Here is a 144179-nt window from a genome sequence, read left to right as displayed (position 1 = left end):
CCCCATCTTTGGGCCTCTTCTCCTCCCTGCCGGGAAGCCAGATGAATTATTATCAGTGATGCTGATGGGGTAGGCTCCTTACAGAGTGTGTGAGCACCGCCAGGGCCTGCAACCTGGCCATGAACCACTGGTATAGGCCACACGAATAAATCCCGGAATGATTATGCTGGAAAAAGCCAGTTAGAGTACATGCTGTATGATCCCATTTACATAAAACTCTAGAACACATAAACCAATCTCTAGGGCCAGGGAGCAGATGAAAGGTTACCTGGGGATAAGGTGGGGGGGGAGGAAGGAGGGGTTACCGAGGTGTGTGGGGGGAGGTTTGTGGAGAGACCACAGGGCTGCGGGCCCTCTGTGGAGTGCAGTGGTCTGTCCCAGCTGTTCCCGGCCTCTCCCTCCTCCCTCAAGGTGGGTCCTCTCCTGGGCTTGCAGAGCTAGGCTGGCCCTGAGCCCAGCCAGGCTCTGCTCTGTCATCCAGGGCCTTCTTCCCTGTCCCTTCATGGACATCCCCGGGGGGGGGGGGGGTGATCCCAAAGGGTGGCAGCCCCTCCCATTTCAGTCCCAGTCACCAAAGGTCTGGGGAGAGACAAGGATGGGGAAGCACAGACAGCCTTCTAAGTGCTCCAGGAACAACTGAAAAAGGGGAGGTGGGGGTGGGGAGTAGAAAGGGGAGAGAGTACCACCTGCCTGGTGCTGGCCCTGTGGGCCACCATCGATTTTACACCTACTTGTTTTTACCTAGTAGTTTCCAAGCTGTAGTATCTGTGAGGTCCTGGGGTGATCAGTTAGCTACAATTTCCCCAATAGACATTGAAAGAGAGAGGTAATGGAAGCCATTTCTACAGAGACAGAAAGATTCGTGGTTTCCTGAGGCTGGGGGCTTGCTGGGAGAAGTAGGGGATGAGAGCTAAAGGTATGGGTTCCTCTTTGGGGTGGTGGAAATGTTCTAAATTTGATGGTGGCATCAGTGTACGACTCTACTAAAAAGCACTGAATTGTACACTTTAAATGGGTGAACTCTACAGTCTGTGACTCATACCTCAATAAAGCTGTTACAAAAGCAAAAGAAAAAGAAAACAAAAAACAAAACAACAAAGCTGGTCTCCATATAACCTAAATCTCCCTGCTCCTTTCGGGGGCGGGGGGGGGGGGGCGAGGGTAAAGTGTTCGGAAATACTTGGCAATGAGAACTCTGTAGCTCTTTCCAGATCTGACATCTTGGGGCTCTTGTTGAAGCCTCACCATGAGTGGGAGGTGAGTGGGGGGGCAGCGTGTGGCCCCGATAGGCTTGTAGGGATCCGCCTGCCTCTTGGCTTTCAGAGCCGAGCCAGTCGTGTCCAGCCTATTAGGAACTGAAGAGGGGTGTGTCCCACGACAGGGCTGCTACCACATCAAGGGCTGCAAGAAGGAACCCAAAACAGCTGTCAAACATCCATGAGTATAGCACTACTGAAAAAATATCTGGGATCCAAAGTTGCAGCTGACTGTGGCCTCAGAGCCCTTTAGCCACGAGACCGCTGGACACTTCTGTGGGTCCAGGGCTGACTCACTATCAAAATCGAGGCAGGCAAAGGAACTGGAGTGACTGGAACCCCCTCAAGTGGGGCAGGGGGACTTGGGTGACTTTCATCCAGGCTGCCCAGGACTGTCCCAATTTTAACATTGAAAACCCAACAAACCCAGGAAACCCTTCGGTCTCAGACAAACCGGAGAGCTGGTCACCCTGATTCCTGGCAGATTCCCTGAAAGCCAGTGGCCAGGCCGAAAGACTTCTGAAAGTCTACAAGAATTGGCTTTCGCGATCCTTCTGCTCTAATGTCCACAATGACTGAAACAACTCCTGGAGAAGGGAGGGCACAGGGTCTTGCTAGAAGGCTGACGACCCATTTTCCAGAAACAGAAAACAACAAGAAGCCAGACCCAAGTGTGGCCACTCCCAAGTCCTCTGGGACCCAGCAGGCACCTGCCTCCCTCAGCTTCCACCCTCACCCTTGAAGGGTTAAACTGTCACTGATTGTGATGCTTAGTTTTACATGTCAACTTGACTGGACCACAGGGTGCCCAGATATTTGATTAAATATTATTCTGGGTGTGTCTGTGAGGATGTTTCTAGGTGAGAATTGGTAGACTGAGTAAAGGGGATTGCCCTCTCGAATGTGGGTGGGCTTCATCTAATCAGGTGCAGGCCTAAGTAGCCCTGAAAGGCTGACCCTCCCCTGACTTAGAGAGAGTTCTTGCTGCTTGACAGCCTTCAAACTGAAGCATCAGCTCTTCCTGGGCTTCAAGCCTGCCAGTCTTTGGACAGGAAGTACACCATCGACTCTTCTGGTTCTTAGGCTTTTGGACACGGATGGCAACTAAACCATCAGTTCTCCTGGGCTTGTCAACTCAGCTGCAGATCTTGGGACCTGCTCATCTCCATACTCAAGCAAGCCAATTCTGTATAATCTCTCTCTCTCTTGTTGGTTCGTTTTTGGAAGAACCCCAATATACTGACGAGTTTAGCTCTCTCCCTCCACTAATCGGCTAACAGTTTTCTTCCTTTCTTCCTCCTTCCTTTCTTTCTTTCTCTTTCTTTCTTTCTTTCTTTCTTTCTTTCTTTCTTTCTTTCTTTCTTTCTTTCTTTCTTCTTCTTTCTTTCTTTCTTTCTTTTTTCTTTCTTTCTCTTTCTTTCTTTCTTTCTTTCTTTCTTTCTTTCTTTCTTTCTTTCTTTCTTTCTTTCTTTCTTCCTAAAGATTTTTATTTATTTATTTGAGAGAGAGAAAGAGAGAGAACAAGTGTGGGGAGGGTCTGAGGGAGACAGAGAGAGAAGCAGCCTCACCGCTGAGCAGGGAGCCCGACACAGGGCTCGATTCCAGGACCCTGGGATCATGACCTGAGCTGAAGGCAGACGCTTAACAGACTGAGGCACCCAGGAGCCCCTCAGCTGACAGCTTGCAAGGGAAGATGTTGCTTTGGGGTAGTTTTGAAAGACTCAGGCTGGTGATGTTTTCAACGTCAAAGAAAGGAAGTGGTCAGTTTTGTTAGTGGCTTGTATTGTGCCAATCTAGCGAATTTATGAATGGTGTCACCTGTTTGGGGAACGGGTACTCATAGCACTCCCCGTCCTGTGTGGCATGTCAGAAATACAGGCATTACTGTGTCAGTTTTGTTCTCAGCCACATGTACGTTCTCAGACATGTCAAGACATGTCAAGACATCAAGACATGGAGCTGGTAACATAAACTCTAAGGTCTCGTGTGGTCCTGACATACTGTGATCTCTAGGCACGAACCCCACACATCTACGTAGCATCACTCACCAACTTGCTCTGAAATGGGAAAGAGCACTGTGTTCTGACCCCGTGCCGTCTTTCCTACCCAACTACAGAAATGCTTCTTGGCCTGAACTCTCACTTCAGCTGTGGGCCTGAGGCTTTATTTTTAAAGGACTCCAGAGGCACCTGGGTGGCTCAGATCGTTAAGCGGCTGCCTTTGCTCAGGTCATGATCTCAGGGTCCTGGGATGGAGCCCCGCATCAGGTTCCCTGCTCAGCAGGGAGTCTGCTTCTCCCTCTCCCTCTGCAGTTCTCCCTGTTCCCCCTGCTTGTGCTCTCTCGCTGTCTCTGTCAAATAAATAAATAAAATCTATAAAAATAAAAAAAATAAAAAATGAAAATAAAGGACTCCAGATACCTCCTTGGTGTTGCCCCAGATACTGGGAGCAAACGTCTTCAGGACACAAAGCTGAGCCCTTAACTCCAGGAAGAGGAGGAAAAGCACAATCTCTGAACTAGTTGAGCTGTTCTGGGGGTTGTTCACCGACTGCGGTCAACTGAGAAGGGAGCTGATCAAATATAAATATGCTCCAGTCTGCGTCCTTTGTTCTCTGTCTTGTAAGAGCCGCTGGAAGAAAAGCCACCAAACCCAACGGTGTTCACCCAAGACCGCACGCAAGTACCGACACCGACCATTAGGTGTCACTGTTGCACACAACATGTACTGACCCGGGCCCAGACCGTTGACGGCGCTCCAACGTGATCCGCCTTTGGCTTTCTGCATCATCGTGGGTTCCCAAAAGTTGAGCAGCGCCCAGCCTGAGGCCAGTAACCAGCCAACCGTTGACGATGATTATAAAATATAGGGAACACTTACCAATACTTTGCACCGTGGCAGGTACAGCTCTTTGTGATGAAAGATGTAAAAGAGCCGGTATTTGGAGCAACTGGAAGGGCAAATAAAATATATTTTTTATGTTGTATTTTTAAATTCATAGTGAACTATGTCCAATGTGCAGGAAAATGACAGAGAATATTATAACAAACACCTGAATTGCTATCTTTGCTTCAGTGTTCCGCTTTGTTTCAAAGAAATGAAACATTGCAGATACGGTTGTATCCCCATTCCTTGCTCTCCAGGGACAGTTGTTATTTTGAATTTGGTGTGTATCATTCCTGTGCTTATTTGAATGCCATCATTATATTTATATGTATTCAAACATTATATAGCATCGTTCTATATGTTTTCAAATCTTATGTAAATATTTCCATTTCTATTATATCACCTCGCAAGTTGCTTTTACCACCCCAGCCATTATTTTTCATTTTGGAGGTTTATTCCTGTCCCTGTAGGTAGCTCTGATTTATTTATTTGAGCCACTGTATTGTATTCAACCGAATCTCTACGACAATCAATTTATAAAACTATTGGCTGTTTTCAATGTTGTTATCATGCAGATAAGGCTGACATGACAATTGAAAAACAACTTTATTTAGGGATAACCCACATGCCATATAGTTTATCCCCTTTAAAGTATACAATTCAATGATTTTTTAGTAAATTTACAAAGTTGTGCAATCATTCCCACAGTCAAGTTTCAAACATTTCTCTCACTCCATTAAGACCCTGGTGCCCATTTACAGTAAATTTCCAGCCCAGGCTAGGCAACTAAAACCCACTTTCTGTGCAAAGACTATTCTTACACAGGTCTCTGTGCTCGTGGGCTAGAGTCTGTCCCCCTGAGAAGGCAATTGCAAAGGCCATGGGAACACGCATTTCAGTTCTCAGTTTCTGCCTCATTGTGTGCGTGTGGTTGAATCAATTGCAACTCTTTTTTTTTTTTTTAAAGATTTTATTTATTTATTCGACAGAGAGAGAGACAGCCAGCGAGAGAGGGAACACAAGCAGGGGGAGTGGGAGAGGAAGAAGCAGGCTCATAGCGGAGGAGCCTGATGTGGGGCTCGATCCCATAACGCCAGGATCACGCCCTGAGCCGAAGGCAGATGCTCAACTGCTGTGCCACCCAGGCGCCCCCAATTACAACTCTTAACAAGTGGTGCGTGCACTTCTTCTTTGGCCACACTATTAACATATTTCTTTTGTCCTTTTCTTTAGTTCTGTTCTTTTCCTTGCCAATCTGATGTTAACCATATCATTGTTTAGATTTGCATTTTCCTAATTTCTATCTTTTGGTGTTTGTTGGGGTTTTGAGTTTCCTCTTCTGTGAATTGCCTATTCCTATCCTTCACTCATCTTTGAATATATTACCTTTTTCCTATTGATTTGTAGCAGTCTCTTATATATACTGGGTAATAATTTTTTTTCAGTTATATGCTTTGGAAATATCTTCTCCCAGTCTGTGGCTTATTTAAACTCTAGGGACTTCTGTTCAACAGAAGTGGTCTATTTTTATGTAGCCCAATAATCAACAATTTCTTCGTGGATTGTGCTTTTCATGTCTCATAAGAAGTATTTCCCTATCCCGAGGTTACAAAGATATTCTTCTGTATTTTCTTCTAAAACTTTTAAAGTCTTACATTTCGCGTTAGGTCTTTAATCTACCCATAAAGGGTTTTCACGTGTGGTGAGAAATTGTTTTCTCCACGTGGACAGGTATTCCTCTATCAGACCCCACCCCGTGTCAAGCTCTTGTTTCTGGTCTCCCTATTCTGTCCATCTGTGTCCGTGCTGACATCTCCATTATCACAGCTTTAGAGTGAGTCTTGGTATTTGAATGTGACCATGCCCCGTGAGGGCAGGAATTGCTGACTGTTTTGTTAATGACTATGTTTCCAGCTCTTCAAGCTAGAGTATACAGTGGGTGCTCAGTATTTGCCCAATGACTACATGAACGGATGAATGATGGGGCAGGTGTCTCCTCTCTTTTTTTGGTCTTTACAGAATGTCTTGCTATACTTGGTCCTTAGTTGTTCTGGATAATGTCAGGGTCAGTTGGCCAAGTTCTCTGAAACACGTCACTGGAAATTTTATTCTAATTTATTTGAGTTTATAGACCAACCCGTGGAGGATTGACATCTTGGTAACACTGAATCTTCCCATCTAGAAACGTGGCATGTCTCTAGATTTATTTAGGTTGTCTTTATTTTCTGTAGTAGTGATTTGTCATTTTCTCTACAAAGGTATGCGTGCATATGTTATTCAAATTATTCCTGGGTACCTTGTAGCTTTATTGTTATTACGAATTGGTTCTTTTTTCTTTATTATTGGTGTTATTTATGTTTGTAGGAACAAATCTTGAATTCCCTGAATGTTTTGTCTACATCTGTTACATTTTCCCCTTTAATCTGTTCATGTGCACTTCTAATTTTTTAATGTTGAACCATCTTTGCATGTGGGAAAAGCCAGTTACGTTTCTCCATTAGTGCTGACAATAGAAGTTTCTGTGATGACGGAAATGTTCTGCTCTGTCCAAGAGAGTAGTCATTACACGTATGTGGCTAGGGAGCATTTGAAATGTGGCTGCTGTGACTGAGGAATCCAACTTGAAATTTTACTTAGTTTAATGATAAATCTGAATAGCCACACGTGGGTCAGTCCGACTGTGCGTGTGCTGCCGGCCTGGGATGGAGCTTTGGCCGTATGTCCCCTGTTTTCACTGGAATGGGCTCGTCATGGAATGTGATGAACGATGCAAGACTATCGTTTTCCCTAGGGAAATATAAAAAAAAGCAACTAAAGCTGAACCCAAATCATGATGCAGGGAAAAAGTCACATGATGGCCAGGACAGCCACCACCCCAGACTCTCCCGCCCGGTGCTCCTTCTCAGAAGCAGGGCATAGTGCCCTATCTCACCAGACCCGCACATGCACGCCTCCACGGAACACCCTTAACATTGATTTTTCTTTGGAAAACAACGTGCATGTGCATTGCATTATTAAAGAAATACATACCCATTATAGAAAACATAGGAAATACAGGAAAATGACAAGGAACAAAATCAACTGCTTAACGTTTTGGTGTATTTCCTTCTGATATGCTTTCAATATAGAATTTTTGTTGTGGTTGGTTTGCAGATGGTGTAGTTGAGATCATTCTCCAGAGATCATTTAAAATTCTGGGTTTCTTCTCCTTGTAAAATTTTAACATGAGCATTTCCTCAGCTTATTACAAACTTTGTAAACATCGTCTGTTAGAACCATATATTATCTTTCACAGTGGAGAGACTACAATTTACTTCATTTCCTGAACATTATTTATTTCTTTTTTGCTATTAGACATATGAATATCTTTGGCTTAAAGCGCTTTCACTGTTTCAGAATTTACCCACAGTGGAATTACAAGACGCAAGCAAAGTAATTGACATTTTAAGGACTCTGATGCCTATTGCCAAATTGTTTTCCAAAAGGACATGCAAATTCCCACCCTCCGCAGGAATGCACGAGGGCCTGACTTAATGACCGCCCCCCCACCCCAAGAATTCATTAGAAGCGAAACCCCCAACCACCACCAGCAGCACCACACCAGCAACCTGACAGGAGAGCAGCTTAAACTCCTCATCTTCGTTTAACACGTTCGTTTCCTCTTTGGTGAACCGTCTGTTCACACAATTCACTCACTTGGTCAGCAAGGTCTTCGTGCTTTTTGATAGAGAGGGCATTAAATCTGTAGATAGCTTTACGTAGTATAGACATTTTCACAATATTTGTTCTCCCAATCCACGAGCGTGGAATGTTTTCCCCTTTCTTGTGTCATCTTGGATGTCTTTCATCAGTGTTTTATAGTTTCAGAGTACAAGTCTTTGACATTTTTGGTTAAGTTTATTCCTAGGTATTTTTTTATATTTGGTGCAATTGTAATTGGGGTTGTTTTCTTAATTTCTCTTTCTGCTGCTTCATTATTAGTGTGTAGAAATGCAACAGATTTCTGTGTATGGATTGTGTATCCTGCGACTTCACTGTATTCATTTGTCAGTTCTAGCAGTTTTTTGGTGGAATCTCTACATATAGTATCATGTCATTTGCAAATAGTGAAAGTTTTACTTCTTCCTTACCAATTTATATGCCTTTTTATTTCTTTTTGTTGTCTGAATGCTATGGCTAGGACTTCCAGTACCATGTTAAAAAAAAGCAGAGAGAGTGGACATCCTTATCTTGTTTCTTGGTATTGACCTTAGGGGAAAGCTCTCAGTTTTTCCTCATTGGGTATGAATTAGCTGGGGTTTTTCATATAAGGCCTTTATGATGTTTAGGTATGTTCCCTCTAAACCAACTTTGTTGAGGGTTTTTATTATGAATGGATGTTGTACTTGTTAAATGCTTTTTCTGCATCTATCGAAATGATCATATGGTTCTTATCCTTTCTCTTGTTAATGTCACTGTGGTTCTGATTTGCACTTTCCTGTTTACAGTGAGACTTAGCTCTTCTCTCTTGAGCCTTGGCTGTGTGTTTACCTTGTCTGAGAATTGCCTGTTTGTGACCTTTGCCCAGCAAGAGCCTCTTACCCCTCTAATTCATTCTTTACACTTGGCGCCAGAGCGAGCTTCTAGAAAAGGTGGTTCTGAGCAGACATGCACTCTGTTTAGCACCCCTTGGGCCTCTCTAAGCCCCAAACTCATGACGTGGCCTCAGACCTGCACATCCAGTCAGTACATCCCACTGTGACCTTCATGCCGGCCACACTCCCTTCCTTTCTCTGGACCCCAGGCTGCCTGGACTTCTGTCAGTTCTTCAGATATGCCAGGTTTTTCCTGCCACAGGCCCTTTGCATCACTTTTCTCTGCTCGTGCTCCACCTCCCCTCCAAACTCCTGAGATTCTCCAAGCCCACACCGGCATGGAGCTTTAGGGACCCTTCACCGGTCACTGCCCTCCTGACAGCCTCCCCCTCCCGGGTCCTCACACCCCACCCTGCGAATCTGAATCCCAGGAGTCTGCTTGTCTTGTTTAGGGCAGGCAAGGCCCTGGCCCACTGGTGCCCTCACTAAACAGGTGCCAATCCGCCCCATCTCCTCAAGCCCTTGCTGGATACAAGTGGGTCAGAGTTGGGGAGAAAAGATATCGTTTCTTTCTTTCTTTCTTTTTTTTTTTTAAATTTTATTTATTTATTCAACAGAGATAGAGACAGCCAGCGAGAGAGGGAACACAAGCAGGGGGAGTGGGAAAGGAAGAAGCAGGCTCATAACGGAAGAGCCTGATGTGGGGCTCGATCCCACAACGCTGGGACCACGCCCTGAGCCAAAGGCAGACGCCCAACCGCTGTGCCACCCAGGCGCCCCAAGATATCGTTTTTAAATGCATCACTGCTGTAGGCTGTCAGGAGATGTAAAAATACACCTAATGATGAATATTCGCCCCAAAGCTGTCTCAGGTGCCGGACTACTTACCATCCTCTTTCGGGCTAATGAGGACAACTTTCTCAGAATGTCGTTGGATCTCTTCTAGGCTGGGCTTCACAGCAGCAAGACCACATCACGGTGCTGCGTGCCTGACACTAGCCCAGGACAGCCTGAGAAGGCGCAGCTTTGCCGACCTGCTCGACTCCCCCCGCCGGCCTTCCTGAGATATTAGAACATTGTGTGAGTTTAAGGTACGCAGTGTGCCTTTCTCCTCTATAGTGTGAAATGATAGCTGTAGTAGGGCTCGGCGTCACCCCTACTCCTCACATAGTTACCCTATTTTGCTGTGTGTGGTGAAAACACGGAAGATTTACTGTTTGAGCAACTGCCAAGCGTGCCACACAGTCTCGTAAACTGGAGTCACCATGCTGTGCATTGATCCCAGAGCTTATTTCGTCTCATAGCTGGAAGTTCATGCCCTTTGGCCAGCATCTCCCCAGGTCCCCCACTCCCCTCCCTGGCTCAGTTTCCCCACTTGGCTTTTTTCAATTCCACATGTAAGTGAGACCATCAGGTGTTTGCCTCTGTCTGACTTATCTCGCTTAGACGGGCTCCGTGTTGAATCACCTTGCTCGCCACGGAGCCCCTCCTGCGGGAGCTGTCGAAACCTGGTCCTTGAGAGCCAACAGTGGAGGTGGGAGGGGGCTTTGGCTGTGACAGCCAGAGAAATGCACCCTCAGATCTCTCACTGAGGGAAGCACAGATGACTGACAGCCCCAGCTGCTCCCCTCTGGGTCCACCGCTGTGTCTGTGCCAAGGCCCCTTTTCCGACGAGCTGCTCCCAGCCAGGACGACAGGAGCACTCATTCAGCCCCTTTCCTGAGAGACAGATCTCCTCTGCTCCACAACTTTCCTTGCAAGACTCTGAGCAAATAGTGAGCCCGGCTCAGCCCCCCCTCCTGCCCCTCTCTCCTTCAGGGGGCGAGGTCTGCATTGCCCTCCGGAGGTTCTCCTGTGCTCCCCTGCTTCTTCCTTCATTGTCCTTCCCAGCTCGGCCCCCTCCCATATTTCTCACACATCTCACCCATCTCAGCGCCTCCTTCTCAGAGGACCTGAAGCAACCCAAGTGTTGCCAGGAGAGGCCCAGGGAGACGGGAGGCGGTTAAGGACTAGATGGCTCCCTCCCCGGAAGGCGAAGAGGTCACCATGCTGAGTGGCATGAGGGAAGACAGTCCCTGGTACATGGTGGCAGCCCAGTGGCTAAAGATCCCACCAGTGGTGACGTGAGAGAAGGTCCCGGTGGTCAACCCGTCCTGCAGATGCGGAGACGGAGACCGAGGTCGGCAGGGGCGCAGCGTCAGCGGGCAACGGCTGCATCACGTCGAGGCCTTGCAGAGAGACCGTGAGGACTAGGGGCTCTTGACGAGCAGATAGAGGCTGGGTGTGAGAGCCAGAGCACCTCTCTACAAAGAGGCCTTTGTCTCCCGCAGACAAAGAACTGACACGGCCGAACCGTGAACGCAGGACCTGACAGTCACAGAAGTTCAGAGATGTTTAAATACTTGGTCTGGGCAGGTCTGTCCTGCAGCCAAGATCATCGCTCTGGCTGGAGAACCTGGCCCACAGGCATGGGGTGCTGGCTTTGCAGAGGTGGCCAGCTCTCCCCGAGTGGGAGAAGAGCTTTCCCCGTGCTGAAGACCCTGCAGAGGCCTCTGTCCTAAGAGCCGCCCTCCACCCTTCTCCCCCTGCAGCCTGAGAACTACGGTTCGATCCCAGCAGAATCCGGTGGTCTACAGGCCACACTTCACCAGGGAGGAAGATGATTGTATCCCAGAGGAGCTGCAAGAATCAGGAGATAGGGAGGCTCCCTGGCATTGGATTTTGAGGGGTTTGATGAAGGGAGCAAGAATTTAAGATTGGACCAGCAGAATTTATTGATTGGGGGGCTTTACTGGACACAGGATTTAATACCCTAGCAAGGCCTCCGGAGGAGGGGGCAAAGTCCTGCAGAGTGGCTGTTAGGAGCCTGGAAGTGTGGTGGCCAACACAGAGTGAAGGGAAAATGCCTGAGTTGCCCCACATGGTAAAGGAAGGAAGAAAGAGACAGAGGGGAGTGGTCATGCTGGAAAGTTCCCACCTCCCATCCTATGTGAGACTGGAAGATGCGCCAGAGAAGATGTTCCAGGGAGGGCTCTGGGGTTCCCCAAGGCCATCAGGAATGCACTGGTGACAGGGACCCAGCATGACGAGGAAGGTCGGTGGTGGCTTTCCTCTGTAGACCAGGGTTGGTGGTGAAATGGATGGCCACAGAGCTGGGCTCATTCATATTCATTTTCCACCCCCATGAAGTAAGAGAGGCCAACGACAGCACTTACCCACCACAGGCTGGAAGTTTGCAATGACTACAGTGACCAGCAAGAAGGAAGGGGTGGCCATGGGGACTTGGCCAGCGAGGAATCATGGAGATGGCTGGTAGAGCGCAGTGACCCTAGAGCCTACAGGGTTGCTGTTCAACACCTATAAGAGAAAAAGTCTAGAATGGAAAAGCAGAAAGCTTAGAGAAGTTGTCTCAATAAAGCCATGGCCCCTTCTTCAGTTCCTGGAACAGTCTATTTTCAGATTGTCAACCATTAGCTGAAGAAGTGGCCATGTCCCTAGGAAGAAGAAGGTCCCTCTACAACAAGGACAAATACATACAGTCATATTCCCCAGTCCTTCCCCACAGGGACCTGTAGCCATTTACTCAGGTGACTGTCTACTGGGAAAGGACAATATCTAGACATTTTGGGAACTATGGACACAGGGTCTGGGTTGACTTTAATACGCATAATCTGAAGTGTCACTGTGACCCTCTGTTAAAGATGTGACTCGCTGAGGTCGGATAATCAGTGAATCCCTGGCTAAAGTCTGGTCCACGGACCTATCCAGGGACCATTTCCCCAGGCCCTGAGTATATAATTGGAATTGATACAGTTGGTGGTTGAAGTCACCACCATATCGGGTCCTTGGCCTGTGGGACTTTCCCCTCTCATCCTCGCCACCTCCAGTCCCTGCCAGGAAAGCAAATAAAACACGATATTGCATCCTGGGGGAAATGGTGGAGATTAGTAAAGCCATTAAAGACGTAGAGTGCGGAGAGGTGGTCCCTACCACAGCTGCATTTACTGAGCAGTCTGGTTCCTGCAGAAACTGGCTGGATCCTGGAGCCTCACTGGAGACGACTGGAGGCTCAACCGAGTACTAGTCCTGATTTCCCCCTGTGCCACATACGATACCTTGCCATATAACACAGGTTAATAAGGTCTCAAGGACACGGTATGCGCTCATTGAGCTGACAAATGCTTTCTTTCCTATTCCAATTAGGAAAGAGGATGCGATACAATTTGTAGTCATGTTGGGTGAAAAATATTTATTTACAGTGTTGCCTCAAGGCTGTGTGAGCTCTCCTGCCTTCTGTCATGATTCAATCTCAAGGCATCTGAGCTGCTTGGAATGTCCCCAGAGCAGCACGCTGATCCGTTACATTGATGACATCATGCTGATCAGAGGGGACAAGCAGGAGGTGACCAGTACGCAGGAGCCTCGGGAAGACACGCTCACCAGAGGTGGTCAATAAGCCCTGTGACGTTACAGGGACTTGCCACTTCAGTGAAGGTTTTCGTACTGGCCACGGGCACTCTCGGAGGTCTCCTTCAAAACAGAGGACAACCTGCTGTATCCTACATCATCCGTCACAAAGCAAACACAGTGCCTGAGGGGCTTCTTTGGGTTTTGAAGGCAACATGTGCCACACAAAGACTCCCCCCGGTCCGTACACCAGGTGACATGAAAGGCTGTCAGCTTGACTCGGGTTAGGAGCGGGAAAGGGCTTTGTAGCAGGCCTAGGAGGCAGTGTAAGCAACCCCACTGCCTGGACCATAGATCTACGAGACCCTGTGGTGTCAAAGGTGTCAGTGGTGGAACGGGATGCAAGGTAGAGGTGACGGCAAGCCCAGGGGGAGACTCACAACACAGACCGCCCAGAGTTTGGAGCAAGGCTATGCTAGCCACAGCAGAGAATCATACCTCTTATGAGAAATAGCTTCTGGTATGTTACTGGGCCTTGGTTATGGGGTGGCAACTGACCATGCATCTAGAACTGTCATTATAAGCTGGGTCTGTCAGATCCATCAAATCATAAAATCGAATGGGCCCACCCTCAGTCCACTTTTAGGTGGAAGCAATCCATCCAGGATCAAGGCCAAGCAGGACCAGAGGGCATGTGTCAGCTAATGAGCAGGGAGCCAGGCCCCATGACACCACCAGGAGCCCTTCCCCAGCTCACATTTAGGGCCGTAAATGGGGAGAAGGGTCCTATGTGATCAGCAAAGGAGGAAGAAAAAGCCCAAGCTTGTTTATGAATGTGGTTGGTTTGGTATGTGGGCATGAGCTGAAAAGGCAGGGTGGCCGCCTTACGGTCGCACTCAGGGTGACCTTGGAAGACAGTAGAGATGGAAAATCCTCCAGTGTGTGTGACAGTGGGCAGGGCAGCTGGCCATCCACTTTGACTGGAAGGAGACTCATGCTGATCCCCGGGCAGTAGCCAATGGCCTGGCTGTCTGATCAGGTGCTTGGAAAAAAAAGGACTGGACGATGGGAGAGAAGGTCTGGGGTAGAGGCTCTAAGGGAGGGGGCATGACATAAGATTTTTGCATCGCGCATTATGTCCACCGGAAAGCAACACTATGGAAGAGGCATTGAACGACCAAGGAGACAAAATGACTTAGCCAGCTGACATTGGTCAGATTTTGTTATGGACCCCTTGCAACTGGCATGAGGGGCACACGAATGGGGTGGCTATGGGGGCAATGATGGAGGGTATGCACATGGCCAGCAGAGAAACTGTCACTTACCAAGGCTAATCCAGTTACTGACTGCCTCTTTCTAACCTGTCAGTGCTGGAGGCCAATGTGGAGCCCCTGATGTGGTCTGGTCCTTTTCCTTAAGGACAAACCAACCGCTTGGTAGCAAGTCAACTACGTCTGGCACATTCTGTTATGGAGGGGCCAGCGGTCGTTCTTCATAGCTCTTGGTGTGGGTTTGCCCTTCCTTCCTGCCCACAGAGCTTCAGCCAGCATCACTGCTGGGGGCTTCCTCAATGCCTTACCCATGAGCTCAGATTCCCACACGGCAAACATAAGACAAGGGGATCCTCTTCCCAGAGCGAGGGGTGCAGGAGCGGTGCCGGAGCAGGAGCTCCGCAGGTCGGCCCGTGCTGCCCCATGCGGAAGCAGGGGGCTTGGGAGAGGCCTGCGACCGGCCCCCCGCCAGCCCCGCGGACACACTGGCGGAGCAAGGAGCATTCGGAAGGGACAGGGGCCACCTTTGGGAAGCAGCTCGGGCATTAAGTCAGAAACCTCGACCGCCAGTGTCCCCAGCAAGAGCACCTGGGGCTAGGAAACAAGGGGGCGGGGGACACAAGTGGCTCCACTCGCCACCACCACCCGTGACCCACCGGGAGACGGTGTGCTCCTCTTCCCCCAACATTGGGCCCTTCGGGATGGTCCCACTGAACCGCAAGTACTGTCCTGGCAGGGCACTCTGACCCTGGCCTCCGGCCACCAGCAGGTGAGGGGACACCATCCCGATCAGCGGGGGGAAGAGGGGACCAGGGAGCTCGTGGGGGTGGAGCCCGGATGATCCCCGCGGCCGCCTCCAGGCCCCCTCCCGCCGTCCGCGGGCAGGGCCGCTAGGGAGAGGAGCTGCGGGCCGCGCCTCCGGGGCCACCCTGACGACCTGCTGGACGGCGGGGGAGGGAGGGGACAGCAGGGCCGGGCGCCGACCTCGTGCTCGGGAAGGGCGGGCGGGCGCGCGCGCGAGCGAGGGGACGCGGGGGCGCGCGCGAGCGAGGGGACGGCGACCGCGGCAGGCGCTCCGGTCCCTCTGCGCCCCGCGCCCCCCGCCGCCACCCCCGGCTCCTCAGAACCAGCCCACCCGGGCGCGGGGCTCCTCGGACGCCCCTCCAGCGGCGGCGGCGGCCTCCCCGCTGCCCCGCCTGGAACGCGGGCAGGGCCCCTCCCGGCGCGCCCGGCCCCGGCCCTCCCGCAGCGCCCCCACCCCTACCCCCGGCCTCCCGCAGCCGCCCCGGCCTCCCCGCGCCTGGGAGGCTGCGGGCTAATGGACGCTCCGGGCTGGGAAATCTCTCCTCTCAAGGGGCTGTCGGTCTATAAAGAAGTTGATGAATGTTGGAACAACAAGCAGACTTTGAACCGAAATCATGCAAATTCAGCACATTGTTCTCGTCTTTTCTTCTGTGCGCCGATCCCTGAAAGAGTCGGTGATGGGGGGGGGGGGGGCTCGGAGCTTGTCATCTGGGAGCCACAGGCATAAAGGTCACCCCGCTGGGCTGTCCAGAGGGCCGTGCGCCGCGGCTGCTCCTGGGCGGGACCGGGCCTCGGCTGGGTCTTTGCCGCAGTGCAGTTCGCGAGGACGGTGGGGAGGGGGCGGCCTCAAGTTTAAGGCCCCAGCACCGCGAACGGAGGTGGTGGGTGGATGCCCCCCCCCGGAAGCCCCCTTAGGATAGTGTTGAGTGGGGCCGCTGTGGGGGGGGGATGCTGAGGGCTCCCCTGGGGCCCAGGACCCCCGACCGGCCGAACCCGTGGCTTCCTCCGCGTGGCATTCGTGGCCTGTGATCAACATCAGGGGCTTCGGAGCCCACCAGACCGTGTCTGTGCCGTCTTCTGGCAAATTAATCAAAACTTGAATCGTCTGCTCTACTAGATTCTTTTGAAAGATGGAACGATCAGCCCTGTAAGAGAATCGTTCTGAAGGGACAACTGAAAACAGCTTAAACTTCTCTCTGTAAAGTTTTTTCCGGGTGAGCAATGTTTTCAACTTAAAAATGTTCCCTTGTAATTATGCCTCTGTGTGTATTCGTGCTTTTCTTTTGCTTGACTTCCCTTCTGTTTATTCAGCAGTTAGGAACGGTGCCACATAGGGCTCAGCTGATGAAAGACGCCCTCATGATGTGCTTAGAAAGCAGGAACGCGGAGTCCAAGGAGAGAAACCGCACGTGTGGTTTCCCCAGTGCGGCAGTAGGTGGGGACGAATCCACTTTTTGAGATAAACCCTCCATACTCCCTTCCTTATTAAAGAGAACATTGATTGAAAGACAGCAAGAAAGAAAAAAAACCAAACCTGATGTCAGAGTTAGGAATCCATCCAACTTAAAGAAAAGAAAATCAGATGCGGCTCAGCATACCACACACGCAAGAGACGAAGAGTGCAGTATTAGAGCCAAACGAACCAGCCTTCAGGGAGCTGTACCGTCAGCGCCGCGGGCTTGCCTCTTTCCTTTTCCCTCCCGCCTCACCAGTATCTCCACTAAAACCAGTTCGGAAGCGATTAAAAGCTGATGTTCTGGGCATTTAGTAACATCCCTTGTCTGATGAGGTCTCTCCTATATCAGCAGAAGCCAGAGAGCATTCAAGTGTGTAGTTTTCAATAAAGGTAATGTTTGCTCACTTACAGAAATTCTTCTGAATCTGAGCATATGCTATTTAAGAGGGACTCTGAAAACAAACTATAACAAGACCACTCTCAAAGCAGTTAGGTACCAAATAGAGAAGGGACATCATGAGGCAGATGGCAGGACAGTCCAGAGCCTTGGGAGGTCCCAAGGGTAACACTGGGTCTTGTTCACTGTTGCATTACCAAAACCCAGTACGTTAGGCACATAAGACTGCATTTTTTGAATGAATAAAAAAGAAATTAAATGTCTAAATCAAGGTTTAACTCGAGAAAGTAGAAACATCTCGTTTGGGATGTGTCAGCATAAAATGCTGCATAGTGAGTGTGAGCAGAGACATTACTTTTACATCTAAGAGAATTACTAGAATTAAACATATATTTTAATGAAGACACACTTAGGACTGGGAAAAGTAAAGGTGGGTCGCTCCCTGGGGATTCTGTTTGTACTGCAGAATTCAAGCTAGCCCAAGTCCAGAGGCCGCGTCTCCAGCGTGTCCATTCCTGATGCAGGTGAGTCTTTACGGCCCGTCAGGTGGCGGCTGTAAGAACTAGCGTGGTGCTGATCGTGGAGTGCACACTGCACGGGTCCCTCGGCCTCTTCACTGTGTACAGTGTGCACCGATGTCACACTGAGCTCCCTAGAAGAACAAGATGACAACACAATGCTCCTAAACACAGATCGACCTCATGCAGGGATCTCAAGTCAATAGTGGTACCGTGTGAGGAGAAAACCCACCAGATAGACTCGTCACCAGATACACAGCGGTGACAGAGACAAACTGGTTTATAGACTAACTAACAGGATGTTGTAAATCAAATACAAGTTAGCAACAGTGTGGATAACGGAAATTCCCCGGTAGCATGATGTCTGGGAGCCTTTAGCTTTAGATATGATAAGGTTTCACCTCATGACTGATAATTACTAAAGGAGCATCTAGTTGGTAATTGGTTCTGTGTTTCTGCTTTTCCACTTCCTTGCCTTTCTCATGGGTGTTTGATCATCAGAATGGGGAAAGGTATGGAAATATTTATCAGACGCTTCCCCTCCTAAAGCTTCTTTTAAAACAAATTTATTATTTTAATTTATATACAATAAAATACACTCAAATTGCATAATTTTTATGTAACAAATGCATCCTTTTATTTTTTTTTTAATTTAAATTTTGGTAGTTACAATATAGTGCAATATTAGTTTCCGGAATGGAATTCAGTGATTTCATCACTTACATACAACACCCAGTGCTCATCATAACAAGTGCCCTCCTTACTCCCCATCTCCCATCTAGCCCATCCCCCTGCCACCTCCCTCCAGCAACCCTCAGTTTGTTCTCTATCATTGACACTTATGGCTTGTTTCCCTCTCTCCTTTTTTTCTTTTCCCCCTTCCCATATGTTCATCTGTTTCCTTCCTCCCTCCCTCCTTCCTTCCTTCCTCCCTCCCTCGTTCTTCCCTCCCTCTTTCTTTCTTTCTCTTTCTTTCTTTCTTTCTTTCTTTCTTTCTTTCTTTCTTTCTTTCTTTCTTTCTTTCTTTCTTCCTTCCTTTCTTTCTCTTTCTTTCTTCCTTCCTTCCTTCCTTCCTTCCTTCCTTCCTTCCTTCCTTCCTTTTCTTTTCTTTTCTTTTCTTTTCTTTTCTTTTCTTTTCTTTTCTTTTCTTTTCTTTTCTTTTCTTTCTTCTTTCTTTTTAAACATTTATCCATTTCAGAGAGACGGAGTGCGAGTGGGGGGGAGGTAGACTCCCCGCCGAGTGCGGAGCCCCATGCGTCTAGATCCGAGAAACCCAAGATTATGAGCCAAAATCAAGAGTCAGATGCTTAACTGACTGAGACACCCAGGAACCCCATCTGTTTTCTTTCTTAAATTCCACTTATGAGTGAGATCATATGGTATTTGTCTTTCTCTGACTTATTTCACTTAGCATAATACATTCTAGTTCCATCCATGTCGTTGCAAATGGCAAGATTTCATTCTTTCTGATGGCTGAGTAATATTCCATTGTATATATTATACCACATCTTCTTTATCCATTCATCGGTTGATGGACATTTGGGCTCTCTCCATAGTTGGGCTATTGTTGATAATGCTGCTATAAACATTGGGGTGCATGTGCCCCTTCGAATCAGTATTTTTGTATTTTTTGGATAAACACCTAGTAGTGCAATTGCTGGGTCATAGGGTAGCTCTATTTTTAACTTTTTGAGGAGCCTCCATACTGTTCTCCAGAGTGGCAAAATGCATCCACTTCTAAAAATAAATTTATTTATTTATTTATTGGGAGAACAAGAGTGACTGAGAGCAGGGGATGGGGGGCAGAGGGAGAGGGAGGGAAATCCTAAGCAGGCTCCACGCCCAGCACAGAGCCCGACCCAGGGTTTGATCTCACGACCCTGAGATCATGATCTGAGCCGAAATCAAGAGTGGGATGCTTAACCGACTGAGCCACCCAAGTGCCCCCAAATGCATCCATTTTTCAATGTTTTGACAAATGCGGACACCCATGGAGGCTTGCCATCATCAAGATGTAGAACTTATGCATCACCCCAAGAAAGTACCCATGTGCCCCTTTTCAGGGACTCCTATCCCACTGTTTCTGCTGGCACTACAGTTTTGCCCGTCCTATGTTATAACCATGAAGTCATGCAGAGGTACCCCTGTGTCTGGCTTCTCTCACTCAGCATAAGGTGTTGAGATTCACTGATGTCATTGCACAGTATTTGTTGCTTTTTACTGTTGAGTATCCCCAACAGAAAGGCCATGATCTGTTTACCCTTTCACCTATTCCTGGATAGGCGGGTTGTCTCTGCTTTTTGGCTACTTTGAATATAGCCGCTATCAACATTCACGGACTTACATTTCCAATTCTCTTAGGCCGGTTACCCAAATTATTTCCATGGCTCTTTTTACTTATCTAATCAAGGACACTCTTCATCTTGCGTCAAATGATGACGGTTCGAACGAGCTTTCCCTCCTGTACTCCCCTTTCACCTGCGGATCTCCGTGGAGCCCCTGTGGGATCTGGGCTCTGCCAGGGCTCACTCCGTTTTCTGCACTGTGGGGCATGTTCTCTCCTCTGTCAATTCTCACCCACCCTTTGAGACCCCTCTCAAATGCCTCGCTTTCATAGATTGTCCAGACTCAACCGTCAGAAGTCATCTCTCACTCCACGGAGCTCCTGCCCTCCGGGTTCAGCCCTTGCCTTCTGTTCTTTAAGTCCTATAAAGTCCTACGGAGTCATCACAGTGAAAAATGCCCAGATATGTAGAGAAGGATTAACTGTGGATGGATTGTTAGCACTGAAAGAGAAATTAAAGTTTCATCTAAAACATCAGAAAAAAATGGTTCTATAAAAACAGTGTAAAGGCAACAGTCAGGAGGTAAAAGCACTGATGGGTGGAAAGCAGACAAGAGTGCAGAGCAGAGGGAGTGACTGGAAAGTACCATCCCGAGGCCAGCAAGGGTCCACGGAATCACTGCGAGCCCGCAGGCATCATGCTGTGCAGGCCACCCCTGGACGAACCAGCCGATGTGCCCCTAACACATACACAAAAGCACACGACACGCAAGTGCCAGGACACAAGCAGACGAGGCTGAGGCCCGTCCCCTACGTGAGTCAGGACGCCGAAGGCCCCATGTCCCACCGTAATTCATAAAACATGGTTAGAGGCTGCTCGCCGCTCCGTGAACGTGTATGAGGACCACGAGGAACGACTATTCTATCTAGAGAAGACGAAGCCAGCATGTCACCAAGTTGCATTTTTGAGGACAGGGAATTTCTCAGTATCCTGCCTGTAGGAAACGGAGCGCGTAGAATCCGTGAGACTCATGACGGTAACAAAATCCTTTTACTTGTGGATGGATGAGTCTGTCAAAATGCTATGAAAATGGAAGCCTTGTGCCCCTCCGAGGGGGTCTCAAGATCTCTGTACTGCGGCAAATGTAGATTCCACAGCACAGGTGCTCAGAGGGAGAACATGACAGTTGGTCTCAAGTTTTCAGCGAGTCCTGTTCATTCTTTATTTCAGTTGCCTTAGAATGTGGGGGCCATTTGTTTCATGTAATGTGAACCCATTGCCTTTAACTGTAGGTCATTAATGGTTATGAACGGTAGGAGTGATTGTGCTCGAGAGAGAAATACAAGGGGCAAGTTTCAGAAACTTTGCTGTATTTTTTTGCCATTTGATGTTAAATATAACTACCCTTTGGATACTTGGCAATGGTCTCAAAGAACACCTATTAGCATTCACTGCAATGACGTGGCACTCCTTGCTTCTCATTCAGTCACTTAGTAGAGCTTGGTTCCTTGGGGTAGTGGCCTTCTAAGATGTGTAGACTGTTCTATGATAAGTATCTGGTTCTTCAGCATATGGGCTTGTGAAATAATTCTATGAAAAGCCAAAAAGGTAGTCATCATTAGGCTCCAAGCCAATCTGTATAAAATGTACGCTTGTTTCATGGCGTGCGTCATACAGACAGTCTCGGTCCTACACACCCAATTCACAAATACACTCTCTGCTATTATTCCTTTAGTCGGAAGGCTGCCTTCTCACCTTTCTTGGGAATGGGGAGAGGAGAGGGTTATTACACCATTTGCATTTAATTTTCTTTTTTCCTTCTTCTCTTGACCAGTTTTCTCAGGAAAAAATAATCTCCCATGGCTCTCTGCTTCAATTGTGAGATTGAAAAAACAGTTGAGAGGTGCCTGGCTGGCTCAGTCAGTGAAGCGTCTGCCTTCGGCTCAGGTCAGGACCTCAGGGTCCTGGGATGGAGCCCCCTGTTGGGCTCCTTGCTTAGTAGGAGGGGGTCTGCTTCTCCCTCTGGTCCTTTCCCTCACTCATGCTCTCTCTAATAAAGTCTTAATTTTTTTTTTGATCTTCATATCTAAGAACAAGAAGCCACTCAAAGATCCGTATCCAAGAAAGGCAAAATTTAAGCTTTGAAGTAAAATTGGATATAGCAGAATCAGGAGCCTCAATTTCAAATGCCAATTCTGTATTTCCCAGAATATCCACAAAGGTCTCTACTTCTCCATACTCTTACAGAACCACACAGAGATAACTGAAACATCCCATTAATTAGTTACATTTACATACCCCAATAGTCTTGTGCCATATCCCAGGATTTCAAATGCAAAGCATTCCTGTGAATTACTGGGCTGGCCTGAGAATCTTCAACTTTTAATATTGGTCCAATGGGAAAATATATACCAAATTCAAAACGATGGCTCTACCCGTCGACTAACTTGGAATTAAATGTTAGAAATGGCCCTCAAGAATCATCATCACCATCGACAATGACTGACTTCTTACTACGCATGAGGTTATTTATTGTGGAGACACAAAGGGCTATGTCTTAATACCTACCCTGTCAGTATATGAACGGACAGGCTCAAAGCAGCAATAAATGCCACGTGGGCACAAAATCTAGCAAGTGCCACAAGTTCGAGAAGGCCTCATAGCCTCGACCTATGACCTGATCCTTGAAGGTTTAAACTTAAGTAGACAGAAGAAATGGGATGGACACAAGTACATTGGTGGGGCTGTGCGGGGTTAACAGAAGTGAACAGGCCAATGTAGTTGGAAGAGTATCCTGTTGGAAAGCAACAAACCACCCTGAAGAGGTAGGCGATAGCATCTTACAATTAAGCCCGGTCAGCAACGGGAACCGATAAAGATCAGGATCAGCAGGAGAGCTCGGGCATGGTGCTCTCTCTAATCCTAGCTGCACCGTGCCAGGTGAGAGTAAGAAACGGGGTGGGGAGGGTGGGGGGGGGTGGGGAGGGTTGGGAGAACCGATTAGAGCAGTGTGAAAAGGGCGCTGAGCTACCACGAAATGATGGGTCGGCTCACAGGTGGGAGTGAAAGTCTGTTTTTCCCTTTAAAAATCTCTGGAAAGCATTTCCACAGTGAAAATACTATAGTATTTGTTCACTGTGTTATGAGGATCAATAAACATTTTTTGAATGTAGTTGGGGTCACAGGAAGGATGTATTCCTGCCCTGGGGGGGGGGAGGTTAAAAGAAGGGGAGTGGTAAAGAGAGAGGCTAGAATAAAGTGTACCTTGGGCCAATTTTAGGCTTAGAAGAAATATGCAAATGTGGGGCGCCTGGGTGGCACAGCGGTTAAGCGTCTGCCTTCGGCTCAGGGCGTGATCCCGGCGTTATGGGATCGAGCCCCACATCAGGCTCCTCCGCTGGGAGCCTGCTTCTTCCTCTCCCACTCCCCCTGCTTGTGTTCCCTCTCTCGCTGGCTGTCTCTGTCTCTGTCAAATAAATAAATAAAATCTTTAAAAAAAAAAAAAGAAATATGCAAATGTGCAAACATTGGAGTAAGTCCTTTGAAGAAATTAATTTTCCTGGAGAAATAATTTGTCATATACTTCATCATAAGATGTACATTCTTTAGATAGCTGGACATACAACAGAAATATAAACACACCTGATCTGCAGGTCAGCCTTTGGTAATTTTATGATCTTTGCAAGGCAACTAAACTTTTGACATTAAAAGGCAAGAATTTAATCGCAGTGACTGAAATACCAAATTCTGGTCCACTGAGATGTCCCTAGACCAATTCAGAGAAGTAACAGCAGACTTACCGTTTCATTCACTGACACTGTTGAGAAAAATGCATCAAACTCCATTCATTCAAAAGCGTGACCCAGTTTAAGGACAATGGAATTCCTAGTGAGAAGGGGTTGGCTCAGCTAGTTTCACATTCAGTACCCCAGTGAGGCGGGTTGAACATAATTAATATAATTATCTTCATTTAACAAGGCCAAGAAATAAAAGCAAAGAACTAGCCTAGGGTTACAGGGTAAATCTAGGGAGATGCCCGAATTGGACTTCAACTGTCCTGATTCTTAAGATTTGAGTGGTCTATCTAGGGAACAAGGTGCCAGAGTTAAAAATGCAAACCCACTGAGTATAGAATTGGTGAATCACTATATTATACATCTGAAACTAATCGAACACTGTATGTTAACTCCACTGGAATTTAAAAAACTAATTAAATAATGCAAGTGCTTTCATGAACTTTCTAAATGACTAGGCAAGCTGGTGAACAGTTACAATGCAACATGGCAGTTCTATTTTTGAACCCATAATATAGGAAAAAATTTTTAGTTGCAAAGACAATGCATTACCAAGCATTTTTGTATGATTACACTTCCTTAAAAAAAAAAAAAAAAAAAAAAAACCACCACCACCAAAACGTACTGGTGGGGTGGGAATCCCACTTTAACAAATATAAAGCTACAAAATTCTGTTTTCTTTGAAAGTCTTTTCTCTCAAGTTGCCTATTTTCAGATGGAAGTAATAAAAATTAAAATGCAGCCCTAAACTGTTTCATCTTCAAATAATATGGATATAATTGCAGCTTCTAAAAACTGGAGCCAAAAATATGTTCATTTGTCACAGAGAAGTAGAAGTATTTTGTGATATTATGAGGGAAACTATGCTAATCCCCAGCATGAAGATATTAAGTCTGGAATGGCCCTTGATGCCACTACAGATCTAACAGTATTTTCTAAGGCAATACACGTCGGTTACTCACGGACTGGACATTATTACACCTTACGCCATTCACTTCTTAAACCCATCAGTGCTCACTGGACTGTCCCATCAACATTCAACTGGGATAGAGGTAATTGGTGAAATGTCAGTGAAGTCTGCTATTTATAATGCTTTGATTGCAATGTGTTTGAAGTTGACCGCTAATACAGTTTTGATTTTCTGCACAATTTCAATTCTCCAATATAACGTCAATTAATATTAGGCTGCAGATTGATCTAGACCAGTCATTTAAAAAAGTAAATGGAAATTTTAAAAGAAAAATTTTCCTATTTCCCACAAAAATCTGCAATAAACACGCATCTTTGCATGACGTATTAATTATAACAGCACATACTGGCCACTGTTCTGGTAATACCAAAGTTTTCCTGAGAAGTCCAGGTTACATGAACTGCTAATTGCCCGCCTCACCTTTAAAGAGAATGTCAGCACCCAAAGATAATTAGTGATGAGAAACAGAAGTCCACCGTTCCATCTGAGGTTCTTCGTACCTGTAATTCTATTTTAGTGCAGTAATTCCTGAAGGCGATCTCCAGACCACCGGCCTCATATTCCTTGGCAAACAGTATTTCTGTCCCACTAAGTTTAGAAGACCAGTGGAGGCAGAGCAGGGCTTTCTACAGTTATGACCAAGAGATCGGCGAATGCTACTTTGCCTTTTTCCAGCTCAGAAAAGCCGAGTGATGTTTTTTGAAAACTCTTAATATAAAGGTTCTCTCCAAGAGAAGAACCACTGGGATCCCCAGCACCTAAACATTATGGAATTACATAGATGTTAACTGAATGACTCCTCAGGCCAAACTGACCCAAGATACCCTGTCTTCAATGAGGTAAACTTTAACCCCCCCTCCCCCGAAAAAACTAAAGGAAAAGCAGTAACAATGAAAAAGCAATATTCCTTTTTTTTTTTTTTTTTTGGGCTCAGTTGAAACGTGGTTGCTCTCTTCCATTAGTTAAAAATCTTGGGGGAACTGAGAAAAATAATCCAAGAAATGCAGCTGAATGCCATGATGTCACGAGAAGACTCTAGAGAATGAGTTTTCTCTGATTTCAATTAGCTATCAAATGTTCTGCTGGGGTATAAATTGTCTTCCATGCCACAAACTTTAAAAACAAGTCACAAAATCCACATTAGAATATAAGTTTTTTAATTTTTATAAATAACTTATCTGTTACACAAAGATAGTTTACCCAGCTAAATCACAAAACCATCAACTCAAGATATCCAAATTACGTTTTATTAATAAAACAAGTAAAAACTGATTTATCAATCTTCACATAGAACTGCAGATGAAGCTGAAAAACAAGGCCTAGTTTTAAAACAAAATGCATCAAATGTAAGGGCTTTGGGTCTACGGTCTAATTAGCTATGATTGTCGTATTTCTTCCCCTATACGAGATGCAGAGCCTGGAGTCAAGGCTTTGACATCCATATAGACCACCTGTAACAATCCTGCTTGTTTCAGAAATATCCATTTGCAGACATTTACAATGGGTGACAGTGAACATTATCTCCTACCTTTTGCTACATTTCAGCACTTCCCTTAGCCCCATTCTAAGCACTGATATATAATTTCATAATTCTGTTTTTTAAATGCATACTGTTATTTCTTTTTCTTGATTTCATTTAGTTATATACATTCCCGATCATCTGAATATTTATTTTCCTTATAAAAATATATCATCAAAATAAAGAGATGCTTGAGGTTGCTTCAGTGTTCAAGTTTGCTTGTTTTTCTTTTTTCCAGCTTTCCTTCAGTTGTCCTAAATATGACTAGCCTAGTTTTATAAATAGACATGATACTGCCACCAAGTCAGGTTTAGAAACGGACTGCCCCAACAGTAAAGCATTTCAACTTCTCCCCAAACCAGGGCTGTCGGTACTGCTGCTGTTGCTGGTTTTGGACACTGTACTTTGCCCATAGTAATCTCTTGTGGAAGTTCTGTGGGACACCAGGCAGATGAAGCAAGCTGAACCGTGTTGCTCTGTCAGTGGGTTTAAAAATACCTTTCGTTTTAAGCTTCCCTGGGGAAGGTCAGTGTGCCGTGCGACCCCCTGCTGATGCCGGCGGGCACGCGGTGACTCAGAGAGACGTGAGCCTTGTCGTACTTCCTGCGAGTCAGCGGGCAGCATCTGCGTGGCTTCACAGAACTCGGCGCTCGGGAGGGCCAAGTACAGAGGAAGGAGAGGAAAGTTATTTTGTGCACAGTTTCATTTCATTAATGCTTTTTTATTTTAAGGCATTGCTTCTCTCAGGTAAGGCTTAAAAAGGGACATGATCGTGCTTAATCACTAAAAGGAAAAAAGAAAATTAGTTAACAAAAGACTATTACACTATACATATAGAAATATAAGAAAATAATAAAGAAAAGAAATCACTTAAAGCAGACTCGAGCGATCTGTACAGTAGGAAAGGCTGTGGGGTACTTCACGGCATGTCTGTACAGACAGCGCCTGCCGCTTTCCTTTCCATCTTTAGACCCCAGATGCTGGCTTCACAGAGTGGAGATGTTTTCAGGGAAGACAAAGACGAGGCCAAGAGTACCACAGATTCATGAAGTTCTTCCCCTATCCATTGGCACCACGCGGCAGCAAACAGTTTTTAAATAGTTAAACCTTGTTCCTTTTCTTCATGTTTGTAGTGTTTCACCGAAAGCTTTAAAAAAAAAAGCCATCGCTCTATTCCTTCCTCCTGTCAAAATTCAGTAGTGACATGAGGGGGGAAAAGGTACTGGGCACACCTAGGCACTACTAGAGTGAGAATTATCCACAATGGGCTACTGGTAACACTGTACATGGTTAGGCAGCGGGCAACCGAGTCTCTCAGCAGCCTCCCTTTCATGTGATGAATTTCAACTGCCCATGACATTAGACTGAGGTATTATTAGCTCTGGGGGCTGACATTTAACATTAGCACAACACCATCTCATCACACCTTCAATCTGACAATATCCTATGTAGCAGTGAAACTTCTCCCCGATGACAGACTGGTTTCTTGAACTTCCGATGTGGTTTTGGAGCTACAGGGCCTTTTGGCTCAGAAATGCCTGGGCATCTCACACTGTTCACAGCGGATTAAGGCTGGATGATTCAAAAAAGTACAGGCAGTACAATTCCACTGAGCCCCCTCATCATCTTCTGTGTCTTGAGTCTTTGGTGTTTTGATGGTGGACCTTTGATCTGTAAAGAAGCAAAAGAATTGTTTTAGAAGCAAAACAGCGCAAAGTCGTAAATTACTGGCAACTTTAAGCACCATTTGGACTGCACAGCACAGAGCAGCTGCTTAACCAAATGAAGCACCGAGCTGATTCTGACATGCTCGGTTCTCACCCGCCTCTAGCAAGCTGGCGCTTCTCTGCTGGGGAACACCAACGCCGGCAGGATGGGGTCACCTCACTATCTCCTTCAGGGGAAAAAGAGCATCATTTTCTCCAACTGACAGCAGGAGAAAAGGGAAATCAATTTATATGGGAACCAACAGCAAAGATTCCCATCATCGCACCTTGGACTGTGAAAAGGTGTCCTGCTACCATACTGACAGTGACTCTATGTCTCATTAAAGTCAGATTTTCGCTCCCTACTGAAGAAGTACTTCTATTTCTGTTTTCTACCAGGAATGGACTTTTTGTTAAATGTTCTCTATTTGCTAAAAATGTAAGCTGTGAACAACACAAATAAAAACAGAAAGACGAGCTAATTTCTAAAATCTTAACTATATATTAACAGTAATTTGGAGAAGCAAATCAGGGTAAAAATTCTACCATACTTTATTCCTCGGTTTATTTTAAAATCATATTTATTACAGAACAGTAGAAACAATACTAGATTGAGGGCTGTGAGAATGGAGTTCTGCTCCTGGCTCTGCTCCTCACTCATGACTTCTCTATTCTGTGATCGTAGATAAACCACACACCCTTCAGGTCTAACCTTTCTAATAAAGTGAAGCCACTGTAGCTTTATGAGGCCAATGTTCTAGAGTGTTTGAAGGGATTAACATTTAAGGAGTTTTTACTTAAACTCCTTAAATTTAAGGAGTAATTACATTCCTCTAAGGTTGTGTCTAAGATGAAACTGCATTTGTGAAACTCTTTTTTTTGAGGGGGGGGAATCCCATTAGAAATGTAGGATAATATTCCTACAAATTAGTCTGGGGAGGTTTAAAGTAAAAGGAGCACACATTGTTGGAGCTCTCCCATCAAGGTTTACAATGTAAAGATTCAAACTATGTTAAAACACTGTATTTAACAAATTTCTAATTTGCAAATTCCACCTATTCCACTGAGTTGGTATCTAAATGATATCTTCTCTGATAATTTAAAAGATAGACTTACTGTATTTAGTAGGCAAAATAGAGGAAGTCAACCTTTTATAACATACCTAAAATAGTTAAGTGATGTTTGGTATTCTGTCCCCCTTTACTTATTTTTTAAAATATGTATATTTTAAAGATTTTATTTGAGAGAGAGAGTGAGAGAACACATGTGCACAGGCGAGGGGCGGGGTAGAGGTAGAGAGAGTTGCAGACTCCCTGCTGAGCAGGAAAGACTTGGGGCTCGATCCCAGGACCCAGAGATCAATGACCCGAGCTGAAGGCAGACACTTAACCGACTGAGCCACCCAGCTGTCCTTTAGCGGCATCTTATTTACTGATTAGTCTTAAGGAACACTTTATTGCAAAACTGTCAACTTCAGGCATTGGTCACAATTTTTAGGCATCATGACTCTTTTTGCAACATTCAAGAGCAACTTGACACTGCTATTTATAGAATAATTTTCTTTAAATCGAGTAATTTAAAAATATCTAATTAAGGCTTATCTAAGTAAAAATATTTGAAAAATTGAGGGTCTGATAATACTAGTTAATATTTCTTAAACCACATTAAAATAAATAAAGTTTTGTTTTAACTTTTTACCATAAAAATTTTTACACTTCATACTTGGGAAACATTTTATCGAATGATTGTTTTAATCTGGGGCTCCATCCTACTTAACAGAATTTTGGTCTTACTTCGGTGTTAGAAAACATTCCCACCTGGCACATTTAAAAAACTGTCCTAAAAACAATGGTTTTTAGGAAGGTGGATTATTTGTATTAACACTTTAATCTATTATTAAATACCAGCACCTTCTTCATTATTTAAGTAATATCTAAGGTATTTAATAGGAGACCTATACATTTTTTTTTAAATGAAAAATCTCCAGTGTTTTCTTGTATCTGCACAATCTCATTTGGTACTTAAACTTGCAGAGGGAGGGGGAGAAGCAGGCTCTCTGCTGTGCAGGGAGCCCGATGCAGGGCTTGATCCCATGATCTCTGGGATCATGACCTAAGCCAAAGGCAGAGGCTCAACTGACTGAGCCACCCAGGTGCCCCTAGAAATCTTTTTATTAGAGGTATTTGGAAACCAGAATTTAAAGAGGAAGTTAGACTGCAAAGGATGACTTGTGATTTCCACACTAATTTTAGCTGTTTAAAAAGCAAAACACTGCAGTGTAAAGCAGAACTGCAAAATCAGTTCCAACTAAATAAACCTTTATAAATGAAACTAATAATTTTCTATTTTAGCCTGAAGGTAAAAATGTTTGATTCTATATTTCTCCAAAATAGCAGACAAGCTTCTGTCTTTTGTAAAAAAGCTTTTAATAGATTTTTTCTTTTTTCTCTTTTTTGGGTAATAATTGCCGTATTTCATCATATTTGGCATGTTATAAACTTTTAAAATTGCAGTATAGTTGACATACAATGTTATAGTAGTTTCAGGTGAAGAGCATAGTGATTCAACAACTTTATACATTACACAATGCTCATCATGATGTTACCATCTGTCACCATACAAAGCTACTACCATATTATTGACCATATTCCCTATTCTGTACTTTTCACCCCTGAGACTTATCTATTTTATACCTGGAAGTTTGTACCACTTAATCCCCTTCACCTATTTTGCTCATCTCTCCCCACCCCAGTGATCATTAGTTTGTTCTCTGTATTTATTAGTCTGCCTCTGTTTTGTTGTTGTTGGTTTTTTTCGATTCCACAAATAAGTGAAATGATATGGTATATTATATTTGTCTTATTTCACTAGCTTGAAAAGACACATGCATGCCTATGCTTACTGCAGCATTATTTACAATAACCAAATATGGAAGCAACCTAAGTGTTCACTGATAGATGAATGAATAAAGAAGGTGTGTGTGTGTGTGTGTGTGTGTGTGTGTGTACACAAGGGAATATTATTCAGCCACAAAGAAGGAAATCTTGCCATTCACAACAGCATGGATGAACCTAAACAGTATTATGCCAAGTGAATTACTGGACTGTGTGGGATTTCTAATTTTTGAGGAATTTCCATACTGTTTTCCATAGAAGCTATTATAAATTTAAATTCCCACCAACAGTACACAAGGGTTCCCCTTTTCTCCACATCCTCATCAATACTTGTTATTTCTTGTCCTTCAAGTTTTAAATTTTTAGTTGTCTTTGATACTAGTCACTCCTGACTGGTGTGAGGGGTTATCTCATTGTAGTTTTGACTGGCATTTCCCTCATGATGAGTGATACTGAGCATCCATTTTGAGCTTAGTTTTGTGTATGAGTGGTCCAGTTTCATTCTCCATTGTAAATTCTTGCCTCCTTTGTTGTAGATTAATTGATGATGTACGTGTGGGTTTATTTCTGGGTACTCTATTCTGTTTCATTGGTCTGTGTGTCTATTTTTGTGCCAGTACATTTTTTTTTAAAGATTTTATTTATTTATTTATTTGACAGAGAGAGAGAGAGAGACAGCCAGTGAGAGAGGGAACACAAGCAGGGGGAGTGGGAGAGGAAGAAGCAGGCTCCGAGCGGAGATGCCTGATGTGGGGCTCGATCCCAGAACGCTGGGATCACGCCCTGAGCCGAAGGCAGACGCTTAGCGACTGCGCCACCCAGGCGCCCCCAGTACCATATATTGAAACTGGGATTGTGAGACTTCCAGCTTTGTTCTTTCTCAAGATAGCTTTGGCTATTTGGGGTCTTTGGGTTCCATACAAATTTTCGGCTTATTTATTCTAGTTCTGTGAAAAATACCATTGGTATTTTGGTAGGGACTGCATCAAATCTCAATGTAGATTGCTCTGGTAGTAAAGACATTTAGCAGTATCAATTCTTCCAATTCATGAGCATGGTATATCTTTCCATTTGTTTGTGTTGTCTTCAATTTCCTTCATCAATGTCTTAGTTTTTAGAGTACAGGTATTTGTATTTTAGTTTTCTTTGATGCAACTAAGAGTGGGGTTGTTCTCTTAATTTCTCTTCTGCTACATTGTTGTTAGTGTATAGAAATGTAACAAATTTCTGCATATTAATTTTGTGTCCTACAACTTTACTGAATTCATTTATTAATTCTAATAGTTTTTTTGGTGAAGTCTTCAGTGTTATCTATATATAGTATCATATCATCTGCAAATAGTGACAGTTTTATTTCTTCCTTATCAATTTGGATACTTTTCTTTTTCTTATATGATTGCTGCAGCTAGGAACTTCTAGTTGAATAAATGTTGAATAAAAATGGCAAAAGTGGGCATCCTTGTCTTGTTCCTGATCTTAGAGGAACAACTTCTAGTTTTTCACAAATGATTATAATGTTAGCTATGGGTCTGCTATATAAGGCCTTTATTTTGTTGAGGTATGTTCCCTCCAAACCCACTTTGTTGAGTTTTTATCATGAAGAGATGTTGAGTTTTGTCAGATGCTTTTTCTACATCACTTTATTAATGTGGTGTATCATGCTGATTGATCTGTACATATTAAACCATCCTTGCATCCCTGGAATAAATCCTACCTGACTGTGGCGAATGATCCTTTTAGTGTATTGTTGAATTGCATTTGCTAATATTTTGTTGAGTGTTTTTTGCATCTATGTTCATCTGGGATACTGGCCTGTAATTTTCTTTTTTTGTAGTGTCTTTGTCTGGTTTTGTTTATCAGGGTAATGCTGGCCTTGTAGAATAAATTTGGAAGTTTTCCTTCCTCTTTTACTTTTTGGAATAGTTTGAGAAGGACAGATACTAACTCTTCCTTAAATGCTTGGCAGAATTCACCTATGAAGCCGTCTGATCCTGGACTTTTGTTTGTTGAGAGTTTTTTGATTCCAGACTCAGTTTTGTTACTAGTAATCAGTCTGTTCACATTTTCTGTTTCTTCCTGATTCAGTCCCAGAATAGTGTTTATTTATAGGAATTTATCCATTTCTTCTAGGTTGTTGAAATCTTGGCATAAAACTTTTCATAGTAATCCTTTATAATCCTTTGTATTTCTGTAGTGTTGGTTGTTACTTCTCCTCTTTCATTTTTTATTTTATTTATTTGAGCCCTCTCTTTTCCCTGATGTGTCTGGTTAAAGGTTTATCAATTTTGCTTATGTTTTTAAAGAACTAGATCTTGGTTTCATTGATCTTTTCTATTTTTCTTAGACTCTATTTTGTTTATTTCCACTCTGATCTTTAATATTTCCTTCCTTTTACTAACTTTGGGCTTTGTTTGTTCTTTTTCTAGTTCCTCTAAGTATAGAGTTAGATTATCTGAGATTTTTTTTTGTTTCTTGAGGTAGGTCTCTATCACCATAAACTTCTCTCTTAGAGCTGCTTTTGCTGCATTCCAGAGAATTTGAACCTGTGCTTTCACTTTCATTTGTCTCCAAGTATTTTTTTATTTCCTGTGATTTCTTCATTGATGCATTGGTTGTTTAAAATGTTGTTCAGCCTCCACATATTTGTGGTTTTTTCCCAATTGTTCCCTTGTAATTGACTTCTAGTTTTATAGCATTGTGGTTGGAAAGATGCTTGACATGACTTCAGTCTTAAGTTCATTGAGACTTGTTTTGTGGCCTAACATATGTGATCTATCCTGGAGACTGTTCGATGTGTACTTCATGATATGTATTCTGCTGTTTTTGGATGAAATGTTCTCTATCTATCTCTTAAGTCCATGTGTTCTAATGGGTTGTTCATAAGCCACTGTTTCCTTATTTTCTGTCTGGAAGATCTCTCCACTGATATAAGTGCACTGTTAAAGTTCCCTACTATTATTGTATTACTGTCAATTTCTCTCTTTATATCTGTTAATATTTGCTTCATATGTTTAGGTGCTCCTCTGTTGGGTGTATAGATATGTACAATTGTAATATCCTTTTGTTGATCTCTTTACATTGCACAATCCCTTTTTTTGTCTCTTGTTGCAGTCTTTGTTTTAAAGTCTGCTTTGTCTGATGTAAGTACGGCTACCCCAGTTTGTTTGCTTCTATATGCAAGGAGCATCTTTTTTCCATCCCTTTCCTTTCAGTCAGTATCTTTAGGTCTGAAGTGAGTCTCTTGTAGGGAGCATACAGATGGGCCTTGTTATTTTACCATCCAGTCACCCTATATCTTTTGACTGGAGGATTCAGACCATTTACGTTCAAAGTAATTACTGATAGACATACTTATTACCATTTTGTGGTTTTCTGGTTGTTTCTGTAGTTCCTCTACGTTCCTTTCTTCTTTTGTGTTATGTTATGTTTGGATTCCTTTCTCTTTATTTTTTGTGTATCTATTACAGGTTTTTGATCGGTGGTTACCATGAAGTTCATATGTAACAACCTAAGTATATAGCAGTCCATATGAAGTTGATGATCCCTATAGCTCAAACACATTCTAAAAGCACTGTTTTTACTTTCTCCTCTATGTTTTATGTATATGTCATATTTTATGTCTTTTTATTTTGTGAGTCCCTTAACTAATTTTTTTTTAGATATAGTTGATTTTACTACTTTTGTCTTTCAACCTTCAAACTAAGTTTTATAAGCAATTGATCAACTATCTTTACCATATGTTTGCTCTCACCCGGGAAATTTTTTCATTTCATTATTTTCTTATTTCTAGTTATGGCCTTTTCTTGTCCCTTTAACTTTTCTTATGAGGCTGGATTAGTGGTGATGAACTCTAACTTTTGTTTGTCTGGGAAACTCTAGCTCTCCAATTCTAAATGATAATTCTGCCGAGCAGTATCCTGGTTATAAGTTTTTTCCTTTCAGCACTTTGAATATATCATGCCACTCCCTTCTGGCTGCAGTTTCTGTTGCAAAATTAGCTGATAGTCTCATGGGGTTTTTCCTTATATATAAATAGTTCCTGTTCTCTTACTGCTTTTAAGATTCTCTATCTTTAATCTTTGACATTTTCATTATGTGTCTTGGTGTAGATCTCTTTGGGCTCATCTTATTTGGGACTGTCTGTGCTTCCTGAACCTGGATGTATGTTTCCTTCCCCAGGTTAGTAAAGTTTTCAACTATAATCTCTTAAAGTAAGTTTTCTGTCCTTTTCTCCCTTTCTCCTCCTTCTGGGACCTCTATAATGTGAATGTTATTATTCCTGATGTTCCAGAGAGGTCCCTTAACCTAGCCTCATTTTTTTTTTTTAAAGATTTTATTTATTTATTTGACAGAGATAGAGACAGCCAGTGAGAGAGGGAACACAAGCAGGGGGAGTGGGAGAGGAAGAAGCAGGCTCATAGCAGAGGAGCCTGATGTGGGGCTCGATCCCAGAACGCCGGGATCACGCCCTGAGCCAAAGACAGATGCTTAACCGCTGTGCCACCCAGGCGCCCCAAACCTAGCCTCATTTTTTAACATGCTTTTTTCTTTTTGCTGTTCAGCTTGGGTGCTTTCCATCACCCTGGCTCTAGATGGTTGATCCATTCTTCTGCATCCTCTAATCTGCTGCTGAGTCCCTCTAGTGTATTTTTCATTTCATTAATTGTATTCTTCAGCTCTATTTTTATATTTTATATCTCTTTGTTGAAGGTCTCACTGAACTCATCCACTCTCCTCTCAAGTATGATGAGCATCTTTATGACCATTACTTTGAATTCTTTATCGAGCAGATTATTTCTGTTTCATTTAGTTCCTTTTCTGAATTTTCGTTTGTTTGTTTGGAGCACATTCCAGTCTCATTTTGACTTCCTGCGTTTGTTTCTATGACTTAGGGAACAGAGCTACCTCTCCCAATCATGAAGGAAAGGCTCCGTGTAGGAATGTCCCTATACAGACTGCATGTGCCTGGCAGCTTTGGCTGGCTGGCAGTAGCTGTAGCAAGTGTGAGCTGAGTCCTGGGGTACTCCGTGCAGGGATGCCCTGGTAGGATGGCTGGAGCTGTGGTGGGTACAGGCTGAGGGGCACTGGTGTGCACTGCACCGTGGGCCACCTTGGTGGCATGGCTGGAGCTCAGGTGGGCACAGGTGGAGGGGGCTATTTTGGAAGGATGGCTGGAGCTGATGGGGGAAGAGGTGCAAGTATTGCTGAGAGGGCAGGCTGGCTAGAGTGGCTAGACTCTGCTCCCATTTATGCTATCAAGGAGGTGGAAGAGGGTAAACATAGTGCTTGCTTGCACTTCTGACCCCAGAGAGAGTCCCAGCAGTTCTCCCACCACTTGGCAGATGCTCTAGGGTTGGTATATGGGTTTTCTTCACTTTATTCTAGGTGCCCTTTATTTTTATTTATTTGAGGGAGAGCGAGCACATGAAGGGGAGGGGGCAGAGGGAGAGCAAGAAGAAGACTCCTCATTGAGCAGGGAGCCTGAGCAGGGCTCAATCCCAGGACCGCAGGACCATGACTAAACTGAAGGCATATGCTTAACCGACTGAGCCACCCAGGCATCCCTCTAAATCACAGCTTTTTTGGGGGGCCAGGGTGGGCAAATCTGTGCATGGGTCCCTCAGTGCCCTCTCTCCCCTCTGCAGTTCACAGTGTAGGGGGTGGGGTTCCCATGGTTACAGTGTCTCCATCTTTCCTTCCAATCTCTATGTGGTCCTTCTATCCTTTGCTGTGCAGAAACTGTTCAATCAGCTCAGTTCTTCAGGAGGAACTGCTCTATATGTAGGTGTAGATATGGTACGTCCACAAGAAGAGGTGGGTTTAGGGTCTTCCTATGACAACATCTTGGACCCCTCCCCTTAACATATTATACATTTAAGGAAACGCTTCCATCTGTGCTTTCTACTATTCTACCTTTCCTTACTTTTTATCTCCATGAAAAATTTCAAACATATATAGAAACAGGATAGTAAAATAAACCCTCATGTTCTTATCCTGCTTCAAATTGTCAAGACCAGTCTTATTAATCTATTTCCCATCTATCCTCCATCTACATACTCCCTCTTGCACTCAATGCATAAGTACTGGTTGATGTTGAAGCAAAACAGGAATCTTTTTATAAAAAAAATTCTAGTTTTTGAGAGAGTGAAAAGATTATATTAAAGCAACTCGTTCAGAGTCTGGGAATACCCACTTTGCTTATTTTAAGGAGCTAGGCTATGCCACTGTTTTCTTTATTCCTTTATTCAGTTAACATCTAAACGGCATCTTGTATTTTAACCACTGCTTACTGTGACAAATGCCCTAATCTCACTTTTGCTCTTCTATAATAATAGTTCATTGCATTCCAGCTAACTATGTTTAGAAACATTTAAATTAAAAAACAAAACAAAACAAAACACGAAGATACAGCTAGTTCTAATCAAATTATATTTAAACAAAAATGAGGGAGTGGAGAGAACAGGATACCTAGTGAGACTATGAAAAGTCTTTGTTACAAACCAAAGAGCTAATAACGTACCTATTCTTTCTTGTTCTCATTTCTCTCTATATTTTAAGTCCTAGAGTAAAAAAATCCACACACATATTTTGACATACCCTTGTTTCGTGTGCACACAAATCTGATTATCAATGATGTAAAATGACAGTAGGTAATAGTTTTCAAAAATCATTCGTCTGAAATTCAGAGTATTGTGATTATACAGAATTATGCATAAATTAAACAGAATACTCATGAAAAATAAACTTCCCTAAGCTGTCTTTCTCATCAGTTATCAAAAATTTTAAAGAGAACAAATTTTTGCACCTGATTATCTTTTCCCCCAGACTTGCTATTTTAGGAGTATATATGAATCCTAAGGACATGCATATATTACTTTTAAGGAATGAAGTACATTACACTTTTGCATCCTCCCCCGTCCCCAGCATGTAAGTGAAAAGAAGCAACTATCTTCCTAATGAATTCATCCACGAATGCCACAGTCTGAAGCACTTCTAAAGTGGAAGGTTGCTAAAAACAAATTTTCTAAAATCTTGCTTTTCAGAATGTAATGGTTTTCACATTAATGAATACACTAACCTTTGGGTTTTGGTGGCACAGGACCTACAAATCCAATATTGTCATAAAAGTTATGAATAGCGCTGGGATTAAAATGTGGTCCTGAAATATATAAAAAGTAAATATATCAATGTTTATAGCTCAAAAATATTTAATTTTATTTTTTAAAAAGCAAATATTTTCTTTCTAAAAAAGATCACAGTATAAATAGAAGAAATGCTTTTCATTTATTTTGCACCTCTAATCTCAAATTACATGTAAGGATGTCAAAACAGCTGAGGTAGGTATAATACAGTACTCACAACAGAAGCCTAAGTGGTAAATGGGGGGACAGGTCAAATTAAACTATAGTAAGACAGTAACAGAATTAGAACTACACCACTGTTCTATGTGACAAGTTAAAATAACTTAAAATTGAACAATTTAAAATATAATTTCAAATGATCGAACAAACAGCTTGGCCCCAAGTAAGTATTAAAAACCTTGCACTAATTTAATGTAACGGTTCAGAGGACAAAAAGAACAAGCTCAAGAACTATAGCTGCTAGACCAGCACTAACTTCCTTTTTCCCTCTTTAAAGTTAAACTATGGGGGCGCCTGGGTAGCGCAGTCGTTAAAGCGTCTGCCTTCGGCTCAGGGCGTGATCTCGGTGTTCCGGGATCGAGTCCCACACCGGGCTCCTCCGCTGGGAGCCTGCTTCTTCCTCTCTCACTCCCCTGCTGTGTTCCCTCTCTCGCTGGCTGTCTCTCTGTCACATAAATAAATAAAATCTTTAAAAAAAAAAAAAAAAAAAAAAAAAAAAAAAAAAAATAAAGTTAAACTATGGCATCTTCAGTGAATGTTTCAAGATACACGACTTATTAAGGTTTTTAAAAGAAAATACATTATCATCTTTCAGTTTGATGGATTTTCAGCACACCCTTAAGAGAGTAATTAAGGATTTCTTTTTTGTTGGCTTCCTTCTCTTATCCTGTCTTTTCCATTTCATTTATTTCTATTATTTCCCTAACTTCAGAATTAGGTTTAAGTTATACAATTTCCTTTTAGTTGTCTATGGAACTGAATTAAATTGTCAAGATTTTTTGCTATAATAACAAAGTATTGCTTATCACTAATAGCTCAAGTTTTCATAATAAGCTTTCACTGTTCTAAAAAATGTATAAGCCATGTTTTTATTCTCTTCTCTGTTTTATCAATTAAGATAGTGCCATTACGGTGGGGATGCCTTTTTAATTAGGTTCTTAAAGCATGATTCTTGAAAAGTAAAAGGAAAAAAGGAAAACAGGAAAAAGACATGAGTACCTATATTTTAACCTTAGTATTGTAAAAAATATGATATTATACATTCTACTAATATATAACAGTAATACTTTTGACAATACAGCCAGACATACTAATCACTGTCTTCCCTTAACATGAGACAAAAGCAGCTTTGAATAATACAAATTTTATCAAATTATTCATATACCAAATACATAATTTCTTCTGGAAGGGGGGGCAGAGAGAAAAACCCAATAGTTTTTTAGTACTATCTGGCTCCAAAGTCAAATCTGAGACAATAAGATTATAACTGATAACTTTGTTTTCAGTCACAGGAAAAGAGTTGATAAATTAATACAATGAGTGTCAGTTGAATATGCACTGAACTTTACCTCGGGCTTGAAAAAGATCAATTTCTTTGGTTAAGCAGTCAATGTCAATCTGGAGTTGTCTATTACAACTTCTCAACTGCTGCATTTCTTCGAGCTGAAAAATAATTCCGTGTGAGAAGGATCTATGGTGGATTCTCTCGTCATTAGTTAACAAAGAGTGGAGTTTGGCAGGGGAGGGTAAGGGCAAAGAAACAAGAGCATTTCTAGAAAACTAGATCAACCTTTTACACTTATAACAGATTGCCTATTCTCAAGTTCAAGCACAGAGGTCATAAGAGTTATATAAAGACTTACTGAAGGTATTTGGGATATGGAATTTGATCTTTTCAGGCGCCTTCTAGTTAGATTATTTTCCATTTCATTGACCTCAGATTTTAGTTTATCCAGCTTTTTCTTTTGAATCTCAAGTTCTCTTTGAAGTCGTTCCATTCTGGCCTTCTGGTGTACCAACAGAGCTGCAACACATATTCGTAAACATGAGGACCCACCCACTTTAGTCAATTAACCTTTAAGTAGCCTTGGGAAAACAAAGCAAGTGAATATTTCTGTGACAAACAAGAGTATGCCAAGATACCTTAAAACAAATTATTCTGAGTTTAAATGTTTAAAATTTCAAAATTTTTAACTTGAAAATTATTTTAATTATTTAAGAAGAAAAATGTTGCTACTTTTTAAAAATATTTTTTAGAAAGTGTTTGGATAAACCCACTTTATGGCTAAGGACAGTATTTTTAGTAGCCTATTACCTCTCTAAAGGCTCCAGTCTAGTCAACTAATCTACTAACTACTATTTAATTCACATCTGACCCTCTGAAAGGATAACACCTTCTAAGAAGCCTCCTGTGTTTGGACTTTGCATAAGGTATTCTAATATGAACACTTTATAGACATTTTAAAAGGGAATATGGGTTAAGCTAAATCCATTTTCTTGTATGCAACAAATAAAACAGAATGATTTTAATCCATACGAATGTTAACATTAAATTGTTAATTTTTTTTTTAAAGAGAGAGAGTGCAACCATGTGAGCAGGGGTGGGAAGGGGAGGGGGGCAGAGGGAGAGGGAGAATCTTAAATAGGCTCCACGTTCAGTGCAGAGCCCGATATGGGGCTCAATCTCAAGACCTCAAGATCATGACCCTAGTCAAAACCAACAGTTAGACACTTAACAAACTGAGCTACCCAGGTACTCTAAAATGTGAAACATTAGTATTAAATTGTTCAAATCACAAAGTAAAAATGATACCACTTAAAGAAATCACTTATATTTGTGGAGATATTTTCCCAAGATTTTTTTTGTTTGCATTTGTGTTTTTGTTTTTTTAGAGAAGGAGATAGAGAGAGAGCGCATAGGGCAGGGAGGGGCAAAGGGAGAGGGAGAGAGAGAATCTTAAGCAGGCTCCATGCTCAGCACAGTGCATGACATGGGGCTCGATCTCACAACCCTGAGGATCATGATCCGAGCCAAAATCGAGAGTTGGATGCTTAACCCAGGTGCCCTTATTTTCCTAAGATTTTTAAAGAAAGAAATTATGCAGTTAATCCTGTAGCATGAATGATAAACTGCTTGGGAAACCTTATTAAGCCATAACAATCAGCATATGTTCTTGTGATTAATCCTTGGACAATGTAGGCCTCTTTTTTAGGATACTGGACTGGGAGTGAAGATACCTGTATCTACTTCTATAAAACGTCAGCTCAGGATGATTCTACCATGAGAAAACAGGCAGATTTAGAAAAGTACAATTAACCTTTAAAAATGAAAACTAGCTATTAAAATGAAAAACTCAAGTAGATTAAACAGTTAATGCTGAACAGTCATCTTCAACTAATCTGAAATTTCTATGAATCTAAAAAATAAGAAAAAGGCTCTGGCATATTAAGGTATATTTGGGCCATTCACTCTAGCAGTATATTCTAGAACCAGAACTAGGGTATGGAGTGGGGGAGGCCGTTAAGCTCAAGTACTTCAAATAGTTGATAATTTTTCCCAACAAAATCTGACACTGTTATAATCTGTAGATGCTTCCCTCTGTAATTCTTTCTTATTTATTGGAAGAAATAAAAACGAGGGCATAATGTTTCAAGTTTTAAAAACTATGGCTGATTCTTTTTGATAAACACTAAAACCCTGTTAAACTTTCTCCCATTTTAATATATATTCTGTCACTGCAGGGAGGTGTTTTTGGAGATAAACATGTTCCTGGTTGAAAACTTGCTGTGTCTTTGTTACTTTCCTATCAAGTTTTTTTTCTTTTTTTTTTTTTTAAGATTTTATTTATTTATTTTGACAGAGAGAGCACCAGCAAGAGAGGGAACACAAGCAGGGGGAGTGGGAGAGGAAGAAGCAGGCTCCCAGCAGAGCAGGGAGCCCGATGCGGGACTCGATCCCAGCACCCTGGGATCAGGCCCTGAGCCGAAGGCAGACGCTTAACGACTGAACTACCCAGGCGCCCCCCTATCAAGCCTGTTTTGTCAGGCTTCTATCAATTTGACTTATTTATCTGAACTGCAGTTTTATCCATTTCCAAAATATACGAATTCTACATTAGGGTTTGTTCATTCTCCTAAAAGAAGATGAGGATGTGGGCTGTTATTTTTTGAGTGGGACAAAAAGAGAAGAAAAGCTGGCAGCAGGACTGCAGTAAGAATGAAGGACAAGGCAGAGGAAGATGTGGAATAATATACTTTCCTTCATTTCTAAACTCCAACCATCTTGCCAACAATGTGTCTCAAGTGGCATTACTTAGAAATTTGTTCAAATTTGTGATTATTTTATTTAAAAGTATCATTTCTTAAAATTAATACTCAAGATGTTCTCCCTAATGACTAAATCCTTCAATATTCTCTAAAAACCAAACAATGGTTTATATTTATGCTGAAATGATAAAACATGATATACATTTGTGGTACTATTTATTGTGAAGCAGGGATGAGAACAGATTTCCTGAGAAACTGAAACCCAACTTATATCACATATGAGTGATCAAAATTTATACTGTAAGAGCAGAGAGAGAACCTCAGGGTGAGAAATTATTATGACAATTATCCCCAGGCTAGTGATTTCCTTGGAGGCCCTGGCAGAAGCAAATGCAACCCACTTCCACTACCAGGGAGCTATTACTATGGGATCCATATGGAAAAACCCTCAATGAAGAGAAGCTCTCAACAGAAAACCATGACCAAACAAGTGATCTACCATGAGAATCAATGGTCCAGAAAGAGCCCCCAAACTTAAACTAAAAGGCAGCTTACAGAATAGGAAAATATATTTGCAAATGATGTATCTGATAAAGGGTTAGTGTCCAAAATCTACAAATAACTTATAAAACTCAACACCCAAAAAACAAATAATCCATCCAGTAAAGAAATGGGTTGAAGACATGAACAGACATTTTTCCAAAGAAGACATCCAGATGGCTAACGGACACATGAAAAGATGCTCAACATCACTCATCATCAGGGAAATACAAATCAAAACCACAAGGAGATACCACCCCACACCTGTCAAAATGGCTAAAATTAACACAGGAAACAACAGAAGTTGGGGAAGATGCAAAGAAAGGGGAACCCTCTTACACTGTTGGTGAGAATGCAAACTGGTGCAGTCACTCTGGAAAACAGTATGGAATTTTGTCAAAAAGGTTAAAAATAGAACTACCCTACAATCCAGCAAATTGCACTACTAGGTATTTACCCAAAGGATACAAATACAAATTCAAAGGGGGTACATGCAGCCTGATGTTTAAAGCAGCGTTATCAACAATAGCCAAACCACGGCAAGAGCCCAAGTGTCCACCGACTAACGAATGGATGAAGAAGCCGTAGGTATAGCATTTAGTGTATGCATATATATGTATGTACACACACAGTGGGATACTATTCAGCCATCAAAAAGAATGAAATCTTGCCTTCTGCAATGATGTGGATGGAGCTAGAGTGGATATGCTAAGCAAAATAAGTCAGTCAGAGAAAGACAAATACCACATTTCACTTATATGCGGGAATTTAGGAAACCAAACAGATGAACATATGAGAGAGAGAGAAGAGGGTAGCAAAAAAAAGAGAGAGAAAGAGGGTAGCAAACCATAACAGACTCTTAACTACACAGAACAAACAGGGTTGATGGAGGGAAGAAGGTGGGGGATGGGCTAAGTGGGCGATGGGCATTAAGGAGGGCACTTGTGATGAGCACTGGGTGTTGTATGTAAGCGATGAATCACTAAATTCTATTCCTGAAACCAATATTACACTATGTGTTAAACTAATAGAATTTAAATAAAAATTTGGAAAGAAAAAAAAAGGAAAAGTACCATAACAACTTCTAGAAATGAAATACAGTTAGTGAAATGAAAAAGTCAAATAGATTAAACAGCAGATTAGATATAGTCAAAGACAGTTAGTGACCTGGAAGATAAATCTAAGATCATTACCCAGAACACACAGAGATAAAGCCACAGCAAACATGAAAGGGGTTAAGATATCTCACATAAATCTAAAAAGGAGTTCCAGAAGGAGACAACAGAAAGAATGGAGGAGAGGCAAAATTCGAAGAGATGCTTGCTGAAAATTTTCCAAAACTTAAAGAAAAGAAATAACAGAATCCAGAAGATAATGGCATAATTTGATCATCTAACTAGATTATCAGAACATGGATGAATAGCTACATTTTTAGATAAAGTTTGGGGGAATTTATCAACCACAGATTGCTGCTGAAAGAACTACTAATGATGTTTTTTGATAAGATGGAAATTAATACAAAAGGAAAGAACAGATGAATAAATCCAAATAAAGTTCTAACTCTAAAACAAAGGAGAAAGACCATGGCAGTGGGTGGGGTGGCATAAATTGCTTAGAAAAAAGAAAAACTAAAACATTAGAAAGTAACAAGAAACTGGAAATATGAAGACCAGAGAAGCATTCTAAGGTCTTAAAGTATTTAGGAAGAATACTCTCCAATGTTGCTAAACCAACTATACATGTTAGGGGCGCCTGGCTGGCTTAGTCAGTAGAGCACGTGACTCTTGCTGTTGGGTGTGGAGTCTACTTAAACACACACACACACACACACACACACACACGTTAAATATTCTGGGATCACTATTAGAGAAAGCTAAATAGAATGCAGTTTCTAAGTTAAAAGAAAGACCAAACAAAAGGAGATATAATAAAGATCTGATTAAACTTAGATGGCAGGAAAGGAAGAAAAAAGGAAAGAAATAGAAAATAAATTATGACAAGAATAATTCCAAATATATCAGTAATCACAACTGCAATTTAATTAAATGTATTTGTTTAGATATAAGAGATCTGCATGTTAGATTTTTAAAATTTAGCTACATGCTGTTCATAAGAAACACATTTAAAACAATTCACTCACACATTCTTTTAATATATTGACAGTCTACTTATGAAATCAACGAACAGGCAAAAATCCCTGCCCTTGTGGGGCTTACATTATAGAGGTAGGAGAGATGCTGTGTGTGTGTGTGTGTGTGTGTGTGTGCGCGCGCGCGCGCGCAAGAACAAGGCTCTAAACAAGTGGTCAACAAACTATGGACCACTGGACAAAAACAGCCCACTGCCTGTTCTGTGAAAAAAGTGTTACTGGAGTACAGCCAAGCTCACTTGTTTACTTATTGTCTGTGGCTGTTTTTGTGTTACAACAGCAGAATTGGATAGCTGTGACAGAAACTGCATGGCTTGCAAACTCATACGTAGTTTATTTACTATTTGGCCCTTTATCAGATCATGTGGAGACTTGATCATATTAGGAAGTTTGAGTAAAAGGGGGCCCCATCACAGAAAGGTCAGGAGTAAAAGGACTAAAATAAAATAAATATTCTATGCTTTGGGTACCACTCTAAGAGGCACAAAGTAAGAGCAGCCACTTGCTGGGGATATTCAAAGTGTGTGGTGCACTAAAGGCAACATCAAAACCTGAACCCAGCTCCGTTCCTAACTAAACTGACCCAGCCCTTTAAAAACCCACAGAAAAGAGAGGTGTTCCCATTTCTGGGTGTAAATACTACTTATCCCAGTCTCTTCTGTTTTGTTTTTTTTTTACACACAATATTTGGCATTCAACAAGAAACTATGAGACATACAGAAAGGCAAGAGAAAAATTCAACTTATCACCAAGAGATAAGGCAATCAACAGAACCATACTAAAAGATGACCCAGATGCTAGAACTACCTGACAGGGAATTTAAAACTAACTGTGATTAATATGTTAAAGGATCTAGTTAAAAAGTGGACAACAGGCAGGAACAAAGACATAATTTGAGAAATGGAAATCATAAAAAAAAGGTCAAATGCTAGAAATTAAATATGGCATCAGGGATAACGAATTCCTTCAACAGACTTACTAGCACACTGGATACAGAAGAATCAGTGAACTTGAAAGACAGATATTACCCAAACACGAAGAAAAAAGTGAAAAAAAGAACAAAGCATCCAAGAGATGCAGGAAATATCAGTCTAATACACATGTAATCAGTGAAAAACAAGTCAGAAGAAATATTTGAAGAGATAATGGGCAAATACCCTCCAAAATTAAGGAAAGACAACAAATCACAGATCAAAAAGACCGGAGATCTCCAAGTAGTATTAAAACAAATCAGACACATCATAGTCAAACTACTGAAAACCAAAGACAGAGAAAATCTTGAGGGCTGCTAGGTAAGTTTTTTTTTTTTTTTTTTTTTTTAAAAGATCTGTTTATTTATTTTAGAAAGAGAGAGAGTGCGTGCCCAACAGTGGGGCGGGGAGGGACAGAGGGAGAGAGAATCCTTAAGCAGACTCCCTGCTGAGCGCAGAGCCTGACAGGGAGCTTGATCCCAGGACCCTGAGATCATGATCTGTGCCGAAATCAAAAGCCAGCCGCCCAAACAACTGAGCAACCAGGTGCCCCCACTAGAGAAGTTTTGAAAGTGACATACCAGGCGACTGTAACACTGAAATAAAGCAAGTGTAGTAATACTCATTTCAGAAAAAAAAAATTGATTTCAGAGCAAAATATGTTATGAGATAAAGAGGCTTCTTTACTTAATGATAAAAGGGTGAGGGGGAAGCTAGCATTCAACTTTAACGGTTTCAAAAAACACAGAAGAACATTCAAATTTATTTTTGAACCAACGCATCTCAGAACATACATTGCAGGACAGGGGCTGAACACTCTCCTAGTCACAGAGAGCTCCACTAGTAATCCCCAATATGATATTTTTAATGTTTCTATCAAAATAGGAAAGTAAACCACAGAGGTGAGAGCTACACAGAAGACCAGTATTAGTAGGAGACATCCTTTAACAACAACAGGCAGAATGTGATTCAAAAAGATTTAGGAGAAATGAAGGAGCCAGAGCTGCTGAAGGTTGTGGGGATATTTTGAAGTTAAAGAGTAAATTCTTCAGAATGTTTCTGAGATAGGAAAAATATTACATCCCTGGCAATTCACAAGGAGAGGAGTTCTTACAACAGCTAAAGACATGGCTTGCCTCTGGGAAAAATGGCAAGATATATCCTATGATTAGACTGAAGCCCTGAAGTAAAATACTATGAATCCATTGCCTCAGAATTTATGAGAGATTTCTTTCCAGTGAAAACAAAATCTTAGAGCAGAGTTATAATGACTATGTTACTTGGAAATGACAAATATAGTTTAGAGACTATTCAGGATCTTTTAAGTATGATTGTTAATTATAAACAAAATAAAAAGTGTTCTGAAGATAGTAGCAAAGAGATATGACCCTCTATTTCATAGCAATTCTTTCTTCTAAGTGCCTGGATTTCTATGTGTCTAGTTCACTTTCACTTGTGGCTTGGGATTTTTAGATAGAAATCTGAGAAAGATGAACAACAAAGAAAAGAGGGCGGGGCCAAGGTGAATCACTATGAAAATTCAGCTAAAGCCAATGAACTCTTTTTCTCTAGTTGTGGTCTGTCTACCAATTTTAACCTTTACTGTATAAACCATTATACAATACATATCCATTAAGAACCATTATTAGACTCATAATGAAGAAAAGTAATTATAGTCTTTTTATAAAGACAGCTTTGCTCTGAATCAGGCTCCACCTAATGGAGTTAGCTTTCACAGTCCTTCATTCTTACATAAGAACCAAGAGCCATGTATCACCATACATTTCAGGAACATCTGACACGTAAAAGATCTAGAAAAAGAGAAAGACTAAACCCAGATTAAATAGAGATAATTCAGGAGACAAAAACTTAGATCCTAATTATCATAATTAAGAGATCTGAGATATTCATACACCCATAAAACAATCTGCTGTGAGAAAGGAATTAGAGAATTAGTTCTTAGAAATTAAAAACATCATTGCTGAAATGAAATTTCATACATGGGTTGGGATAAAAATTAAGGAAGTATACTCAATTACAGAATAGGAAAGATAGGAAGTAGAGTACTTGAGGATATAACGATGAGAAATAGAAGGCTAGTCTAGGATGTCAAATAGCTGAATAAGACAAGTTCTAGAAAAGAGACAATGGAGAAACTGGGAATCAGGAGGGGATTTCCAGAACTGAAGGGAGACACTAGCCTTTAAACTGAAGGAGTTCACTGAATGTGGAACAAGGATAATTTAAAGAAAAACCTAAATCTAGATACATAATTGTGTCTGTATACAGAAGATACATATATACATATATGTGTATATACACATATATAACAGGTATTATAAAATATATATATATAAATGTATGCATACAAGTGTGTATACCTTGATAAAAATAACATCCAGTCATATATGAGTAGTTAAACTATAATAAGGCTGTGCTTTAGTTTTATTTGTGATATTTGCATTGTAACAGTATTTCATTCAGCCAAAAACACATTAATTAAATTTTTACAGTACTGGAATCCAAGATTTTCTGGATTGGATGTGGAGCCCAATGCAGGGCTTAAACTTACAACCCTGAGATGAAGACCTGGGCTGAAGAGTCAGATGCTTAACCAACTGAACAACCCAGGCACCCCCAAGATAATTTTAATAGTAAAGGAGCTTAAGTTAATTTCTATACTACCTGTTCAAAGGGCATTAAATAAATTAATACCGTGAGTAAAGTGTGAAGGAAGGAAACAAAGCTGAACTATTTCAAGAGCTTATATATTATTACTTTGTATTTATAAATCAGTATCCCACTAACAGAGAAACTTTTTTTTGTTAGATGAATTCATTGCATTTCACACTCGAAAAAATTCAGCATTTTAGATTTTTCATTATTAAGTACATCTCTCAACTAAACCTCAAACTCCTTGAGAGTAAACACTGAATTCAGTTTTGTAACACGGGTGTCTAGTATTAAACCTTGACAATGGTAGGCACTTGATAAATATCTATTAAACATAAAATAATGACAACAATTTGACTTCTAATGAATGATAGAGTAAAATACTAATTTTTGGTCCAAGAAATAGAAATATTGATAAAACAGAAATGTGAAATTTATTTTAGAGTCTCTTTGAATGCTTAGTTTTAGTATTTATCACTTAGCACAACTGAATACATTTTGAAATATGGCAAGACTTCTCGGTTGCTCACAATGCAGAAAGATGGCTTTTTTTAATATGCTACTTTTACCAAGGAAATAAAATAGCTGATGTATTTAACATCTCGATCACACACTGACTTTGTTTTCTAAACCTACCTATCTACTTTACCTTTGAAATACACAAGAAGGGAGAGGGAGGATGAATAACGAAGAAAAAAAATTCAGTACCTTTTAAACTCTCTTTCAATCAAAATTACATTTTAATAGATAAAGGTAATTTAAGCATGCAACTCCCTCTTGTGGTTGTTAAAATAACTATTAGTTAATTCAAATACTAGGGCCCTTAAACCACTCCTCTAGGCATTTTTTTTTAAGCAGCAGTTTTAGAAATCTTAGTCTTTACCCAGCTTTTGTCAACTTCCAGTGAATGACGGAAACAACTTCTTACTCAACTTTATTTGTAATTAGAAAAACACACTTCAAGTTTCAGATGGTGTTAGCTTTACTAATTTTAGGTATTTTACAGTGTAAATAACATCTAATTTCTCCAAAAGTTAAAAAAAAAAAGGGAGGATGCAGTGTGCACATTAAAAGAATACCTTTGCCACTGGAAAATGTAACAGGTATTTATGGATACAAAGATCTTGGGCTTATTAAAGAGAGAGAGAGAAATTTGCCATCAGAAACATAATAGATACTTATTTCTAATGTCTTTTATACTTTTGTCTGTCATGACGATTTTATAAGCCTAAGTCAGGTACATGCCTAAGTCACTGTACCTAACGAGGTACAATGTCAGCGTCTAAAATAAATCAAGACTTTTCTGGACTGTAACTGTTGACAGCAGGGGTATTTGTTGTATATGCCAATGTGTAATTATTGTCACCTATTTAGTAATGGACTCACAAAGGATTCAGAGATGGTAATTACTCATTAAAATAAACATCCTGATGTTCTCTTCTATTTTGCCATCTTTCAGCAGAGTTTGAAATCAGGTCTTTCAATAGTGCTGCAACTGGGTCTGTAATCTGGGCAACAGAAATAATAGAACTATGAGGAATGATGCTTAACTCCTGTAATTATTTTTAAGAAACTTAAATGACTTATACATTCATATTAATAATAGATGAGTATGAGGCTTCCGCTAGATAAACACTTTGTTGGCCTTTATTTGTATATAAGTAAGATTCTTTTTTTTTTTTTTTTTTAAAGATTTTATTTATTTATTTGACAGAGATAGAGACAGCCAGCGAGAGAGGGAACACAAGCAGGGGGAGTGGGAGAGGAAGAAGCAGGCTCATAGCAGAAGAGCCTGATGTGGGGCTCTATCCCATACGCCGGGATCACACCCTGAGCCAAAGGCAGACGCTTAACCGCTGTGCCACCCAGGCGCCCCTATAAGTAAGATTCTAAATGCAATCTTACAGCATTAAAATACAGGTACTGTCTAAAATTTTTGTTTTAGAGAAAAAGAAAACCAGGCCCTAGAGATACCAAAAGAGCCTCCAAGAAATACAACTAGATGAACCATAAAGGAACTGGGGACGTTTATAGCTTAGGCTTATCCTTTTAAAGGGGACTATGGTAGTTATTTTCAAGTTTTTGAAGGGCTGCCATAGGAAAGAGAAATGAGGCCAGTTCAATATGGTTGCAAAGAATATCACTATAATTTAAGAGAAGATAAGTGCAAGATTTCTGATCTTTTGAAATCCTGGAATGTTGTGAAGGGCTAGTTTCTAAATAAGACATAAAACCTAGAAACCAGAAAGAAAAAAAGGTTGATAAGTTTGGGGGCGCCTGGGTGGCACAGCGGTTAAGCGTCTGCCTTCGGCTCAGGGCGTGATCCTGGCATTATGGGATCGAGCCCCACCACATCAGGCTCTTCCGCTATGAGCCTGCTTCTTCCTCTCCCACTCCCCCTGCTTGTGTTCCCTCTCTTGCTGGCTGTCTCTATCCCTGTTGAATAAATAAATAAAAAATCTTAAAAAAAAAAAAAGGTTGATAAGTTTGAATATATGAAAGTAAAAAAAAATTATAAAACCAAAAAATTTATTGATCAAGTTAAAAGTAATAATGTATTAGAAAAAAACAGACTAGGTACCCCATAAAAACAGGCAAGTTCACAAAATACAAACAGCTTAAAAATTAATACATGAAAAGATGCTCAACCTCACTCATATAAAAGATGCAAATTTTTAAAAACCAAAACAATACATTTTTGCCTACCAGACTGACAAAGATGTATTTTTTTCCAATCACTTACATAGTGATGGGTAGGGGAGGGAAGAAGGAAAAGAACATTGTTATAAACATCACCAAAAGTGTTCCTTACTTTACAAATATGAGAGCTTAAACTGGAAGTTAGAGTCTCAAAACTGGCAACATGTTCTGTGGTAGTCATCAGAGTGTCCCTCACCAAATATTTCTGGCTCTTTGGCTTCTAGGTATGTATGGTAGAATTATGCCTCCCCATTCTCTAGCAATCAGATGTGGTTAGGTGTGGCTCTGTAACTTGCTTTACTACAGAGTAACAACATGTCAGGGTAAAAGCTTAAGGAATCAGTACTGATTTGCTGTATTTCTTTTGTCTTGCCTGAACAAACATGGAGGCATGGAAAGGAGCTTCCCTCAACCTGGGTCCTTAAGTGAGGATGATAGAGAACAGAGCCCACCAGCTAATCTATAGTGGCAAGTGAGCGAGAGATAAACTTAGGTTGTTAAAGACAGTTTGTTACTGAAACATAACCAAGCCTAAATGATATATCTATCAAAATTAAAAATACACATATCCTTTGACACAGCAGTTCCACTCCTGGTAATCTCTTCTGCCAACATACTTGGACATGGGCATAAATAAGTATGTACAGGATTTTTATTGCAGCAGTTTGTAAAACCAAGACCTTAAGGTCTATCTATAAAGAAAGGACTGGTTATGGATTATGGTACAAAATACAATGTAGCCATTTTTTAAGAAAAGAGATCTGCACTTGCTGACATGAAATACTCTCAAAGAGACAGAGACCAAAAAAATGATAAAGACAACTTTTCACTACGCACCCTTTTGTTCTGATTGCATTTTTTTAAATCAAGTATATGTAGAAAAATATTTTAGTGCAATTCCTATCAGAATCCCAGCTGACTTCTCTGTAGAAATTGACAAGCTGATTCTAAAATTTATATGGAACACGACGACAAATAGCCAAAATAATCTTGAAAAAGAACAATGTAGAATTTACACGTCTCAATTTCAAAACTTACTGCAAAGTAACAATAATCAAGAGAGTGTAGTACTGGCATAAAGGTAGACATATACATCAATGAAAAATAATTAAGAGTCCAGAAATAAACTCATGGGTTTATGGTCAACTGGTTTTCTATGAGGATGCCAAGACCATTCAATGAGGAAAGAAAAGTCTTTTCAACAGATGGTGCTGGGATAGCTGGATAAGCTGCATGTAAAAGAATGAAGTTAGGCCCTTACCTCATTCTATTATGCAGAAATTAATTCAAAATACATCAAAGACCAAAATAAGGGCACTAAAACTATAAAACTCTTAGGAGAAAACACAGGAGTAATTCTCATGACTTCTGATTTAGCAACTGATTCTTAGATATGACACCAAAAACATGAGCAATGAAAGGAGAAACAGCAAAATAAATAAGTTGGACTGCGGCTAAATTAAAAACTTTTCTGCCTCATAATGCACTATCAAGAAAACAGAAAGACAGGGGTGCCTGGCTGGCTCAGTCGGTAGAGCATGCAACTCTTGATTATGGGGGTCCTAAGTTCAAGCCCCATGTTGGGCGTAGAGCTTACTTAAAAAAAGAGAAAAAAATTCACAAAATGGGAAAAAATAGTTACAAATCATATTAAGAGGCTTACATTTAGAATATACAGAGATCCATATAACTCAATAATAAAAAGATAAATTACCCAATTTAAAAGGGGCACAGGATACAAATAGACATTTCTCCAAAGAAAATACACAAATGGACAATAAACACATGTGCTAATCCTCAACATCATTAGCCACCAGAGAAATGCAAATCAAAACTACAATGAGATACTACTTTATAGTGAGTAGGATGGCAAGATTCAAAGTCAAACAATGGCAAATACTGTTGATGATGTAGAGAAATCAAAATCCTCATATACAGCTGGTGGAATCGGCCAAATGGTGCAGTCACTTTGGAAAACAGTCTGCCAGTTCCTCAATGGTTAAACACAGAATTACCATGTGAATCAGGAATTCCACTCCCAGTATATGTTCAAGAGAAATAAAAACAAATGTCCACAAAAAAGTGTACATGAATGTTTACAGTAGTATTCATAACAGCCAAAGATGGAAACAACCACATGTCCATCAACTGATGAATGAACAAAAACGTAGTATGTATCTATATAATAGCACATTATTTGGCTATAAAAAGGAATGAAGTACCAACACATGCTACAACACGGATGAACTTCTGAAACATTACGCCAGCTGAAAAAAGCCAGTCACAGAAGACTATGTATTATGTAATTCCATTTATATGAGGCGTCTAGAAGATGTAAATCTAGAGACAGAAAAGTAGATGAGTGGCTGCTTAGGGCTAAGGCTGGGGGTAATGGGATAGGCAGATGAGGAGTTTCTTTCTGAGGTGATAAAAATGTTTACTATTGGTGGTGTTTATGGTGGCACATAAGTGACTATACCAAAAATCACTGATCTGTACTCTGTAAATAAGTGAATTTCACAGGATTAACTCTATTTTAATAAAACTATTAAAATAATGATTGAAGTTTTTAACCGACTGAGCCACCGAGGTGCCCCATGACTGAACTTTTTAAAAAAGAATGACACAGATTTGTATATGCTGAAATGCAATGATCTTAAGATGTTAAGCAGAAACGGTGTAGTCTCTCTCCACAATGTTCGTTATATATGCCACAGGGTATGTATAGATTATAAAATCCTGCGTATGTGTATTTACATATACCCATATACGGATAGTGTATCCCCACTACAGAGGGGTGTGTGCATGTGATTATGAAGACAAGGAGGATAAAGTGGCTAATGGAGGTTACCTCTGAGAGTTAAGTGGTGGGAGGGCTGGTGGGAAGATACAGGCAGGGGCTGAAAGGAGACACATTTTTATTTCATCTTCCTTTTTGGGGGGGTTGAAATGTATCATATGTGTATGTTGCGTAATACTTTTCAAAGAGACCAGTTTAAATAGGAAATAACTTGCTAGGAGACAGCGTGTGGAGTATAGTATGCTGCCTTAGGAGGCAGCTCGTTTCTCTTCAGGTGCGCAAGCATGTACAGAATGGATTTACACTTACTAGGGACCTTGTAGGACTGAGTGTTGGCTGGGCAAATGGACTGGATAACCTTGGTAGAATTTGAGATGACTTTAAAAGTCTCTTCCAACCCTGAGATTTATTTCAAATTAAAAAAGGTGGTTAGTCTTGAGATTGGGAAGAACCTATGAAAATTCTGCAGGTTTGATGTCAATTAAGCTTAATTTTCATTAATGATTTAACATAATCTCAAGGTCAACAAAGTAGGTCAACATTCTAAAACATGGCATTTCTAATCAGATGTATAAAATAAAGGCAAAATGCACATTTAAAAATCTGAACTGAAGTTATATCTCCTCTTGAAAAGAATATTTAGCACTCTCATTTTTTGTCAAGATTAAGCATTTTTATTAAATCTTGTTGAATAGATAGGTGTAGTGATTTGGAGGAAAGCACTGGTTAAAAAAAAAATGACGAGGAATGAGAAATACAGAGGCCAAGATGCTAATTTTCATGTCGTATTTTTCTAATTTGTTTTTCTATTTTAGGTTCAAAGTTAAGGCTACTGCTTAATAATATGATAGAACCAAAAATATAACTGGAAAAAAGTACTGAGGTATCATTAAAAATGTTTATGACCTTTATGGATGTAATTTTTAGTACTGCACAGATGGATTTCTGGAAATAACAAAGAAGAAATCATTTTTGGCTTCAGTGGTAGTTTGGTAAGAGCCTTTGGCATCGAAAGCAGGCCCTTTCCCTTCCCTGCCATGAAAACAGGTTTGAATTGGTGAAGCATTTGCTCTCCATATCCACAGAAGTTGCCAATGTTACTAAAAGCATACTTCTATGAACAGGTGAGGAACACCAGAAAGTCTCAGAGTACAGTGAATGATCAGGTATTTACTGGTACTTTCAGAAGTTAGGTAGAGTCAGGTAGTGACTCAAGGGGGGGAATGTAGCTATTTGGCTACATAGTAACCTTACTACTGCTGAGCAATTTTCACTTCAATATTTGTTCTTCTCAGCAGGTAAAATAAGTCTTCTTCTCATCCACAGACAATGAAATGGAATTTCTCTCTAACCTGAATTTGTCTTTTCCATCGGGCATGCATTTGTGTCTCTGCTTCCTATGGTAGTTTAAGGACTCAAGTGTAATTTATTTCCTTTTGCAGTGATGGTGCGAGGCTTGGTGGCGAAATGAACGGGATTGTAGTAGAAGTTTGTTAATTTACCCCTTTTTCTTCTGCTCATTCTAAGAGGGCATATCCAACAATGTATCTTTTATAAACGTAAATTCTCATTTGTGAAATGTTTTATTGTAGATTTTAAATGTCAGATGAAACACAAATGAAAAATACTGCATTTTGTTTACCAAATTTGTTTATGTACGTTCTCTCCTCAATTTGAGAAAACTATTTTCCTATGACTCTAGGACCTGGCTCAGCTTCTTTTCCTACTTGGAAACTGTATGTTCCAGCAGCTTTAGAAAGATCAATTGCACTGCAGGAGGCAGAGAATTTCTTTTCTCTTTATCACCCACCCCACACAAACCAGAGCTGAGAAGAGATGCGTGCTTAAAGGTCGGTATTCTGTGGGTCGCCGCATGAAGTACGGTAGTGAGTGCTGTATAAAGCTCACGGCACCACACATGTAAGGTAACATCATCAAAGATGCATTTTCAGAAAAGAACAATCCTTTGAGCTTAATGGAACCAAGTCAAAGAAACACTAGATCAAGACTTTGTCACTGGATATGCATAAATCTGGGTAACAGCAGTCCCATACTAAACAGAAGAAAACGAGATGAAAGGCTGCAGAGCAGGACCTCCCCCAGTACTGCGCACGCAGACAGCTAATACAAGGACGCACGGCCACACGGATGTTATGAAATTCCACATGTATGTAGATATGTTTAAAGAAAGTGAGTGTGGGTGTTTAAACTGTCTGAAGGCTGTTAGTGAAGAGAAATAATGTGAGTGGCAGATTCTGAGGAACCTTGCTATTTGCTGTTTGGGTAGGCTTTGAGCTCTCAAACCAGAGCCTTCACTCATCAGCAATTTTTTTTTTTTAACCTTTAGGTGCCTTTAGAAGGTGCTCCCTATACCACTCCAGGGCATTACTTTATTTTTCAAGTTGTTTATCTAATTGTATCTGTATGTTGTGATTTCCTTCCCTATAGCTGCCTGTTTTTAACTTTTTATTGAGTGATCTTTTAGCTTCACACTTCTTAAACTGGGGCACATGTGGCCCCCACAATGATGTACTAGGGGTTATGTGAAGCTACAAGACAAACTTGAAGCATCTTTCCGGAGGTTTATTTTGAAAATGTGGAAAGTGTTATAGTGCTGTGGTTAAGAGTGTGGGCTCTGTTGGCAACTTCCTCAGTTAGAATCTTTGACTCTGCTATTTGTCCTTTGGCAAGGTACTTAACTTACCCAGTCTGTTCCTAAGTTATTGATTGACTGATTGATGGGGGGGGGGGAGAGCTTGAGTGCGTGCAGGGGGGGCGTCAGAGGGAGAAGAGAATCCTAAGTGGGCTCCACACTGAGCGTGGGCCTCGATGTCATGACCCTGAGATCATGACCTGAGCTGAAATCAAGAGTTGGATGCTTAACTGACTGAGCCATCCAGGTGGCCCCTGTTCCTAAGTATTTTAATCTGAAAACAGGAATAATACTAGTGTCTACTTTATAGTTGGTTGTGAGAAATAAATGGCATTCAGAAAATTGCCTAGCACATACTAAGTTTTCAGCAGGTATTATGATGTGTCTTAATATTATTCATTTCCCCCCTCTCTAAGCAAATATAAGTAAGGATGGAGATAGGACATGCTGGGTGGAGATTAAGACAGGAAGACCAGAGATGATCGCATGGAAAAGGTGAAGGTGACATTTGAGTAAAGATCTGAAGGGAGTTAACTGTGGATTCTGGGAGAAGAGTTTCAGACAGAGAAAACAGCAAGTACGAAGAGCCTAAGGCATGCCTTCCATGTTTAAGGAATGCCAACAGGGCTAGAACAGAGTGAGTGAAGCGGTAAGCAGAAGGAAAAGAGATGAGGGATGGGCAGTGGGTCATGCAAGGCTTCACAGCTTTTACTCTGAATGAAAGAGCCATCATATGCAGAGGAGTGATACAATCCGACTTATGTTTTTTAACAGTGTCTCTCTGGCTGCTGAGTTGAAAGAAGACCATGAGGAAGCAAGAACGAAAGTGGGTAGGCTACTGCAATAACTCACCTGAGAGATGATAGTAGCTCAGACCAGAATGGTGACCACAGGGTGGTAAGAAGAGAGAGAACTCTTGATACACCTTGAAGGTTAGAGTTGACAGACTTTATTGTCAAATTAGATGTGAAATATGAAAGAAGGAAGGAATCAAGGGTGTTTCTGTAGTATCTGGCCTAAGCACTAAAAGAATTAAGTTGCCATTAACTGAGACGGGAGGACTGGTCATAATAAGAGTAAGCTGGGGGAACGTCAGAAGGTATTTCAGATACAGAAAATTTGAGAAGCCCAGTAAACATTCAAATGGAGATGTTAAATAACTAGTTAAATAAACTGGCTTGAAATTTGGGGAATAAGTCCAGGTTAAAGTTACAAATTTGGGAATCATTAGCAAATAATATTTATTTATTTTTATTATTTTTAAAAGATTTTATTTATTTATTGAGAAAGCAAGCGTACGTGCCTAAGAGTGGGGGGGGGGAGGCAGAGGGAGAGGGAGAGACTCTCTAGGCAGACTGAGCTGAGCATGAAGCCTGATGTGGGGTCTGATCCCACGACCCTGTGATCATGACCTGAGCAGAAATCAAGAGTGGGATGCTTAACTGAGCCATCCAGGCGTTCCAGCATTAGCACATAATATTTAGAGTCATGAGGCTGAATGAGATCAACTAGGGAATGGTACAGACAGAAAAGAGCAAAGGCCTAAGGATTAAACTTTGAGGTTTTGATCTCATTTCTTTGGGAAGTGGAAGGATAAAGAGGTAAGAGATGAGGGAGGGAGAACCAGCTAAGAATAAAAAGAGAGGTGGAGATTCTAGAGTAGTATCATAGAAGTCAAATGAACAAAATGCTTCACAGTGAAGAGGGTGCTTGACTGGTAAATGCTGCTGATACATACATCAGGGAAGATGAGGGCTGAAAGGAGACCAGGGGTTTTATAACAATGCTGTCATTCATGACCTTGACAAGAGCAGTTCTGGGTGACTCTAGTGGGTAAAATCCTGAATGGAATAGATTCAAAAGAGAATGAGAGAAACTGGAGATAGCAACTTTAGGCAACACTTTATATTCACACTCCAGTTAAATGTGAATATGTCTATTGCAATTGAAAATTCCCTTTACAAATTATCTTCACAATATTTACTCTCCATTTAAGAAACAGCAACTTTCTAAATCTGCTATTTTGATGGAAGGAGAGAAGGAGAAGAGGACTGTGGGAGAAGAATAAGAATTAAATGTCAGTGAAATAAATATTGGTATATTAAAATTCACGTACTGCCCGAAACTAAATAAAAATGGTTCCAGTTTTAGCACAATTTCTAGTGCAATTGGAATCACCATGGACTTTCAAAACACACACACACACACACACCATTCACAGATTCTAACTGAGTAAGTTTGGGATGAGCCCTTGGGCATCCTTATTTGAAAGCTCCATAGGTGTTTATGAAATCTGAAAGCATCACAGCCCAGCTTGAGTTGAGAATCACAAGAATATAGTAGTTTAAAACATAAAATAAACCCAAACAATCAGGCTCCTCTGAGAAACTCAGCAGTAAAATCACTATTTTTAGAAATTTTTAAAAGACAAGTGGCATGAGTGGTCATATGGGGCTGCATGTTGCAAGGGGGTGATAACCTAGTATTTCCCATCTACAATACTTGGAACAATTCACTGCGGATACAAAGATGACTACATGATATGTTGTTGCTTTAAAGGACTCCCAGCTGATCTACAAACCTGCGTCAATATTCAAGAAAACAAACACTTAACCTCCACTTTCTTATCTCAAGGAGTTTAATGGTTTCCTACTGAAGATCAAGTAACTTAAGGGACCAAATAAAATATATATGACAGGAATTATCTCTACTTGAATTAACGCAGATATAATTTAGTATTAAACCAGTATCAACTAGTCTATTTCAGAAAAGGATAATCAAGTGAGATAGATCAACTAACGTTTTTATCCACAATTCAAATAAAAAGAAAGGCTGCGTTACTTAACGTTTAAGGGAGGCTGAAAGAAACAAATATTAAAAACAGAATTCAAAATCTCTCTTAGAGGTTAAGGGACTTGTAAGAAGTTAGATTTTGATATAAAATAAGACTAACAATATTATATTAGAAAAATGAAAATACTTGAAGAATAGAGAAATCGCCTGGTCAAAGAAGGCAGATTTACCGATTATATGAGGCCACTAATCTCTTACTAAGATGTGTTTTTATGAATTTTTATTTGCAGAAATTTTAAGGGGCAAGTCAACGTCACCACAGAGAAGAGAATTAACTGAAAAGAAAGTGCTAAAACATTAAGAAAGAAAGCAAACCGGGGTGGATTATGCTGTAGATGTAATAACCTTATCCTTCAAACTCTAAGTTCTATGACAGTAAAAATGAAGTTCACAATTTGTAGGAATACTCTCAGAGGTTTTAAAAGTAGTATGATTTGACACTTAAAAAAGATGAAATAATAATGCTGATAGCCATTTCTACAGTGCCATCAAACGTACACCAATAAGCCCGGCCCGGAAAGTGAGCCCACCTTCAGGATTATTACCTTGAGTGTAGGCAGCATCATCAGATCCCATACTCAACTTCCGTGCTTCACTTATTCTATCCACATGTGCTAAAGCAGGGTCCGTGAGGTGCTGAATATTCTCTGTTTCTACATAATGATCAGGATGGTTCAGAAGATTTGTAAGTTCAAAGGTAGGGGACACCACCCCCGGTGAAACTGCAGGGGGTTTATTAGGAGAAACTGTAATTTTGAAAGTGTATTTTGTATTGGGCTGCGTGACCACGACTCGAGGAGAAGTTGCAGAGTTATTGCCTATTGCTCGACTTTTGGGAGGGTGGTGATGGATAAAGGCAGGACCCATGCTCACTTGCCCAGACATATTCCTGGAGGCAGCAGCTGCTCCCGAGTTTGTGGATATGAAGAGGGTGGGCTGATTCCGCATGATCTGTTCATCTCCTGGGGCAGCATTCGCTGAAATATAGACCTTGGGCTGACTACGGGACATCACTTCATCGGTATTTGGGGGACTGGCAGCTATGTAAACAGTGGGCTGATTTCTATTTAAGGTCTGGCTGTTGACTGAAGAGGAACTGCCGGAGGTTCGAGGTCCAGAAGAACGCAATTTTGAAGAGCTGTTTCTTTGTGGGGGTTCAAGTTTGATTTCAATCTGGTTTTTTCGAGGTCCTGTTGAAATATTCTGAATGTTATATTGGCTATGGGCAGAAGACTGTGAGCTACCAGATGAATGAATTGTTGGTGGCTGTGGAGTAGTAGGTGAACTGATGGGCATGTAGACATGAGAGGTCTGGTGGCCTTGCTGGTTTGGCTGCTGGGCTGAGGTATGTGACATAGGATTAGATGCAGGATAAGTAGTCCAGGGACCAGGTTGTGAAGGTTGATAGACTTGCTGAGGGTTCATAGGATTAAACTGAGATACCCAGCCAGAGTGCTGTTGCGTCTGTCGAGCTGTACCACTAGGAGTTGTAATGTAAGGCCTAATATAGATAGAATTTCCCTGTGGACTGTTAAGTACAGGTGGAGGTACACCATGTATGTGCAAAGATGTAGGAGTATTACGACCAGTCTGGATGTTTGGGGCTAAAGTTACCATAATGGGATTAAATCTGGGAGTTTGTTGAGAAAGGTTAGATGTTCCTTTGCTGCCTAACTGAAACCCAAGATGCGGTGCTGAATTTGAAGCACCAGATGTACTAGACATTCCAAACACATTAAAGCCTTGAGGAACTTGAGCTGGTGCTGTCTGTGGCTCCTGCTGAAAGAGTTCGTTACTGGACTGACCACCTTGAAGTTGTCCATCACTAATGCTGTGCGTTAGAGTCCTGCTTCCATTCATTCTATTTCCTTCTCTTCCATGGTGGTAAACATTCTGTGACTGCAAGTCCAAGTTGAGAGAAGTCATGTGATTTCGTAGGCCAGAAATTCCAGAGTCATCCGAGAAATTCAAGTCTCCTTCACCATAAAGATACCTTGTACTCTCTTGAGAGAGAACGGCACAGCAGGCATCCAGGTTATTATTATTCTATAAAACAAAATAAAAATAGCTTGATGTTAACAAGCAGAAGGTAATGCTTACAATCTCATCACTACTAAAATATTACGTGATTAACAACTGATTAGTTAATGTGAGTCTAACAGACATATTTGAACCTTTTAATTTGAGAAGAACTGTTTTTTGTGCTAGTGCTTGAATTACAAATCCTCACTACTAACATAATGGAAAAGCTCTCTAACTAGCTAATAGGCGACAGCAAACCAAGTCACTGTTCTGTTTTAGGAGCTATTTTACAGTAAAATGGAATTATGCAAATACAGTAAAATTATAACCTAATTAAAAACATCATTTGAATGCTGAACGAAACATAACCATTCAAGTATTATATTCATTAGGCATATAATACTATATAATTGTTTTGCACATTCAAGTGCTATATGAATTGTTTTAAACTAATGACCTATTAAAAAATTATGTATGTAGGGAGTGCCTGGGTGGCTCAGTCAGTTAAGCATCGGACTCTTGATTTTGGCTCAGGTCATAATCCCAGGATCGTGAGATCGGGTCCTCAGCTGGGCTACATGCTCAGCACAGCGTCTGCTTAGGATTTTCTTTCCCTCTCCTTCTGTCCCTTCCCCCTGCACGTGAATGCTCTCTCTAAATAAATAAACTCTTAAAAAAATTATATATGTAGTATTTAAAAAGTCCTAAAATAACACAACAAAGTCATCTCAATTCCTTATATGCTTCCTCTTGTGTAAGAAAATCTCCCACACATATGTATGAAATAAACTCAAAGTAGCACTTAGAACAACTGAGCTTGTATCTCTGCCCTTACACAGCACCATACAAATCTACTCTACAGAAATTAAAACTAAAACAAAAAAGCAACCAGATCATTTCTAAAGAATCCTCAAGAGATGGACAATCACTACTCATAAATCATCCATGAAAATATTTACTGAACACCTAAAATATGCACAGAGGAAATGCCGGAGGTTTGAGGTCCAGAAGAACGCAATTTTGAAGAGCTGTTTCTTTGTGGGGGTTCAAGTTTGATTTCAATCTGGTTTTTTCGAGGTCCTGAGACTGTGGAAGACTCAATGACATATAGAACCAAAATTTTCCCTAGAAGAGTTCTGTAACTCAATTAGAGAGACGAACCATGGATTAATGAAAAGCTAACATTACTAAAACATGACTATCTGCCAAATAATAAGTGGTTTTTAAGTTGAACAGAGAGTATTGTAGACTACTGTACAAAGAACTGTGTTAAGGGAGGCATCGTCTGGTGGGCTTTGTATACAGCAGTACATGCAGGACCTGGATAGGGAAAAAGGATTCCTGGTGAAGGGAATGGCATGAGTAAAGACAGACATTAGTGTGATAATAAGTAAAAGCATATTCTAATTAGGTCAACTGGAACAGACTTAGTTGGGAGTTAAAAGGTTTTTATTGGAGATTTTGTGGAAAAAATATTAAGAAAAGCAGATTGGGATTAAATACAGGCATACCTTGTTTTATTGCACTTTGCAGATACTGTGTTTTTTACAAATTTAAAGTTTGTGGCAACCCTGCCTTGAGTGAATTTATTGGCACCATTCTTCCAACAGCAATTGCTCACTTCATGTCTCTGTGCCACATTTTGGTAACTGTTAGAATATTTCAAACCTTTTCATCACTATTATATTTGTTAGGGCAATCCATGATCCAGTGATTTTTTTTTTTAAAGGTTTATTTGTTTATATTAGAGAGAGACAGAGAGCATGCAGGAGTGTGTAAGTGGGGGGAGAGGCAGAGGGAGAGAGAGAATCTTAAGCAGTCAGGCTCGATCCCACGACTCTGAGATCATGACCTGAGTTGAAACCCAAGAGTTGGACGCTTAATTGACTGAGCCATCTAGGTGTCCAATCCAGTGATCTTCTGATGTTACTACTCTTGTTTTGTGGTGCTATGAACCATACCCATGTAAGATGGAGAACTTCACTGCTAAATGTTGTGTGTGTTCTGACCATTCCACTGACTGTTTCCCCATCTCTTCCCCCCCCTTGGACTTCCCTATTCTCTGTGACACAACAATACTGAAATTACCCTAATTAATAATAACCCTACAATGGCTTCTAAGTGTTCAAGTGAAAGGAAGAGCTGCACATATCTCAACTTTCAATCAAAAGCTAGAACTGATTAAACGTAGTGAGGCATGTCAAAATCCAAGACAGGCCAGAAGCTAGGTCTCTTGTGCCAAAAAGGCAAGTTATAAATGCAAAGGATTTTAAGTTCTTTTTTTTTTTTTTTAAAGATTTTATTTATTTATTTGACAGAGAGAGAGATAGCCAGCGAGAGAGGGAACACAAGCAGGGGGAGTGGAAGAGGAAGAAGCAGGCTCCCAGCGGAGGAGCCTGATGCGGGCCTCAATTCCAGAATGCTGGGATCACACCCTGAGCTGAGGGGAGACGCTTAACGACTGAGCCACCCAGGCGCCCCAGGATTTTAAGTTCTTGAAGGAAATTAAAAGTGCTACTCCAGTGAACACATGAATGATAAGCAAGCAAAACTGTCTTATCACTCATATGAGAAACTTTTTGTGGTCTGGATAGAAGATCAAACCAGTTTCGCCATTCCCTTGAGCAAAGCCTAATCCAGAGTGAGGCCCTAACCTCTCTTCAATACTGTGAAGGCTGAGGGAGATAAGGAAGCAGCAGAAGAGAAGTTTAAAGCTAGTAGAGGTTGGTTTATGAGGTTTAAGGAGAGAAGGCTTCTCTACAACATCAAGTGCAAGGTGAAGCAGCAAGTGCTGATACAGAAACTGCAGCAAGTTCTCCAGAAGATTCAGCTAAGGTAATTAATGAAGGTGGCTACACTAAACAACAAATTTTCAATGTAGATGAATCAGCCTTATACTGGAAGAAGATTCCATCTAGGACTTTCGTAGCTATAGAGGAGAAGTCAATGCCTGGCTTCAAAGGACAGGCTCACTCTCTTGTTAGAGGCTAATGCAGCTGGTGACTTTAAGTTGAAGCCAATGCTCATTTATTATTCCAAAAATTGTAGGGCCCTTAACAATTATGCTAAATCTACTGTTTTTGCTCTATAAAAGGAACAACAAAGGCTGGATGACAGCACATCTGTTTCCAACATGATTCACCGAATATTTTAAGCCCATTGTTGAGACCTACTGCTCAGAAAAAAAGATTCCTTTCAAAATATTACTGCTTACTGACAATGCACCTGGTCACCCAAGGAGCTCTGATGGAGATGTACAATGAGATTTATCTTGTTTTCATGCCTGCTAACACAATATCCGTTCTATAGGCCATGGATCAAGGGGTCATTTAGACCTTCAAGTCTTATTATTTAAGAAATATATTTTGTAAGGTTATAGCTGCCACAGACAGTGATTCCTCTGATAGATCCAGGTAAAGTAAACTGAAAACCTTGAGAACATTTGATTCATGGGAAGAGGTCAAAAAAGCAACATTAACAGAAGTGAGGAAGAAGCTGATTCCAACACTCATGGATGACTATGAGGGGTTCAAGACTTCAGTGGAGGAAGTAACTGCAGATCGTGGTGGAAAGAGCAAGAGAATTAGAAGTGAAGATATGACTGAGTTGTGTAATCCCATGATAAAACTTTAACAAGGAGGAGTTACTTCTCATGAACAAACAAAAAAAAAGTAGTCTTGGGGCGCCTGGGTGGCTCATTCGTTAAGCATCTGCCTTTGTTTGGCGCAGGGTGTGATCCTGGTATTCTGGGACCGAGCCCCACATCGGGCTCTTCTGCTGGGAGCCTGCTTCTTCCTCTCCCACTTCCTCTGCTTGTGTTCCCCCTCTAGCTGGCTGTCTCTCTCTCTGTCAAATAAATAAATAAAATCTTAAAAAAAAAAAAGTAGTCTTTCTGAGATGGAATCTACTGCTGAACATGCTGGGAAGACTGTTGAAATGACAATAAAGGATTTAGAATATTACATAAACTTAGTTGAGAAAGCAGTGGAGGATTTGACTGATTCTCATTTAGAAAGAAGTTCTCCTGTGGGTAAAATGCCATCAAACAGCAATGCATGCTATAGAGAAATCGTTTGTGAAAGAATCAATTGATGTAGCAAACTTCATTGTTGTCTTATTTTAAGAAAATGCCACAGCCGCCCCAGCCTTCGGCAACCATCATTCTGATCAGTCAGCAGCCATCAACAACATGGAGGCAAGACCCTCCACCAGCAAAAAGATTGCTACTCACTGAAAGCTCAGATGATGGTTAGCATCTTTAGCTCTCAAAAATCCCTTCAATCCTTTATAAAATCTGATTATTTAATATGTTCTAGTCCCCATTATGCCAGTAACTCACATGCCCTTAGGTTACTTACCCTCTACAGACATCACTTTCTTATCAGCAAAACACTGATAAGTAGTATACTTACAGGGATTTTATAGAGCCACAACAGGATAAAAGAAAATTGTATTTATTAAATTTATTTTAAAAATTTAAAACATATTTAAAAATAAAGAGTGACTATAATAAACTCACCCATATTCATCATCCAGCTTTAATAATATATGGCAAATCTTTTTTCTTCTAATGGATGTGCCCCAGCTTCTCCCCCCACCAAGCTAGATCAAGTTTCTGACATTATTTCATTTTTATCTGTAAATACTTCAGTATGTATCTTTTAAAAAAAGGGACCTATAAAAACATAACCACAATGACAATATCATACCTTAAAATATTCAATACCTAATATCTAGTGTTGAAATCCCAATTGTGTCATCAATGTCCTTTCAGTCTGAATGAGGATCTAAGGGAGGTCCACATATTTAATTTGGCTGATATGCCTCTTAAATTTCTAATAATAATTAATCCTCCCCTCTTCTAAAAACTTTCTAGTCATTTGTTTGCTGAAAAACTTGATCACTTGTGCAGTAGAATTTCCCATCTCGACTGGATGGGTGCACTCTGTGGTGTCAATATCCACTACATTTCATTGTGAACAAGTAGTTGTAACTCTGTGTGTAAGCAGGTTCATGTATGAATTTTTGGCAAGCCTCTTTATAGGGTCTGTTTCTTACTGCATCATACAAGGAGACACAATAATGTCTGTCTTTTTGTGATCTTAAAGCTGACTGGCAGATTCTGATGTTACCAGCCGGATCCAGCTGATGATTTCTAGCAGTTAACTGATGATCTCTGCTTAGAATCTTTTATTTCATTAGGGGTTCCAAAATGTGATATCCCAATTATAAAGATTCCTTTTTTGTGTATTAGCTGCAGTTCTTCCTTCTTTGCACAGAAGAAACAGGATAAATAAATTCTCTCTCTACTGGTTTTTAGAAGAATGAATTGGTGTCCTTAGCAACCTCTAAAGGTTACTAAGATTTATTTTCAGTATCATCATAAGCTCTAGTATCTTTAACATTTTGATGTGTATCAATTGATTGTGGTCATTATATGCTATCTTTAGGCTAGTGGGAATGATTTCAAGTTAGCTCATGTGTACATATGACATGAACCTAGTAGTCTTACTAGCTTCTTTGTTTTCTGATAAGAAGTCAAAATCATCTTGTACACTTCCTTCCTTAGACCTGGAATCACCTATTTCTCAAAGACACCCCAGTTACTTTCAGTGAGACTCCCGTTAAGCGTAACAAAAGGCGTGGGATGAGTTTCTAAAAGGTTGAAAATCATTGCTTTTTTTGTATATATGCAAATCTGCATTCATTCTCTTCAAAGCTACAAAAGGTCTAACTTATTATTTCCAGTTCCTTTTTCATTTTTCCCCCAAGCTTCTTGCACAGACACGGAGATTACAGATAGTATCAAAATATCTCCTATGATCATCCTTCTCTGATTCACTCACTCCTTCAACCAATTTACTGAGCTTCCATCAGGCGAGTGGAAAGGAATACAACTGCTGCTAAGGATATCATGGTCTCGTAGAGGATGTTAATGTGTTCACAAATAAATATTATACAGAATGACAGGTGTTTTAATAAGAATATGGGTAAGGACTATGGGTGGAGATCATCTGAAAAGGTTTCAACTAAGGACGTGGTACTTAAATACTAAGTCTTACAAATACTGAATGAACACCAACTAATGCATTGCTTTGAAGAGAAATAGCAAATTTTAAACTTATAGATTCAATCGTCATCTTAAGAGAATTGAAAAAATCAGTTAAAAAAAGGAAAATATCAGAGTGTCAATTATGCAATATTTTTACACTAAGATTTAATTATCAAATATAAATACAATTTAAAGGTATGAGTTATACCTGCTGATATTACTGCCATCTTAGAGAATCCACAGCATAAGGAAATGATATGAGTAGTTCCAAACAGAGGAATGTGAGCAGTAAATAAAGTCAAGAAAAGAACAGAGGATAAATACTTCCGTTCTTAAGAAGCAAGATATTTAAGAGCAAATATACAAAGTGGCAGCATAGCATGATCCTTTGATGACTGATTTCTTATATTTTCTTCACCATGTTTTTTTCTTCTTTCTTTTTTAAAATTTTTTTATTATTATCATGTTTTTTTCATCTAGAAAAGTTCTGGACCAGTATTTTATAGGGAGGTTCTCCCCAGAGAAAGGACAGAAGCCTACCCAATTGAGAAAGGGATAGCAGCTCCCAAAAGAAAAGGCTGTCACCAAATAAGAGATGTTTAGAAGTACATTGAGAGGTAGTTAAATTTACTTTTACTTTAAAAACATCTCCCCAAAATTGGGAAGATGTACACCCTAGCTGCATTCCCAGAGGAGCCTTCCCCATTCCTTTCTTTAACATTTCTTGTTATATCAGCTAAAACCCACATTACTTGGAGGCCCAGAATGATTATCAACTCAATTTAAAAGAATGTGGTTTTACAGGTAATTTGCAAGCAAAACAGATTTCATTTTAGTTATCACTAGATGCTGGGAAGTATGCCTTAGGGAGGTTTGTCTTTGTAAAACCAGATAAACATGGTGAAAGTGTTATTACCGGGTGCCCAAAAGAAATTCAAAATCATTTATTTTCTTTCTTGGTAAAATTGAACACATGCTTACTTATTACATTAAAAAAAAAGAGGTAATTCATTTATACAGATTAAAACAATAGAGAAAGATATGTTGAGATGTCTCACTTCTACCTCCATCTCCATCTGGCCTGTTCCCTCTTGCTCACTATGGGTGACTATCTTTAATTAATTGTTTTGAATCCTTCTTGGTATTTCTTTATGCAAACAAGGGCAAATATACATGTTTATATTTATTCCCCTATCCCCATTTACTTTTATTTTTAAAAGATTTTATTTGAAAGAGAGAGAGAGCCCATGTGCGCCTGGGCACACGAGGTGGGGGGGGAGAGGGAGAGGGAGAAGCAGACGCCTCACTGAGCAAAGAGCCCCTTGTGGGGCTTGATCGCAGGACCCTGAGATGAGGACCTGAGCCGAAGGCAAACCCTTAATTGACTGAGCCACCCAGGCACACCCCCATCCTCCTTTATACATACTACACTGCGTTTTGTTTTAATTCAATATACCCTGAAAACCATACTGTGGCACCCTTTATTTTGTGAAAATATTTTAAATGATTCTACAAAATGCTTCCAGTTAAGGTTCTTCAAAATCTCTACATTTTATTGAAGAATGTATATTATTTTTCTATTTTTCAATGCCTCACTGAACTCGTTCAGTATAATGTTATTTTATTGCAAAGTCTATTTGAAAAGTTAGAAAGAGGTACCTAGGTTCTAGGGGGAAACCCCCTGTCCCCGCACTCTCTCTGCTCCTCCCCATACTTTAACTTCTGACTCCACTCTTATTACTTTTTTTTTAACTTTTCATTTTTCTTTTACATACTATATCGACTAATGTGGACTACTGATTCATTCACCAAATATTTATTATAGGTCTTCTACTATTATTACTGTTGTTAGTAATGGCTGCTAACATTTATTGAGCACTTATTATGAATCGGGTATCCTACCAGTTGTTTTATGGGCATCATCACGTTTAATTCACTGTGAAGTTTTTTATTCCCACTATGCAGATGAGGCATATGAGGGTCAGAGAGGTTAATTAAATTACTGCTAGTAACTGTTAAACCTGAACTTAAGTCTGTTTAACAGGAAAACATAAGCTATTTATTTATTATTTATTTTTAAAATTTGTTTTTACTTATTTCTCCCCAATTTAACTAAGGTATGACTGACAAATAAAGACTGTATATATTTAGGCTGTACAATGTGATTTTTAAAAGGTAAATATAATGCTATGACTTAATATACGTACACACTGTGAAATGATCACTATGATCAAGTTAATCAACGCATCCACCACTTTACAGTCTTCCTCCACCCCGATGTGTTTTTTCAGTGGTGGTGAGAACACTTAAGATCCACTTTTTGCGAATTTCAAGGACACAATACAGTACTATTAACTCAAAACATATGCTCTTAAACACTATACTATAGAAAAAGCCAGGCGTGTTCAGAGAATTCCAATCAGTTGAGGACGTCTGCAGCACAGGGTGTGAAGAGGAAGGATTAGGCAAGAGACCAGGCTGCAGAAGGAGGCAGGATTCCAGATCACAGACCTAGTGTGCCCTAGTCACGGTATACAAACTTTATTCTGAAGGGTATGGAAACCAATCATGAGGTTTTTAAGCAGGTAAATACATGACAAAATCTGCATTTAGAAAGACACTTTGGCAGAAGTGAGGTGGATAGACTGCAGAAACAAAACTGGATTAGACTAAAGGCAGGTAATTCAACATACAAATAAAAGGTGATAAGGGTATGAACAAAATGTAGTCACTTGGTATCAAGTACAGATGTTGAGCCTTAAAAAATTTCATTCAATTTCAAACCTTAAAAATAATTTGCTGAGTAAATATATCTGAGCCAAAATTATTTTTATAACTCTATTTTTAACAAGCTGAAAGATAGTTTTTGATGGAAAGATTTCTAGTTAATCAAATGAGAAGGGACAACTATCACTAAATATTTAGAATTATGGATTTCTAAAATTGTACATACAAGAAAAATGTAAGAATTAGCCGGTTAGTGATATAAACTGGAAAACCTACAGATTCAATTAAAAAATACAAAAACAAACTTTTTTCTTTAGAATTGGCACCTGAGGCATTGTTGAAGTCAAATTCCCTTGTTTTACAGACAAGCAAACTAGAGTATGAAGAAGGCATATTACTTGCTAAATTGGCTTGGGGTGCTCATCTGGGATTAAAACCCATGCTTCCTGACTCCTTATTTAATGATTTTCTCACTTTCATATGAAGATGTGGAATTTAAAAACATTCTGGCAAAACAGGCAGGGGCAAAGTGAAGCAAGCTCACAGTAAGTCTGGACCACGTACCAACACTTTCCATTGGGCTCCCGTTTAGTCCTCACACTTACTTTACAAGGTAGGTATTATCTGTATGCCAGAGAGCCGAAATACCTTGTTAAAGGCCACCTGACAATCAGACACCAAAGTTCATTTCTTTTCATCATAGCACACTGATGCCAACAAGAAGATAAAAGTTTTCTTCCAATGTGAAAAAAAAACCAGCACCCAGGTTTGTATGAATGAGTTCAGAAACCGATGCACACTGACCTGTAACATGCACCTGGATACAACAACTTCAGGTACTTCAGGGAATTTTTGTCGCAGGTCATGTAAAACCTGAAAATCAATTTGGTGGCTTCCTTGGGCCATTCGTATATTGCCTGATCAGGACTATTTGTACAGTAGGCAATTCTAGGCCTTAGTGGAAATAGTACTCATCTCTTCTGTCCAAGCATTTTCTGTGAAAGAAAGAAAAAAAAATTTAATGACAACTGATTATGAATATTGTTGTGGATTTAAAATTTCAATACATAGGGTACGTGCTTTAGTATCTAATATTTAATATAAGTTACCAAAATACTATTTAGTCCTATAATGCTTTCCATGTAGTTATACTGTCTTTTCACTTTATAACTCTTGCTGGCAAACTTTTAGACTAATTCCTATCTATTTGTATGCTTTATGATGGTTATTCCAAAAGGCTTTTAAGAAATTGTCAAGGGTGTCTTCCCTCATTCTTTTAAAAGGTGAAAATGAATAACTTTACTGACATTCTTCTTAACAATCTGAGGACAGCCTGAGGTGTGTAATCTTATTTACTCTACTTAACATCTTTAAAGTTTGGATCCTGATAAAGTCTGGTTCTACAAATGACTTTGCATGCTTTGTCTAAAAATGATCTATAACCCAACAGATTTGATATCTTAATTTTCAGATACACTTAATCCTTAAATGTGCAATGAATTCATCCTCAGGGGATGAGGAGCATTTTACTCCCTGTTTTTAATAAAATTAGTATTTAAAAAATACTAATGCTTGAGCCTCAACCCCAAAGGTCCTGATTTAACTGGCTGGGGAGTAGCCTGGGCATATGGATTTTTAAAACTTCCCCAAGTAATTCTCATGTGTGGCCAAAATTGAGACCTACCTACCTTGTTTTTATTCTTAATGCAAACCATGTTTAATCTTGAAAGCCTCTTTGGGATATAAATAGTATATTATAGTAACCTAAATAATATATTAAAATATTTACATATCATGCTATTTTCTTAATCATTTCAGTTTATGATAAATTTAACAATAAGGCAATCTCTTTAAAAACAGATTTCTTATCTCTAGTCTTTCTCTTTAGTACAGCTTTTCAGCTTTTTATTATTATTTAATTAAATTCCTTAATTGTTTTGTCTATGTGATTTCTCATAGGTAAAAGTTACAATGGGTTATAGGAGAAAAGAGAAGTACTGAAAATTAATAAATGCTACTTAAAGAGAACTTAAGGCATGATAACAGTACTGCTCAACTTGAGAAAGCCACCCTTGACTTCACTTCAGATATCAGCTCCTTTCTCTGCCCCTTCCCTCTTCTGGGCTAAACTACTTGAAAGGGTTGTTTAATCTCTTTTAAACCTACCCCAATCAGGCTTTCACAGTTTTTCTCCACTGAAACTATACTTATCAAAGCTTCCGGAGAACTTCAGGTTGTCAGACCTAACGAGTTCTCAGTCCTCGTCCAACGATAGTTTAGGACTCAGTGTACCAATACCTTTTTTAAACAACTGCTTCCCTTGGCTTCTGAGATCTATACTTTTTTGGTGTTTCTCCCACCCACTGGCAGCTCCTTCTCAGTTTTGTCAGATCTTCATCCTTTCCTGGACATCTAAATGTTGGCAGACAATGGAGTTCAGATCTAGGGTTTCTTTTCAACTACACCTACATTCCTCTGCAGGGTAATGTCATCCGAACACACTGCTTTACACAGAGGCTTTGCAAATTTATTTCTGCACGGCCAAGGGAGCTCTCTCCCTCGAGTTCCACATTCATACAGCCAGTTACCTGCCTGACATCTTCTGGACATCTAAAACTCACTTCAAACTTAGTATGTCCAAAATTAAACTCTTAATCCCCCCCATAGAAACCAATCCTTCCGCAGTCTTTTTCATCCCAGTAAATGGTGCCATCATTTATCCAGTTGACCCTTCTTTCACATCCCATATCTAATCCAGCATCGAGTCTCGTTGGCTGTATCTGTAAACAATATTCTGAATCGGACCACTTTCCCCCACCTGTTACTGCTCTTGTCCGGGCGATCGCTGTAACTCACCTAGACTGCAGCTGCTCTTCACTGGTTTCCTCCCCGCCTTCACTTTCTGCTCCACCCCTGCCACTCCCTCTATGGAGCAAAGTGACCTCTGTGAAAAGTAAATCAGGGCAAAATCCCCTGCTCAAAATCCTACAACACAAGGCCCCTGGCTAACTCCCACCCCTCACTTTTACCACTCTCCTGGTTCCTTCAGTACTGGTTAGTTCTCAGAAAAGCCACTCTTTCCTCCCTTGGGGTTTTTGCACTTGCTGCTCCTTCTGCCTGGAACATTTTACCCTCAGACACTTGCATGGCCCCCTCTCTTACTTAAGATCTCTGATCAAATGTCACTTCTTCAGAAACAGCTTCCTTGACCCATATCTCCCCAAAATAATGCCACAACTGTCTCCCTCCATCACATCCTCATACCCTGCATTTGTCAATACCTGATATGTATTTATTTATTATTGATCTATCTGTTCCCAAAACATTAACTCCACAGGATCAAGAACTTTGAAGTTCACTGCTACATCCCTAAGACCTAGGTCAAAGATGCAACATTTGTTGGATGAAAAGGTTTTACTATATGGTTTCTTCGTATTATTTTGCTTCTAAAACACATTTGAAATGATCTAGATTTGGAAATTTTTAAACAATTTGAGGGAGAGGCAAATAAATAAATTTTCAGTCTGAATTAGACCACATTTATTAGAGAAGGATGAATCATGACTATAAATTTCGACTGACTCCATTATTAAAACATAAATTTCCAAGATTGTTTGAAGAACCCTTATCAAACCTGCCTTCTTATAAAGACCATCAAGAGCACAAACAAGAAAACTGTTCAAATGTATAACTATTTTAGGGATTCCACTTCCTGTAATGGCTGAGTAGCTCCTACTAGATCAACTCTCTCATAAACAACAATAAACACTAGACAAAGTATAAAAACAACTACTTGAGGGCAGAAAGCATAAACAGCAATAGAGGGATGATGGGGAGGAGAAGGGAGTCAGTACTTAGAAGGTAACAGCATCGGGTGATTTTCCCTTTTTTAAATGGCACTTAGCCAGAGAGCAGTCCCCAGCTGGTTTGGGCAGCTGAAACCTAGACAGGAAACCTACAGCCCTACTTGCTTAATGAACCAAAGGATAGACTTTGGCATAACCACAACAGCTGAAAACCTAGTAAGTAAGTCACAGAAAGAGAGGAGCACCAAATCCTATGTATAAATTCTGCACACATCTCTGATCCCCAAACTACACATATGTGAAATTCCAAGCAGCTCAGCCAAAGCTAAAATAACTGAGATTTCAGAGTCTGTAGTTGGGAGTTCAGCTAAGTGAACTGCCTACTAACTCAAGCAAGCAAGCAAGCAAGGAAACCAACCAAACATCAATACTCACTACTGGACGAACACAATAGAATCCAGAGTCTCTACATGTCATTTTCATAAGAAACACATTAAGGACAGGAAAAACTGACCCATACTCGAGAGAGAAGGCAACCAAGGGAGACCAAGCCCAAGATGACCCACATGCTAGAATTATTAGCACATTAGGATTCTAAAGTAGTTACTTCAACTATGCTTAAAGATGTGAGGGCAAATATGCTTGGATCTCAGTTAAAAAAAGAAACAAAAAACGGAAAAAACAAACTATATTTTAAAAAAGAGAGAACCAAACACAAGTCAAAAAAATTAAAAATAAAATGTCTGAAACAAGAAATTCACTGGATGGACTTAACTACATATTGGGTATGACAGAATAGTCAATGAACTTGAAGACAAAGCAACAGAAATTGTTCCAACTTGAAGGATGGAGAAAAAAAAATGACTGGGGGTGGAGTGGGTAAGGGGAGGAGGGGAGGGGAGGAAGAGAATCTCAGGGACCTGTGGGAAAATATGACAAAGTCTAAGGCACATGCAATTGGAGATCCAGGAGGACAGGGGAGAGACAATGGGGTAGAAAAGAACTATTTGAAGAAATACTGACTAAAAATTTCCCCAAGTTAGTAAAAGATTATGAATTTACAGATCAGGAAGACCTTCATCACCTCCCCAGACACCCTGGTGGCTGCTTTTGGTTGGGGGTCATCCCACACATAAGGCAGAAGATGGTGGCTGCAAAGACAACAAAAAAGTTGCTGGAGTCAGTCAACTCCAGGCTCCAGATCAACTCGAGGCTCTAACTCCTCATGAAAAGTGGAAAGGCCTTGCTGGGGCAGGAGCAGACTCTAAAGATGATCAGACAAGGCAAAGCAAAACCTGTCACCCTCTGCAACAACTGCCCGCCAGCCTTGAGGAAAGCTGAAACAGTATTATGCCACGCGGGCCAAAAATGGTGTCCGTCATTACCGTGGCAATTCTACTGGATTGGGCATAGCCTGTGGAAAATTTTGCAGAGTATGCACTGCCTATCACTGAATCAGTTGATTCTGATATCACCAGAAGCATGTTAGAACACACTGGTGAAAAGTAAATCATGCAAAATGTTTAATAAAACCGGCCAGAGCTTGTTTGAAACACCACCACCACCACAAAAACAAACAAAAACAAGATCCTACGCAAGAGTATCAAAGCCTAAGCAGGTTAGACTCAAACCTTAAACAGGAAAAGCCCAGGAAAACCACACATAGGCATAACTGTCCAACTGCTGAAAATTAAAGAAAATGTTGAAAGCAGCAAACGAAATGACAGAGGGGAACAACAATGTCAATGATGTCGACTTGTCATCAGAAACTGTGGCGGCCAGGAGACAGTCAAATGACATAACGGAGGTGCTGAAAGAAAAACCATCAACCCACATTCTATATCTGGCAAGAGTAAACTTTAAGGACAAGGCAAGATAATGTTTTTAATGTAGCCTTTGTGGTGAGTAAATAAATTTTACGACTAAATTCATTATTGAAACAAACAGCAGGTGTATTTAATTTCAGAAGGAAAACCATGCAATATAACTTAATCTGGAAAATTATTTCTAATAATAAATGGAAACATATTTTCTATGGTTAAGATGCAACATGGCTATTTTGAGAAAATAAAGAAATCATATTTTCTAGAAATGTTTCTAGCATCATGTGCAAAGTTTTGGCACCTAAACTGTCACCACCTCAAATGATCTATGAAGATTAATTTCTTAATTAATTAAGGATTCTAAATAGTAGCAGAATATACACAATACTACAGAATCTAACAGTAAATATACTGGAAAGCCTTGCAAAATGTGTCTTATTCTTTCCTTTCTTAAAGAATATGTAAACAATTTATTTCTGAGCCCTCAATAATTATCATGACAGTGCAGAGTACCAAGTGTGGGAACATGGCTCACTGACACCTCAAGCTATGATGGTTAGCAAGTCTTCACATTCACCATCATTTGTCATGGTGATTTTTTCCAGGACTAGAACAGTATGTAACACACCTGTTTAACTGTACCCACGAGAAGAGACCATGGTCCCCAATTAAAAAAACAACAAAGAGAAAAGCAACAGGACTTACAGGTCTGATCAAAATTGGGGCATTTATGAGGCAACTAGATACGAAGAGTATTTAAAACCGGACGATCACCCTCTAATCATCCACAACCCATACATTTAAGGAGTGCCTAGAATGCAGCAGACACTGTGCTGAAGATACAAGTAGTGGTCTGTGCCCTTGCTCTCCAGGTCACAGAAATTCCCAGATTAGAGGCACACTGACACAAGTTTATAATTCAGATAGCTGTTCGAACTTGTGCACTATTTTACCTTCTGTCTGCCTCCTGCTGCCAGTTTAGTCTAGCTTGTTGCTACCGTATTTGTTTCGTCTCTTTCTTATTCAGAAAGAGATCTGAAGGGAGCACGGTACATGAGGAAAAATTGTAGAGCAGAGAGCAAGAAAAATGTGGGGCCCAAGTCATGATGTGCCTTAGAGGCCATTAAAATTTGGAAGTTTTATCATCAGAGTAATGGGAAGCCACTGAAGATTTAAGCTCAGAAGCAGGGAAGGAGACCTGATCAAGAAATCATGTAGATATGAAGAATGGCTACAGTATGGAGAAAAGGGCAAAATATAGGAGGAGCCCTGTTAGAAACCCACTGCTGGAGGCCTGCCAGGAAATGCTACTAGCTTGTCCCTGCAGAAACAGCGGTGGAGGCTGAGAAGGAAAAACTGAAGGGATATTTAGGAAGTCAAAATTAATAGAACTTGTTGATGTATTAAATATTGGGGTGAAGTTGGTGTTAAGATAGCTTTCTGATCTGTGAATGATAGAACAGGACCAAGAAAACAAAGGGGTAGATTACAGGTTTGGTTTTGAACACAGTGAGTCTCGGGCACCTTAAAACATCCAAACAGATATGTCACAGAAGGAGTACAGATTGATGGGTCTAGAGCTCAGAGAGCAGGTCTGGGCTACAGGTAAACATTTGACGGGCATCTCTGGTGACAGGCATCTATGGTAGATAATCCTACCATATAATTTAAGAACACTTGAAGAAAAATGTTCTTGGTTATATTATATATAAAACATTATACAGTCATTATTAATTTTTCCCAAAGACCAACATTCCTTTCAGCCCAAACAACTAAACAGTATATACAAAAAAATGATTTAAAAAAAATCTTAATAATTATTTGTCCAGGAAATATTTTAACATGACATATCCTATAATGAAAAATTTAAATAAAATTGTAAAGACAAAAACATGTACAGTTTAAAAGCCAAAGAGTACTACAAAATTTATCAGGGACACCAGCAACTTCCCTACCTCATGCCCTCCTACTCTTATTCTATTCTATTGAGTAACCACGGTCAACACTGGGCTGTTTCTCCACATTCCTACACAAGGTGATTAGAGGGTTATTTCTTGATCCAGTTTTACACATTATCTATGGATTTCATACTGTGGAAAATGAAGACTTAGCTTTGTAATTCAGTTCCCATATATACACACACACACCGTCCTTCTCCACGCTGACGCTCATCTGCCCAAATACTTATTTCACAATTTTTGCTTAAATCCGTATTTAGTGTTTATATTACTTTTTTTGGGTAAATACTGTTAGCCTAGCCAGTTGGTCTACTACGGGGGATGAGCTCTATCTCCAAGGTGCTTTCCCATACTAGCATTTGGGGAAGAAAAATGTGAGTGGTCTTAATGAAAAAACTGTAGAATATTAACCATATGTGACCAAAAGCTAGTTTCCCATCAAATACAATAAACAAAGCTTTTGCAATTCTCACCCCATGGGAAATGAGGAAAAGGGGGTGAAATGGGGTGAGGTGGGGTGAAGGCGAGACACTACTATTTTACTGAAGTTATAGATTTAGATATGTTACTTTCTAGCAAGCAAACTGCCTTGATAAGTAAACAAAACCACTAAAACAATGACTATGGAGATACGTAAAGTGTATCAAAGATTCAAGTTGACTGCTCCTGACCAGGAGGTACCATACAAAGTAAATGATGGCACAAACCTTTAAAATGAAAGAAACAAATGATGAGATCTAACTTTTAAAATAAAAGGAGATGGGGCGCCTGGGTGGCACAGCGGTTAAGCGTCTGCCTTCGGCTCAGGGCGTGATCCCGGTGATCTGGGATCGAGCCCCTCATCAGGCTCTTCTGCTATGAGCCTGCTTCTTCCTCTCCCACTCCCCCTGCTTGTGTTCCCTCTCTCTTGCTGGCTGTCTCTATCTCTGTCGAATAAATAAATAAAATCTTAAAAAAAAAAAAATAAATAAATAAATAAAAAATAAAAGGAGCAACTGGTAATGTAACTTGTATGATTTAAGCTTGACTATCAAAGTACTGGCTTTTACTATTAAACTCTTATCAAAAAAAGAAATCAGTGAATAAATTAAACGTCACTCTGAGATAGGCTTAAAATTTTCCCAAAGAGTAGAATTTCAAGAAACAGTATTCTACACTTTAGCTATTTGTTTCTAAAATTTTCTGGCAAAAGAGCATGTTAATGGGTAAAAGCAGTGGTAACGCTGCTAAATATTTCAATCTCAATTCTGTATTAGTGGGCACGGTCTCATTTAATGAGATAAATAAAAGAATGTATATAAAGGGCACAGTATTTGACACATAGTGGTGGCTGCTTAAGTATAAATTCCAGGATGCTAATAATTTGTGCTCCCTTATTTATGAAATTGAATCTGCCACTTACTTGCAGTATCTTCTTGGGCAAATCATTTAACTTCTCTGTGCCTCAGTCTCATCTATAAAATGGTGATGATGGGAGTAGCTATTTCATATTATTAAGAGATTAAATAGATAATACATGTAAAATAATTAAAAAGAGCACAGAGTAAGCGCACAAATAAATAAAGTAGCCTGTGTAAGTGCTACTCACTACTACTACCATTTCTTCTTTGTAAAATGGAGAAAACAGCTCAAGGAATTTCAAGGATTAGTGATAACACAGTAAAAGTAAATTGCATTGCACCTGCCTGGCCTGTAGCAAAAAATACACACTGGTAGTAATTATTATTTATTCTACATACCATGAATTCCCATGAAGTAAAAGGAACAAAACCTTAGTAAAAACAGGGCTGCATGCTACCCTGGCTGTAGGATATTGAGAAAGTTGACTGAACCTTTGAAGCCTTCCCCTTCCATGTATATGGACAAGGAACTCGTGTAACTAGGAAACTCAGGTGAAGCTCCCTGAAAAGGCAAACAGTACTAGGCTGTACACGAGTGCCAGAGAAGTGGTTATAAACTGTGCTGTATGCGTTAAAGGGCTCTCTGGGCTGAGGGAGAGAGTGGGAAGCTCTAGAATTATGGGTACTTAACAAGCTTAAGAATAGAAAAAAGAATGAAATCTTGCCATTTCCAACAACATGGACGGATCTAGAAGGTATAATACAAAGTGAGATAAGTCAGAGAAGGACTTATGATTTCACTCCTATGAGTAAAATTAAGAATGAGTAAATTTACTCCTATGAGTAAATTAAGAAACAGAAGAACAAAGAAAAAAGGAGAGAAACCAAAAAACAGACTCTTAATGAGAGAGAACAAACTGGTAATTACCAGAGGGGCAGTGGGTAGGGGGAGGGGTGAGATAGGTGAAGGGGATTAAGAGTACACTTACTGCGAGGAGCACTGAGTAACGTACAGAACTGCTGAATCACTATATTGTACACCTGAAACCAATGCAACTGTACGTTAACTGAAATTAACATTTTTAAAAAAAGGTTAAAGTATGAGGCAAGACAACCAAATAGAAGGCAGATTCTGGAGATAGTGAATCAGTCATCTGTCTGGCTAAAAGAAAGGAGGGACAGAAGGGAAGAAGGGGATTATGAAGCAGGAGTATGGGGTGGGGAGTAGTTACAGTAGAAGATGAGAAAGGCTTTTATTACAGAAGCCCTTCCCTGAGGTACAATAACACTGAAGTTTTAATATTATTATGTAAAACTATATACATATTTTATCTTTGCCCCATTCTTACATGACTGAGTTTTATTGGAACAATGTAATTACTCTAACAAAGAAAAATATAGTTCAAGTTGAATATCAAAAAGAAATAGAATGAAATACATACAACTATAATTCACTTCTCAATTGCATTAGGATTCTCCTTTAGCTTATGGACCAGAAGGTAAGGAGGTCTTCCCATTATATATACCATCCCAAAATTTAATTCTGGTTAATAACCTCAAGAGATGATAATTTTTTCTGTAAACAATGGAATCTTGAGTGGGACAGGATCCCAGGAAATTATCTTGTAAAAGTATATAATTTTAAAAGGTTAGAAAAAAGCCTGTTGCCCAGTAGATTCCTATGTTATTAGACTTCTCTTTCATCTACCTAATTTTATTTCTTAAAACCAACCCTTGATGACAAACAAAATTCTTCACGCAAGTCCTGTTAGTCCCAAAGTGGAAAGACTATCTTGTTCACTGCTGTTTCCTAAATACTTAAAAAGTGTACACCAAATATTAGACACTCAGTAAATATTTGCTGCAATAAATCTCCAAGCATCAGAAAATGCCTAGATTTTGAAGACTACTATAAAAAGTGGCATCTATCTATCAAAACAAGTGTTTCCCTTACCCTCAGCGTAAGTCAGTGCTACTAAAGCACTTGTTTTGAAACTGTATATTTGTTCTAATGCAATTGATATAACAGGGAACAATTTGAGCATTAAGTGAATTTTGCTGTGATTTTGCCAGCAAGAAACACTAGCTGAACACACAAAACCACACTCAGCTGAAACAAGCGTGTGTGAATACACAAAATGTAAGTATGAACACACCTCAAACATCCACCACCCAGTTCACCATATCTGCACACGGTCCCACCTATCCACATCTTGTGTTACAACTTTCCTTCTGATTTCAGAAAACCCTTCTTTGACCTCTTCACAATAACAAGCTACCACATCTATGCTCATTTCCATAAGCAAACTTTAGAACTTTTCCAAAGTACAATATTTGTTTGTATATTGTGTATGAGTATGTATTTCTTAATCATTTAACATGTGTAAAACTATACTGTCATTTTTTAAGGTTCCTATATTTTTTTTAATGTTCTCTGATAAAGTTTTTGAGTGTTGCATCCCAAATTCCGCTTTTTTCATAACCCCTGTGGCTTTTTTTTTTTTCATGATTTGCATAGATGGTGATTTTTAGAAACACATGTTAAAATTTTAACACAACTGTCTGTACTGCAAAGCCCCTCTGATCTCAACAACTGTGAATACTAACTTCCCCAGGATGCCTACTGAGAAGGCAGAATGTTTCAACTTATCTCTTTGTTGTCAAAATGATGTTAATAGTTTTCTCATAACTAATTGTAATTTGTGTGTCTTCTGTGGATTGGCTGACATTATCAGACTGTGTAGTGAGGTATTCTTAAAAAGTATCTTCATCAGAGAAAGCAGCACTGTTTTGCAGTAAGAACAGCTCAATGATGCTATAATTTTTAAAATTAAAGTAAAGCAAATTTTGAAACCTTTTAGCCTCAATACGATTTCAAAAATAAACCTTAAAAAAAAAGAAATATATTCCCTGCCTAATTGCATTCACTATTTTAAATACCTTTTACTTTACTGATACCTTATCTAGCATCTCATCAAATGCTAGTTAGGTAACAGTTGATGCACTTCACATCTGATTAACCTCAAAAGAATTTGCAAATGTCACTAATTGAACATGAAAAATTTCAAAAAAATTTTAATAGCAAATTATTAGAATTCCATTTCTTGGAACATGATGTTACAACTTTACTAAGGCAAAGCAAACCCCACCCCCACCAAATCTACAATATCAAGTTATTTTCCTAAGAGTTAAAATGCGGTAACTATAGCTATGTAATTAAAAATCTAAAATTCAAATACTATCACCATTTAAGCCTAAAAACAAGATAATTATAATCCATCTTTAGCATAAATTTAGCATGAAACAGTTGTAATACTGAATCACTTTACATAGCCAGTTATTTACAAAAATAAAGTAACAGAAACATACCAAATCAGTCATCTAAATGCTACTACTTTAAATTAGCTATCATGTTCAGCTTTCGTGTTATTTAAAAGCTTGAAAGGAGAAAAGGATTATGTTAGCAGAAAATCGATTCCTCAACTTTATAACCCTGCAATAATTTACTTTGTAAAGGAAAAAATAAACATCAAAGGCTGAAGTACGTAATGATCCATACTACCTCCTCCTAAAAAGAAAACTTCCAATTTTTTCATTTAATACATTGCCTCAAGTCCATGAATGTTGACCAATTCTTATGGTTAAAAGGCTTACCAGTTATAAGTTCTTCTAAAGGAATGTGCAAGTCAGCCACACTTGGCAATTTATGTATTGTGGTTTTGTGGTGAGCGCTACCATTTTCTAAGGATCAAGAAAAGCGCAATAAATCTAAGACAGAATGGTTATAATTCATCAAAACATATTATATAACTAACTACCTTGGGTGTACTTTCCAATTCATATCTCATTATTTTTTTTCCCCAATACATTAGGGCTTTAAGATGGGAAACACAGTTATTTTTTAGTGCCCCCTTTTTACTATTTTTGGATAATCCATCCTGTGCATAAATATCTTTAAAAGAAAACACGATATAAATAAATGACAGTAAGCTCCTGTTATGGGTAAGAGGGAAAAAGAGAGGATAAAAGAAAATGAAAGCACTAGGAAGGACCAGTTAGCACCTTATATCAACCATAAACATTTGTAATGAACCAATGAACTCAATGGCATGTGAAGATTATAATAATCTGGTTAAAATGTTAATCTAAGATGGCACCTTAGTATGAAGATTCAGAGAAAGTTATGAGAAGTTCCATCAACTGATCCCCATGCAGTTCCAAACACTTACTTGGCCCCATGTTTTTTTGGTACATCTCAACTTTCCCATCTTCCTTCTAATGTCATGGCCCTCAACTGACTTTTCCCCAGAGTGGACTTCTGGCCAGGCACTACGTGTGTGTGTGTGTGTGTGTGTGTGTGTGTGTGTGTGTGTGTGTGTGTGTGTGTGTGTGTTAGTTATAGCATTGGGTGTGTGTTGCTGATTATGTTCATGAATTACACATAGCATAAATAGATATTAGTGCTCTCTTAATAACAAAATGTTTTAATAATTAACAAAAAGTTAAACTGGCAATTTAAAAATTATACACATACACTTGATTGGTAATACAACTCTGGTGAATGGAGACTGCTAAGCCTGCTAGTAGAGAAAATATATAAAAATGTATTTGTAAAGAACAATGTTTAAATGAAATATTTCATTACTATAACAGTACTCAGAATCTCAAAAAGAAATTAGAGAATTCAAAATGGGCAAAGGTGAAATTGGTGAAAAAGTATCAAATTGAATCAAGTCTCTAAAATACAACACAATGCAATAATTTAGTGTGTGCCCGTCTTTCACGTATTACACTGTGAAACTATTGTATACAGTTTGCTATTAGTCTTTTTATAGTTCTGGTGAATGAATTTTTTTATTAGATGGTCAAGAATAATCTCAGGGGGCGCCTGGGTAGCTCAGTTGGTTAAGTGCCTGCATTTGGCTCAGGTCATGATCCCAGGGTCTCCGGGATCGAGCCCTGCGTCGGGCTCCCTGCTCAGTGAGGCGTCTGCTTCTCCCTCTCCCTCTGCCCCTCCCCCCTGCTCATGCTCGCTCTCTCTCAAATAAATTAATTAAAAAAAAAAAAAAGAACACATGCTAATTATTTTGGAGAGGGGGCTAGGTAAAGGGACACATGGATGGAAGACCATCCATCATTATTTGTATTCTGATACACGGGTAAGAGAGTAAGAGTAGCATAATTTGAAAGTAACTGTACTTAGCCAACTGTATACACCTCCAAATAACTTAAAGCCTATGTTATCTATGCTGAAACTGTTACTGTTATAGCTAACAGCTGCAACAATTATCACTTTTCCAGATGCTTGACAGATGAGATCTATAGTTACATTTTGATTTAAACCTTATGTATGGGCTTTATGTTTAGGTGCATGACTATCTCTATGCTCAGTCCTGTTAAAACAAAAAAGCCAGGCGCCCCCCCCCCCTTTTTTTTCAACCAAAGGCTAACTCAATGTGAACTAATGCTCAGCTCTCAAACTGAATAAGAAGTATTCATTCACCAATGGGATAGTTTAATTGTTTAAAAGAAAAAGGTAGGAGGTAGTAGAAAAAGAGGTTTATTGTTACTTTCTTAAAAATCCCTCAATAAACACAATACTCTTATAGAAAGTTATCACACATAAAGGTGACAAGAACACTTTTCTCTGAGTTTACAGTATAATCACTATGGTTCAGCATTACTGGTTCACCATGACTATGGGCCAGGTCCTGTGTTAAATGCCTAGAGCGTATTATTTCAGTTACTTCTCACATTCCTGTAATAAGGATTAAATGAGAAATTGCAGGTAAAACTCTTCACACCTAGTGTCTGGTACATACAACAATAAATGTCGTCCTTAATTAGGTATTACTAATGCCTAATCTCTGACTTCATCAAGTCAACCCTTACCCTACTGCAGTCAGCTTTTCAAAAAACTCACCTACTTAAGTGCGCCAATGCTAAGAAATCTTCAATAGATTTCCATTACCTACTACTGAATCAAGTCCCAACTCTTTCACCTGACATTTGAAAGCATGCATGACATAGATCCATTTTCTATCATATCCTGTACACTGTTTTCTAGGCACACTAGACTGCTCACAATTTCTAGAACATGTTATATATTTTCATTTCCATAACTCAGACATATTCCTGCCATTCTCTCAAAAGAATTCTATCTATTCTTCAAGGCTTGGTAGAAATGTTGTCTTCCCCACAAAGCTGACTCTTTCTGGTACTCTCCTGTACACGGTATGCACCCCTATTACAGTACTTTTTTGGTATTACTTGTGTGTAAGGTCACTGAAAGCAAGGTTTATTCATTTCCACATCCCTATGGTGCCTAGTTTTTTATACAAAAATTGCATTCAGGAATGTAGAAAAACTTCACCATCACTAATAGCCCCAGTGATAACTTATTAGACTTGAAATTCAAATGCAACTCTCTCTTGAATTTCCCCTCCAATTTCCCTGACAGCGGTAATGACCCTATAGTATCTCTGGCAGTAGCTCCCTTTCCAGTCCTAATTCAACACTCCATGAGATACAATCCTTTCAATACCAAACAAATCGTGTGGGACATAACTGGTGACCCAATGCTGAACACACTGGTTGACATTAAATTCATTATACATTAATGACGGAGGAGAGAATTTTCAAAGCACAAGTTAGGATATTAGAATCATCTTTCAAAATCACAGTTGGGATATAAAATTCCTCTGTTCAGTTCCTCCGAATTGAACTTTAAAAACAAAAGATATGGGGAGATGCCTGGGTGACTCAGTTGGTTATGCGTCCAACTTTTGGTTTCAGCTAGGTCATGATCATGGGTCATGGGATTGAGCCCCATGTCAGGCTCCAGGCTTGGTGGGGAGTCTGCTTGGGGATTCTCTCTCTCTGAACCCCCCCCCCCCACATAAATCTTTAGAAAAGATAAAAAAAAAAATAAAAACAAAAGATATATATGGCTATCTGCCCATTTAGTAAATAAAGTCACCTTTTATGGATTAATCCTGTTTCTAAATCTATACAAATAGGTAAAAGCAATAAAAGTCCTTAAAAGCTAACTGACATCTGCGCTCTAACCATCCATAAGTAGTTGTTATTCCGTTAAAATGTAAGGCAACAGGAAACCTCAGTTTTTGGTTATGTTGTTATATTCCAGGACAATTCCAACTACGATGTCTTTCTTACTTGATTTATTTCGAACAATCAAGTAAAAATATAGCAAATATTAGTTATATACTTACATTAAAAATTCTTCAAGTAAAAAGTACTATATAATACATTATCTGGTTCTATTCAGAAATCCTATGATTTCCAATTACTGAAGAATGTATTAACTCTATGTGAAGACATTCATAGTGTAGAATAGTTAAGAAAACTAGGATCATTTATTTAATTCCCTGTACTACTTATACTACATGTGAACATCTTAAAGGAAGACAGTTTTGTTGTCATTAATGTTTACTTTTCAATGAAGACTAGAGTATTTTTTGTACATTTACAGGGCCTAACTCAATAGCATTTCAAACTTATTTTTCTGAAATCGTTTTTGCATTAGTTTGCTACTACTAGCAAACAAGTTAAATTAGAAATATTCAGCAAAAGGTATGTTAAAGTCAAGAGTAGCTGCATGTTACCTAGATGTTAGGATTGTTACTATACTTGAAAGCAAGAGGACCACAGATGTTGAAAGTAAAGTTTTGGTTATTACAAATGTCATGGTAAGGCAGTTACGCAGGCTAAGCTTGACTGGTGCCATGGACTTTAGCATACCTGGAAATAGAAAAATTCAAATTGTAGCTGTTCTTGGTTGGCCCATTGCCATTTTTGTAGCTTACAAATTTTTAATTAAGTAACTGCAGTGAGCTCATCTCTACTGGATACTTCTTTTCCAGGGCAGGTCCAGGAACTGGGTCTGGAGCCTTGAAAGCAGAAGAGAAACTAGAGTAAACTAGAGGTAGGCAGAAGAAATGTGACCAGATAACATTATGAGATCTAACAGCAGTGAGGTAGTCCCCAGTGTGTCTCACATAAAATATTCTGAGGTGGAAAAAGGATCTCTTAAGTTACAAGTTATCAGAAGATGCTATTTACATTAGTTAAGTCATTGTCTTACTTTCACCCAGTTCTACTCTAGACTCCCAGTTCCAGCTACTCAAACAGTGGCCTACATGAAATCTGTAATGGCTTTTTGCAACAGACTGTCCAATATGGGACCACAGAGTATAGCAGAAAGAGAAAACAAATCCACTTTCACTGGTAAAATTAAAATTGTAAAGTCCTCATTTTCAGGTCATTTTGCTCTTCTCTCACTATCTTATTTCCAATCATCTTCTAACTGCTCTCCTAATTTCCTACAATCAATTCTCAGAGGTTTCTTAAGAAATGCATCCAAGCAATGAACTGAATTTCAGGTTCCAATTTTTAAAAATACTTGGTAATTCTTAAAGTGGGAGGCAAAGAACAGCTCATAAGATGTGGTTCGTAACCACACTGGAAATTTTTTTTTCCATTACCAAAATAGATTCAATTTTTTTTTTTTTTATAAATTTGTTCGGTCCATATTAAAAAAAAACAAAACCCTGTAACTACAAAGGTTACAGAAATGGTAGGATATTAAAAATGGTAGACTGTTGTACGAGGGCCTGGAAACGATCTCCTTATGCTTGGTGAATTGGCACTCGTAGGAGTTTCTCTAAGAAACAAATGTCATAGCAGTCAAAATAAATTGAATGCTCTGCTACTGTCAAATGATGGCAGACTGTGAAAACTGTAACAGGACCAAAAAAAAAAAAAAATGAAGAGGAGGATTCAAATAACTTAACTCCCTGCATTTCTTGTGACTAGCAACACAAAAACGAGAAACAGAATCAAAGTAGTTTTTAAGAAAAAATGCTAATTTCCCATCTTTTGTGATGGCGCGTTGTCGGTGAAAAAATTCTGGGAAAGATGGATCCAGGTTCAAATGTGGTTTCAGGATGGCCTTGGACTAAAACTCTGAACAAGTTTTTATTTTCTATTAAGTGGGATACCACACCATACCTTACTGGACTGTCAAGAGAATTAGCTAAAATATAGAGGTACCTAACAACCTGGCACACAGTGGGTATTCAATACATTTTTCTGCATTACAACAGAATGAAACACATTTTTTAATTTTAAACATATGGGTAAACTTAAGTTTTCACTTTTATATATGCTAAAGAAACAGCTATGTAACAAGCTTTATGTTTAAATAACTCAACCACATCAGATCCAAAGAGATATAATTGATTCATCAACATTGATTTCAGAACAGCTACAAAGGAAATGTGTGAGAGAGCTCAAGTCAAGAGCTGATGATGAATAAAAATAAAACAATTTTTTAGGATATAAACAGTATCAGTGGTAAACAAGGAGACATGTAACTCTCCCTACTAAGTAAAGTAGAAAATACCTTTATCCACACACTCTTGTTAAAAAGTTACAGATCTGGAATACGCTGTACTTTAAAAAACAAAACTATTTCCATGCACGATAAAACTTGGTCTTTAAGTCAGGAAATGCTTTAAGGGCGAAGAAAAGCCTTACATTTGGGCAATAATTTTCCTCTTACTGATAGAACTGTGGGTTCCATACAAAATTATTATTTACCAAATATGGCTCAAAGATCAGATTACACCTTCCCTAGCATTACCAAGTAATAAGGCAAGTATCAAAGTAACAAGGATTTAAAAAAAGATTTCCTTAAATCACTCTATTCACTGCTACAGCTTTATTTCAAAACCGTTTTTAAAAGTTAACATGGAGGGGTGGCTGGGTGGCTCAGTCAGTTAAGCATCTGTCTTTGGCTCAGGTCATGATCTCTGGGTCCTGGGATCAAGCCCCATATCGGGCTCCCTGCTCAGTGGGAAGCCTGCTTCTCTCTCTCCCTCTGCCCCTCCACCCTGCTCTTTCTCTCTTTCAAATAAATAAAGTCTTTTTTTAAAAAAAAGTTAACATGGAAAGTGTCTCATTCAAAACACACTGCAATTTACTTAGAGATGATTAGATTAAATTCAGCCTGTGTATTCCCTAGAAGGCAAAAAAAAAAAAAAAAAAGTACTTAAGAATGAGGATTTCCATTCATTAATCCATACAGATGGACTTTCAGTTTAAAGACAATCAAGAAAAATACTTTAAACAATTAATTTTTGTTTTTATTTCATAACTATCATAATGAAATCTCATTACTCACAGTAATCTGTAAGTAGATTCTTTTTGTCTTTTCCAGATACACAATGTCATTTATAAATAAATTTGCCTCCTCCCTTTCAATAATTATTTTGTTTTTTAGTCTAATTACATTGGACAGTATTCCAAAGACAATGTTATAGAATAGTTAATGCTGGACAAACCTTTCTTGATTTATGACTTTTAAAAAGGAATTCAGTATTTCATCATTTCTAATAACAAAATGCAGACTTCTGGTCTGAGATATGTAAAATCTTAGATCTATTCATTTATCCCTGTTTCATGAAGGATTATTAGAGATAAATGTTGATTTCCCTCCTTTTTGTTATCCCTCAAGATAGTCACAACCCCCTCTTACCTAGTACCATATGAATGCATTTATCATTACATTTCTAAATTTCTATATTTAAACATTGAATTCTACTCCATTACAATATTATTCTGTTAATGTAATGGTAGTTTCCATTTAATAGTTTTATTAAGCATTTTTTGCACCAACTTTTGTGAGACTGGTGTGTAATCTTTTACGCTCATATTTTATTATCATGTCATGCTGTCTTTGTAAAAAGAACTGGGAAGCTTACCTTTTCTTCTCTATGCTCTGAAATAGTTATCTAGGGCTTGAGGTTTTAAGAATTCAATGGTAAAACCTCCTGGGTCTGGTGCTTTTTGCAGGAAATAGTCTCTTACTAGTAAGACCAGCACTTCCATCTACGGCTCGAGATGCTATCCTCTTTCGTTCACATCTTGAGGAAACCAGTCACATTTCTTTTCAATCTCTCCCTTCAACCTATGAACATGTTTAAGTCGTAACCATCTCAAACATACATCCATGTATATACTCATACCACAAAGTATTTCCTTACCAGTTAAGTCTTGTCCAGCAGGTATTTATTCATATGAAAATAGCTATTCAAGGCACTGCGGAAAGAGAATGAGCTGTGGTTCCTGCCCTCTGCCTCCTCCTCAAGTGAGAAACACAAACATACAAAAAACTGCAAGAGCAATGTAAGGAATGACTATGCTATGCTAGGCCATCTGTCTCTTACCATTCATGCCTTGCCAAACTTCTCTATCGTGTAGTTATACTATGGCTTCAACTTTGTTTTAATCTGCCTCCAAGCTTCCTCCCTTGAGAACAGCTTTATTCAGATAATCAAATACAATAACCTTTTCAGGATCCTCATCCACCATTTTGCAGTAACATCACTTCATAGAATATTTTAAGTTTTATTGGGTACTTTCTAATTCATCCTATCATTTGATCTTCATGAAAAACTACCCTGAGAAGGCTAGGTAATTATTACTGTCATTTTGCAAGGTTCAGAAAATTAATATACTAATTATCAAAAACTTCAATCCATGGCAGATTGAGGGCCAGAAATGTATTTGTGGCTTTCTAACTCCTGGTCCAGAGTTCCCTCCTCTATGTTGTATTAACTTGATTGATTACTAACTTGAATGATTACTGATCATTCTTTTCTTGAAAATTTTTCTGGTCAACAGTGTACACATTCTTCTAGTTTCCTAGGATTGTTATTTCCATGCTTAACGTTTGTCAAAAGGATGCAGGTTCAGTGGGACACTCATCCTCGCTCGTCTTCCTCAGACACTTATCTGCACTTACAGCGTAAGTGCAGGAGAATCTCCTTTAAGTTGTAGTTCAATCTTTCTCTTCTACTTGATGAAACCTAAACATTCAGAATCGTAGAGATTGACGCTGAAAGGAGCCTTATGTATATCTAGTCCAATATCCTTACTTAATAAAAACATGAAGTTCGAATTATATAAGTCAGTAGCAGAATCTGAATAAAGGTTTAAGACAAAATTTGCCTTTTAAAACTATGAATCAGAAAGTAAACGCATACATTTGTATACAATAGATATAAAGTAATTAAACTAATTTTAAGAGTAATTATTGAAAAAACTTATTTCATTTTTGTTAGACTTCTATGTCCCTATTTCTAAGAAATTTTACTTATATAACAATATTAATAGGGGCGCCTGGGTGGCGCACTCGTTAGGCGTCTGCCTTCGGCTCAGGGCGTGATCCCAGCGTTCTAGGATCGAGCCCCACATCAGGCTCCTCCGCTAGGAGCCTGCTTCTTCCTCTCCCACTCTCCCTGCTTGTGTTCCCTCTCTCGCTGGTTGTCTCTCTCTCTGTCAAATAAATAAATAAAATCTTAAAAAAAAAACAATATTAATAATATGAGTCCATTTATTAGATTTAAAAAAACCCCCACAGAATGGCAATAGTTAAAACCTACTTAATTCTATATATTCATGAATTATCTATATTCCAGATTTTTAAAGTGAACTGGGATCAAAATCGTACCTCTACCTGCGCTAATGCTTCCCACCTAGTTGCTGTCATGACCCAGTCTACAAGGAAGAAAGATACCACCAGGCTACCTATGTAAAGCACTTAGAACACTGCCGGGCATGTGGAAAGCATTCAAATAAAACATGCCCACTACCACTGCAACAGTTACTACTATTACATATATTCACATCATTATAAATATGGCCATATCAATGAGTCAACCACATGGAAAAGAATGCTGTTGGGGTACAAGTATCTCACTCTACTTCTTTCGGTCTATTTTCCAGGTTTTGTTTTGGTGAGCAGGGCCACAACCCTTAACTATCTAGGAGCACCTCTTCAACCACTCTCAACCTTGAAGTACCTTCAGGTCTCAACATCATAGTCATGGGTTCTGAAAATTAAGAGCTCATTTTAAAAGGACATTTTATATTCCACTTGTAAACTTTTAAGCTCATTCTACCACTATGGAATACTTGAAAAATAAAAGGGAAGTTTAAACTTAAACTCCTTACCACAACAGCTTCCCTCCTCAACTTCCCATTTTTATCAGAAACAGTAATTTTTTCAGCCTGAAAATTGAAGTAACCTAAACTCTTCTCTTGCCTTTCTATACCCTTTTTTCTTTCAAATCTTATCAATTTCATAATCAACATTCCTCAAAACACAACGTCCTAAGACTCTCCTCCCTGGATGTCATAGTCAATACAGTCTACAATCACTTCCACAGTTCTGAAATCTAACAAGTTCTTAAAAGATTTTTTTCATAAAACTTCATGTCAAAACTCATCTGGACAGGGTGCCTGGCGTTGGAGGAACATGCAACTATTGATTTCGGCGTTGTAAGTTTAAGCCCCATGTTGGGTGTAGAGATTACTTAAAAATAAAATCTTAAAAAAACCCAAAACCTCATCTGGTAGTGGCAAAAAACCTGCTTTGAACTCACTGGAGGCTACTTATAGGCTTTAGTTAGCCTACTGTGACTATTTCTAGATTTCGCTACAGAAATATCAGTGTTTAATTACAATGCCTCGGACCTTGCTGGGGGTGTTACATAATATACAATATAAACACCATGTTTCCTTTCTAAAATTCAAAAGATTTTGAATTCCAAAACACAGTTGGCCTTGGGTTACAGATAAAGTATTGTGAACCAGTACGGTATTATTCCAGGAATCCTAATCTAGGCACTCTATTCTTAACTTTGTTATTTTCCCTTACACCACTCCATGCATTTCAGCCTCCATGTTTACCACCAAGCCCTTTAAGCTCTTTAATACCTCTTGGAATCACCAATTCTACTCCACCCCTACCGCTACCACACTACCCCAATCATCCCACATCTAAATGACCAGATCTATAGCTTACTTCCCTGCCACCAAAGTCTTCCTACTTGACCTATCAAGTATAGTACAGCAGATTAAAAATGCTCCTATATAACCACTTCGATAAAGATTTATTAAGTTGCATAAGAACTTAATAAACTGGAACAGATACATGAAGAGTATAAGGATAACGAGTGTGGGATTATAGACAAGTTTTTGTTACCTTGTAAACTTTATCTATAGCTGTGAAATAAAGAACTCCCTCTTTTTTGTAAACTTAATGAAATTAAAAAAATTTTCTAAGTTAACTTGTATTTATCCTGTAATTAAAACAAACAAATAAAAAATTTATTAGGCTCCTCCTCTACTTATCATTTCAACTAAAACTCTTTGGCATGGTTTTCAAGGCCTTTTCCCATTTGGTTTCACTAGATCTGGTGTCATTAACCCCTTTGGCAGTCTGAAGAAGGCTACAGATACCCTCTCAGAATATTTTTAAATGCATTAAATACAGTATGTAGGATTACAAAGAAAGTCAATTTTATTAAAAACATAATTATTTTTTAAAAATATGAGTGGTTTTAAATGCATAAATGATTACAAAGAAAACCAATTATACTGAAAGTTACCAAGTTTCTTTTAAAACCTGTATTTGTGGTATGTTAATATATACGCTTCTTTATTAACACCCAACAAAATAAAATCTAGCAGAAGTCTAAAAACCATAATTTTGAAGTAGTACTTTGAATAAATTCTATTCAGAAATATCAGCAGTTATATAGTAATTTGAAAATATCTGTGCTTTACTATTAGTAATAAAATCACAGGCACTGCTAATACTACTGTGCTTTACTGCCTAAAATCCTAATACAGACCTTCCTTGAGTTATGATGGGGTTCCATCCCAACCCACTGCAGCTTGAAACCATAAGTCAAAAAAGCATCGAATCCACTTAACCTGCAGAACATCACAGGTTAGCTTAGCCTACCTTGAATGTGCTCAGTAAGGGCAAAATCACAAGGCCTATTTTATAATAAAATGTTGAATATCTCATGTAATTTATTGGATAGTGTACTGAATGTGAAAAAGAATGGCTGTTTGGGAGCAGAATGGTTTTGTAAGCTGATATTGGTTGTTCACCCTCATGATTTTGTGGCTGACTGGGCGCCGTGGGTCGCTGCTGCTGCCCAGCATACAAAAGAGTCCGGCACTGCGTACTGCTAGCCAAGGAAAAGATCTAAATTCAAAATTTGAAGTATTATTTCTATTGAATGCATATCTCATTTGCACCATCAGAAAGCTGAAAAATTATCAGTTGAACCATTGTAAATAGGGACTGTCAGTAGAAGGAAATGCTAAATTTCAGTTACAGGTTCCTGTTAGTGAAAACAAAGATGTGGGGTCTTTTTCTCCCGTAAAGGCAGGGATTCCTCTAAATTCTGTCCTCAGACCCCTTCAGTTTCATGGAGCTAGAGTAAAACTCAGTACTAAGTCCACCTACTTTCATTTCCCACTTGTCCTCACACCTATCAGAATCCAGTCAGGCTTGTCTGAACATGTTTAACCCAGCTTTCTTTCCTGATTAGGCTAATGCCCTGGCTTAGAATGTCATTTCTCCGTCTTGATGCTTATCAAAATCTTTAACTACTTTCCAAAACCAATTCAAGCTTCATCTCCTTGAATTATTTTGCTACTGCTACAGCTCACATGGATCTCTCTATTCCTAGAACTCCCACTGTACCTGTGGGTCAATGCTTCACGATCCAACATTTAATTTGTCTCTTACAGTTTCACTTCTGTGTCTCTTCATCTAGGTTATAAGATCCCTGGGGACATAGGCTATATCCCTGTAAATAAGACACTGCTTACACATAATAAAGGCATATGGAATGTATTCAGTAAGGAAACTATTCTCAATAAATTGAGTATTAGAAGGTCATTTGTTTGACAACTTTAAGTACACAAGAAAATACATCAAGAAGGCCAAAAATGCCACTAAGCAGCTAAAGGACAACATAAATTAAGTTTAATAGTTCACTTCAATCAAAACCTAGATACTCCTATTATATTAAAAACTCAGAAGCTAGGTGGTAATGAAGTCCAAGTAATAAATCAGGAAAGGAGTGCTAAAGTAGACATAAAACAATGATTTGTTTCAAAAATATTTGCTAAGCACCTACTACACGCCAGGCACTATTCCAGATTCCACGGATTCAGTGGTAAAAAAACAAAATATTTCACACAGGAATTTACTTTTAGACCTTGGACTAGAACCTAGGGCTTCTGACTCTCATTCTGAAGCTTTGAAACAAAAAGCTATTTCTATCTTTCAGAACAGGTTAAGTGTGGAGCAAGGGGAATGTTTCCTATTTCAGAAGGTAGTAAATCATATAAAACATGATAAAGAAACATAGTTGGAGCTATTAAATGTATACACACACACACGTATAAGTAAAACCTATGTAGTGTATATATAATATAAAAATCTCTATACATAAAATCTATAAAAAACCGTTTGGGGGTAAGTTTCAATTATGTTATGCAGCATATTTATTACCTAATGAAACCAGATGAATGAGGTGTTACTCTACTCACTGATTAATGTTTTAATCACAAACACTTCATAAAGTTTTGTTTTTCTTCAAAGATCTCTATCAAGTTGACTCATTTATTTCAAAAAATATAAAAACTTATGTACCAATATCCCAGAGGTTGGGTGGGTGTGGGGTGAGGTGGTAGTAGTGATGGTGGTAAATATCGTTCTAAGTAATCTTTTTCATTGGATGAGATGAGAATAATGGGAATGCCAGTAGCAAACAAGGAACTGCGTTCCACACATTACAATTTCTACTGTTACTTATAACCAAAAAGAAATTACTTTTCCTAAAGGGAAGTTCTTAGACCAATAATAATGGAATGCAGAGTGAGTGAGGGGGAAGGCAAGCAAGGGCCTGGTGCGGAGGGACTGGAACAAGTAAAATTAACAGCCTGACAATGCCATGCTAGGAACCCAAAGTCTAAAACTGTCTAAACTTATCTAAACTGTCTAAAACTTATCTCACTGTCTTCCACCCAATAATGTACCTCTATGTCAATTATTAATTACAGAGCATGATTCTGAAGCTGGCAATTTCAGGGTCTTCAATTGTTTTCCTCTCTATATACAATCAATAGCAAAGTTCCACTGATTACTTCCACAAATATTTCTTGCATTCATGCCCCTTTCTATATCCACAATGTCCTTGTTCATGTATCTGATACCTGGACAATCACAGTAACACAACAGTCTCTTATCTGATGGCTTATTCTACTCTTAAACCTTGCTAAGCTGTACTTCATAGTGGTAACAAACTTTCTAGATCTTAAAACATAGCTGGATCACTGACATTCCTCCCCAAGAGAGGTTAACAGGTTTTGTAGAATTATACAGTACTGAGTTTCAGTAGAAGGTGGTGACACTGACCTAGGGAATTAGGAAAAGGTGCTAAGCAGGAAAAGAGACTTGAAGACCAAGAATTTACAACAAAAGAGTCAGAAGAGTTAGATAAAATTTAGGAAAGGGTGGGGTCAAGAAATTCACATGAAAATAAGCATAACAATAAGGATTATAGAGTTTTAAGTTTATTATTTTGATAGTAATTTTACGGCTAATTTATGAACTAAAGATTTTCTATAAACAGCTAACATTTATTAAGCATTTATTATTGCATCAACAATATCAGAGAAAGCTTCTTCCTATAAACTTAATTTGTTATGGACTAACATGACATATACATGTATTTATAGATACATACACACACACATATATATACACATACATGTAAAACACACTATGGATCTGGAAATAAAATACATGGCTACAAAAATAAATGTTCTCAGGGTACTTGAATCTGCATGGAACAATAAAGCCTCATGGTATTTTTGTCTTGTAAAGGTCAAAGAAATAAAGGTATATGAAAATGCTTTTGAAAGTATAATTATTACTGAAGAGAAAGTTGGCCTATAAATCTACCATCTACCTAGAAATGGGGAGAAGGACTAGGTAAGAGACAGATTTTTAAAATGTGTGTAGGGAATTTCCCATGAGACATGCTACTACGGACTAAACTCTAAGCTTAGCCTACTATTTGCAACGTGTGCCCCACTCAATACAAGAAGTCTGAGCCAAAGTTGAGATGATTTTGCATAAATCCATTACCACGAGGAAAAAAAGAACAGATAACAATAGGCAAAACGTGTGCCTCACTAACTTTGGTTAGTATTGTTGCTATGTGCGTTCTGTAGGAGTATAATGTTCCTTTGAAAGCATCAACTCAATGTACTCAGAAGAGACATATGACCATAAATAACCCAGACTCTGGAATCTCAAAAACTCATTTACTTTCAAAAGCAAGCAAGGTTACTAGCTTTAAACTTTAGCAGTGTGTGTGTCTTCACTCATTCATTCACAAATACTTACAGAGCGCTTAAGTGCCAAGGCATTGTACTAATGCTGTAAACACTTATACTTAGTGGGAGAAACTGAAAAGTAAACAGAATATTATAACACAATATGGTAAGTCCTATGATAGAGGAACTATAAGTGCTAGAAATATATAAACTATTGATAAAAAATATTATGAGTTAATTAGTTACAACAGAAAAGACTGTGGCATTTAAAAAATATTTTCTGAAATAACCTTTCTATGAAATAAACCTATCTGAATGGAACTCAGAAGATCTTTTTACCAATTCTGTAAATTGAGGCTCACCCTCTCCCTTTACCAGTTTATTTTTGGGTCTAACTCAGAAATTGAAGTCTCTTTCTTGCTAGCTATTTTGCATCCTTGTTTTTAATTTTTTTGATCTGTCTCTCTGCCTGTCCTGTTTTTACCACAGAAAGCCTATAAGGCATTTACATAATAGTGTCAAACCTTTTTCACAAAACACAAAGAAATATTTCCTTTTATAAAGGTTCAGGACAACCCTCTGAAAATAAGTAAGACACATGTGTCTATACTACTATTATAGTCCCCTTTCTATCAAATAAGCACGGTTAAATATATTATTACAGGAAATATATATCCCTCAATCACATAATTTCTGGTGCACTTAATGTCAGATACACAACAGCAGGCTGATAAATAGAACCAATCCAAGTTGAAACTTGGTAAAAGTTCTTCACGTGGTAGGAAAATATGGCACTTTGTAAATAAACCTTAGATAATAGTACAGTAAAAAGAAAAAGGTTACAGGTACAGTTTTTAGTAAATATCACCATAAATTTCTCATACATGAACTTGATTGATAGCTCTCAAATTTCTATTTCTAGCCTGGATCTCTTGCTGGAATTCTATTTTGTATACCTAATCACCTACTTGATATTTACAAGTCTAATAGGCCTTTCAAAGTTAACATGTGCAAAAACAAACTCTTGATTGCCCAGCCCAAACCTGCTACATCACTGTCTTCTCCAGTTCAGTAAACAGCGACTCTATAGTTCCAACTGCTTGGGCCAAAAACCTTAGGAGTCATCCCTGACTTCTCTTTTATGCCTCAGATCCAATTCATCAGCAATTCCTGCCCACGCAAGGTTTGAAACATATCCAAAATCTGACCTCTTCTCACCCTTTCCTGTTACTACCCTGGTCCAAGCCACTATCATCTTTCATTCGGACTACTGTAATAATTTCCAATATGGTTTCCCTGCTTAAAACTTTGCCCCACTCCCATAGTTTATTCCACATAGCAGCCTCAGTGAATCTTTAAAAAGAAAAGTTACAATCAGTTTAACAGTTTAATGAAGAAAAATATGATCCTATTGACTGTAGAAAGAGCACTTGATAAAATTCAATACCCAGTCATGATAAAAATTCTTGAAACAGAAAGGGAACGTTCTCAACCTGATAAACAGCATCTACAAAAAACTTACAGCTAACACATACTTAATGGTGAAAGACTGAATGCATTCGGGCACAAGACAAACTTGTCTGATTTCACCACTCCTATTAAACACAGTACTGGAAGTACTAGCTAGAGCAGTAAGACAAGAAAAGCAAATAAAAGGCACACAGGCTGGAAAGAAGAAATAAAACTGTCTCTATTCATAGACACATTAGAAAACCCACGGAATCTACAAAAAAACCTTCTAAAATTGTTTAGTTTACCAAGGTCGACAGAAACCAGGGCAACTAACAGAAACCTATAATACTGTTACAAACTAGCAATGAACAACTAGAAACCAAAATTAAAAACACAGTATCATTTATAAATGCTCCAAAAAACGTACATAGGCATAAGTCTAACAAAACATGTATAAGGTTTGTGTGTTGGAAACTGCACAATGCTGATGAAAGAAATCAAAGACCACCTAGAGGTAAGGAGAGATATACTGTGTTCACAGATTGAAAGACTCAACAAAGTAAAGATGCAAATTTTCTTCAAACTGATCTATAGATTTAATGGAGTTCCTACCAAAATCCCAGGATTTTTGTAAAATTTTATAAATTTTACATGGAAAGGAACTGGAATAGTTTTAACAAATCTGAAAAAAGGCAAATTAAACTGGAGGAATTTTACCACCTGATTTTAAGACTTACTACATATAGTGACAGTAATCAAGATAGTTACTAATGGAGGGATAGACACAAAGATCAATGGAATGGAACAGAGAATACAGAAATAAACCCTTACAAATACAACCATCTGATTTTTGACACAGGTACAAAAGCAATTCAATGGAGGAAAGATACAATTTTTCAACAAATGGTGCTGGAACAACGAGGGCATCCATAGACAAAAATGGACCTGAATCTAAACTTCGATTCTTAGGGGCACCTGGGTAGCTCAGTCGGTTAAGTGTCTGCCTTTGGCTCAGGTCATGATCCTGGGGTCCTGGTATCAAGTCCCGCATCGGGCTCCCGGCTCAGCAAACAGTCTGCTTCTCCCTCTGCCTTTCCCCTGCTTGTGTGCGTACTCTCTCAAATAAATAAAATCTTTTTTTTAAATATATAAAATCTTTTTAAAAAACCACATCTTAAATAAAAATTGAGTCAAAATGGTCATAGATCTATATATCCAAAATGTAACAGTTTCAGAAAACTTACAGAAGAAAATTTGGGATCTAAGGTTAAGCAATGAGTTCTTAGACTTGACAACAAAGGCACAATCCACAAAAGGAAAAATGGATAAGTACGACCTCATCAAGATTCTAGTTCTGTATCTTGACTGTGCTGGTTACACAAATCTTACATATGATAAAAAGATATACAGCCATACATATACAATGTGAACAAATAAACATGTTCTAAAAAATGAGGGGGGGGGAAGGCAAATAGATCATGTCTTAAAACCCTTCAGGGCTTCCTTTCACATCCTGAATAAAATCTAAATTCTTTACTACAATCTAAAGATACTGCATGAAATACATACATGGATCTCATCTACCCTTTCCCTCTCTCTTAGCACCAACTACAGTGGCCTTCCTGCTCTCGGAACATGGCAAGCATGCCCCCATCTAAAGGCCTCTGCACTTGCTATTGCCTCTATTTGGAAAGCTTTTTCCCTTTATCGCTTCATCAGGTACCTACTCAAATGTCATCTAATCAGAAGTCTTCCCAGTCTTTCCCCAACAAAATGATATCTTCCTTCTCTTTTCTCTCTATAGGAACCTTGAAACGAACAAAAAGAACTCATATATTCCTCACCTGTTATTGCCCAGGTATGTTCTTACACTGGTAAATGGCAGGTATTACACTATGCGCTCAGGTACTCAAGCCAGGGCATGTGTGACCATTACCTTGTTTTATTTCACACTCAGTATTCTCAAGTTCATTACGTACTCTTCTCTTTAATCATTGCCTTAATTCATTACTCCGGTTCCTTATCCAAATACATGGTTATAAGGCCTGCCTCTCCTGTCCAAGCCTGGCTCTTTTCCTAATATTCTGTACACTACAGCCAGAAGTAACTTTAGAATGTTAATTTAAGCACTTGCCTTCCACCATTTATAGACGGAAGGCAAATCTACCTTACAGAGCATACAGGTATTTTCATGCTGTCTTCTAATTCTTCACCTCATTTCCTACTAACCCCTCACTACTGCCTATGCATGGTGAAACTACTCAGTTACTGGAGGTGTGTCGACCTTCCTCCCTCTATCCTTCACACATGTTGTTTTCTCTGACAGAAAATGGCCTCTCTTCTCCCAGCTCGTACTCCTTGTTTGACATACACTCAAATTAAACATCACCCTTCCTATGAAGATTTCACTCTCGTAACCCTTCATCCCTCAGAGTCAGACACTCCTCCTACAAATTCCTTAAGGGTTTTATGTTTAACACTATCACTGCATTTGTTACAGAATAGCGTACTAGTTTGTACACATGTCTGTTGAAGGCAAGACCTATATCTTATTCACCTTTCCATCTCTGTCACTTAGCAAAGTACCTAGCACACAGCAGAAACTCAAAACTATTGGATAAGCGAATCAGGTTAACTAATAAAGAATGCAGACACGAGGCACAGTGGAAGAATGAGTCAGGCAAGATTCCCTGGGTTAGCCAATTATTTTGCACAGGTGTGTCATTAAAGGCATCTGACACAAATTCTGCAGAGTTTCTTTTTATTCTTTTGATCACGTGACAGCCTATAAAAGTTGAAGTACTAATCCTATAGCTTGGTTTGGCTAAGATCACCAGTTCAATCTTCCCATGAACAGTTCAAGCTACCTTCCCCAAGGAAGAGTACTTCTTGTTCCACTTGCAGACATACAGGAATGGCTCTGAACAGTAATCCTGTAAATTCATGCCATTGTTCATGAGGGGAAAATCACCTGAAGAGAATGAGGATGTCTCACTCAGGCTGACCAATTACCTTACCTACAAAAACCCTGGGGGGAAAAAACTCACAAAAAAAGAAAGAAGAAAAGAAGGAGAGAAAGAAAGAAGAAATAGGCAAGCTGGCAAGCTCAACGATACATGTCAATACATTTTCCTACGTAAAAAAGCAGAATCGTCCATGTGGAAATGGAAGTTTATTTTTCCATTTCCTAAGAAAATCATCATAAAGTGGCAAACAGTACTTAGTTAAGTACCGTTCAGGTAAATGCTAGTTACAAGGTAAACAGCAAGTTGCTCTTAAAGCAAATACACAGTATCTGCATTTCCACCAACTTTTGACAATATCTTAGATATCTCCTAAGTACTTGTTTTCTCTTCATTTCTAGCAACTGTGTAACTGTGATGCCTACACACAACTGCTTCAGTTGCAAAGAGTAAATCTCCGTGTTTATCAGGTCACTATCTGCAACGATACAATCTGTGCGCAGTGGATTAAAATGCAACATACACTTGAGTTCTGAATTCTTTTCAAAAACAAGTGTTTTTGCCTTGTCTTCTCTAGAACTATTTTTTAGGGATGACTTAGCACCAATAAAAGCCTATGATCAGGAAATGCTAGTACGAAAGACAGGACAGCCCACAGAAAGTCAAGAATATGGAAGCAAGTATCTATCTTTACCTTATCTTTATACCATAGATTTGAATGTAATTAATCCTTAAAGGTAGACCTCAATTTAAATTCTTATGCAAATGATTATTGATTTGCTACATATAAGATGAACTCTGTTGCAAAGGGCAAAAAAGCAAAATTAATTTGCTGACCTAATTATTACTGGTATTAAGTGACCCATCTGAAAGGTTCTGAAAATATGTTGTTTTTAAAATAATGGTATTTGAGGAAAACAAAAATGGTCTTTGAGGAAAACAAAAATTCTATAAATAATCCTACACACTACATACTGACTTTGCTAAAACTATTTAGCATAGAAAGAATACTGAAAAGATCAACATATACTTCATAATCCTCTCTGCAATAATGTTATTTATCTAATGAATAATGGCTAGATATCCATTATTCTTTGAGCTTCTGGGTTTATTTTACAGACTGCACAAAAACTGCACGTGTGTAAAACATATTTATTACCTCTAGGGTTAGAGATTTCATATACACACTACAAAATGTTCTAAACATACTTTTTCTTTATTCATTCATTCATTCCTTCATATTGTTTAACAGTAACCACAGCAGCTGAATTTATATTTTAGTAATAAGTTATTTGTATTACTTACAATTCCAGGAAAAGTTCTGAAGTTTACTGGGTGATCAATAAACAAATGGTATTTATTAATATGTAAAATATTATTTATGCAGATAGCACCTCATACTAATTAGTAGAGCAAAATATTCTACAACAATCACATTAGGACACACAATAGATTAAGATAAAAAAACTTTTAGGAAATAAAGCAAAAAATCACAGTTAATCCAATAATAAATAAACATTGGGAAACTTAGCACTATATTCCTTTTGATTGTGAAATACAGACACAGAAGAGTATTATCAAAATAACTAAAAAAATATTAACTAGGAACTTAAAACAGAAAAGATACAAAGATCATTTTATATAAAGTAGCACAAGTTTTATGGTATTTTATTTAACCTCATATTTAAGGTGTTTTCAAATATGATTCATGCCAATTTTCTAATTAGAAAGAACTTAATTATGAGCATGGACTACTTTCGAATTGAAAATGTAGGCTTTTTCACAGGAAAAGGTAAGGAAAATACAAAGAAGTCACACGTTTCTTTTGTGATTAAAAAATAATGATGATGCTTTGTTTGTTTCATCCTTGGTCTAAAGAGTAACAGTAAATTAAACAGTAGAGAAATTATTTCTTTTTCATTCTATTTGTTGAGCAAAAATAAAGTAAGTACCCCGAAGGAAAAAACAAAGCAAAACTCCAAATGTAAAATTACTTCTAATTACTTAAGCTCTATGTCTAATGTAACTACAACAAGAATTTGCCTTTTTCTATTTGAAAGATTAATACTTTAAAAAATTAAACTTGACTAACTAAATAGAAGGTGCTCAATATGAAGCTAACATGAGAAAGTTACACTAAAGAAAAGCTGCCTTGAAAAGCACAGGGTATCATAGGATATATTTTGCATTCTGTTTACTGATCCCTACTAGGTCCTATGTCAGTACAGTACTACGTAACATCAGAAATACAAATAATATAGTTAAAACTACCATTTAAGATAGGTATTAGTACACATTATTTTTCAAAAGAAAAGTCCTAGGCTCAAAGAGTTTGAGCAATTAATCTAAGGCCATACTTAAGCCAGCAATACAACCCAGGAGTTGAACTGGGGCTCATCTGACTTTAAAGCTCAGGTCTTTTCTTATTAAACCTCACTGAACCTTACCACGGTAAAATTAAGATATTTAGTTAAAGGGGTAGATATTGACAAGTTAAGAGACCAAATCAAAATCAAAAGTATTATTTTCTTCAGTTGCTGACATAATTAAAACTAAGTAAACTCCCCTCATCTCCTATCTCTCTAGTTCATAGAATTACTATTTTTGTTGATTTGTCTGACTACGCAAAACTTGCCTGGTGTGAGAACCACATTCTGCAAGGTCAAGTTGCTGATTTCAAGTTTTTGTTTGTATTGGCAAGTATTTTCTCTCATTGATAAGGAATGGAAAAATCATTCCACTGAATTGCCATTGGCTCTATACTGATGAACAAGCAGTATCTGTGGCCTGCCCAGCTGGCAAAATGACAAAAAGCAAACCTGTGATGTGCTCAGGTTTGCTAACATCCAAAAGGTTAACATTAAGATAGGCCAAAAGAAAATTTTCCTTAACATAAATGTTAAGAGTGCTAAAACTCTAATAGTATTATCTATTAATTCAGACAGAAGTATGGTTAATAAACCAGGGAATAAGTAGAATTTAGTAATCGGAAGGACTCTTTCACACACTTTTTTGGGGGAGGGGCAATAATTTGCTGTCATTCTCCCACAACCTGTCTTCTGCACCAGGCAAACAGGCAAGTGAAAGGGTCAGAATTACCCCGCAGAAATGTTCAAGACTTTGCTGGTAACACTAATCTCTGTACTATATCTAGTAATGCGGCATTGCTTTGACTTACTGTTTTGGTAAGATTGGGTGGGGGTACCGGTTGTAGGGATCACACACTTTGATGGTTAAATCTTTTGAATAATTTATTAGTAACAACCAGCATTCCTATATTTCCACCAAAATCTTTGTTAAATTCTATATTACTCTTGCTTCTCTCCTGTCTCTTTCTCTGCAGAAGACCTTCCCAACCTCTATTATTTGACTTCTGTGACTTATACTAGGACTGTTTTTGTTTTTCTTAAGTGAAACAAGAATGCCATTTTCTTTAACGATACAATTAAAATACTACAAATTCTTACAATGCCCTCATCTATGTTCTACCGGTGGGTGGATAAATCAGACTTTCTTCCTGAAGCCACTCAAACTGACACTCTGTAGGAATATTCCTTTTTAGTGGTAGGTTGTTAGAGTTCAAAACAAGTAAACAAAAAACCACAAGAATATCAAAATATTCAATTGTATGTATTTCTATCTCATTTCTACAACAGTATCATAACACATCAAATTTGAATATAAAGCAATTTGCTCCTATATACCTTTGAAGGACATTTTTTAAAAAGCCAAGAAATATTTTGTATAAATGACTAAATGTCTTAGGACTTGAGGAAATCTTAGGTTTTTTAAGAAAGCTAAAATTACTATTCATTAGGCAGAGGATAACTTGCCACAAACAGGAAAAAGCTGGCTGATGCTAAGATTTAAACATATGAAAAATGGTTACTGTTAAAGTAGGGTGGGGTGGGATGGTTTTCTGTGAAAAAAACAAAAAACAAAAACACCAATATGCCCCACATCATAAGAATGTAACAACGTGACTGAGCCATTTAATTCATAAGGCCAGTATAAATCTATAGTTTCATTGAAAGTGCCTTAAAGAGAAAGATAAACTTGCCTTTTAACAGTTAAGGGCATATAATCATGCGTGAATTATTTTTTCTATTTTTCTTATAATGACTGCTATTCACTTTTTCACTTGAATGTCAACAACTTCATAGGAATAGGTTAATAAATCCCAATCTGGCTGCAAATAACTGATTTATTCCTTCCAATTTCTATGGTATTTTTCAAATTTTTGGGTAGATTAAAAAAAAATGGCGTTCAGAAGACCTTGCCTGACACCTCAGTCTGTGCTTAGAGATTCAAAGACTTAAGCCCAGTAGTCACTTTTCAAACTCAGAAGTGGCTTACCACCAAAATGAGCTGTGATACGCAGAAAAACTAAACCATTCAACATTTAACATACAATATTTCTTGAGCTCTTAAGCAGAGACCAACCACTGAAGATAGGGTGAAGTCAATACTGAAATGAAAATAAGCCATGGTCTGTCCTTGAGAAGCTCAGTTAGTGATCTTCCAGAATAAAAAAGAAAAATACTTCAGTTTGATTGGCTATTCCGCTCTACCCTCAAAAAAACTCATCAACAATTTGCACTCTTTTATCTTTGTAAAAGTCTTCCTTAATACTTTGTGAATTCTTTGGATTACCTCCTACACACAATAAAGAAGTAATAAATAATGAAAAGAACAAACATTTATTGAATGCTTACAATATGCCAGGCTGTACTAAATGTTTCCAACTATTTGTATAAATTGGAATCTTAACACACTAGTTGTGTGTACCTGTCAAAATGCTCAGATTCAGCTCGTCAACCTTAATAAACTATGTCACAATGTTCTGTCAGCAGAAAAACACTAAGTTTACACCTGGTATCACATTGACTAGGCAACTGTACCAATGTCCCAGACAGTACTAGTGACTATAAGTTACAGGTGCATTTTAATTAACCTTATGTATCAGACAAGAATGCTTTAGTTGTTCAAATGAAATATATACTAAACAATGCCCCACAGTGTTATGAGAGCTTCTTGGAAGGGTCATCAACTTTGTTTGACAGAACTTTCTGATAAGTAGTAAACAAAAATGTTACAACTTACCCTTCTATATATCAGATAATTGACACAAAATGTATAATTTATAATCACATCAACCTTGCTGATATTACACTCCTTCTAGAGAGAAGAAAACAAGTTCAGAAAGGCTACAAAATTGTAATCCTCTCTGATTCACAAAGCTAGTCAGTGGCAAAACCAGGATAGCAAACTCTAGATTTTCTGTTGAGCCACAAAGCAGTTTTCTGAAGTACTAACAATTGGAAATTGCTATCAGTGGAAACTATAACTTTCAAGTACAAACATAATTGTGTTCGCAAGTTATAAAGTACATTCTTAAAGAAAAAACTTATTTAAGTTTTTGTTTTTGAAATCAAGGATAGTATTGACCATACAGTTCTGAAAACAGCAAATAACCAATGTCCATTCTCCAACCCACTTTTCTGTTTTTTCTCCACAGTACTTTTTCATCCTAGACATACTACATTTTACTCATTTGTTTTTCACTACTAAAATGTAAACTACATAAGGACAGAAAATTTGTCTATGTCAGTTCACTGCTGCCATCTCCAACATCACAAAGGTCCTTGGCACATAGTAAGTGCTTAATAAGTATTTGTGAAGTGAATGAAAGCTTGGCACCCAGTAGGCATTTAGTAAATATTAGCGTCTTTCTTTCCTTTACTATAAAAGAAATACTAAAAAGTTATTAAGTTATTAAAGGTCAAAAAAAATTCATCGCTCCCTTGATAACCCCAAATTTTGAACTGGAACAGAAGATTAGAAATGCAATAATTTATTAAAATTTTATGTTAAAAATATTAAGAAGCAAATCAAAAAGACATCCAGCAATTTATCAAGCATTAAGGGGGGGGTGTCTACATAAACTATATTTTGAAAAAATTCACTTTTAAGTGCCTAAACTTTAATCGATTTTCATAGGTATGTTTTGTTGATATTAAGATCTATAATTTTAGTTTGTGGAAATTCTGATTTGGATCTCCTAAAATATCAACTTGTCAGCTGACACTTTTTACTGTGTTTTAACAGTAGCTCATTCCTTTTCCAAGGATTAAGAAATTAGAAAACTAAGCATATTCTGTAAAGTGACTCAATAAAAATCAGAGTGAAAAGTCTAAATGAAATGCTTAACTTTAATGCTAGAAGGTCAGTAGTATTACTTGGTACTAAACATTGTGTTTTGAGGGATGGAATATTTAGAAAACAAAAAGAAAGCCATTCTTAATCTATTGACTCTATCAAGATCACAGTCAGGTTTAGTGGTCAACAAAAGAGAATGCTGACAGTACAATACTAGCTATCCCTAAGAGTACTTCCTCAGGTTTTTTAGCTTTCCGATTAAGCAAGTGTCCTCGATTTTATACGGCCTGAATCATAAGAAATGAAATGTTAAACTACTGTGTTTTTGAAATATGAACCAGAGATAAATAATATGAATGTACATGCATTTAAATTTCACATAATTTCAATGTCTCCAAATCCTTACCACTTTGATACAGTTTTATTTCATATTTCATAAAGATTTTATTTATTTGTCAGAGAAAAAGGAAGAGCACAAGCTGGGGAAGCAGTAGACAGAGGGAGAAGCAAGGCTCCTCGCTGAGCAAGGAGCCCGATACAGGATTCGATCCCAGAACCCTGGGATCACAACCTGAGCCAAAGGCGGATGCTTAACCAACTGAGCCACTCAGGCATCCCTTGATACAGAAGGTTTTAAATAAGATGACATACATATGGTCAGAGTTTATCAAAAGATTCAGAGCAAATATCCTTAGTACAGTTCAGCATGATCATTTTCCTATGCTTGGCAGCCACCGCTACCCACCTCTATAAATTTCTAGCTACCTAAAACTGTTCATCTAATAATCCCTTATCTTCTCATTACTATTTTGCCCCAATCTTCACGTTTGCTTCTGTAATTACCTCATAATCCTTCTATTACAGACAGTCCCAATCTCAGATGGATCGAATAAAGATGACATAAGTGAAACAAAGGAAAAGTGCTACTATGTTCTCTGGGTCATGGGAGCCTGGCCAGGTAGAGATATAATGGAATTGAAGCGTTTCTGAATTACAGTTTAACTTACAAACTTTACATATTGGAAGGATTATCTGATACCTTTTTCTAAACATCTATAAAAGACAAAAATTCCCTCTTAAAGTATTTTGATGATTGTTAAAAAAATAAACTTTTAGTCTTAATCAGTTTATGTATCTTAAGAAATGTTTAGAAAATTCAGACATCCCTCAAAGAATTTTTGGCATGAAATGTATAGTTTCATGTAAATGGTCTACATTAGACCTATTTTTCAAAATGCAGTGTGTTCACAGATATGTGTACATTTCACCCTGAACAGTATTTTGAGAAAAGAATTTTTCTTACAGAGAAAATGATAAGAAATAGAATAAAATTTTATTTTTATCACGTTAAGACAATTACCCATGTTACTAATACTAACTACTAATACTAACGAAGGAATACTCATTAACATAATTGGGGATCTGGGTAGTGTCTACCTAACTCTGCAGAGTTTAAAAACCTCATTTCATTAGTTGTAATAATTGTATGCAAGTCTTTAAACAATCTTTAGTTGAAGGCAAGTACTTCTTTCCACTAAAAGAGGACCAAATATAGATGTTATTTCAATCAAACAGGATTGATTTAAATCAAAATATATTTTTCAGGAAACTGGTATCAGATGAGACTCCCATTATTTACCCACTTCTTAATGAGGTACAATAGCACAGGCTTTACTACTATTTGACAGTTCACTTAAAAGGGGTGAATAATTGCAGTTCATCAGTGTCCTATGAGAATACTTTTAAACTCAGAAAGTTATTCCACGTACCCAAGAGAAAAAATGAAATAGTGGATGAATTACTCATCTAATTAACACATTCAACTTTCAGTTGATCCTTTAAAGATTTAAATCATAAGATCCTATATTAGAAACTGATTAGATTAAAGGGAGAAAAAAAAAAAAACCCAACAGAAGTTCTGAATCACTGGAATTTTTGTTCTATTTCCTGTTAACACACTGATGGTACCATCACTCAATATATTTGTTCCATACACATTTTTAAATGTTTCAGGATCCCTTTTAAACTAACTTGGCCCTAATTTAATTTGTAGCTCATTTATCTGACAATTCCTTCCATTGTTTCTAATTTGAGTGCTCAGCCAAAACATACAATAAGATGAAAAGCATGTCTTCCTTTATTAGAAAATGCAATGGTTTCAAACTGAAGTTTCAAACTGCAGGGTTTATGAAAACCAATCATGATTTCACTGTCACCAAAAAAGGGTGCCAATACTCTGCTACTGTAGGAAGAAAAGTGTGGCAACCAGTTAATAGTGTAAAAACTGAAAGCAAAAATTCTATTCCATGCCCACCAAAATTCCCAGCCAAATCTGATATTGCATAATGAGCAACATTCTCTTCTGAGCTAAAGCACAAATCAGTTCCTTTTATAAAAAGTGAATCAACCTGACCCTAAAATTTGACACTTTACAAACTTACCTAAAACAGACAAAATGGATGCAAAATTATACTGCCTCACTGTTGTCTCAAACACGACCTTAGTGTTCAAGAACTTTCCAGTGAATAAAAACTCTTGAAAACAGCCTCGCACTGGGGACCTGAATTTCATGAACTACTGAGAAATCCCTGGGAAGCTGCAAATTCCCTCCACTCTCCTGGAAACCCCTCTTATCAGAAACATTTGAAGAATTTCTCCACAACAATTAAGCGGACTTGAAGAATGGAAACCTAACATCTCAAATATACTATATATGGAATGAAACGTGGCCAAACACATAAATACAAACTCACACGGTCTCTGAAACTTTGGTATACAACTCTGCCCGAGCAACCCGACAGCATCAGCAACAGAAAGATACACCTGTCACCTGTTCAGCTATATCCAGACCCTTTCAGCCTCCCTGCTACAACCACAATCTTAGGGTTGGAGGTCGATCGGACACAACACTAGAATTATCCGGGGAAATCGAGGGGGCCACATATTCACAGCAGGGCTTGCTCCCCATTTCAAGTAGGTTGCAGAAAACCAACACTGCAAAGGGAACGAAGTTCTCCCCCCGTCGCCACACAACTCTTTCAGTCTCTCCCCCCAACACCCTCGCTAAATCATCTTTATCCGGACCACGGCTCCCCAAAAAGGAGTTTTCCTTTCCCCCACCCCCATCTCACACATGCCTGAGGGGCGGGCCGGGGGCACCGGTGCAGGCAGGGGCCCTCCCCACCCCCGGCACCCTCCCCTACCCGGGGCTCTCCCCGGCTCCCGACTCCAATGAATGTCCCCCTCCCCCTACACACATACTCCCCGGAGCCCAGGCCCGGCCCGAGGCTCCCCACCCCCACCCGGTCGGGAGGACTTGGGGGGCCTCCCACTCTGCCTCGCCACTGGGTGAGGAAGGAGGCAGAGGGAGGAAGAGTGAGAGGAAGAAGCGGACGCCCCGCAAGGGCCCTGCCAGTCAGCAGAGCCCCTTCCAGACGAAGGGGGGGTGCGGGGAGCTGAGGGCAGAGCCGGGACTGGGGATCCCGCCGAGGCCCGGCAGTGCTGTCCGTTTACCCTTCGCCGCCGCCGCCGCCGCTTCCCCCTCCTCCTCCTCGGCCGCCGCCGCCGCCTCTCCCACTAGGGCAGCCGTCTCCACCGCCGCCGCTGCCGCCTCCACCACCACGGCTGCCGCCAGCGCCGCCGCCGCCTCCGATTCCACCCGGCAGGGGGGACACCTCAGCCCTCCCTCCCTCCCCGCTCAGCCCCTCCGATCGGCCGCCGCCGCCAACTCCCTCCGGCCGCTGCTGCCGCGGCTCGTGGCTGAGGGGGAGGGGAGGAGAGGGGGTCGGGCTGGGTCGCCCCGCCGGCGGCTGCTGCAGATCAAAAACGCTGGCTGGGTGGCGTCGCCGCTCCCCGCTCTTCGGCTCCGGCTCGCTCGGCCTCCCTACCTCCCTCTGCCCCCACCCCCCTCGCGCTCGCCTGCCCTCCCCCCACCCCCCCAAGCTCTCGCTCGCTCTCGCCGCGGCTCCGCCAGCCCAGTGCAAATCAAAATACTGTCACACAATATGGCGGCGCAGCCGCCGGCAAACACCGCGAGATCTGCGGCCGCTGCTGAGGCGGCGGCTGTGACGAGGCCTCCCCCAACCGGCCGGCGGCGGCGGCAGCGGCGGCGCGGGGATGCTTTTTCTCCGCCCTGCACCCCTCCCCCGACACTCGCAGACTCCACTCCCGCGTAGCGAAGGCCGGAGGGAGAACCCTGCTCCGCGATGCGAACTGGCGCTGGTCGCTGCCGGGGCAGTGCAAGAGGGGCCGCCGGCGCAAAGAGCTCGGGGAGGGCCCGGGATCCTACGTTTTTAAATCCCGACCTCCCGTAGTTTGGAGGGCTCTGTGTGTGCGTGTGTGTGCGCGGAGAAAGTGCAAGTTCCTCCACCCCAAGGGGGCCGGTAGCAGTTTGCGCTGAAAGGCGAAAGGAGCTGCAGCTCCGTCTGCACGGCCCGTCCGGAAGCGGGCGGCGGGACCTGCCCCGGGTTGGCTGCGCCCGCGGGGTGGGGGCCTCGTGCTCGAGGCTGGGGGTGGCCCCGGCGCAACGACGGCTCCGCGCCTCCCGCGGGCCCGGGCCGCCGGGGGCAGCAGGTGGGCCCGCGGCGGAGGCGGCGTCCGGCTGCTGTCGGGCCGGGACACACCCCCTTGGAGCCCGGCGGCGCAGAGGCCGCTGGCGGACGGGGGTGACTGGGACCGGAGCCCCGAGTCTCAAGAGTGTGCGGGAGAAGCCCTGGAAGCTTCGGCACTCCCACCGTCGAGACTTGAAAAAAGTCGGACTTTGAGTTTTCTAGAGTGCTTGAAAAAAAACAACAGCAACTAAATGCTGCAAGGGTTTTGTTGTTTCGATTTTATTTTAATTGCACGTTCCTAGAAGTCCTAGAAGCAGAGCCAAAGACACTTTAACTTTGGGGCGCGAAGGGGAGACTTGTTTCTATCTTCTTAAAGAAATATTTGTTTAATTTCTCCTAGGGGGGAAAAAACGTGTTTAATACTCAGACATTTCTCACAATGTAAAATATTTATTTAAAGATTCTAGTGCTTTCATGGTGTCCAAAACACTACGGCGTTTTTCTGTCCCTGTCCAAAATGTCCATATCCCTGCCAGTTTCTTCCTTGAAACGATTCTTACTTATTCCTCAGAAAAATCCTGAAGGACCATTTTTATTTTTGTTTCCAGAATGAGCGCTATAGCTATAGTGAATTTTTTAAATAATATCTTTTAAGAAGTACAGGTTTCTATACAGTTAAGGGACTTTTCCCAGTTCCTTTTTCCTCACTCATCATTTAAAAATACCTGTGATCTTGGAATAAAGAACCAATTCAAAACCTTTACCATTTCAAAAGCCAAACGTACTTGTTAATTACAATATCAGAATTTATTTTCTCTCCTGTTGATATCATTAAGAGACATAGAAATAAATTAGGATTCAAAAAAATGGAAATGCAGGGGCGCCTGGGTGGCACAGCGGTTAAGCGCCTGCCTTCGGCTCAGGGCGTGATCCCGGAGATCTGGGATCGAGCCCCACATCAGGCTCTTCCGCTATGAGCCTGCTTCTTCCTCTCCCACTCCCCCTGCTTGTGTTCTCTCTCGCTGGCTGTCTCTATCTCTGTTGAATAAATAAATAAAATCTTTAAAAAAAAAAATGGAAATGCTATAGTTTTAATTTATTCACTGGTGGGTAATAAAAAATCACCAAACCTTAATACTTTTAGTAGTCCATTCTGATGAATTACTTCCATACTTAATGTTAAAGTAATTGAATAAATGAGTTTAGAGAAATTGGATCTATTACTAAGTAAATTTCACTGGTCTTTGAAACCACTAAAAAGCACAAAGCCAATGATGTTTTGAAATGGTGGAATGGTGTATTTAGTACAAAAATATTTTTAGAAACGTATTTAATGAAATAAATGTGTATAAATGTGTATTTTAATAGAAACAATGCTTTATAAACTTATGAGTATGATAGGTGCACACATACATTGAAGAGCTTTAACCTGGATCTAATTATGAGGAGAATCAGACAAACCTGAAAAGAGGAAAGTTTTATAAAATACTAACAGGCCTGTATTCTTAAAACAGTCAGTGTCACAAAAGACAAAACAAAGACGCAGATTAAATGAAATTAAAGAATCCTGACAATTCAATGCAAAATGTGACCCTGAACTGGATCCTTTACTGGAGCAGAAAATTGCTATAAAGGACATTATTGGGATAATTGATGCAATTGGAATATATACTGCCAAGTAGATGAAACTACTGTACCAATGTTAAATTTCCTAAATATATGTCTGAGAATATCCTTATTCATAAGAAAATACGCTGAAATATTAAAGTGTAAGTGAACATTATGTATGGGATTTTCTCCCAAATGGTTTAGAAAAAATAAATTATGTACACACACACAAACACACACACGCACACATACACATCTCTCATATCTCCCATACACATATACAGGCAGACAGTGATTGGTGAAATTTAAAAATTGGTGAATCTAGGTTATTATTATTATTATTATTATTTTAAGATTTTATTTATTTATTTGACAGAGATAGAGACAGCCAGTGAGAGAGGGAACACAAGCAGGGAGAGTGGGAGAGGAAGAAGCAGGCTCATTTCGGAGGAGCCTGATGTGGGGCTCGATCCCATAACGCCGGGATCATGCCCTGAGCCGAAGGCAGACGCTTAACCGCTGTGCCACCCAGGCGCCCCTAGGTTATTATTTTTATTAAAGAATCAATTTTATTTCTATTGAGGTTGGAATATGATGAAAAAGGGGTTCCCTTATAAAATAAGGAATTTAAAATGAGCCATTGGGAAGGACTTTTAAAAAGTGAGGATTTGAAAATACAAGAACAGATCGACTTCTGGAAGAATAATTCAGAGGATAAAAGAAAAGATAATTTCCTTTTTTGGAGTCTATAACAGAATTATAACTCATTTTTCAAAGATGGTTTAACTGCTCTCATGCTTGAAGGTGGTGGTGTGTATTTTGTGTTGTGTGGTAAAAAAACCAAACCATATAACATAAAAGTTACCATCTTAACCATTTTTAAGTGTGCAGTATAGACTATGTATATATATGTATATATAGTAAATATATAGTGTTAAGTATATTCAGATTATTGTACAACAGAGTTGTAAAACTTCTTCATCTTGCAACATTGAAACTATACTCAACTAAATATTAATTCCCTCTCCCCTCCCCCAGTCCTTGGCAACTACAGGATTATTTTTAAATTCGAAGAAATGTTTAAATATTTTAAAAACCTGGTGAATATGGAAATTTCTGTGCTGTTTTTGCAATTTCTCACTAAGTTTGAAGTTTTTGCAAAATTCAAAGTTTTAAAAAACAAAGAGCTTTAAACTGTAGAGTTCTGCTGGACTAAGAGAGCAAAGTTGTAAGGTAGACAGGTCAATAGAAATAGATCCTTTTAGGATGGGCTAGCCTTGTGTCTCAGTAACAGGTGAGAGTTTTGTCCTTTCTGCTTACCCTTCTCCCCTATTTAATCTACTTGAATTTGGAACAAAATAGTTGGGAACCCTTACTTCTATACTGTATTTGGTAAATGTGATTTCCAAATTTAATGATCAAATAAATATTCAGTGTCTATTGGCCACAAGCCTCTGTGGAGAAAATAAGAATAAATCGTACTGTGTCTTGCCAGTGCTCTTTGTAGTGATTACAGAGATAAAAGAGATATAATCCCTGTGCTACATTCAGGAGCCTTTTAGTCTAGGACTATGTTGTCTGATACTACCTACTTGTAGCTATTTATATTCAAATTAATTGAAACAAAATAAAAAATTCAGGCCATCAGTTGCACTAACCACATTTCAAGTGCTTATTAATCATCATCACAGAAAATTCCATGGAAGAGCACTGGTAGCACTGGAAGAGATTCTGTTATACAAATAATACCAATTCAAAGTAGACAGTAATAAAGACCATAGAAGTTTAGGGGAAGGAGAGATCACTTTGGAGAGTGTGGAAGTAGGGAAGGGATAGCTTCAAGAAGAAAGTTACATATGGACAGGAGTAAGTGGAACAAGAGTATTCCAGGGAAAGAAAACATGAAAAAAGCAGGAAAAGGAGAGGTATATTTGAGGGATAGCACTGAATTCTGTGTATCTGTAACATGAGGTGTGTAAGGCATAAAACCACCAATGCTGAGCAGCTGAGTCTAAACTATTCTCTTGGCAATAGGAAGTTACTAAAGGTCTTTGGACAAAACCAAAGACATGATCAACTAGTTCATTAGGAAGGATAATCTAGCAGTAGGTGTATGAAATAGATTAGGTTTGAAGGCATAAAGATCACATAGCACTGCAATAGCCCAAAAGAGATAATGAAGAATTGATATAAAGTAGTCTATCAGTAAGGATGTTCTCACCCACATGTAACAAATCTCAATTTAAAATGGATTAAGCAATAAGGAAATTTAGATCTCATAAATTTGGATATTGTAAACTAGAGTAGACTTCAGGTTTAAAAGATCCAGAAGCTTAACAATATCATCAAAGACCAAGTTCTTTCCATCTCTGCTCTAATGTCTTGAGTGTAGGCATCATTGTTTGGCTAATGGCAAGATGGTAATGGTGGTCCCAATGATCACATCTTGAAGTCATAATGTCCAGAGGAAGAAGAGAGGTCTTCTTAAGAAAGGGAAAATGTTTCCCAGAACCACTTCCCCACCGTTACCCCATCTCCTAGGCCATAATTGAATCTCATGCCCATTCATGAAACAGTTACTGGTTTATATGATGGAACAAGTATTGAGGAGTCAAAGACAGAGAGAGATGAGAGTCAAAGATGACTCAGGGTTTAAGCCTAAATGACTATGGTACATACGAAGAGGAGAAGTCGTGGAAGGAAAGATGATGATCTCCGTGATAGTCCTTCTAATTTGAGACATCAAAGAGGTATCTTGATGGGGATATTCAGCATCTGAAAACATGAGACTGGAGTTCAGAAAGAAGATCAAAGTTGGGGATATACACAGGATGTCATCTGCAGAGAGAAAATAAATGAAGCCATGAGATTTTAAAGGAGAGGAGGAGTAGAGAAGATCTACAACACAACCCTGGAGGATGAGGTAGAAACAGGGAAAGCAGGAGAAGTAGGCAAAGTTGGGCTATATGTAGTCGGAAATTAAGGAGAATGAATGGCGTTTCAAAAAGGCCAACAGTGTTTAGTGCTATGAAAAGATTCAGGATCATGTAGACTTAGAGGCATTGGGCTGCTGACTAGAAGGTCATTCTAGACCTTTAAGAGAGTTTTTTTATAGTAATGTAGGAGCAGGTAGATTTCGGGAGTTAAGGAATGAGCAGATATGTAGGTAGAAGCATGAAATAGGCTATTCTTCCCAAAGGTTTGGTAGTCATGAAAGGGAAAGTTACATCTATGAGGATGTTTATAGCATATTAACTTACACGACTAAAAATTGGAAGGAACAAAAATTTATGAATATACTGTTATTTGAAGAATTAGGATTTGTGTAATCAATTGTGTGTGATGTAGTTATTTAAAGTAATTATTAAGATTATGGGGCAGTATGGACAAATTTTTATAATATTAAGTGAAGGAAGAAGATAGAAAACTTTTAAAAAACACATGTAGATTGCAACACCAAAAATTACACATGCATGTGTATATAAAGATACTATGAAATAATCATAACTGTCCTGGAGTGGTTGAACAATGAGTTTTTCAAATTTTGTGTAATGTTATAACAACTTTATAAATAAAAATGTATATGTGTATATTTAAAAATATTAGATGGCAAAGACAGAGTACAGTAACTGGGGGAAATGTTAGGTTGAAAACATTTGTTTTGTTTGTTTGTTTTCCTTTGGCAGGAAATAAGAGACATTTCTCTGTGTTTATCTGCTGAGGGGAACGGTTCAAAGGACAGTGAAAGACTGAAGGTGCAAGAATGAGGTGATGATGTTCGAGTGTGCAAGAGAATGCTAGGGGATTAACACTGAAGGCACAAAAGGAGAGTTTGAACTTTTTAGGAGAAGGGATATTTTCTGAGACAAAAGTAAATAAGAAAGGAAGAAAATTTCACCCGATGTATGAGTGTGCGTGCATGTGCATGCAAATTGAAAGTTGATTCTAATATTTATATGGAAATGTAAGGGCCTAGAAAAACCAAGATAAATTTCAAAGAAGAACAAAGTTGAAAGAATTATACTACCAAATTTAAAGACTTATTAAAAGACTCAGTAATTAAGACAGTGTGGGATTGGCACCAGGATACAGGAATATACCAAAGGAACATAATAGAGAATCCAGAAATAGAACCTGATTTATGACAAAGGCACTGCTGCAATTCAGTGAGGAAAGGATAATATTTTCAACAAATGGTGCTGGAGCAATTGGCTACTCATATGGAAAAAAAAGATACTTGATTCCTACCTCACACCATATATAAAAATTAATTCAAGATGGATCATAGACCTAAATGGGAAATTAAAAACAAAAAAGCTTCTATTAATCAAAGGACACTATCACGAGAGTGGTAAGGAAGAGAGAATATGTTTCAGTACATATATTGACAATAGATTCACATTCAGAATATGTAAAAAAAAAAAGAATTCTGTAATAAGAAAAACCAAACGATGCAATTTTTTAAATGAGGAAAAACTCTTGAAGAAGTATACTACAAAGATGACTTCTAATGGCCTTTTGCCTCAGGACTAGACCTGAAAACAGGAGTTAGAACGGCTAATTTTATCTTTATCTCTCCCTGTCACCATGTATCATAGGCTCTTCAATAGAAATATGTTTTATTCAGAAAGGTTTCTGTCAGCATGATTAGCAATTGTTTACAATCTGTGATGACATCACCTATCTTTCACCTGGGCATGGGTGGTCAGTATTTTTAAGGCTCTTTTTTACCTTTAACAAAACCAGTGTTTAAAAAGTCTGTTACTTTCTCAACCAAATAATAATGACAGTTTCCATGTTTGAGACTAGATTGTGATGCCAAATCTTATCACAAATTATTGGTACCATCTTATACAGAATATGACACCTTGATACATTGCTTGATGTGCAAAAGGGTAGGAACTCAAGGCACACTAAACGTATCAATTCTAAGCCAATATTTATTATACAGTGCTTTACAATTCACAGTTTTTTTTCACATACATGACCTTCTTTGTTCTTCACAGCTTCTTTTGTTATACACACTATTACTACCACCACCAATTCACACCTAAAGATCTTAAGGTAAGAGGTTAAATGACTAAAACAATACTAAATACTAAAACAATTAGTAAGTGAACAGTAAGGCTTTCAACAGATTCTCTGACCACATATCCCAGAATTTTTTTTCATCATACCATCATATAAGGCATATTCTCTTTGCTTAAACAGTTTATAGCGGTGATAATAATAGGGTGAGTAGTTTCAGAGAAACAGAGTTACTCTGGGAGTTCAGAAGAGTTGGAGATCACAGGAAAGGTTTCTTGGAGATGGTGTTTCAGAAGAACCTTGAGGAAATGATGGGTTTGCAGAAGAAAAAAAATGGAGAGCATTCCGGGTGCATGTGGATGGCAGAAGAAAAAACATAGTCAGAAAATCATAGAGAATATTTTGGGATTATTAGGTAGTTTGGTTTTGCTGAACTGTAGGAGAAAAGTAGGATAGTGGTAGGGGACAAACTTAGGAGGCAGTGGCATAGCATTAAAATTTTATGAACAATGGAATATAATTGGGTCTGCGCTTCATCTAGCCTCTCAGGTGCAGAAAGAAGAGAGGGAGATGGGGAGACAAGAAAGCCAACTATTTCTGGGCCAAGGGATAGAGAGCCTGAACAAACCTGTGGTGATGAAAAGGAAGGATCAGAAGCAAGAGAAATGACAATAGTAGGTTTTTAAAAATCACTTTAGGCAAATGAGATAAAGTAGGGGGTGAAGGGGATCAAAGTTATCAAAGAAAGTGGATAATGGGGAATTGTTATCCTATTAACAGAAACAGAGAAGTAAGGGGGAGAAATTGCTCTTGCAGGAATGGTGAATTAGATTTTTAATGTGTTGAACAATGATTTTAGTTGTCCTGGGGACCCCTTCAAGCCTTCTCCGCCATTCAAATGCATAAGGACGAGAAGCTCAACTTACAGAGACTATAATGACCAATGAATGTATGGAAATATATTACCTCATACATAAATACATAAATGCAAGATAAAAAAAACAAAACAAAGGAGACATTTTTTCCTAGCCTATCAGATAAAGATTGAAAAGACCAACTATTCAGAAATAAATGTAAGAAATATATAGGATTTGTAAGAAAAAAATTAAAAACTACTGAAGGACACAAATAAAGTCAGAAAAAAACAAATAATATATTCTTGAGGGGAAGACAATGTTTTATAGATGAAAATTGTCCCTAAGCTTATAAATTTAACTCAATCACAATCAAAAGTTGACAAAGTGATTTTATTTTATTTTTTGTTTCTTTGTTATTTTTAGTAATCTCTACACCCAACGTGGGGCTCAAACTCATGACCCCCGAGATCAAGAGTCACATGTTCTTCGGACGGAGCCAGTCAGGCACCCTGACACACTAATTTTAAAAGCATTTGGATATTTTATTAAGTGAATGAAATAAGCAGGATGCAGAATAGTGTATATATCATGCTACAATCTGTGTAAAGGAAAAGGAAAATCACACACATGCACCGGAGAGGAAAATGAGGGCAGCTGAGGTAAAGGGAGAGAGTAAGAAATCTCCTTTTGTCCCTCATCCTCCTTCTGATTTAGAAAATGTGAGGGGCGCCTGGGTGGCACAGGGGGCGCTTGGGTGGCACAGCAGTTAAGCGTCTGCCTTCGGCTCAGGGCGTGATCCCGGCGTTCTGGGATCGAGCCCCACATCGGGTTCCTCCGCTGGGAGCCTGCTCTTCCTCTCTCACTCCCCCTGCTTGTGTTCCCTCTCTCGCTGGCTGTCTCTATCTCTGTCGAATAAATAAATAAAATCTTTAAAAAAAAAAAAAAGAAAATGTGAAAGCATTGCTTATTAAAATTAATGAGATCAACTGAGAAGAATCACTAGAATAGTTTTTAAAAGGATGAGTAATTAGGTGGGGGGGCAGATTGGGACATAAGCTACTGGACGAAAGACTTGTTCCAAGGATTAAATGAACGAGCACATGTAAAGTGCTTGCAACAGTTCTTGACAGATTGTAGTGTGTATATAAATGTTTGTTGTTATTTTTATGATCTTCATATGGGAAATATATAACTTAAATATTCATCTATCATAAGGAATATATGGATAGATTTTTACTACATGAAGCTTGAAGACTTTTGGATAGAAAAAAACATTTTTAAGAAAATATGAAGAGAAACACAAACTGGGAGAATTTACTTACAACATATATGATAGGCAGGGTCTGCCCTGCGTCAGGCATCACTCTAAAAGTCTGGCTGTGTGGTACTGAAAAAGACTGTCCTGGCCCTCACAGAGTTTAGAGTCTCTATAAACTAATGGTACTATCCCTAACATACAAACGGTTATTAAAAATCATAAGGTTAAAACCCCACAGGCCAGCAGGAAATGGACAAAGGTCATAAACAGATTATTTTTAGAAGTATTGCTAATGGTCAATAAATACAAGAAAATAAATTCATTCTCAATAGTCAATTTCACTCAAAAGCAATGAGGTTTATTTATTTTTCTGTTGATTAATGCTAAAGTTTTAAAAAAGAGAAACCCTAGCCTCGGCACAGTGGAGACAGAGGCATTCTTATATCCTAGGAGTGGGAGTCGAGTTGGTATAAAGCTGTTTAACAACACGTATTGGAATTTTAAATATGCAAACTGTTTGACCTAGCAATTCTGCTCCTAGGAAGAAATAATTGGACATATATTTGAAGGTGTATGTTCAAGGATGTTTACTTCAGCCTTCCTTATGATGGTAAAAAAAATAGAAAACAACCCAAGTACATGTTGATAAGTAATGAGCTAAATTCTGGTGCTTTGATACAACAGAATATAATGCAATGATTAAAAAGGGTAATGTAGATTTATACACATTGAAACGAAAAGATGCCACAATATTATACACAGTTAAAAAGGTAGATAGATTGCATGCCAGATGATGAAAAATCCTCTGGTCACATTTAAAACTGTGGCTGTGTGTGCCTCAATGGGGGAAAGATAGACTTCAAAATATAACACTGGGTGGTGACATTAGACATAATCTTCATTTTATTCTTTATGCTTTTTTGGGGTGGTATTTTTCTGAGTTTTTAACAGTGAATATGTTACTTATATACATACAAATAAAATAAAACTCTTCAATAAAAACAAACAAATTAAACTATGTTTCTTAACTATTCTCCTTCAAAAGTCCTTCAGGAATAATCTTTAAAGCCATGACAAGTGAAATTTTTATTACTGGGACTCTCAGGGTTTACACACTCATATTTTTTCCTGTCCTAAGTCAGTAGGGAAATCTTTGGTAAATAATAAAATATTTCAAGAATTTGGAACGAAATGACAATCACAGAGTACTGACCTCATTCCACGATGGTGAAAAAGAAGAAAAAGGAGGCTTGACAGGGCAGCAGACAAAAAGTCTAAGGAGCATTGGCCTTACATTTGCAGTAGGTTCTTTGGCTGTGCTGGGGGTGTAGTGGGATGGGAGAGAGGTGGGGAGTTTGCCTCTTCCTTGGTTTGCCTTCCTGCCTTCATCTTGTCCAACGTGTGTAAATTTCCACGTAAATCAGGCTTTGGGGTGCCACAGAACTCCTCCCCTTGCCCCTGCCACTCTTCTCCAGTCCTTGCTGAACTCGGATCTTATTTGCATTAGTACCTGGACAGTAAGTCCTCTCCGCTCTGCAGCCACTATTGCACTAATGTGGGGGAAAATCCTTAATTCAACCCCCTCTTTTGTGAGACTCAGGGCCCTAATGCTTATCGTATTTGCAACAGAATCGCTCTGTGACTCACAATGCTTTTCATCAATGAACAGAAAAGAACTGTGTTTCAGCCTCAGAGCTTGGGGCAGGAGGAGGGGACTGCCTCTGGGGACTGTGGGGTTATTGTAAAGAATCAGTGATTTCATATAGATCCCAAGTATGGTCTGAAAAGGAAACAGACAAAAAAGTATAATTGCTGTTGTGTAGAGGGCCACCTTTTAAGACACTTCGACTAAAAAGGAGTTCTTATTCTCAAAAAGTTTACAAATGACAAAATTCAGAGAATAAACTTTGTACGGTCTCTCAAGGCTTCGTATCTCTGTGTATGCGGAGCGTGGGCATTCCCTCTCTGCTTCTTTGCCCTGGGGAGCCCAGCAGAACCGCAATGCCAAGCACGCAGTAAGTTTTCAGTAAGACAATTTTGTCCAGATTTTATAGACCTATAGAAGAGTACCCCCTCTTCTTTCCCTTCCTCTTACCTTCTCATGGAGCAAAATTCCTATATAAATTCAAAAAAAAAAAAAAAAAAAAGAAAGAAAACTAACTTTTGACAGTTGGGGGGGTGGGTGGTGAATTAGGAGAGACACTAGATGGATTCTCGGCGTGTTCCTAGACCTAATGATTGGTTTACTTGCTAGAAAAAATCACGACATTTTCTAAGCATTTTTTCCAAAATAAACGTTGAAATGCTTGCTATTATAAAATGGAAAACCTTATGAATGCCGAAGAACTTTATAATAATAAGTCTATGTATCTGAATTGCAGGAAAAAATGACACGTTAAGGAAATACTTGTAGCCTCCAGTTTCAGCTACTAGAGCAGTTCTTTAAATAAAATCTAAAAGAATGTTACCTCAGATTTATGAATAACCGCTTTGTCTATGTTACACTCAAAGTCAGCATTTCACTGAAGAATTTTGGGTCCTATTGTTTTTTCTTTGCACTACTTTCCTTTCCACGCGATCGTGTCAAAATTCTTAGCTTCTAACAGCTCATCTATTAACAGCAAAGAACAGGCAGGACGTTGGAGATAAGGAAGTGATTGGGAGGTGCTTTTAATACATTTATTGGTTTCGGGGTCTGAACAGTTTTGTGAGATTTGGATAGAACCCTTAGAAAAAGGAAATGCATTCAAGGTGACAAGCGATGCAGTGTGTGAATTGCAAACTTGTAGTGAGCGGAAGGGACAGGGCTCAGCTAGCGGAACTTGACATTCGATGGTGTTAGTAACACATGCTCCTGCCCCAGCTCCACCCCGGTGATACTAATCACCAACATTTCAGAACTATATCTGAACAGGAAGAAAGATGCTCTGTTCACGACAAAATAATTGTCAACATTTTCAAGGGGTGTTTCCAAATCTGGAAAGACTGCTGTACTAAGCCACTTTTATTTTTTTATTTTTATTTTTTAAAGATTTTATTAATTTATTTGGCAGAGAGAGAGACAGCCAGCGAGAGAGGGAACACAAGCAGGGGGAGTGGGAGAGGAAGAAGCAGGCTCCCAGCGGAGGAGCCTGATGTGGGGCTCGATCCCAGAATGCCAGGATCATGCCCTGAGCCGAAGGCAGACGCTTAACTGCTATGCCACCCAGGCGCCCCTAAGCCACTTTTAAACAAATGAGTCTAGTTCTTTGGGTGAAATGATGAGAAATCTGGTGAGCTCCCGATCACGGTAAAGCTGTGCTGTTTTCCATAGAGAAACCAGGTGCGTGTTATTAATTTGTAAAGTCAACTGCTTCCGTGAACTGAAGGTAGAACATCGGGACCCAGGCTTTTGCTGTTGTGTCTACCATCCCCCCCATCTTTACTTACAAAATGTGACCTGTTTTATAACATCTGTGCCAGGACACGCCCAACATTTGAAGTTCCAAGAAGAGAGTTGATCCAACTGAAACAGATACTTGAAGATTGGATGCCCAGACTTCTGTTACTGAAGGAATAGGGGAAACCAGCAAGAAACTAGGCTGTCTGGTAAAACCCACTGTGCCCATCGGTACAAATGGAGATGTGATCACTTTTTTATAAAAACCAAAAGGGTCTTTAGAATTAATGAGATCTTGGGGCATCTGGGTAGCTCAGTGGGTGAAGTGTCTGACTCTTGATCTCAGCTCAGGTCTTGATCTGAAGGTCATGAGTTCAAGCCCCATGTTTCGCTCCACCCTGGGCGTGGAGCCTACTTAAAAAATTAAATTAAATTAAATTAAATTAAATTAAATTAAATTAAATTAAATTAAATTAATGAGATCTTCTTTAAGCTGAGAGAAGAATTTGAAGAAACCGTACAAGCTGGCCAGAACACCAGGAGTACAGTAACCTTAGATAATGACTCCTTGATTTAGGTGCAGGCCTGGGCTGGGAAGGCGACCCCCATAAGGAGAAAGTTGGTGGATGGGAAAATGGGGGTGGAGAGTACCATGAACAATGTTACCCGCACCAGCTCATATGAGAGAGTATAAAAAACTCGAGCTCAAACTTTGAAGCACTCCTGAACCGTGATCTAAATGGTTGAGGCTATTTTAATAAAATTCCAAAGTAAAAGAAAAAAAAAGCTACCTATTCCTTCAGGGTCTAGATGAAATGCCACCTCTACACCAACCGCCCTGGGTCCTCCAGACAGGTGTCCTTTTTTCACCTTCCTCCCGCTTGCTTTGTGCCTTTCTCAGGGCACTCCCCAAGGTCCACTCATCTCCATTCAGGTTCCTGCTTCCCTCACCTCACTGACTGATCTTGACCCTGGTACCTGCCACGGACCCCCGCACAGCGCTCCCACAGAGCAGGCAGAGCCAATGTTTCTGTGAAGAAATGAACGAATGGATAGATTCTTTAACCAATCTGGTCAAGTGTAAAATTAGGTATAAATGACTCTGTCACACATTCAACTAAATTAGTAACATGTAAAAGTTTACTTTTTTATATTACACAGTAATACCTACTTATTATAGAAATTTAAGAAAATACAGACAAGCCAAAAATTACCTATATATATATATACTCTTTCTAGTCCAAGAGAGCCACTCATCCTACTTTTTTCTATTTGTAAATACACCTAGATGTATGTGTATCTATGTAATGTATACACATGTGCACACACATACACACATATGCACACATGTTTTTCTCCAGCCAAAATATAATAATGTGTTATGTTGCTTTGTAGCCTGTGTTATTTCAGGTTCTGCTAAAAGTAGACACCAAGATAGGATTTTTTTTTAAAGATTTTATTTATTTATTTATTTGAGAGAGAGCGAGCAAGCACAAGTTGGTGGAGGGGCAGAGGGAGAAGCAGACTCCCCTCTGAGCGGGAAGCCCAATGTGGGGCTCGATCCCGGGACCCCGATATCTTGACCTGAGCTGAAGGCTGATGCTTAACTGACTGAGTCACCCAGGCACCCCAGACACCAAGAGAGGATTAAATACACATGAATTTCATTGGAAAACACCTGTGAGAGAAAATGGGGAGGGAGCTGGCAGGAGCTGGGCAAGGCAACAGAACATGATCTGAGTCTGACCCCAGTGAAGGAGAGAGGGACAGGAGGTTGGGTGGTGGCCTTCTGCACTGCCATGTAGCCTAAGGAAAGTTCAGCAAGTGTGTGTGTGTGGGGGTCCTTAAATAAAAATTGCCCATCGACGTAGTCCCATGTTGCTCAGGAGGGGGCCTGTCTTAGTCATCCTGTCAGGTTGTCATTGGCTGGGAGCAGACATGGGGAGAGTGGCCTTGGCACAAATGTTGTGATATTTCAGAGCACAGCAGGCAAGACCCTTCATCAATTATACTTCCTGAAGCTGAAAGTTTGCTGTCAGAATTGTCACCCTTTATTATGAACATGTTTCCAAACCACAAAATATTCATCTAGAGTGTTTTAATAAATACTTCTATTTCACAAGTAATACCTGGCCATTTTGGAAAACTGGAAAATAAGCTGATTTTTAATAAAATCAAAAGGATAAAATAAAAAGAACATAGAATTTACTAAATAATTCTAAACCTAGAATTAGCCACTATTAACATTTTGATATATGCCTTTTGGGATTAAAAAATGCGTGTTCATGTTTATGTGTATACATATAATATATGCTTATATATTTGTGTGCATGATGTATACACACACACACATAAAATATGCACATATACATACGCTCATGTTTTCCAGCATTTGTGAGAATGATGGTATCTGCTCCCGAGCCTGTCTTGGGCAGATATTTGTGTGGCTGTGTGAAATAGGACAGGCTGCAGTTTCAGAGAAACTGATTGAGGGGTTAGCAACATCCCCAACTTTAAGACATGATATGTGCCGAAATGATTTCCTTCTTGGGTTTGAAAATAAGTTTCCTTTTATACCTCTTAGTCAAAACTGTTTTACAAATGGCACTTACAGTTTGGTATTAAATTATATATGAATACAATGGGAAAATATGCCTTAATCCTTGAAAGTTTCTTTCCATTTTCCCCAATAGTGGCTCAGTGACTACCTCATGTAATAGCTTTATAAAAGCGATTTATTTTGAAATTGTGAAAATAAGATTTTGAAGAATGTTAACATGTTCAGTATAGTGTTTGCTGACAAGTACCCCTTGAATACGTAACACTGTTTTTAGTCACAACGTACGTGACTGAAGATGGAATATTATATGGAAACATTCAAATAAAGACACTGTTCTTATGACACAGAACAACTTTCAGGTGATAAAGCAAATAAATAAAAGGAGATTTTAAAATGTGGACTGGCATTCATTGAGTTAGGGTTCTTGTAAGAACATGGGTTCTTATTTCTCCTGACCATGTTTTCTTGATGAATATTTAAGGGTAACCTGCAGAAATGACCATTTCATCCTCTTGTTAACTTCCTGCTGGCCTTCATTGTAAGAAATTTCAAAAGTTGAAAACATAATCTATATAGAGCAGCCTTCAACAACCTCAATGTATAAATAAGATTACAATTAGCTTAATACTCTAAATTATAATGGTCCTGAGAACCTGTAACTTCATTAGCAGCCTTCCCCCACTGCCCAACCCCCACCCCCAGATTATTGGAGTTTCCCTGTTACTGTCCACTGGAGGAGAGAGAACTCAAATGCCCTTTGGTGCTAGACTGGAACTGTTGGCTTCTTGCCATGCCTTCTGGTTTTGGTTGTCTCAAGTGCCAGAGATTTTTCCCCTGGTGTCTTTGGTGATTTTCTATGGTTGCTGACCACCCTGTCAAAACCCCCGCTGTCCCACAGAGATGTGAGTCTGGCCAACCCCACTGTGGACCTTTGCCAATTAACCCTGCTCTTGATGAGTTCGGGGGTGAGGGGAGGGTGGCCTCTTGTCCTCGCTCAGTCTCTCCCTGGTTATCTCATAACAAATTCCCCAAGCATGGGTTCGTTTTTGCCAAGGTGCATCCAATGTACTTGGGTGACTAAGTCAGGATCTTTCCTTTTCATGCCGCAGTATGCAAAGTCTGGAATATTCCACCCCAATGACTTAGGCTTTGAAGCTAAGGATCCTGGGTCTTGATTCCTCCAAGCCTCTTTCAGCCTTCCACCCATTTCTCCCTGTCATTGTCTCCTTAATTCCCTGCTAGAGCCCCTGGTCTGACATTGGGTCTGACTTTTAAGCAAGGTGAATTGTGTGTAGGGGGGTGGAGTGGGATGGGGAGAAGTGGGGTAGATGTAGTAGTGGGGGAGACATGGTTTCAGACCTGAGACTGACAAACAGTTCTGTTGCATAACATGAAACTATTCTCAAGGACTAACATTCAGTCAGGAAGAGGTTGAAGAAAAGAGAATGATCCTAAAAAGAGTCACTTTCAGTCCTGTATTGAATTTTAGAATAATCCACAGAACTGCAGGATTTTATAACTGGAAGGGATTTTAAAAACCATTTCATACAACTTCCTCATTTTACCTGTGCGGAAACTAAGCAATTTGTTCAAGGTCAGAGTAATTGGTAGAACCAGTTCTGCAATCAAGATTATCTGACTCCAGGCAATCTCGTGTCCGTGATTCAGCCAACATGACTTACTGATCAAAGCCATTCTGTCTTATTTTTCCTAACATGTGAGGGAAACAGGACATTTAAGTTCTCTCAAATCAAACGTATATATAAGGGCTTAAAAATACAATCAGAGTAATTATTAGCACATAGACATTTTAGAATGGATTCCTCTTCCTTGGTTCACTCACAAATTACCAAGATTACAGGATCAATCCTCAGTTTATTGTCTTCCTAGTTCTATACAAGATACTATTCCTATAATGTGAACAATTAGAGACCAAAATTTTTCAACAGAAAAAAAAATCCCCCTGTCTTCATCCAGAAGCTTCATCTTTATCTAGCAAAGACATTATCTAGTTATCCAGCTTCATTTTTATCTAGCAAAAACCTGGGTATAGAAGAAATAATTTTCCCTTAATTTGCACGGCATCATCAGGCTTATAAACTTCCTTTCTAATGTGAATTATAATGGCAGCTGACAATAGACACTACGGTAACTACTATAGTCTCTTGACCAGAATTAAATATTTCAAACCAATGCTATATTCATAGATGAGAATTTCCACTAAAATCAGACACAGTCTTAACATAGTTTCTTCTTTCCATTGTAATACTTTTTATTTTCTGTTTTGTATGAAATACATAAAAATGTTTAGTTTGCTGTCCAGTCGAGTAAAAAAAAAAATAAATCCCTATATTCATTTAGCATGAAAAAAGATTCTTTAAACAAATCCGTAAGGAAAAGTTATGATTGATAATAATAATGGAGCTAAACATATTTTTTTAAATTCAAAAACAACATAAGTAGAAGGAATGTATTTAGCCAGTTATGGAATTAATCCTTCTAGCTGAGATTATCTTCAAAATTCTCAAACAGATTCTGTCAGGTGGGAGAATATAATATCATTGCATGGGATTTGCTTCTGAAATGAGAAAAATTAGTGCTTTCTTATGTGTTTGTGTGCGTTCTAGACTTTGTAAAATGTCTTCCACATCTGGATTCTTACCTAGAATAACCTTGAAGAGTAAATACCATAATCTCCAGTTGATAAATAAGAAAAATTAAGTTTAAAGAACTTAAATGACTGTTTCAAGGTTGTACATGTAATAAGTAGTAGAATCTTGATTTAAAATGATGTCTTCTGATTTTAAAACTACATGTCTTATCCCTAAAGAAAATCCATTTCCAAGGAATAACATGCATATTCTCAAAGATATCTAGAACAGTAACTCCTTTAGCATAAAATATTAGAGTAGCTCTGGACATAATCCCCTGAAACCCCCTAAAATTGTTTAATTTTGTCTTTTAACTAAATTGTGATTTAGTACCAATGGTTTCTTTCGGTGTCTTAAGTTGGTGGCCCTCAAAAATAGGTAGCCCTATTTTTAGGCAAAACAAAGTAAATTGATAATCATATTGTGAAAGACAAAATAATTATTTTTGGAATTTCCATAGTGCAATGTATTGCCACAAAAAGCCACATATTTTTAACTAAATAGGGAATACATAGTATAGTAAGAAAAAATATTAAGCAGAAATATCATGAATTTCATGAACATCATTAATTATTTAAAAGTGTATTCCTTCATTAAAAAATATCTTGGTTTGAAAATTATGTCAGTTGTACATGCTCATTGAAAAAAATTGAAACAATACAGCAGAATATTTACATTCTTATCTCCACTCCAAATCGTTATTTGGATGTCTGTATCTGGTCAGATCTTTTCCTAGTCATTCATTTTTAAAATAAAAAGGACCAGACATGACAACCAAATACAATGCATGATCCTTGATTGGATTCTGGCTAAGAGAAAAGGATAGCAAATCTATTAAAAAAGCTATAAAGGATATTATTGGGATGATTAGGAATTTAAAATCGATTCTATATTTATAATGGTATTACATCATTATTAACCTTCTTCAGAGTGATAATTGTATTGCAAAGGGAAGAAAGTCCTTGCTTTTAGGAGACACGTGATGAAGTGTTAGGTGTGAACTGTCAAGATGTCTACAGTCAACCTCCCAGCTGAAAACAACTAAAAGGGCATACAATAATTAGAAAATCTACTTGAAACATTGATGAGATGACAGGACAGTAAGAAACGGCCAGGTCAAACATGGAAGAACAATGAAGAGAAAGCAAGAAAGAAGTCAATTTTGCCTGTGGTCATTTTGTGATCCTGGAAAATTAGAACAGACTCATTTTATCAGACTTGTGGACCTGAAAGACAAATGTCAAAGTCCAGAGCTTGCTCAAGATGGGGAGCCAGAACAGTGATGGTCCCCACAATAAGCTGAGATCTCAAACTTGGAGCAAACCCCAAGTGAGATGACCAGCTCTGTTGACATCTTCTGGTCAGCTTGAATTCCTTTTGATCTTTAGAAATGTTGAACCTTGGGTCTTGGGTTGGTAGCAAGCACAAATCCTGGAGAAAAGTGCCTTCACTTTAAGCCTCAAATTATTTCTATAAATACAAATGCAGTGCATGGTCAAAGATAACCAGGCACAGAGAAAACTGAGAAGAATAATCATGGCAGATTTGAAACTATCAAACACAATTACCAGAAGTAGATGAATTACATAAGTGAAAATTTTAAACTTAGTGGATGGTTTTAACACTAGATCAAAAGCAGCTAAAGATAGAATTGGTAAACTATATAATAGGTCAGAAATTATCCTGAGACCAACATGGAGAAATAGGAAGAAAGAGAACTAGAAACACAGAGGATCCTGAGAGAAGATCTAACTTGTATTTAATTGGAGTTCCAGAAGGAGAGGAGAAAGACAATAGGAAAGAGTAATATTTAAAGAAATAATGGTTGAGAATTTCCTGGAGCTGATGAAAGATACAATCCACAGATTATAGATTCCTTAGCCAGGTAAACAAAACCAAACCAAACCTTCACTTAAATTCATTACGGTGAAATAGCAGAAAACCAGTGACATAAACAAAGTCTTAAAGGCAAGCACAGGGAAAAAAAAAAAAAAGACAGATTATTTTCAAAGGAGAAATAGTTGGGCTAACTAAAGTCTTAGATGGCTTGACTGGCATTTAGGAAAGACAAAAATCAGATCTTTCATAAGAGTTCTTGAATCTATTCTAAAAGTCCACCATAACGCTCACTCATGATGAAAATTTTATTCAGCATTGCACTGGAGGTTTTGGCAGCACAATAAAGTGAGAAGTAGCAATAAAAGTATAATGACCACAAAGGAAGAAACTAAACTGAAATTTAGATAATATGATTATGTACTTTTCTGTATCTGTGTTACAGTTCAATCTAAAAAGGTTAAAAGTATCATATACAGTATTTGAATAGCACTTTATGATTTTCAATGCTGTCTTACATTAATGGTCATGTTTGATCATACTAATTCTGTGAGGAAGCTAAGGTTCAGAGAGGTCAGGTCACCAAGCTGGTTGGTCATAGAACCTGCATGAGAACTCAGGCCTACCAACTCTTTAAGAGCCTTTCTAGTTTGTAGGCATTTTTACTATAGTATACATTTTATTAACAATTGTCTATAAAGCAATCCACTTATTCCCACGAACCTGAGATCATGACCTGAGCCAAAACCAAGAGTCAGACGCCTAACTGACTGAGCCACCCAGGCGCCCCTACAGTAGAAAACTTTTATGATGACTTTTTGTATTATCAGATGATAAATGAAGTCATATTGTCTGTGAAGTGATCTGATAGCATTTTAAAAATATCATAAATTTTTCTTAAAGAGAACATGTTAAGCTTATATTTAGAGGATGATAATTTGGAAGAGTTGACATGAATATTAATTTATTAACTATCTGAAAAGGTATATATGCCCTTCTCAAGTGAGGCTGAATGTACCTGGAACATCTGGTCTTTCATTCATTAAATTCAACATTCCAGTGGAAAATGCTATTGGCATGTGCAAAGATTCAGACAACAAGCCAGGACAGCTGCATCTGAGACAGTTTTATTTTGAAACCAGAAAACCCATGCAAATAAACAACAGCAACACACATAAGAAGTGAATTAATGACAGCTTACTGGAGATGACTCAAAAAGAAAAATATCCAATTGCATTTTCCAGACTTCTTCTAGGATTAAAAGAGGTGGGTTAACTCATCATCCCGAATGAGATGGTAGATTTATATAAAACAAATTCACACTACATTACATATGAGGAAATGTTTCAGAACACTTTATAGTCAATGATTTTTTCTAAATAAAACAATTCCATTTACTTTTCACCACAAATTTCTCCTCCCCTTCCCCCATCCTCTCTGTCTCCAATTCTAAATTAAGAGAAAGAAGGACAATTCAGAAGTTTTCTAATGCTGGATTGTCATTAGTAAGCTCCCAAAAGGAGGCCCTGCGGTCAGGAAGCCTAGCCTGAGAAGGCAATTTCTGGAGTTCGTGTGGTTGTTTTCATTGGGAAGCACAACTCGGTTGGAAACTCCCAACCTGCCAACTTTTCAATCAGGGAAACTAATAAAGATATGTGCCTGGAAAAATTAATTTATTCATCTGCTCAAAAAATTATAATTTAATTCTCATATATTGAGTAACAATGAAAACTTTTGTAATTAGCTCGAGTTATATGATATTTTTACTAAAGAAAAACAAAGGAATTTAATTAAGGCTAAGAATGTTAAGGAAATAGGTCATATGATTAGCTCTGAAATAACTTTAACTTTTGAATAAGCTCATTGTTGCTTAATTAAGGTATATTCATTTGTAGAAACTTCAGAGGTGTTCTTGTTCCAAATCAGAAATATGCTGGATTTCTTACTATGTAACTTTTGTGCTTCTTAATTTACCTGTTGGAACACTGTCAATAACAGAGTTTAGTGTTCTTTTAAAAATAAATTTAATAATTTGTTCTTCCTCTATTTAAAAGGAGCCTATTTGGTTTATTTTATGCTTTTTCTTAAAGTAAGCAAAAATTCTAGAAATGCTACTGGGCGTAGTCTCATTGTTTAAACTTGCTACTTCATAGCCAAACCCTTAATAACTTTAATTGCATCAATCACTCGTTCTAAAATTTTGTTCTTTATCTTCACTTGTCCAGTACTCATGGACTCCTGATGAAGAAAGTTTTCTGATGCCAGTGTTGACAGATTTTAATCTGTGGTACAAGGTACTAGAAAATGAGCTTCGTTTGTCCATACAGTCAAAAATTTACTAAAACCCTCGCTCTTTACAGGACATTGTTGTAATCAGAAGCTCCATACTTCTGTCTAGTGAATCAATCTGTTTGCCACCTCTACTCTTTTTTTTTAAAGACTTTATTTATTTATTTGAGAGAGAGAGAGTGCACGGTGCCAATGAGCCAGGGGGAGGGGCAAAAGGGGAAGCAGACTCCCCACTGAGCAGGGAGCCCGATGTGGGGCTTGATCCTAGGATTCTGGGATCATGACCAGAGCCCAAGGCAGATGCTTAACTGACTGAGCCACCAGGTGCCCCCCATCTCTACTCTTAAATTCTGAAAAATCCAGTTGCCAGTCACTTCCTCCAGGAAGGCTGCTGAGATTATCCATTTATGTTCTGAATTTACCTTCTGAATTTATGTGATTTTAAGGAACATTCATTGGTATGTTGTCTTATAACTTGTTTTCTGATGATTTAGCTCTTATATCTCTCTTCATAGTTAGACTGTAGACTCTTGATGACAGACATTGCCTTCTACTGCTCATATGATCAGCAATGTTGCTGAGAGTAGCACTCATTCACCTAGAAGACTCGAATAATATTCCTAATGATGACATCAAGTCACACTAAAATTTTGAAGTGGTCTTTGAAATGATCAAAGAAAGTTTAAACTGAGCTTCACAGTGCACTCTGATTTTTTGAAATTTGAGAGTGTCTGAATGATGAATGTATGCAGTCACTTTCAGTGCACAGAGCACACTATCTCCAATCATTCTGAATAAATGCAAGTTTACTATGTGGTGTTCTGCATACAGCAGAAACTTAGGGATTGTGCTTGATTTTAACAAATGGAATGGAACCCCCAAAAGAGGAACATCCTTTAAATTTGGTTCTCATTATTTTAGATTTTGTGATAAATTGTTAAACAAGGCCCAGGCTGACGCTATGGAAATGGGGTTTACCTACTAAATTATTTGCATAAAGAAGGTTTATTTAGCACCTACTGTGTACTATACTCTTCTAGGATCTTGGAATATATAAGAAAGCAAAACACACAAGTATTCCTGCCCATATGGAGTTCACATTCTAGTGGAGAGGAGGTATGTAAGTATATTAAAATACAGGTTTTAGAACCTTTCCCCCATTTCTTACCTTATGAAAGGAAAGATTCTTTGTTCCTTTCAGACTTCATATGGTTAATAGGAATAATAAGTGGAAATGCAGAAAAAGTTAAGAAAAGTAGGTGGAAGGGTACATGGGTGGCTCAATCATTTAAGCATTTACCTTCAGCTCAGGTCATGATCCCAGAGTCCTAGGATCGAGCCCCATGTCGGGCTCCCTGCTCAACGGGAGCCTGCTTCTCACTCTCCCTCTGCTCCTCCCCTGTTTGTGCTCTCTCTCTCTTGCTCACTCTCTCTCTTAAATAAATAAATAAGTAAGTAAGTAAATAAATAAATAAATAAATAAACAAACACACACACAATTACAGATGTGTGGGTGATAACCCACATTTACTGAGAGCCTATCTTGCACCTTCTTGAAGAGCTCAATGAGCATTGTACCATTTAATTTCACAACTATCCCAGGAGAATGTAGACTCTTAAAAACAAGACTTGCGGAGGTAAAATAACCTGTCCAAATCAGAGATAGAAGAGTCAGAGACAAGTCAAACTAGACTTGTCTGATTCCAAAGGTCATGCTCTTTATCTCTGTGTGACAGTGTCTCTGAGCAGTGCCCCAGATTCCAGAACAGTGCCTTCCTCCTCCTGTTAATGACTTCCCACTCAAATTGTGATCTTGGATGCTCCTGGCTCCGTGGGGGCAGTGGGTGTTGGGAAGTGGCTATCTCAATGGGGTAGCAGCTGTAATTCAGCAACTTCTTTCAGGATTGTTTGTGTCTAAAAAGAGAATGCTTGGAGAGGCAGCTTTTTAGATGTTAACAATTTGGGGGAGCCTCTCTAGCAGTATAGCAGCTGTTGGGGAGAAAAAATTATCTTCTGCTCTTTAAGGTTCTTTTGGATGGTCTAGGAATTAAATTGACATGAGACAGATTAACAGAAGAAAATAAAGTTTAATTACATACATATGGGGAATCCACATAAATATGATAGATTCCAAAGACAATCAGGCAAAATGAGGCATATATATCATTCTGGACCAAGGAGAATGGGATAAGGGTTTAGGGCTTCAAAGGGAAGGAAGGTAATTCACAGAAAGAGTAGAAAGAGCAAACGTTTGGTAAACAAGTCTTTCCAGGGGGGTGCCTGGGTAGCGCAGTCGTTAAGCGTCTGCCTTCGGCTCAGGGCGTGATCCTGGCTTTCCAGGATTGAGTCCCCATCGGGCTCCTCCACTAGGAGCCTGCTTCTTCCTCTCCCTCTCCCCTGCTGTGTTCCCTCTCTCGCTGGCTGTCTCTCTGTCACATAAAGAAAATAAAAAAAAAATCTTAAAAAAAAAAAAAAACAAGTCTTTCCAGGGAGGAATTTTAACAGACTTTGCTAAGTTCCTCCTTGTCTACCACTACTAGTTCATATCATAATGTAGTTATCTATGGTGATAACTCTCTTCCAGGAGTAGGTCCTCTATCTAAATTCTTTAGGGAGAATTAGGGAGAAAGTCAAAATTTCTTCTTGAGCCTTCTGTTTCTTAAAAATAGTCAGCTGAGACACATTTTAGAGTGGCAAATTTTGCTTCCCCATATAGCTAATGGATAAGGTATTTTGGAGTAGGTTAAAGGGAATTTTCCAAATCAAGCTCTTCAGCCAACTATCTACCCTGACCATGAGTAAGGACAGATGTATATAGGCTTTGGGGTGTGTGTGTATGTGTGCATGTGTGTGTAAAGGGATCATTCTGTGGCAGATGCGGATTAATCTAGAATGAAAATTGGACCTAATTTTTTGTTCAGTAGTTCCCCTTCTTAGTCCTAGTGAGAACTAGTCCCAGAACTAACTTAAAAAATACTTGTTGAGCATATACTATCTACTATGTACACAGTGATAGGCATTGGGATATAAAAGTTGAATGCAAGAAACAGTCTAGTGGGGGAACTAGAGATAGAACATTATAAAACATTGTTGGTGGAAGAGTGATGGATTTGTTCCCAAAGAATTGTGGAACAGAATTATGGAAAAGAGGCACCCAACCCAGCTTGGGGGAAGTCAGAAGGGTTCCTGCTGGTGAAAGTAACCTGTTGCTTATCCTTAAAGAGTAGATACAAGTCAGAGTGGGGGATGTGGCTAGAGGCACCCAGGCTGGGTTTGTGGGGAGATAAAGCATTTTGGTATTGTTTCAGGATGAAGCTAGTGGGGATTCAGCAAGGGGTAAAAAGACTTCCCGGGAGAGGTATGAATTTCTTAAACACTGTTTAGGAGCATTGCCCTTCTGCTGTAGACCATAGGAGGCTATTAAAAGCTCTAAGATGAGAAATGACATAGGTCAATTTGCATTTTAGGTGTATGAACTGGCAAATGAGGGTTAAGTTTGATGAAACCAAATGAGAGGGAGAGAAGTTGCAGTTAATCGTCGGTAGATCCTAGTGGCCACACACCTACAAGGTTGTCATTATTTGTGTTCTGAAATCTGGAACGATTTGCCCCATTAATTTTAAGGATTTTTGTTATACTTTAAACATGTTTTTAAAAATCAAAGATACACACAGTTATTAGCCAGCCCCCTGCTGTCCCTTATTCAACTCTAGTCCTCTTGTGCAAAATCCACCACTTGTCTTCTAGTTATTTCTTCTTGTGGTTACTTCTATACCACGAAATGATGTTCTTCTGCCCCTACATTGTGATTTATTATCTCCAGATATGATCAGTAAACTTCTCGGCATGTTACACAATGATATGACATGCTGTCTCCCCTCCTCCTAGTTCACATTATACTTGTATCACGTTTTTAGTTCCTCTATTGGTTACCGATCTATTTACATAAGTCATGACCTGAAATCCATGGCTTCTACTACCTATACCCACTTAGCATCAACCAAGTGGAGCACACAGAGCCCAGTGGGAGAGGATAGGGGAGCTGGTAAAACAACCCAGCCAGGGGGCCTCCCACAATACAGCCCCTCAAAACTGTTCATTGGAGAAATGTTTAATTTATCAACATGTTTAATTTATTTAGAGCTGGATCACTCTTCCCATGTGGCCACTTGTCAGACTTGTGTTTATTAAGGTAGAAAATAAAATCTTCACATAACTTTTTTTTTTCTCTTTTGCCTCTCCACCCCAAGTTCCCCTAAGCTATCCCAGTCAGTTGTAACTTACTATGAACCAGCAGTCAAGAATGCTTTTTCTGTGATGTATTATGGTCTTATGTGGGTGGGAAGAGATTTTTTTAATGCAGGCAATAATTTTTTTTTTGTCTGTGCATGGCAAATTTGCTTCCTCTAAGAGCAGTGGCAACCAGAGCTCCTTCAGTGTGTGACTAATTCACGTGACTCAGACATAGTCTTGGGCTTTGTTGTGGAAAGAGAGTCAATTCCTGCTGAATTTGTATCTGTTTTGATTGTTGTCCTAAAATTTGATCTGAAAATGCAGTGAGTAACATTTTAAATCACACATTTAGTAAGGACAATTTTTTGTGCCCCATTTCTCTAATTTCTAACTTAATTCATTGCAGTCAGAGAATAGATCTGTATGACTTGAGCCCTTTAAATTTTTTTGAGATTTGCTTCATGGCTCAGATTATAATCTAATTTAGTAGATGTACCATATGCACCTCAAAAGAATGTCTTTTTGTTGTCGTTGGAGGGACTGTGCTATAAATGTCAATTAGGCCAAGTTAGTGGATAGTTTTGTTTGAGTGCTCTGTATTCTTATTGATTTTCTATTTGTTGTATCACTTATTGAGGGGGTTATTGGATTCTTCAAATATAACTATGAGTTTGTCTATTTCTCCTCATTTTTTGTTTCATCTATTTTGAAGCTTTGTTATAAGCTATGTAAACATCTAGGATGTTCTCTTGATGAAGTGACACATTTATCATTATGAAATGACTTTTTAAAAAGTCTCTGGTAAAATTCTTTAGCAGTGGAATCCCTTAATTAAGTCACTTATTCCATAAGACCTTTGGATGACTGAAGGCAAGACTACTCACCCATAGCAATTCAAGTGCACTGCTCTTTATGCCAGATAGAAGATGGTTGGTTTGGGGTCCTGGGTGCAAGATTCTACCACACTTTTATGGGTTTAGACTGAAGTCGTTCTTATATTTTGAACAATAGTAATGGCCAATGGAAACACTACACCTTTAAGACATGAAACTAGTTTGTTAAAGGAGATATAACTTCGTGAGGTTCAAGCATAAAATTTTATTTTCTCCAATCACTACTTTTGATTCCCTTCTGGCCATTCTTCTTGTTCTACTAGGCAGCAGATTTTTCAGAGCTCTGGTACTGGTCTACTTACTTTCTAGTCACTTCCAATTTGTTGAACTTTGTCCACTGTCAATTCTAATCACAGGTCTCATTCAAAATCTTCCCTCTCCCCCATCACAGGTTCAGACTTCCGGATTATAAGACCTTCAGCAAGGAACCTATGTGGTTTGCCTTTCTGTTCCCTTTCCTCACTTCATTTTGAGGGATTAGGGACAAAGGGGGAGGGTGGGGGCACAACTACCATTTCCTCATGCTGATTGTTGTTGCCTCTTTTGCTAAGACAGGTGGACCGTGGGTGCTGTCTTTGTGCGAGGTGCTCATAGACTGATTCTCTCATGGAATATATAAATCAGTTTTTGGGAGACCACATGAAGCTTCCCCACCACACAGTTCCCTTTTTGAAGGTCTGGCCCTGACCTCCCTCAATACCTGCCCCTGGCAGTCTGCCCTTGCTGGTGGAGCTTACCCAAGGGGCAGACAGATCTTCAGAGTGTGGCTCTGCAGGGCAGATTCCTCTCAGCGCCTTCTGCTAGAGCCACTCACCCACAGGAAACTCAAGGGTCCATTCCATGCCAAGAGAAGACACTCATGCTGTTCACCGCCTCCTCTTCTCTTATACCTACCATTCCCCTCCATTTTCCTTCACCTGCTCAGCAAGGCCGAGAGAAAATCATCAATTTCACCCCCTTAAGAAGCCATTCTTGACTTTTTAATGTACCTCTAATCCAGACTTTTTGGACCTTGGCACTATTGACATTTTGGGTTGGATAATTCTTTGTTGTGGGGGCCTGTCCTGTGTATTATAGGATATTTAAGAGCATTGCTGGCCTGTATTCACTAGATGACAGTTGTGACAATCAAAAATGTCTCCAGATATTGTCATATGACTCCTGGTGACAGGGGGACCAACTTGCCTGGAGCTAGGGCTGAAAGTCCCATGTCCTGGTATAATACACAGAATACTGTCCCCCTAAAGCAGTCCACATGCAAATCCCCCAAACCTGCGAATGGATTACCTTCCATGGCAAAAGGGTCTTTGCAGATGTGACTAGTTAAGTATCTTGAAATGGGAAGATTACCCTGGGTGATTTGGATGAGGCCATGGTAATTGCAAGCGTCCTTATGAGAGGGTGACAGGAATTCCAGAGTCAGAGATGTGACAACAAGAGCTGAGATCAGAGTGATGCAGTTGCTGGCTTTGAAGATGGAAGGGGCCGGGAGCCAAGTAACGCAGTCAGCAGCTAGTAGCCGGGAAAGGCAAGAGATAGATTCTCCCAGAGAGCCTCCTGGGAGAGGGAACACAGTCCTGTCAACCCCTTGACTTTATTCCAGGGAGACCTCCGACCTCCAGAACTGTAAGATGATAAGTTTGCGTCATTGAAGCCACCACGTTTATGCTTACTTGTTATAGTAGCGATAGGAAACTAAAACGCCTGGAAACTCCTCTGTCCCAACCCCAGCCAGGATTGTTGGTCATCCTATATGGGGGACAAAATTACCCCCCGATGAGACACACTGCTCTAAGTTTTAGGAGTGCTTTTTCTTGAGCTTTCCTCACTTAGCTTTGAGAAGAGATGTCTCCTTTTCCTTTCTCATAGGATGAGGAAGGAATCGTCTCTTACCGCAGAATATTACATTCCCCATAGGGGAGTTGCTCAACAACTTCCTCTTACCTCTCTACTAACTCAGTCTTTGGGAGCTAGGGGTGGGGCTGGAGGTGTGTGGTGTTGGTATTGTGGGAGTATCTGACAAAATTGATGCTTGGCTTTCTGTCCCCAGCTTTTGTCAATTCTTTTGCTAATTCCAAGGCAAAAGAAAAATCCCATTCAACTTTCTATTAGCCTCAAAAGTTGCTTTGGGCAAAGCCTTTTATAGCTTATAAAAAGCAATTTCTGCTTTCTTGTTGTCTATGAGTATGAGTAAGGAGATCTGATTTCAGGTACGGCATCTCCATTTCCTACCCCTGGTCGGCTACTTCCTTGTCTCCCAATGTACACAGTTCCATAGTAACATAGTTTTAAAGAAAGCACTTGACTGCTTGGCTAGTAAGTATACTTTCAAGCCTTCCTAGCAGCTATCTGGGGATAAGGACTAAGATTGGCCAAAAGGTTGTTAGTAACTTCTGGGTCATGTCCTAAAAAGGAAGTAGCTTGCCCTCTACTTCCTCTTTTCCCTAGGGTAGGAATGCAGATAAAATGATGGTGAATTAGCTTCAACCAAACAGATGAGGACAATATGCCAGAAGACACTGGAGCCACAAGACAGAAAGAACCTGGGTCCCTGGATGACCCCATGGAGTAGAGCTACCCACCTATCCTTAATTAAGGAAATTATGTATGTACAAGCTTTTCAACAAAATTATTCACATTCTTGCCCATTTCTGTGTTCTACACAGTAGGGATTCCCAAACACTGTCATACCGATGATGCTCCTGACAATATTTTCAACTGTCCAAGTCTAAATGAAAAAATAAGAATAATGTAGTGGTTAAGAGAATGAAAAGAAAAGCACATACTGGGAGTTGTTATTTGCAGATATCTGATAAAGGACTGTTTCCATAATATAGAAAGAACTCTTAAGAATCAATAATAGGAAAACCAAATAGGCCAATTAAAAAATGGGCAAAAGAATTAAACTGACATTTCATTAAACAAGATATACGGATGGCAAATAAGCACATAAAAAGAGGTTTAACATCATTAATCATTAGGAAAATGCAAATCAAAAGCTGCAAATACCATCAAACACTAGAATAGTTAAGCAAAAATCAACATTGTCAAGCATAGGCTAAGATAAGAGCATTGAAGCTCTTGCCTATTGCTGGTGTGAATCAAAATGGGATGGCCACTTTGGGAAACAGTTTGGCAGTTTCTTGTAAAGTTAAATACACACTTACTATATGACCTAGCAGTTCCTCTCTTAGGTATTTACCCAAGTGAAATGAAAACCTATTTTCACACAAAAATCTGTATTTGAATATTTATAGTGGCTTTATTCATTATCACCCCAAACTGGAATCAAACCAGTGTGTTAGGGCTGGAGAAGCTTCAGTTTATATTTGAAGTTCTTAATTCTTTTGGGGGGGGGAGGGGCAGAGGGAGAGGGACTGAGAATCTTTTTTTTTTTTTAAGATTTTATTTATTTATTCGACAGAAATAGAGACAGCCAGCGAGAGAGGGAACACAAGCAGGGCGAGTGGGAGAGGAAGAAGCAGGCTCCTAGCGGAAGAGCCTGATGTGGGGCTCGATCCCAGATCACCGGGATCATGCCTTGGGCCGAAGGCAGACGCTTAACCTCTGTGCCACCCAGGCACCCCAGGGACTGAGAATCTTAAGCAGGCTCCTGATGCGCAGGGCTTGATCCAAACTAGAAACAAATCAAATGTCTCTCAACTGGGTAACAGGTAAACAGAATGTGATATATTCATGTACTGGAATACTACTCCGCAGTAGAAGGAGTGAACTACTGATACATGGAACAACGTGGCTAAATCTCAAATACGTTATACTAAATGAAAGAAGTCAGACTCAATAGTCTACTTACTGCATGATTTTACGCGTATGATAATCTTGCAAAGGCCAAAGTGCAATGACAGAAAACTGATCAGTGGTTGCCAGGGGCTGGCGGTGGTGATGGGGTGAATTGCAAAGGAGCACAAAGGAATTTTTTAGGGTAATGCAACTATTCTATTTAACTGTTTTATCATGGTGGGGTTATAGAACTCTATCCATTTACCAAAACTTGAGGAACTGTACACTAAAAAGGGTGAAATATACTATATGTAAACTATAATTTAATGAAAAATGGAAAAAAGAATAATGCAGTGAATTTTTAGTCAACCTAGTTAAAGCTGCTATTATATTATGCATGCATTAAAATTTGTAGCACTGTGTTGATGATAGTACAGTATGACATTTCTTTTTTTTTTTTATTCGGAGGAAAAAAAAGTTGGCAACTTTATCCTGGAATCCCAGAGTTTTGGTGGACATCTTCCTGGTGGATGTCATCTCAGCCTAGGATTCACTGCCTTAGGAGTCCAAACTCTATAGATGGAATCAGGGATCATTGGTGCAATAAAATGAAACCACTCAAATCATATCAAGAAAGGCGTTTGCTAGGGAGATATAGAGGACTCTTGTGGAACCGAAATGCAGGAGCTCTTCCTGGTGTGTGGAAACAAGAAAGCCTTGGGCAGCTTTCCCCCTTCCCCACCCTTCATTTTCTCTCTTATTGGTTACAAGTTCTCTCCTCTGCTGCTCTCTCCATCATACCCCTCTGTCCTGGATGCACTCTGGGTTCTTCTGCTTGTTCACGGCCCAATATGGCAGCTACCCCAAGTTCTAAGTGGTCCCTGACTCAGTCCATGTTCACTAGAGACAGAACCTGACCAGCTCAGCTAATCATCGGTTAACTCTTCAGTTCAGGCAGCTGTGGCCAGAGAGAGTTGGGTTATGAAGAGCTGAGATGCTGGGGCTGTGGACATGCATCAGATTATTAAAGAGGGGGTGTGGGAGGCAATGACTGGTGCCTTTACTACAAATGGTTGTGTTCATAGCCTGCTCTTAGTAAATGCTTGGCAAATGAGTAAAGTAAACCAAGGAATGTTTCCAATCTTCCTTCTATGTGTCAATGAAAACAGATCCTGATTTGTGAGACTTCGGCCCACTGAAACTCTAGTGTTTACAATATACTCAAAGGATATACCATTTTTCATAGCACAGAGACTAATGAAAGCGGCTTTTAT

At 39.2% G+C, this 144179-nt stretch overlaps 1 protein-coding gene and 1 pseudogene across 7 annotated transcripts; one reads left to right on the top strand and one right to left on the bottom strand.

Annotated features, from left to right (window-relative positions):
* Positions 1 to 25753: 25753 nt before the first annotated feature.
* On the bottom strand, positions 25754 to 111944 carry TAB2 (TGF-beta activated kinase 1 (MAP3K7) binding protein 2). 7 transcript variants are annotated; one of them, XM_045805316.2, is made up of 8 exons: positions 111536 to 111944; positions 86973 to 87121; positions 71089 to 71279; positions 60029 to 61529; positions 39741 to 39901; positions 39447 to 39540; positions 37815 to 37895; positions 25754 to 27807 (listed from the first exon to the last, which is right to left on the bottom strand). In XM_045805316.2, the coding sequence occupies exons 3-8, from the start codon at positions 71188 to 71190 to the stop codon at positions 27665 to 27667; spliced, it is 2082 nt and encodes a 693-aa protein (XP_045661272.1). In that variant the 5' UTR covers positions 71191 to 71279; positions 86973 to 87121; positions 111536 to 111944; the 3' UTR covers positions 25754 to 27664. The 7 variants fall into 7 exon arrangements, with proteins under 7 accessions (XP_045661272.1, XP_045661273.1, XP_045661271.1 ...); XM_045805317.2 differs by lacking the exon at positions 111536 to 111944 and adding an exon at positions 90278 to 91256; XM_045805315.2 differs by lacking the exon at positions 111536 to 111944 and adding an exon at positions 82866 to 82952 and having other exon boundaries at positions 86973 to 89254.
* LOC123797431 (large ribosomal subunit protein eL30 pseudogene) lies at positions 75235 to 75646 on the top strand (annotated as a pseudogene).
* Positions 111945 to 144179: the final 32235 nt, after the last annotated feature.

The sequence above is a fragment of the Ursus americanus genome, chromosome 11 (assembly GCF_024610735.1).
Source record: "Ursus americanus isolate L20-20 chromosome 11, mUrsAme1.1.p, whole genome shotgun sequence".
In the NCBI taxonomy this organism is placed as follows: Eukaryota; Metazoa; Chordata; class Mammalia; order Carnivora; family Ursidae; genus Ursus; species Ursus americanus.
This window is presented reverse-complemented; position numbering and strand designations above follow the sequence as displayed.

Bases quoted from the DNA above. Each gene is read 5' to 3' on its own strand.
- TAB2 (XM_045805316.2), bottom strand. From the start codon at position 71,190: ATGGCCCAAGGAAGCCACCAAATTGATTTTCAGGTTTTACATGACCTG. The intron at 61,530-71,088 runs GTCAGTGTGCAT...TTTGTTTTATAG, and splicing joins TATCCAGGTGCATGTTACAG to AATAATAATAACCTGGATGC. The intron at 39,902-60,028 runs GTAATAATCCTG...TATGTGTTGCAG, and splicing joins TGATGCTGCCTACACTCAAG to CTCTGTTGGTACACCAGAAG.